The 144,179-nt window shown below is 36.9% G+C and overlaps 1 protein-coding gene across 1 annotated transcript; it reads right to left on the reverse strand.

The window, feature by feature from the left end:
* Positions 1-2,711: 2,711 nt before the first annotated feature.
* LOC121734909 (visual system homeobox 2-like) lies at positions 2,712-107,769 on the reverse strand. Its single transcript, XM_042125539.1, has 9 exons — positions 107,386-107,769; positions 74,644-74,697; positions 58,966-58,986; positions 49,425-49,515; positions 48,386-48,512; positions 16,966-17,140; positions 4,850-4,974; positions 3,898-4,068; positions 2,712-3,049 (listed from the first exon to the last, which is right to left on the reverse strand). The coding sequence occupies exons 1-9, from the start codon at positions 107,633-107,635 to the stop codon at positions 2,951-2,953; spliced, it is 1,113 nt and encodes a 370-aa protein (XP_041981473.1). The 5' UTR covers positions 107,636-107,769; the 3' UTR covers positions 2,712-2,950.
* Positions 107,770-144,179: the final 36,410 nt, after the last annotated feature.

Raw genomic sequence — 144,179 nt, forward strand, 5'->3', positions numbered from 1 at the left:
TTATTAGGAAATTGGTGAAACAGGTCCTAAACATTGACATTGATTGGCGCCCTCGCACACTGCAGACTTTTAGTTTTAGTCGGCCAATTTTAATCGACAAAACATGTCTATTGTGCCTAAAATAGTCACAATAGACATGTTTTGTCGACTAGCAAGATGTACATAGGTGCGCATAAAAAACAATTTGTATCGGCCGATAGTGTACTTTTACCCCAATTTGGTCAAACTATCGGCCGACTAAAAGTCTAGTCTTCGGGGGCTCAGCCGCAGTAGCCCAGAGTTATATTTATAGTGCTTCACATTTTTCCCAGTTTTTCAAATCTCGGATATTACATGTAGTCTTATATTGAACTGCTAAAGTTTATTTTTCCAAAACGTTCGACAGCCACGAGCACGAGTTTCATCCAAAACGTCACAGTCGATAGCGAATGCCGGATTTAAAAATATACATTCTCAAATTAATCTAGCGTGGATCTCGCGAGGACACCGAACTAATAATTTTTCGTTGACTAAATTCTTTAATTTCTTACAAATATCCTACTTTATAATAAACTTATACAATTTTAATGATAATAATCAAATTATCACAAACAATATGTCCTCCGACAGATATTTACAAGTGGAATGTCATGACACCGATCGGGCTTCGTTGATAACTTCGTTTTTACATCTCTCCTAATTCCGAAATCACTTAAATATTTATACATCACTATAATATACCAAATGAAACTGCTACACATCGGGTAAAGTTTGCTGAAACAATTTACAAAAATACATCGCCGGGGTGATGCTGAAACTTAGATTCAGTGTACACTGAAACTCGACTTGGCGTTGCATTTTTTTTATGAAATAAGGGGGCAAACGAGCAAACGGGTCACCTGATGGAAAGCAACTTCCATCGCCCATGGACACTCGCAGCATCAGAAGAGCTGCAGGTGCGTTGCCGGCCTTTTAAGAGAGATTAGGGTAATAGAGAAGGGTAGGGAAGGGAATAGGGTAGGGGATTGGGCCTCCGGTAAACTCACTCACTCGGCGAAACACAGCGCAAGCGCTGTTTCACGCCGGTTTTATGTGAGAACGTGGTATTTCTCTGGTAGAGCCGGCCCATTCGCGCCGAAGCATGGCTCTCCCACGTGAGAGCTCTCCCACGTTGCATAAAATGAAATACAACATTGACATGTCAAAAAGCGGTCTATCATGACATTTCTATGATGCATCGACAAGTCTAAAAGCTTCACTCCGCCTGAAACGAGAAGCGATGAGACGATGCAAAATATCGCATCGTCTCATCGCTTGTCGTTTCAGCTTAAAGTAACCCATAAAATTATTTCAATGTGGTGCCTTCGGATGCTTATTATTATGAACACAAGAAAGGCGTCCGGGGGGAACAAAGCTTAATTTAAGTACAGATCCAGGTAAATGCTAAGTACTATGGTCTAAGCCACGAGACGAGTCACAACTTCATAAACATTCTTGTCACTTATCTCATGGCTTTAACTTTAAGTTAGTGGAAAACTGAAAATTTACTTACAGCTCAAATGAATGTACCAAAAATAAGCACTAAATGCTATTTCACAGGCGTCCAACGTTCACAACATTAACTCTTTTAAATAAAGAAAGGGATTGAGACAAAATACAACTACACACGATGGACATACTATAGAGCAACGACATACTTCTACACCTACCTAGAGTGTAGAGTGTAGATGTTAAAATCAGAAAATGAGTTCGAAATCTGTTATTATATGAAATGATTTGACTCCGGTTGCAGTTTGTCTTCGTCCCTGTCTCGATAGAAGCGAGTTACCGTATCGCCCTTGGTCAAAATGCATTTGTCACTTACGATACAGAAGTTAGATGTTAAAAATGTACGGGATTTGCCATAACGCCTCGAGAGTGCCATGACACTAAGGGTCAACCCGCAGGCCGCAACGCGACGCGTAGATGCATTTCTAAATTTGTATGTTTTCACAGATTTGCTAGACGTCTCACGCAATTGAAATCTGTCAATTCAGTAAAAATTTAGAAATGCATTTACGCGTCGCGTTGCGTTCGGAATCAACCCTTACGATGCGTTATGTCAAATCCATTTTTGACATCTAACTCGCGATCGAAACTAGCGAATATATTTTGGCTAAGTACTGTAAGTTCCATGTGAAGTGTTATTAACCTAGGGGGTGGTCGAACGCGTGGTTTTGTACAACTAACAGTGCTAGGGATAAATACTTAACTAGGGGTATTGCACGAAAACCTGGGATTCAATCTACCGCTATAATGTACATAATTACACGAGCACACCGCGCCTGCCGACACTCTGGTTTCGCAGATTTATCGCACATCACTCTAACAATCATTGTAACATAATATTGTGCGTTCGATTACAAAAACAAAGTGTCACTTTTACAAATTCTTAGTACCTAAGGGACAGCGGTTCCAGATGTTGTCTTGTTGACAAGAATCTTTTCATGTCCCGTACGTAAAACATAATCTGAATTATCAACAAATTCACTTTGAAAACGTATAACAATTTAGACATAAGTACTTAAAACGAAGAATTAAGTACAGTTTACTGTTAAGTAAAGCACAACTTAGACTGATTTTGGTCTCACGCTGACCGCTCGCTGACCGTCGGCGCTGATGGCTCGAGATGTATGAAATTCTAGACGTTTTAAACGCGTAGCAGTTTCTTCTGATATATTTTCATAGTTTTTGGTATTGGCATAGACCGTCAGCGAGCGATTAGCTTGAGACTAAAATCAGCTTTAGTTCGTAGATAACATTAGTTTTGCTGCGGTAACACTTAAGTCACTTTCTGCACAATGAAGTTTGTCTCTTCTATCGCACGTAGCCTCTGCACTATCTCGCTTTTGCTCCGAAAGTCACAATTTCACTACCAAGTGTGTGTCACCATGACGTCACTAGTCGCCGGCGCGGTGCGGGGGCCGGGGGCTCAGTAGAGGCGCGGGTCGAGGGGCGGGGGTTCGGTGCCGACGTCGATGTCCGTCGGCCCGTCGTCCTCCGCCGCGCTCGGCCGCTGCAGCCCGCGCACCTGCAATTTACCACCATCGATGTAACGCCTGATGACAGAAGACACAGTTTAGAGAGCATGCAGGACCGTAAAGGTCTGGTAAGTATAGTTTGTATTATGTATAGGTATTGTATAGCACGAGATGACCTCTGTAACTCCTAAATTCGTTTATAGCGCAGGAACATTTTCCGGGATGAAAAGTATCCTTTGTCCTTTTCCGGGACTCAAATCTTCATATCACAGCAAAATCGGTTCAATGGTTTGGGCGTGAAGAGATATGAGACAGACAGGCAGACAGACACACTTTCGCATTTATAATATTAGTATAGATAATATGATGCGAATTCGATACGCCAGTTGGCAGTTATTTGGTTGAGTTATGAAGTGTCGTTAAGTTATTTGCAAGATGTTGACGACGTTATCAGCTAAATGTAAAACCAATGCGCGAGTTCAACGATTGTTGGTAATGTACGATGACGATAAATGGATTGAAGTTAATACAAATAGTAATCATATTTGTATAAACTTCAATCCATTTATCGTCATCGTACATTACCATCAATGGTCACATTAGAATATAGAAATGCGAACGAATTACACACTTTTTAGTTTGACCAGTCCAGACATTGACCACCCAGTCTGACAGATTCCCCCAATCTGCCACTTTCTCTATTCTATCGCAGACAGAAACGGCCTTTCAATGGCGGCCCTACTAAAAATGCGGAATATTGCGTAATTGTGTAAATACAACGCCCTCCTACAAATATCACCGGAATAATTATGTCAGCGTGGTATGTGGTTTGTGGTGTCTGGTGTGTGGTCTGTTACTATGGGTGTGCGGTGTGTGGTGATGCAGCAACAGTCAGTACCTGCAGCAGCAGGTTGTTGGAGAGCAGGCGCGCCTGGTGCTCCTGCGCCTTGGCCCGGAGACAGGCGATGCTGTTGTTGCGGAGCGCCTCGGGGTCGTCGTAGTGGTCGGGGGAGGCGCGCCCCTTCGCCGACGACGACGCCGTCGTGCTGCTGCCCGGGGAGCTCTGCGCCTGCGCATACAATCAAGTTAGGAAACAATATTTACCTATTTAGTTACCTGAGGATATTATGTACCATCAAGGAAACTGATTACTAGGCAGTTGACGGACCAACGTCATTTGGTCTGGCTGGTATATCAATTCAATGTTAGCTGTGATCGTTGATGATGTTTGACTTAACGCGACCAAATTACTCAGGTCCGCCATCTGCCTAGGAATCAACTTCTATGATAGTTATCAGTAAGTAATACTTTATCAGTAAGTCGCGCAATGCTCCGAGCAGGCTTTAACGCTTCCAGTCTTCATTTGGACTAAAATGGATCATGGACGTATCACTTAAAGCGACATTTATCTATTATAATTTTTTTCAAGGATCGTAATATGAAGAAGCGTCACTATAAATGCGTGGTCGGGCTGCCACTGACGCAGTGCGTTATTAGTTATTTCGTACCATCGAATAAATTTATTCATAAGCAGTTGACGGACCATCGTCATTTGGTTGAGTTACTTATGTCAATTCGATGTCGGCTGGGTTTGGCGTAACGCGACCAAATTACGTAGGTCCGCCAACTGCCTATGAATCAACTTCATGAATGCTGCTTCGGTAGCAGTGGCGCCTTTACCCATTGCGAAGCCCCGGGCGGCAAGTCTTTTACGGGGCTCTTTGTCTTTTAAATAAGCGATTTGCGAGGCCCTGCAAGAGCGAGGCCCCGGCTGATTGCCCTGTTCGCCACCCCCTCTAGGGCCGCCACAGTTCGGTAGAGATGATGTTATCTTCGACTTCAGGTATTACCTGGTGGTCGTGGTCGTGCCTGTGCGGGGAGGGCGGCGCGTGGTCGGCCTCCGCCTCGGATCCCTCGCGCTCCGACCCCGACTCCTTCAGGTGCTGCGCCGCCTCCAGCGACTTGCGGTGCATGCCTGCAACAACATGATGATGATGAGTAAAGTACATATTATAAAGTAATACAATCATCGTAAAAAATAAAAAACTCAGGATGGTGTAATAAGAAGACAAAATGTGATAATTGTTTTGTATAATGTACGGGGGAATAAAAAAAAAAGCATATGATGATAATGTCAGTAGGTAGGGCTAGGTTTTTTTTTAATGAAATAAGGGGGCAAACGAGCAAACGGGTCACCTGATGGAAAACAACTTCCGTCGCCCATGGACACTCGCAGCATCAGAAGAGCTGCAGGTGCGTTGCCGGCCTTTTAAGAGGGAATAGGGTAATAGGGGAGAGTAGGGATGGGAAGGGAAGGGAATAGCGGAGGGTAGGGAAGGAAATAGGGTAGGGGATTGGGCCTCCGGAAAACTCACTCACTCGGTGAAACACAGCGCAAGCGCTGTTTCACGCCGGTTTTCTGTGAGAACGTGGTATTTCTCCGGTCGAGCCGGCCCATTCGTGCCGAAGCATGGCTCTCCCACGTATAAATAAGGTCACCTGAGTCAGGAGAATAAAACCTTACCATTAGGTATTTAATACACAACTTTACGCCAAAATGCCTACAGGGAACCACGACCTTCAGCAATGAAGAACACGACGCGAGAAGGAGGAGGATTAACAATTGGTAACGTTATGTAATAAACGTTGTATATATTTGTTCGTTCATCGATAATTCGTTAATCTTTATTTCTTGGACTGGTGTTCAAGAGATAAATATTAACGATTTACATGGGTTTTATATAAGCAATAAAAGCTTTTAATAATCTACTAACTAGTATTTAGTAACTACTATCTTTTAGAAAGGTTTTGACAATTAAAAATAGTCTAAAAAAACTTCGTAATTCGTATCTATTACGAATTACGAATTCTTTCTAATATGAACCTTCCCTAAACTTGCAGGAATATTTCAAGACTAAAATTAGCCAAATCGGTTTGGCCGTTCGAGACTATCAAAATTTAGAATAATATTCTTATTTATTCTTTATCAGTGAAAGGTTAAACTAAATGTAAAGTATGCTACGCCGCGTTTTCTTGTGTTTTCGTAGGTCTACGTTTTCAAAATAATTTCGTGTAAACATTTAGATTCAGAAATCAGCTTACACAAACACCTAAATTAAAGTTCAATGATCTATAAATACTATCTACTTATGCAAAAACTGTAATACAGTTCGCAATGTGATATTGGATCTGATTTGCGATGCACAGTCAGTACTCATTGACGGGGAGTTCCAAGCTCATAAACAGAAGCCTCGTAAAGGCGCCTCAAACATCTTTGAATTTACAACCACGACATCCCAATTCCCAGAATAATGCTACGAGACTTGGAATGAGATTTGATGATTATAATTGAAACTTAACATGTGAAATTACAAAAAATAGTTTAACAATCTTAAAAAATCTACAGCTAAGTTCTACATTTCTTGTTATCTGTACAGTTTATAAAACTAATTAACGAATCAGTACACTACGAGGATATATTAACTACCTGAGCATTTCCTAAGAAGACATGCGACGCGATGTATTCTTTATCTTGTAAAATTGACTAAGGAATATGAGCAGCCTAATCATCTGAGTCCTGACAGTGTTGCCTTTGTATTCTAGCAATAACAAACTGTTGCAAAACTTCAACCTCCAACATATTATGATCCTACCGTACTCTGGGAAACGAGTACCTACGTTATATCACGCGGCTATTCAAAGAAATCGTGAAAAATTTCAGTCTGGAATATCTGGAATTCCCATCTTCTATCATCTTAAGACGGTCCGAGTAGACCGTCATTAGTATTGTGTAGTAGATGACCCAATAAACTTCGTATTCCTCGTTCGTTCCTTCCTAATATAAAACTTCCCTGGAATTCCACGAATATTTCAAAACACACGCAGACTGATTCAGGATTGACTGATAGATACTCATCTATCAGTTGTTAAATGTTTCAGTCAGGAAAACCTGTAGCTAATTTTCATCTTGTGCTATCTTAAGATATTATTAAGGTCTTAAATTTTTGACCTCAGAGCTGAGACAAGTCCAAGTGGACGTCATTAGTATAGTGTATGTCTACGCACCGTGCTGGTCTGCGGGCTGGCCGCCGGCGCCCTGCTGCCTACGCTCACACTCCTCGCGGCTCGACTGTAAACCTACCGACAACATCATCATCATCACACGCTCGTCACAAACTTCCGTCTGCCCACCATTGAGGGGACAGACTTGCTTTATGACAAACATTTTATTTCAAATATTAATTCATTGCAATTTACATGTACAACCGTCTTTATGAAGTTCGGTTTGGTTAGGAACTTTAGGAATAAATATTTCATGTAGTCTTTGAGGTTATGTGAGCGTAGCACAGCCCTATTACAGCGCGATGCGCGCGCGCATATCAACAGCCAATCAGACGCGCGACGCTCGTATTGGTCAAGCACTTTTATTATATTATGTGCACTAATTGGGTAAGATCGAGCGCTTATTTGATACGACATAATATATAAGAAAGATTTGACATACAAAAATGTGCACACTTTAAGTGATACTATCTAACCTCGAATAGAAAATTAAAACTATAGTATTAGTGACGACGCGAAATACAAACGTTTATGTACGAGTACGATGTGTCTGTCTGTAATACGAGTAATATGTAATATGTATAATTTTATGTAAGCGTTCTTGGTATATTCACAGACAACATTTAACTTTTATTTATATGATTAAGTTTAACTTTTATTTATATGATTGGGCGGATTCGACCAAACTGGAGTAAAATTTTACTCGAGTCTCCTAATCTAAGAGTAAGCTGGTTTTGCGTTTTTCCAACTTCTAATCCAAGAATGAGGTAATTACACGGGAGTAAATATTTACACGGGCTATTTTGGTGGAGTAAATATTAAACTGAGAATAGTTGCACAACAGGGTTCAACTGTCACGGTCGGTGTCATTGTGAACTATAATTGACATTTTATTTCATACTCTTTGAGTAACTTGGTAAAACGCAAACGATAATACCCTAGAGTAAATTATAGGATTAAAATTATTCTCATGATAGTTATACTCGTGTAACTTCAAGTTTGGTCGAATCGGGCCAACTGCCTACGAGTACATAGGGATATAATATACCATAATATGCAAAACAATGAATTGCATTTGAAATGTCGATTATTTCAAAATAGTATTATGATTATTACATTCACGAAACAATCTTTTGCTTGATATTCGAATTGTAAGCTCAACTTTATTTCAACATGTTCGGGCAGTTATAAAAATGCGTTTTGAATTATTAACTCGCGGGGAGTGGCAATAAACCGCGATCGTAAAACGCTCGTAAGCGCGAGGTTTTATTAAACCCCCCCCTCTACACCCCCTCGAGACGACGACTCGGCTGCTTACATATCATTAATATTATAAATTGATCTTGTATCTTGCAAGAATGTGCATGGATTTCATAAACTGGTCTCTGTTTGCAACTTTGCAGTCAGTGATTTGCATTCTTTATTGGTTAATGTGAACATTTTTTTTTATTAAATAAGGGGGCAAACGAGCAAACGGGTCACCTGATGGTAAGCAACTATCGTCGCCCATGGACACTCGCAACATCAGAAGAGCTGCAGGTGCGTTGCCGGCCTTTTAAGAGGGAATACGCTTTTTCTTGAAGGTTTGTAGGTCGTTTTGTCCGGAAATACCGCTGATGACAGTTCGTTCTAGAGTTTTACAGTGCGCGGCAGAAAGTTACGCGAAAAACGCACTGTGGAAGACTGCCACTCATCAAGGTGATGAGGATGGTATGTTTTTCGCGTGGGACGATAGCAAAAAGATGCAAGTGGTATGATTCCGAACAATTCCTCAGAGCACTCCCCGTGATACAACCGATAGAGGATGCAGAGTGAAGCAACATCTCGGCGTAATTCCAAGGGGTCCAAGCTGTTTGAAACACTATGGCAGTCAACAATTCGAGCGGCCCTTCGTTGGATACGATCCAGAGGGAGCAGTTGGTATTTTGGCGCCCCTGCCCAGAGATGAGAACAATATTCCATATGAGGCCGAACATTTAATGCGGCGTTATTGATATTTGAACTGGTATCTGTAATCTTGACGGGAAGAGAACAGTTAACGTGTAACGTAGTATGCTACAATAAAGATACAGATACACTGAACGTCCTTAAGCGGTTGTCCGTTTTAAAAGTCCGTAGCGTAGCAATAAGGTATCTTGGCGTATTTTGTACCATAAGAGAAATTTTCTCATAGGCGGAACTACTTTAATTGGTTAGGATTCGTTATTTTTGTTTTTTATATAACCTGACTTAATGACAAAGATCCGAATCAATTTCTGTGATGATACATTAAAGTAGTACCTTTTTAAATAGTTAGTATAGTTTATAGAACTATAATTAATAACACACAAATTTTTAGTGCCTTTTTTCAACGGTTCAAACTTTGTTGACCTTTCGCGAGATATATTACAGTAAGTTGGATGCCTTGAAAAACGTTCCCCATTTAAGTTAGACGTAAGATTGTTGCTTAACGACTACACACGACTACAGCATACACAAGAATAGCGATTTATGTTCACTAATGGTCGAAGTTAGTGAGATGGCCGACCGCAGGCCGCGGCGATTAGGGCCGGGGTAATGTTACATAGAATCGGGAGCGGATTCGAACACCATCATTAATCACTCATTCAAACTTATGGTGAGAATTGAGCAGTCTGCGTGAAGCGAAATAAAAGACAGAATTAACTGATCAATGTAGCTGTCATTGTTTTTTTTATTATGCAACCACATGGATTAGTTAGATACGTTTTCTTTTCGACGAGATTAAAGATAATCTTTAAATTCATTAATTTATTTGAACAACGCATACCTAAGAAGCATGAGGAAAATATTAGCATAAACACAAAAGATAACCCTATCAAAATGACATGAGCCAAGCGCGGCCACTATGAAACATCTAGCTGAATCTACTGCGAGTTGATGGTTGGATCAGCCCGCTATAAGAGTTTCTACACACACGATTCTTCGCTCTAAACAAGGCGAGCACCAATCTATTAGTAACTCGAGCTCCACAAAAGGCAGTGAAGTGCGTGTCTCCGGCGTTTTGTGAAACGCAGCTGCGAGCTGTCATGTATTGCAGATAATTCGTAATTAGACGCAGATCAAAGCGAGGGCCGCAGTTAGACACTTTGTGGTAATGCAACACATTTGCGTCTCTCCCGCGATGCGGATTGTTTGCGCCGAGGAGGGCTCTCGTGTTATATTTTTCATTTGCGGTAATGGCGGCTTAAGTCGCGTATACACGCGCAAAATGATGGAGGTAGCTGAGCAACGGTTTAGGAGAATAAAAATGTAAATTATTAATTTTGGTCAACTTTTGATAATTTATTAAAACCTTTTTTTAATATGTTATATATTTTTTTACTATTCGAGAACTACGAGTAAAAACTGTACAAAATTCGATATATGTAGATGAAAAATCGTCGCCGCTGAGTCATATTCTATTTTTGTTACATTACAAAATATACATCCATACAAAATGTTGATTCAGGAATGAAGAACATTTCTGAATCAACATTTTGTATGGATATTTTTATGATTAAGGTTTTTGTGTCATGCTTAATAATTTTATTCGTATTTACATTGGAAATATGCGAGACAAGTATGTCTGTCGCTTAGCAGAGCCTCCTCGCGCTTCTCCGACATCGCGTTCATCGCCGCTCGCGCGCTTCTCTCACCTCGGTCGTGTTAGTGCGTGTAACGCCAGCTTAACTTTTAGCAAGATAAAGGAGTGATGCACAAAGCGAGTGTATAATAGGCAGACAATTCCGCGGTGCTCCGAGCGCATTATGGTCCATTTGGCGGCGCTTTGACGTCTGCCGCCCCCTCCGCCCCCCGACTCCCCTCGCGCCCCCCCGGCCGCCCCCCGCGCCCCTCGGAAGACCAATTACTAACCCATTTAGCCGACACACATATCGACCCTAATAACAGCCGGCTACTCCAGATGAAAGGTCGGAAATGTGAAGATGGCCAGAGTTAAGATGGTAATTGTGTAATCTATGACAATGTTGGGTGCTTGTGACCCCGTCGGTGGCGTAGGGTTACGTGCACCCTACATCCCAAATTCTGGGAACCGCTCGACTGGGACGAGTGATCTCGTTAGGGACGAAAGTATGAGAAATACTTTTGTAAATTAACTTCAAGTGTTAGTGATCTCTTTGAGATTCTCTTAAAAAAAGAGAAATAAAATATAAATAATATAATTATTGAATGGGTGAGCTATACCATTTTCATCGTTGGTATTAATTTTTATAAGTGGACACTGAAGATTCATGGTAGTGACATCAAACACGATGTAAATCTGAGGTCCCAATCACGACAGAAAACTTTTTCATTACTAAAATTTTAATAATATTATGTTTGTTTAGGACAACAACTGCTAAAATATTTTTTCACTATACTTTCAATGATTGTAAGTATATTCCTCTTAGCACTCATTATTATATATGATTGATTTTACTCCTGGAAAACATAAAAAAATCTTTGTGGGTTATCAAGGCTGCGAAATATCTGTTAGAAAGCCTTTTGCCAATAATTTAAGTAAAATATTTGGTTAAGTTAAATTAAACAAAAACCAAAGACCTCCTAAAAAGGCACATTAAAAGTTAATGAACTATTGTTGTATTACTTATTTAAAGTAAGTAATTTTACTGAGTTTATGAAATACAAACACAAAATTAACTAATTGCAATTAGTTTTTTATAGAAATCTGTAAATGAAATTTGAAGAAAAAAAATCTTAATTCGATAATTGAACTTAACTTAAACATTAAAGCTAAGATTCTTAAATTGAATAACAGGTTAAAGATTATCTAAAATATTAAAAATAGGAAAATTTTATTCCTTTTCAGAGTAAATTTAAACTACAGTTTTTAATTCATATTAATCGCCATGCGAAAGTCTAGCCAGACGACAATTTAAAAGAATAAAGTGTAAATTTTAGTAATTAGAAGTAACTGAATCAATAAAAAGAAATCTAGTATCTTTTATTGGTTGTTGGAATTAATTACTAAAATATTAAAAAAATCAATGCACACGAAGGTAATCTTGTTTCTTTAATTTTAAGTAATTTCTAAATGAACTTTTATAATGATATTTTATCTCAAATAAAACAATTAGAAAAGGGGGTAATTTTGGCCAGAGGACAATAATTAATACACTCATAAAACTCATTGATATTATTACAAGTAAACATGTCTAATAATACTTGCATCTTATCAAGAAGCCAGGCAAAACACTCGTCGTAGACATTATGCGTAGCGGCGTAGACGTGCTACGGCGTAGCACGTCTACGCCGTAGCAGCGCGCTATACACTTACTCTACGTTACATGATGTTTTAAGACAAAATGCTTTTTAATGTTATAAATAATATGTGAAATAAGTACAGTCATTTTGGCACCCATAATGAGCGTATTTAATGTTTTTATTTTATATTTTAGTAATATTTATAGTAATTTTTACGACAACTTTATAATTTTGTACAATATTATGTAATAAATATTAATTAGGTTTTTTATTTACGTTATTTTTATTTTATATTATTCAAAGATACTTACACAGTATACAATAGTGTTATAATGGTTTTTATCATGGTTGTGGTCTGTTGTTGGTTGTGGGTTTTTATTTATTACACTGATAATTTTTTAGATAAAGTATTTTAGATGTTATGTACTCGTAACATCTGAAATAAAGAAAATAACTCCTGTTTTAAAACATGCAATAATAATTGATATACTTAAAAAATGCAATATCTCGATTTTATAGAAAATTAAAGCAATAAATTGTATATAAGAGAATAAAAATTTTTGAAAGTTTTATGTTTGTTCGTAATCATTTAACCAGACTGCAATATAAGTACGGCGTTAAACGTGAACCTCGTGTTCACTGTATAAACATTTTATTAAACATGGCTCAAATCACGAGTAGCAAAATGAGCATACACCGTGAAAACCATTATTATTTCACTACAGCTTCAACTATTTATGCTAAAATTAAGTCACACCAACAATGTAAGCTCAACAAAGGCTACAATTTTTCATAACACTCCGGCGGTACTACATGGGGCCGCGGTACATAATTACGATGTAATCGAGGCGGCCATGTTGCCCGCCCCGCCCCGCCCCCCGCGCGCTCACCCACCCCCCGGCTCGCGCCCCTCTCTCCTCGCCCCGCCCCCCGCGCCGCGCAGCCTCCCCGCGTCTTGCGGTAGGGTTAAACTCGCGGTTTTGATTTTCATTATAATTAGCAGGATTTAATTATAATATTTTTTTTTCTATGGACGCTTCACACCACGTCAGTCTGGCCCCGTGGTAAGTACCTAAAGGACTTGTATTACAGGTACCAGACAACGGAAATATATTTAATACTTTTATACTATACATATATTTAAGATTTTTATTATATCATACACATATTTAATACACATCCAGACCCGAGAACATTGAAAACTTTTTGTTCCGTCGGCGGGATTCGAACCCGCGACCCCCGGCTTGAGCTACCAACACGCTCACCACTGAGCCACAGAGGTCGTCAAAATATGTATGTTTGATTGTGTTTATTATGTTTTGGAGTTGTTTTTATCTTAGGCAGGTTATAGATTATTATTATTAATTAAATTTTCGTTTAATAAGAAACTCTAGAAATGTGTTATCAAATACTGTATAAATCAGGTCTGCATTCGTCATAATAAGACTAAATCTTTTCGTTAAACTTTAGAAATAGCAGGGTGGGACTTATTTCTATTTCACCTCAGAGGTTAATTTCTTAAAAATCGTATACTGTAAACAACATTAAAATATAGCCAAAATAGTAATCCCATCTTTACCAACTATTGAGTAAAAGAAAATTATTATCTTCACATTGATGGTGGTGACACAGACATTGAAACAATCTATATAAGAATGGAGAAGTTTAAATAACAAATAGTTGAACAGATTAACAGTGTTATTATGTGAAAAGCTGAGGAACAGAGTGAAAATATAAAGATTTGGGACCCCAGATTGCTACGAAACCCTTGAAGGTGGAAAATATATTACTCCACAAGAATTACTACCATATATTGTATTTCAGAATATGTTATTTATTTGCCAAAACTGTAAGACTTCATTATCCTTAGGGCTTCACGCGAGAGCGAGATTTTTCTCGTGTCGTCTCGTTCTCGTCTCGCTTTAACGAGATGAGACGAGACGTTTTGGAAAATATTATGGGCAATACCGAGACCACATACAGGGCAACCCGAGAGTCTCGTTTTGGGTATTGTAATTTTTTTAATGTAGTTTTAACGGACAACTTTTATTGTCTCTAAATCTTAATGTTTTGAAAATTTCGCCTTTCAAAACTGGATAATTTTTTTCTTCTTTTCTTATACTTCTTGTAGTCAATATGTGAACAATTATTGTATACATCTGTGGAGCTAAAATTTTCTGAAGAGTGTTCACCAGTTTTATGAAAACTTTTGAACAGTGAAGATCTACAATTTTTGAATTTCAGCACAGTAAAATGTCGACAATTAGTGTGAGTGTTAGTGATAACAACCCAAATAAGAGGCGAATATTAAATGAAAGTGAAGGTGAAATAAACGAAACTGAAACTGTGGATCAACCGCCTAAAAAAAAATCAAAATTCGAAAAAACTTGAAACAATTAAAGATGAGAAAATAGCCCGAAAATAAATGAAACCTTGAAAAGGCACAAATTCAGATCAAGACCTTCAGATGATACTAAATTTATTTATAAAAATGCATTTTATCATATAAACTAGCGACCCGCCCTGGCTTCGCACGGGTATAAAATGTATTATAACCTATGTCACTCACTGAAGAAATTCATAAAATTGATTCAGTAGTTTTTAATTATATTTATTAGTCATTAATAGCCGTGAGTCCGTGACCCGCATTGGTTGGTACCGCCGCAAGAGCGTAGCTTTTTTAAATCTGTAATATCTTCGAAAATATTCATTTAAATCATATGCTGTAAAGGGCCAGATCTATGATCAATAGTGTATTTAAAGTATTTAATTGAATAAGGATTATTGCCGTATTGGTTCATATCGCTTCGATATGAACCAATACGGTACGATATTATTTGAAGTTAAAAAAGTAAATGACAAAAAAATTTATTGTGGGATATCCATAAGAGATAGACATATACCATCGTGGAGTTTTTTGTAGACCTTTTTATAGCCTACCAAAAACTCCACGATGGTATATGTCTATCTCTTAGCAGGGATTCAGCCTGCGTTTGCAATGTAAGCGGAAAAAATTGAAATTATTTACGACATCACATTAGAAACCCCAGAATTAACAGTATTTCTCCACTGTTTAATGAATGTTATTATACCTATAAACCTTCCTTTGAATCACTCTATCTATTAAAGAAAACCGCATCAAAATACATTGCGTAGTTTTAAAGATTAAAGGAAACAAAGGGATATGAGGGAAAAAGCGACTTTATTTAATAATATTATGTAGTGATACGCTAGTCATAAAATGTTCCTAATTCACTTAATTATATAGAAATAGATCATTATTTAAAATTAAGCGAGATGAGACGAGACAACTGGTAACGAGACGAGACCGAGACTTGAACGAGACTCAATTTTTTGAGGATTGACGGGACCGAGACAATATTTTTGTTACTCTCGCTTACTCTCGTCTCGTGTGAAGCCTTCATTATCCTACAGATGATAATGATAAAACAGTACAGTTCAGATAGCTGTTACTTAATTACTGTCCGAGCTGTGCTATTTTATTCGTATTTGCTATTTGGGACCTACTAAGTAATCAAGGAATTGGATTTTGTACATAATAAGTTTATTTTCTATTAAACCAGTCTATTAAAGAAACATTAAATAATGGTACACAAAGACTTAGTCATAGAAACACTCAACTGGGCTAGTTACAAAACCTAACAAGTTTCACTACAAACCAGACGAACTGTCACGTAGAAAAGAGCACGAGAGCACAATACGTGAAACACATACATACATACATACAGACATAGAGTCTCACCGCGCCGCCCCGAACAAGCAAATGTGTAATTTTTAATCACAACCAGAGATGTTCTTTTCTTGTGCCACGCGAAACTCAACCTTATAGGGACACAATAAGAGCGCGGTATGCGAGCGCCGAGTGGAATCTCTCGACAGCTTATGAGAAGCTTTTTATTTGTTCCAGTGGTACGTGAGGGCGAGACGAATGGCCTTACAGCTGACACTCACACATACTTGTCTATCTACACACAAATGTTTGTGTCTATGACATGACAAGTGATAGACGCAAATATGTGTGTATGTTGTACATAACTGCACACATACTATAAATTTTCACACACATACAAGAGTCGTAATTCATATGTTATTTATGATATGTCACCGCTATGTCGATGAAATAAACACACAAGTTTGGCAGTCTGTTTGTGCCTGATAAAATATTGCTCCGGTTTATATGCTGATGGTTTTGATTTTAAGACATACTATGAATATTTTTTTTGTTTGTATTGAATAGTTTTAAAAACTACATCGTGAGTCGTGTCCCTAATAGACGACAGTAAGACAGTTGTAACTATAACAACTGTAACTCCTTGCCTGTCCATGAGCGGCGGAAATCGCTTACAATCATAACCGTTACTTATTTTTATCTACAAAATTCTTCTTATTAAAAATTGGCATGACTGACTTGACTCTTGATTTTGTAAACCGAAGGCCATACTTTAGCTACATAAACATGAGTACCAACTTCTTAAGTGATGTCCCTAATAGACGACAGTATAAGAACACCCTGGTTCTATTAATTGTCATTGAAGGGTCGCATTTAATTTTTAAACTAATTTTCAATAATACTATGAGGCTGGTAAAGATGCCAATTGCATTTATAGGCCTTATCCAAAATTTGATTAAAAAAAAAGAAAATCCATCACGATGAACTCACCGAGCAGCCACGGCGCGACGTTGTCGTTGTCCTTGGCGCTCTTGAGGATGGTCTCCGGCAGCGGCAGGGAGTGGCGCACCATGGCCCCGTACAGCCCGTACTCCGCCATGATGGTGCTGCGCCCCCAACACTTCTCCGTCTTGCGCCACTTCGCGCGACGGTTCTGGAACCACACCTGGGGAAAGAAGCTTGGTTAACAACACGTTGTATACAAATACAAATCATTTTCCGGAAAAATTACATAAACACATCTATCATGACTTGTCATGAATAGTATTGGCGTTGGCAATGCATTTTTCTGTTTTTAAAGCAGATATTAAGAGCCCTGATATCACAGGGACCAAATAGAATAAAAACTCTGACAGATTGAACCCTTATTAATAGTGGTCATGTTAGGGTCAATTCAGACCGCAACGCTACGCATTGATGCATCTATATTATGACGGCGACCATTGTTTGTGCGACGGGATAGCGATGGACGTTGCCATGGTGACATACTTATTTAGTCACTTCAATAAAATAATACGGGCGAAATACTTTTGCCGGTATAATTGCCGGTATAGCTAGTAACATATATTACAACAAAATATAACATACATTATTTACATCACTACAAATCTTTAAAACAGTATTTTCTATATTCAGTTATTTAATCCTAAATCGGAGAGCTTTAAGTCCTAATAAAACATTTTTTCATTTTATTAGCATTTACCTAATTATTATTAATATACCACGAATTGTCTTATGCAGATTCGGCCAACCAAACGAATAATTTTATAATAATAAATCACAAAATTGGGTTGCGATACGCTCCTAACTAAAACAACAAAACTAATTAAACTCAACGATGAGTTGTCAATACGCTAGCTGGGACAGCGCCGTACTATAGACAATATACACACATAGTGCGTATAGTGACATCGCTCTGGTGCCAATTTCACGTGTTTCCAATTTCTATAGAGCTCCCAATTTTCAGGTCCATTCCCCAGCTATCCCCCCAATCCTCAATCCTCCCCTCGCCGGGTACAGTGGCCAGTCCATTCTCCAACTCCCCCCACAATCCCCAGTCATCCCCGCTGGGCACAGTGGCTGTCGGCCAGTAACTAAGCGAGTAAAACAAACCAATTAGCGGGGACAAACGCGACTAGATTCAATTTTCAAATTTCCACAGCGCGCCGAGCTGAGCTGCGCTAGGGCTGTGCTGGAGTTGAAAGGTTTATTATAAAACCGTTGTCTGATTGCACTAATAAAAGTTTAACTTGGTATGGGATTAGACGACATGTTTTATATTGACGGCTTTTCACTATTGTACCATCAAGGAAATTGATTCCTAGACAGATGGGGGACCTACGTAATTTGGTCGCTTTATGTCAAACCCGTCCGACCGATCACAACTAACATTGAATTGACATAAGCCGACCACATGACGTAGGTTCGTCAACTGCATAGGAATCAATTTCCTCGATGGTACTTTATCTATTACACAAAAATAAGTCTGGTTTTCCTTCCTGACGCTATAACTCCAGAACGCACAAACCGATTTCCACGATTTTGCATTTGTTGGAAAGGTGAGGTCTATAGAAAAAAAAATCAGAAAAAACTTCAAGAGAAAAGCAGGAAAACAGGGAAAATCAGTTTATGGCAAAACAACGTTTGCCGGGACAGCTAGTTATGTGTATAAAATATAGTACAAATCTTAGGATAAGTTAATAAAAAGTTTTTCACTATAGCTTATTCATAAAAATATTATTATTGAAAATTTATAATCCTTTCAATTAACTAACAAATTAGGCATGTCTCTAATATTACTGAATTGGGTGTATTAATATTTACTGTTATGACCTCATCAATACTCGGTCAAATAAACAGACTCACGAAGTTCCGAATTAAAAAATAAGTTACAAATGATAGAAATTCTGTACCTATGTCACTAATTGACTGTATTTTTTATAATCATTATTTTGTTTCTAATTTTTCACCTTAGATTCAATGGCTTTTAACTTTCACAGATCAAATATTTTCAATATTGTATATATAAGACAAATATAAGACAAACAAGAATAAACAAAGAAAATATTATTATAAAACTACATTGTGACAGCCCTAGCGGCGGGGGCGGGGGCGGCGCGCGGGGGGCGGGCGGACTCTGCGAAACAGTTAATTTCTAATTAAATTTGTTAATTAAACTCGATCCTCGCTCTCCGCGCAAATTAATACTCCGCCGGTGTTGTGCGAGCACACACACAATCACTCACACGCACACCCACATGCACAATGCACATACATACACATACACATGTTACACGCGTATGTTGGAATATTACTTTAGCTATTACAAAGATTTCAGCAGCGGTAACAATATTCAGCTTAACTTACTCGAAATGTTTAATGCAGCCAAGAGGCAAGAACTTATTAGTAGAGATTTGAATACAGAATATACATACTTTATAATAATTATATTGTATGAACTTTATTTCATCGTAGTCATAAATGGAATGGAAAATATAAAAATAAGGACGATAAACTCTTTAAATAGGCATTACATAGCTAGCTGTCTCTAAATGATTTTCAATTTATTTTCATAAAATTAGTACGGATCATTGGTACATTCTAACCTGTCGACTGGGGGAATCACCGCAAATAGTCTAATTATAGGAGATTTTCTACAAGCAGGAAAAAAAAATGTTTCTCTTGTTTCTCTATAAGTATATTGTATCTTAGTGTTATGAAAAATTATCTTATTTTATTACTATTCATCACAATAATACACAATCAACGTCTCTTTCGGGCTACTCTGTTCTCTCCACCCTGTCCGTCCGTCAGCTATTGTCGACCAGAACCGACTATTCAGTATTCCTTTCCACCTCATTACAGCCGCAGATTGGTCGGTCAGTTTGTTTGTCGCTAATCGATCGTTCACTGGGGTACAGATACTGGACACAAACACTTCGTGTAACCTAATTACCATTTGTAACGTATTGCATCGTAAAGTGTTGTGTTGTGAGGTAATGTAATCAATAATCATAGAATAAATTGTATTACATCAATTTATTCTATGATTATTGATTACTATATATGCTTTTGAAATTTAATGCTTTTGTTAAAAAATATAAAGTTTTTATTATATATTTTTATTATAATATTATTGATAAACACATATAACGATTAAAGCAAGATACAAATCTTGCTTTAATTTTTACAAGTATATTACCTTACCTTACATAATATCATAAGATTTAAGATTGATTTAAGTTAATCCTATTATTACACTGTTACATTTGTTGATGTTAATCGTGAGTTTAATATTAAGCCTTTTCTTTCAGCTGGAACATATTTTTTTACCACCGGTTTACTTTAGTAGACTTTCGTAGAATTTACGCTAAGTAAAGCAAAGAAGTTGCTTCTTTAAAGGAAGCAACTGATCAAGTAAGATGTGTGAATAATTTGACGTCGCCAGTTACAAATTATGATTAATTAAATATCATTTATTTCAGAAGTAGATGCCTATAACAAATACCTTACATTTATTTCTACGAAAAACCGTGTTTACCGATTAAATAATAAGTGAGGTAAACTGATTTAGCTCAGACTAGGGCTTAGTCGGAACCTGGCCCGGGGCAGCGGCCATATTGATTAGTCCACGAGGCACGGTGACAGTAATCGTGTCCCGGATTACGTCAGTGACTGCGGGACAGCGGGACACCGGGGCGGTAATTGTTTGTCCCGCATTACCGCCCCGAGCCACTGAACGGAAAATTCAATTAGCAAATTCCGCCGAGAAATATTCTCATATTTTTACGTCAACAGACGCCTAATGGACTCCTCGAGCCCGAAGATTAGATCCTTACACAAAGTTAATTATCCTTTTAAAGCTTTCTTTGAAGACCCGAGCTGACAGTACAATTACGTTAATTTGTGTGACTCAAATTATGAGCTCTGAGTTTCTTCGTATGTACGCAGAGTAGGCAAAACTCTATAATGTTATAATATTACGTGAAGGCACAATAGGCAAACCCTTATAATACAAGGTAGTTTTTGAGTTTCATTTATTGATTACAGTAATAATAATGTGTTGTCTATGTTACGAGTAAACGGTTTTAAAATATGCGAACCGACATAAGATACTAGGTGCATAGGAACATAACTAAATAATATTTGGATTCTTCAAATCTATTTCTAGAGCAAGCCAAAGTAACACCAAAACAGTTACAACATTTTGCTACTCATTTCGGCATTGTGAATCTCTCACCTCAGCTGCGGGGGGGCGCGAGGGGCAGGCGGGCAGGGGGGAGTGCTCCGAATTTCCTAATTAACATACAGATACGGAGGTTCGTGTAATTGTTAATTTGGCAGCACATTCCCGCCGGTTAATGACGCGCCGTGCGAGGGAACACAATTTATCGTGTGTGTGACAACCCCCAGCCGCGCCTGAGCTCTCGCCCGGTCACGGGACCAGTGAGGTGGGGTCCGCGGGACACTGGACACATTAGTTTCAGGGAAGTATTCGTAATGTCGGCGAAACAATTTGCCTTTCGGACCGGAGTCGATTCCCAAACGAGCTGCGCGAATATTTCGGAGTCGACCTTTGACCCCGTTCGCGACCGCACGCGATGGATGAGGCCTGTCAGTGCCCAAGATTCTTATTAGCAAAATGAGCCGAGCGGGTTCTTGTCTGCAGTTCTAATTGGATTATTGTAAAATATTCATAGAGACGCAAATAAGAATAAAATGATAAATATTCGTGACGCTGTAGCTTCTTAAGCTTTGCAAAGAATTTCTAGTCTTCGTCTCGTTGCAGCCTCTTCAGCTTTTAATTTACGTCTTAATGATTTGCAAACAACTTTTCCGTAAAAAAATAAACACAAAGTAGTCGTCAGAAAGCAGCCACTTTTAAAATGCAAGGCGAGTTTATCTCAGCACTCAGAATGGAGTTTAGTATCGAGATAAGCGTCCGACAACAATGTCTGTGCGGCGGACAATCGGGCGCGAAGTGTCCCGCGGGAGTGCCCCAGGGCGTCACTCTCGGCCCTCTGTTGTATAAACGCTTCAACACCACTCGCGTGATTGTTGCAAATGGATTAGATTAAAAATGTTTATGATAATGGGACGGTTGATAGATACTTAAGTAGTTTTATTGATAAAACAACTTAAGTTTAGCCATGGAGGTTGGAGATTTTCATGTGTTAGCGGATTGTGTGTTTGTGGTAAAAACAACTCGTTCATATAAGAATAGTTTTTGCAGTTTACAGAATAAATCTTCTATTATCGCGACCAGTACGTGGGGTATACCAAACTCTTACTCAGTTAACCCTCGAGCGCTCGTCGGACAAAATTATCGTCTAATTGATGGACGCAATCAATAGATTAACTCGTTAGGAATGTGCTCGGGGGTCGGTGTAATCTGCAGGCGGGGGGAGGCAGCAGGCAGACAGAGTATGACTCGGCGGATCGGACAGTCAGCAATTTCATTACGCGGCCGAGCCGCAGCCGGTGACAGCTTAAATAAGGCGAGCGCTCACAAAGGCGGTTCTATTTACGGAGTGCATAATTTCATTTCTTTGAATGGTGGCGCGGGGCGCGCGGCGGGGGGAGGGCGCCGACCAATCGCGAGCGAGTCTGCTGTCAATTTGGCGGCAATTTGCGGCACAATGACGTCACGGTCTTAACAGGTTATTATTCACTTTGGGGTGCGTCGGACACGTTTTGATTAGTCGATGGGTTAATTCCCGGTTAGGCTGGCGAGCCGATAACGCCGCTTTGTGCCGTAATTGGGAGGTATGGCGACTCGTTACCTCGCGCCGTGAGACCGAGATCTGCAGATGTAAGATCAGCCTGTGTAAACGGTTCCTACATTGAGATTGACTTTTACTAGACTTCCACCTTCAAAGCAGTCGAATATTGCGAGTTGGTATACATATTTTCAATCTTTGACATGAAAGAACTGCATCTGACAATGCATTTTAACTAATTTAGGTAAATGTCTAAAGCCTAAGCACTGACATCACGGTTAAGAACAGTTATCGCAAAAAACGTTCCTCGCACGCAGTATTTCCTATTTTTTAGAAAATCAACACGCTGAATTTCATATAAAGCTACCGAATGGTTACCAAAATATAATATTTCAGCATTTCCCGCTTACAGCATTTCACCCTCGATGAAGAGGGACAGCACTATCGAGACAGACATAATCCAATAAGAAAAAGCTCAAAATCATAAGATATATTTACGCATTGTTATCGTGTAACTGTAACGGGACACCCCCCGCACGCCGCGACCCCCGCCCGCACCCCCGCGCTCGCCCTGCGGAGGAGGGGTAACGTACGGGCGCGCGGTGCAAAATCAATACGGGGAAGATTTCATACTTCATAACCAAGCCCTCCGCCCCCCGGCCACGAGCCTCACCCCCTCCGTCGTCTGTGCACGGGACGAAGCACGGGACGCGCTTCAGAACAACAATACGCATTTAATTGGTCCTGAGGAGGTGATGAAAGTTTCAGGATATTTCAGCTTTACTGATTATGAGTGTAAACGAAAAGTTTACACTCATACACGAAGGATATAAGTAGGTACGGTAAGTATTAGTAGGAGATACAATTAATCATATGGAGCATAGTAATATAGGATCATAAGTATATAATTTATTTTAATAAAAAAAGGATATGACATTTCTAATAAGATCATATATTAATAAGATAAAGAAATTGTTGAGAATTGACTAGTACTGAAATGAAATGAAATGAAATGAAATGAAATGAAATGAAATGAAATGAAATTAAATGAAATGAAATGAAATTAAATTAAATGAAATTAAATGAAATGAAATGAAAAATATTTATTTAGAAATAAAAGGTTAACAAAGTTAACACTTTTAGAACGTCGTGTCATCATGAGGCCTACCACAAGTTCGGGAACTACCCCGGCGAGAAGAACCGGCGTAAGAAACTCGCACGGGGCCACCTTTTACTCAAAAGGTGGAAAATGACAATAATAGCTTAAGCTAAATTACACTAAGTATGTAAAAATGTAGTAACATTAATTATATTATAGAAGCGGCATATGGTTTGTCAGCTTATTTTTCCCAAGGTGTAGTATCATTGAGAAAATCAGTTACCTTATAATAAGCCTTAGCACACAAACGTTCTTTAACAACTTTTTTAAATTTATTAATTGAAAGATTTTGGACGTTTTCTGGGATTTTATTGTATATACATTGGCGTATACATTGACGACTTTGAAAGATTTGTTTACTTTGCTCAGCCTGGTTATTGGTATATCTAGCTTGTGCTTATTCCTAGTGTTCCTGCAGTGAATGTCACTTTTCATTTTAAAATTATTGACTTTTTTTTCACGTAAAACACATTGTCAAACAACAACAAATGCATTGAGAGATTACGGTTAAAATTGTTATTTCAAGGATATGGGCGAATAAGCCCATAGACGGCCCCAAATTAAATAAAAAAAAACTAGTCTATTATCTTCTGTTAGGAATAACATATACTTACGTCAATTATGTTATTATTTATTATATACCTGAGGCAGGCGTAATTTTAACCTCGCTTAAGTGATTTCCTAAACATAATGCGTCTATAGAGGCCGCTTAACGGACTGTTAGTTGTTACAATGTTGTTGTATGATGTGGTGCGGAACTCCACCACCTGTGCTGCATTGTACTGACGCAGGCTTCCGACACCTGGACTAACAGACAGACGGAAAGTCCATTTTACGTGAACTTTGAGCTGTTGTAATAATAGAAAAAATATAATTCAAAATTTAGAAACGGTACGAAAAATTTCTACTGGTCACTTTTAAAATGAGTTTATTGGCGACTATTCTTTACATCAATCATATGTTTTAAGTTGGATTTAGGACTTCAGCTTATATTATAAAGTCAAGAGTAATCTACAGTTACATTTTATAGTATAATTTATAATATTAATCAACCAGTAATTACACTTTTGCTAAAGACAGTTAGCAAACAATAAATCGATTTATATTTTGAAAGAACCCAACAATTGTGAAAACGTCTCCAAAACGCTCATGTCAGGTAGATTTTGGATCAGAAAACCGAATACAGTACTGACTAGGACATCCACTGAAATTCTCAACTTCCTGACTACATAATTATGAATTCTTTCATTAATTTCACCTTCTTTGCCAATTTTCCTAGAGATCGATTAAAAAAAAAGTTTCAACTCACAAATATAAATAAAACAATAATAAAAATAGTTAACTAATGTTCCGCTTGTCCGTCTGTCCGTCCCCGATCGCGGACAGCTGGCAACTAACGGGAGTGAATAAGCGAATTCGATCGTAATTGCTGTAATAATTCGTCCGGACTATTGTGCTTATTAAAATACTGCAACTCACTCAATCGGAGATCGTTTAGGCGTATGTGGCTGTAACGAGGTGTAACAAGCTTGTATACAAAAACGTTAATAACTATGTCATACAAATTGGAGCAATCTGCTACCTCGTGTGGGTATTTTGTTAATTTAATGTTTAGTTTAGAGTTCCCTCGTACTTGGTTTCGTGACGGCTATAGAGATGATTTTTTGTTCGCTTGTCCTGTTTATTAGTGATCTATCTACCTGCTTACTTAAACTAAACTAGCTAACAAGCTAACTAGTATTAGATACTTACTAGATTTGTAGATTCTACAAATTATATATACTTAAGATTTTATAATTTAATTAGACCGTCTCCATACACATCTGATTCTTCAACATAATAAATAGAATATAAACTACTATTAAATTCTCTACAGCGAATAACTAATTTTTATATGTTTTATTAGGACCTTGTAAAGCCCATTATTTACAGATAACACGAATTTTAATTTTTGGAACAATAAAATATACTAGAGATCGCCCAATGGTCGAAATTCGACCTTAGTTTCAACGATATTAGGACTATTACCTATATTTTGTAAAAAAATAATATTGACTTTATCATATTTTTTTCAACTCTTGTCTCTCGGACTCAGCTGATCTCAGACTGGCCGTGTAAGCATTGTCTAATTTGTAATTAATTTGTCAACTACACTACAATTGTCTAAATTGTAGCTAAGATTCAATAAAAAAAAACTATAATCCATTTTCAATTTGTCAACTTGTTGTCAGCAGACTTCAACCATAAATAAAAGAGTATAATTCGTATGTATAGGCTTGTCACTAAAAAATCTGTCATTTTTTCTAGTGTGTGTGTTGTTAAAAAAATGTATGATAAAAGCATAATTCAAAATAATATTAGCTCGATGCACTCCTTCACCATGTAAACTATAACTGTGCAAAATTTCATTCACCTACGTTTCCTCCTTTTTCGTCAAAAAGGATACAAAGTTTTTGGCTCATGTACATATTAATACGAGTATATAGATATTATAATGACACAGATGTAGTGAAACATATCAATCAGACAGATCTGCTTAGCAGATTGTTAACAACATAATATTAATAACATCATAAACAGTAACATACTGATACAATTTCACGCCAAGTATTATCGGTTATTAATATCCTCTTCAAGTTGAAACCTGAACAAGTCGAGGGGAGGTTTTTAATCATTTTGAAGTGGATAAGCCGGACCGCGGATGATATTCGAGGATTTGCGGGCGGGACCCCGCGTGGGTATTAGCGTTACACGCCCGCTACCGCTGGGGTATTACGGGTTAAAACAGCTTACCGGGCGGATCGACAACGGTTTTAAATATTGCAGCACTCGTATCGATAAGGCTTACGATATGAAAGTTAATTAAACCGGCCCGGTTATGTTGTGTGTAAGCTTTATCGAGTAATTGCGTTTTAATTAATTTACCTTTACAATGTTGGGAATTTAATTTTTAAATGTGTTGTTAAGTGGGGTTACATAGTCGTCAAACAACTATGCCATGCATTTTCTTTTACTTGAAAAGGCCAGTTGACTTTCTCTGTAATATTAATATTTTGTAAAATATTTTTCATCAAATTTCTATACCTAAGCCACTGGCTACATGAATAACAATTTTATACTCGTACCTAGTTCATGATATCTTTTAAAAATTTAGATATCTTTAAATAAATTCAATAGGCAGTTCAAACATAATTACAAAATATGTTGGATTGAATTAACACAGTGAATACAAAAGTAAATTAAAATTTCCGATACAATAGCTACTTTATGGAATGTGGTTTTGTGTGGTGATAGAGAGAGACAGGCAGAGTTAGAGAGAGGGGTAAGACGGATAGTAACGCAGTTGAGTCAACAGAGTAGTGTTAATAGACCAATTCACACCGTGTTTGTATAATCATTTGCTTAACCCTCGTTACTGGATTAGGGAACATAGAAAAAAGAATAATGATTATGATCGAACACCGCTCTTATTTTAATGATAGAGTTTCTTGTGGAAGAACTGCATGCCTATCTTGATAATGCTAAAATAATAAAATAAAATATGTTTTATTTCTGAGTTTTAAAACAAATATTTTCAGAATGTCTATACGTGTTAACCTACCAAAGGTTCAATACCCCCTTAATCATAAAAAAAATTAAACGAAATATAATATTATTATATTCTATCCTTTATTTTCAAACAAATTTCTGAACATATCAGACAAGGACCAAACTGTATTCTTTGTTTGTACATAGAAAACAGTTACTTTTATTAGTGAGGGGCAGTACCTAAACATAATTATTTTGATATTAGATATCTAAATTAATAAGTACCTAAAACCTCTCGCTTACCTACGTAATATTTTAGTACCTACTAGATGACGCCCGCAACTCCGTTGCGCCAAAATTCGTTTATCGCGCGGGAACCGTACATTTTTCCGGAATGAAAAGTATCCTATGTCCTTTCCCGGGACTCAAAGTATCTTCATACCGAATTTCAGCTAAATCGGTTCAACGGTTTGTGCGTGAAGAGGTAACAGACAGACAGACACACTTTCGCATTTATAATATTAGTATGATAGGTAGGATCCTAAGCTAAAACTACACCTAAAGCTATTTATAGAGCTTCGAGATTGTTATTTCGAAGTCTCTTTACTTTACTGATAGATCTGTACAAACTAGCTGAACTGTTGGCTTTTAGATACATAATAATCTAAGCTCTAGCAACCCTGGCTCCGTTCCACCTAACAGCAGCAGACCCCAGACAAAGCCTGCATTAACCTGTCAGTGATGTTGTTTTAGCGTTATTTAACGATTTCCGGCCGCTATTGATGCAGTTATTGTAGCTGTATCCGGCCGCAACTGACTGACTCGTCATTAGTGCGCACGCGCGTGACGTCACGACGGCCATCTTGTAAACGTCCGCCATTTGCTTTTGTTAGTACTTGCACTAGTTCCCGTAAGACTGAAGGTGTTGAAGTCGCTGTTGCAAAGCAAAACGATGAAAATAAGTCAATACTTATTTTCATCGTTTTGCTTTGCAACTGAGATTGCGTCTCAGCAAAAAAATTTTACCTAAGTATTACCTTAAAAATACGCATTCATCTGTAGACTGTAGGTATGAACTGTACTGTTTGAATGTAACGCTTATAATTAGGACGGTACATACAAACACTGGCAAATGAATTACTCTTATTTTTGGTACCGCCGTAATTTACCCAATCGGTTAAAACAAGAAATTCTAGTAAAACCGTATCAAAAATCCCCATGTTGTGAACAAAAACCAATATTTAGTCAATTTACTATATCAGTCAATCAAGCTTGTTAAAATATGATTATAATGATCGTCATGTCCGTGGAATATTTATTTAGGACCATTGTTAACATCAACCTCAAGTCTCAACGTAATTACCTCTCGCGTTGTTTTCTTACGTGATTGTGTTCGGAGGTGTTCAAATAAGCGTCATCCTCGACGGGTCGGATCTGCCCGTTGGAGGCTCGATCGGCCCCTAATAAAGCCCACTCGAAGCCTTCCCCGAACCTCGTCGTAACACTAATAATTACGCACTTATTTTCTCTCCAAACCCCACTCGACAGTCGAAGATTCATCTCGCGTCAATCCTTTGTGTGCTCGGCAACTTTAAACTGGAGCTGTGTGGGCTGATTTCGGTCTGTATCGCGAGGGATTAAAGTTTAGTTTCACGTGCACATCGGTTTGTAGTGGAGGAGCCTACACGCTCATTAGTGTCATATCTATACGGGCGTGAGTGTTGTAACAATATTAAAATAATAAAGCGATAATGCGGCTCGTGTCGCTCTGTTTACAATGGAGCGATTTGTTAGCGCGGGGAAACTGCATGGAACGAATTATAATAAACACCCCTTTTTATCTTTTTTACTGCATGACAGATAATAAAATAAATAATTCAAGATATTTCTAGACAATCTGATATTCGTTGTACCTAAGTACGTATATTCGATAAAAAATAATACAGTAATATTATCATAAATCAAGATTTACACTAATCACATAAGCAAAACAACAATCCCCTAAAATCGATCGGACCACCGTGAGCCATAAATAATAACTTGATCAGAAGTTGGCGCGTCTTTTCTCTGAGTTTCTTCGTCCGCCATTACTGAAACAAGGCAAGATACAAATTTCTCGGCGGGGGATTGTGTGGTAACGCGATTACCGGCCGCGGGCGGTTATTTACTGGATCGGGGCGGCATTAACCGGTTCGCGACTGTATTTACCGGTTTTGACCACTATTTACCGGTGTTCGGCGGCGCGATCCGGTTCGCGACGGTGTTTACCGGTGTCGGCGGTGTTTGCCCGGTGTATTTGCGCGATTACCCGGCGCCGTCGAGTGCCGGTCTCGTCACGAGTGTTGCCCGCTTCACGAATACCCGAGTTATTTTTTACAAAACGCGCCAAAGATGTTTTCAAATATTGGCATTTGTCGACAGGATTTTGTTGCGTTCAAAGAGTTTTCTATTGAGTGTTCTTTGACACTAACAGCCGTCTTACTATCCATACTAACATAAACATAAATGTGAAAGTGTGTCTGTCTGTTTGTCTATCTATCTTTATGTTTGTCTGTTACCTCTTCATGCTTAAACCACTGAACCGATTTTGCTGAAATTTGGTATGGAGATTGGAGATTGGAGAAAAAGGTACGGTTCCCGCGCGATAAATAGATTTTAGCGAAACGGAGTTGCGGGCATCATCTAGTTGTATAACACAAAGCTAATGATTTGTATACGAGTACAACATATTTTTACGTGATTTTTAATACGAACATAATATATTATATACTTACCTACCATAATTTGGCTACAGGAAAATAAGGTGACAAAAAGTTTATTTTAGTTGTTCCTACTGTAAAGTAATCAAATTCAAACAGTTAATTCTCATAATATTATAAGCACATATATTTTTAAAAATCTCGTACAACATTTTTTCGACGTGACCTTAGGTAACAACTAACATGATAAAGACACAGCTACGTATCTATTTCTAAGATGGGGAATCCGACATGTTACCTCAGTTGGTCTAATCAACAGAGTATAATTACTCGCACCTGTGTACACGAAAAACAGACAGACAGACCGTCGTAATTAATAGCTAACGAGCTACAATATTGACTTTATCTGTCCTAACTCCCATGCTTTGGGAAGACACAAATATTTAGTTTCACATTGTAACTGTGAAAAAAAGTAACTCAAAATCTAATTATTTGAATAAGAAAAGATTTTGAATAGCATAGAAGCGAACTTTTCTGATGATAATCGTGGGGCATAACATAACAGTTTACAAAAGTTACTTTATCATACGTACATAAAAGAAACAACAGAAAAGATGAAACTTTTGTATATAAACCTTCTACGAATGCTTTTCAAGTTACGAGCGATAAGTTTAAAAGATAAGATATCTTTCGAGCAATAAGTTAATGTAGTTGTTTATTGTACAAACATCCGAGCCATTAGTGTCTCACGAGCAATTGCGTCACAATAGGGCTTCGCCCCCGGCCTGCGCCCCCGGCGGGCCCGGCCGGACCGGAGCCCGAGTCGGATTGATCCGCCACGCCAGTCCGGACATAATCGATAATACACTTGTTATGTTGTGTTTCGCAATTGTTGTGATAGTGTTTTGTAAGTTCACAGAATTAATGCATATTGCTAATGAAGAATAAGAGAGATGCTAGCAGCTAGGCGACCAGAGTCTGGTCTGAGATATACACTGTTGAGGCCACTAGTCACTACTCATCGTGCAAATGTGTAGACTTTATAAAATAACGACGTTCAGAAAGAATTTTGTAAAAAGATCACTCTGAATACAATTATTTTGATTTGATTTGAAGTAGTGCTATATCATAAGACAACTCACAACTCACACGTATACGATTGTCATGTGATCATGTGATTTTGTTTATGTTAAAAATGTGACTTGTCTCAGCATACTGATATTCTGTGATCAATTAGTACTGAAATACAGGTTTTTAAAAATCTACTTTTAAATAATACTTCAGTCTTATCTCCTCAAGTGAAACGTTCCTTAAGTTTGTAGTTCGCTTAAGAGGATTAGTATCTACTTACTCGGCGTTTTGCCCTAAGTAGTGGCCAAGTTATGAGAATTTCGAGGTGGAGGTAAAATTACATTTTCAAGGAGGAAATAAGAAGATGATGTTGAATTTTAATGCGGGAATTATGTCGAGCACGCTTGTTGAACGCCAACAACTAGACCCCACTCGGCCTCACTCAATCATTTTACATGGGAGTGGGACATTTTGTTAAAACTATTTTTTTATAATTTCAATTACGGAAGTTAAGATATTTTTTCAAGTAGCAAGTAACCCTAAAACATGCATATAAAAAGTATCGTCATCGGTGTGAGAGGGTCAATTTGACTCTTGTCACATTGGGAATATCATAAGCATGAATCACAAAATAATTAATTACACGATCGAGCTGTGTGCGTGTGTGCGGCTAAATACACTGACAAATTAATTGCTAATACAATATGTTGTCAAGAGATTAATTTAGCTCTACATGGTGATTGGAGATCAATATGTAGCTATGAGTAGCTTGTAACGGAGATTTAACCAGCGATTTAGTTTATAATATGCATATTCAAATAAGTATAACTTTGTAATAAAATATTTTGCTTACTTAACTTAAACAATTCGCATTGCAGTTGTTACTCTGTAGTTACAAGAAAGTGTTGATAAATAATAATAGATTGTTTCTTTGTGTTCATAACATTCTTATTATTCACAACATTCACATAAAATTTTATGCTCTGGTTCTTCAGAGCATTAAAAATAACATATTTGATTCAGAGCGAATCTTTTTATCGACGAAGAAATAAAAATATGTATTAAATACACAGGTAATGGCACGTTACACGAGTAAAAGGGTTGTCGGGTCCGGTGGAGCGTCTATGCATTAGTATCTATTCGATTCTCCCGATCATTTGTCTGGTGGGGTCCGGGAGACCGGTGGGTGGGCGCGGGGGGGTTACGCGCGCCATTTGCCGGCTGCTTTACATAAATGATTCAATAAGCTGACGCGCCGGGAGCTAAGAAGGCCTCGAGGAGCGAGATGACTTCATTTGAGGAGTCTCGAGACGCGGGAATTGTCTTCTTTTCACGAGATTTATGCTTACATCCCGTTTGTTTTACGAGGGTGAGAATACTAATTTCGCTGTTGTTGTGGACCTATTTTTATTTTGAAACTTGAAGCGAGAATAGCTTTAGAAGCTTTCGAGTGAAATGTTTCATTTTATTCTAAGATACAGCTATCTAATAGCAAAATAATAAAAAAACTGTTTAACATTAAGAACTTATCAGTCTAAGGGCCTGTTTTACCACTTCCTGATAAGGTGCCGGATAGGTGCTAAATGTGTGTATTTTATAATCCACCTAGTCACTACAATTGACAATTATGTAAGTATGCAATAATCACTTTCTTACTTACATCAGATTAAGCCGTCCTGCCTTAAGTTAGATAAAACTTAGCACTTAATCTGATTGTAACGAGCTCAACTCTACATCGAGCAAATCAGGAGCACCGAGGAAATTGCTCCTTAAAAGTTAAAACTTTATAATTTGAATAGGAAACTCTTAACTATCATAAGTTATTCAAAAAACTACTAACAGCATATTTTCATAGTAACGACACCATTTCTTGCACTTATTCAACTTTAATCTTAATTATAATATTATTACTCAGAATATTATGTTTTACACGACCGGTTTCGACACAATCGTCCAGAATCATCCAGAATGATAATGAAATTCTGGATGATCCAGAATTATATTAAAATTAATTGGAATAAGTGCAAGGAATACTGTTTAAATTATAACCATTTTATAACAACTTTCAGTACATCCAATATCATAATATTAAACAGTACAATTTGTTAGTTTTCTCAGTAAGTTTTTCTTAACAACCTGATTCAATTACGAATGCTAAGCAGATTAGATTTAATTTCGTTATAAAAGTAAGGACCCCTCAATCTACTGTGTACTTAAATCGATAATTAATTAATGAACAGACATTAAGGTTGGGTGTAATTCGGCTCTCGTCGATAAATCGAGGGCGGGACTAGAACCCGCGACTGACACTTGACACGATTTATCTCTATAAACATTTTAAGTACTATAATGTTTTTCGTGCATGATCATAATAATAATGCATATTTGTCTTGAAGCTGCAAGCAACTTTTTTGCCAAAGAAATATAATATCTCGTTGGAACAGTACCTACATTAATGAAATCCCTTCCCCATAAATTAAATAACCTATTAATTATTAAAGTATTTTAAACAAATTTGCTCTTTAGGCCCGATTCCCGATAGCCCGATAGACCAACCTTCAAGTTGCACTAATGTAACTGAGAATGTAACTATCATGAGAATAATTTTACTCCTTCAATTTACTCTAGGATATTATCGTTTGCATTTTACCAAGTTGCTCAAAGAGTATGAAATAAAATGTCAATTATTATAGTTCACAATGACACCGACCGTGACAGTTGACACCCTGTTGTGCAACTATTCTTGGTTTAATATTTACTCCATCAAAATCGCCCATGTAAATATTTACTCCCGTGTAATTACTTTACTCTTAGGTGAGAAGTTGGTAAAACGCAAAACCAGCTTACTCTTAGATTAAGCAATACTTATCCGCGAATAAAATTTTACTCCAGTTTGTCGAATCTGCCCTTAGTGGTTTCAGCGCGAAGAGACAACGGATAGACAAGTCCCAAAGAACATACATTGCAAGGTCTAGGGACTTCCTGATAAGTGCCGGATAGGCTATCCACCACTTAACTTGACAGATAGAGTATGGAGAATCTATCAAAAAAGTTGTGGATAGCCTATCCGGCACCTTACCAAGAAGTGGTGAAACCGGCCCAGACAAATAAAGTAAGGAACATGGCTTACTTTTATGTTTTGATAGAAGAGTTTTACGAACTGTCACGGGTTTATAGTTTGTTTAAAGTTTAAGACAGAAGTTGTTGTGAATTTTGAACTATACCTCCGGCCTCCGGGTCAGACGACATACATCTTTATACAGAGTTTATTTTCTTCTTGCTTTTTACTCTGAAAACAATGAGAAGTTCTTAAGTAGGTAACAAATAAATATTGATACCTACACTGAGTAATGGATAAGATAATATTATAATAATAGGGCTGACATAAATTCCAATCTCATAGATAACGTGCAAACAAGCATTTAACATACATAAGTACTCGTAATGATAAAGATAGCTAAATAGCAGAATTTTCGTATTTTTGCGACTCAAGTAACCATTTTCAATATAAAAAAGTTGCTAAGCTCCTTAACTAAATATTATGACTATTTTATGAGTTTAAACTTTAAGCATTTCCAACAAGATTTGTACTTGTATTTGTTTGTTGTTGTAAAAAACATTTATACGAGTATTAAAGAAGTTTGCTCTCAAACCCTAAAATGCTGGTATGTTTTGTAATACACCCCGTGTCCATGCGTCTCCATTACGAATCAATTCATTTGGGGAGTGACCCCCGAGTCCCGACTTGCACCCGCGACTCGCGGCCGGACAATCGAATTTTGTCGGATTCGATCCGCACAATATTAATCTTTTAAGGCTTTGTTAATAATAACAAGGCGCTTCGTCATTTTGACCCAAATATTCTAGAGTATTGATAATAATGTAGTAAAATTTTAATGGTTGATCTCAATTTTTCTATTATTATTTTACCGTGTTATATTGAATTCTTGAAAAATAATGCACTCTGATGTACGGTATATATACTAATATTATAAAGCGGAAGTATTTGTTTGTTTGTTTGAAAGCGCTAATCTCAGGAACTACCATATGAAAAATCTTTCATTGTTAGATATCCCATTTATCGAGGAAGGCTATAGGCTATATTTTATTACGCTAAGACTAATAGGAGCGAAAAAATCGAGGAAAATGTGGAAAAAACGGAGGAAATTATTTAAAATTGCTTATTATCTTAAGAAACTACTGAAACAATTTTTATGTTATTTGGCACACATTAAGAATAGACCACGTGAAAGGACATAGGTTTTTTTTTTTTGCGGAAAAATGTATGGTTTACGTGACATTCTTTAATTACGCGGGCGAAGCCGCGCGGAACATCTAGTATTAAATAAAGGTTAAAGAGTCAAGCGTTATTTTAAGTAGCATAATTATACCGTACATACGATTTGGGCTTGGTACGACAAAATATAGTTTTCCCTAGATTTGCTACATAAAACGTGTTTGTCAACTTACCACGCTAATAGTAATCGTCTTTTCATTCTCTGTTAACGTCGTCTAACGACGGATAAATACAGATTTATTACAGTTTTTTGTGGTGGATAATGAGGATGGACGGCGCGCGCGCAGCGGGGGTCCCGGGGGGTGCCGGGGGGTCCCGGGGGGTCCTGGGGGGTGCGTGTAGTTACAGTAACGAGGCGCGTGTCACGCCGCGCGGCACGCAGCGCCCGCGGCGGTGGAGGGTTAAGTTTAAACTGCTAATGAATCTCTCATTATCTCTGTTTTTTTATAATAAACAGGATCTGGTTGATGATATGGTCAAGAATACGTGTTAAAATTTTGAACTTTTGCGTTGTTTTAATTTTGACCACTTCATGAAAATGTTTTCATTTTTTTATGTTTGGCGACATAAGTTTACACGTCTTATGTTCCCCAAATATAAAAAAAAAATTTAAAACATTTTCAACAAGTTACACTACATCGCCCATAACTTTGTAGCACCGCGTGGGAACTCTACATTTTTTTGGTGAACGATTTATTACTAGTGTAGAATATTTTAGCAATAATATCATTCGTATATTGAAGGCACATTCAATGCTGACTATTATTATCTTCCGTCTCGTTAAGTAACAAACAAACTATATTCCCATACAATTAGTGTGGACGTGCGTCGGCCGTCGTTGTTAGCGGCGGATTAGCGGACGAGCGCGCGTCGCAGCACAGCGGGACGTCGCAGTAGTGCATGATAGTGTATAGGATAATATACATTGATATTGTATGTTTATTATGTATAACAAAGAGGAATTTGTGTGTAATCTAAATAAACTTAACATGAACTATAGATAGATAGATAGAATGTACTTTATTGCATTCAAAAAGTTGTACAAACATATTAAAGATATATTCGACAGGAACACATGAATACAAAGGCGGCTTTATTGCTATTGAGCAATTTCTGCCAAGCAACCTTTGGTATATTTGGCAATAACGATAACATAGTTTCACAGCTAACAAAAAGCGTGAGAAACCTGTGAATTATTTTACAGGATTGTTTTAATATCTGTGTTCAGTATCATAAACAATAAAAAGCACTTTTATGTTCAATTTCTGTGATCCAATTTTCCTGAGAAATATCTCACCTAATAGCTTAATCATTTTCTTGAATTATAAAGACATTAATCAATTCCTCCTGTCAGAGGTAATATAATAACAAACCGTCGTTAACACTAGCACTGTTAACACTAGCACTGCTGCCTGCCCCCTGCAAGTGTCACACAATAGACACCACGTGTGTCGCGGGCGTGACAGAATTAATTCGCCAGTGACAGGAGTTGATGTTGTAATTTAAAGTGTACAGTGTTAAGAAAATTGAATAATAGCTTTCTTTTCACTTAGCAATTTAGTAACACAATACCTACATTCAATATGTTTTTGGTATGCACTTTGCCTCTACGTGACTCTTATATTTCCTTCCACATATTTTTGCGCATTTTCACATATTTGATTGTTAAATACTTCTTTGCTAGAAGAAAGTTTAATAGATATTTAACTGTCGCTGTAACATTGTATTCAATACAGTATAATTTTAATTAGCAAAATTTTGTCACTGTCTTTTTAAATGTATAAAAAACATCAAAATACACTTGTAAAATCCTTACAAAACCTCCCCCAAACGTATTTGCATCATTGTTTAACTGAATTAAATGAAAAGTCATGTTTCATAATCATCCACATAATGCACGTTTTAAACTGACAACTCAAAAACATAACTCGATTTGTACTTTAAACTAAATCGCTTAGAATCAAATTTGTAACATTATGATGATTTACATCAAAGAATTTTTAAGTGTAAATTACTTTAGGCGGTTAAACTACTTGCTATTATAGATATAAGATACATTATCGAGTGGCAAAGTTTGTAGCGAGTTGAAAGTGTATGTGGGGGGTTGTATGATAATAAATATTAATAGTGATTTTAACAAGTGTCGAGGGTGGCTGGTGCACCGTGCAGGACGGGCGACGCGCACAGTGAGCTGGGGTCCACTAGACACTCATTTGTTTAGGGGCTGATTTATGTTATACAAAATACTAAATTAAGTGTCTGTTACATCATGAGCGACCGCTTTTGATGTAATTATATTATTTATTGTCATTTATCGAAAAAATATTGATTTACTAATTGAATCAAATTATTTTTGATGATTATTTATGGAAAAGTTTAATAATACATACAGTAGGCACTCTTCCTTGTCTAAAGTCAAACATTTATTTTTATTATTATATTATTTTTTTAAAACGGTATTTGGTCCACCACACATTCCCACCGCTGTATCTCCTGTGTCGCCAGGATCGACAGCGGTATCCAACCACGGAAACCTTTTCATATTATCTCAAGGAGCCCGAGGGACAAGCTAAAGCTGTTTTGGCATTCGCAACGAATTTAATTAATCAGAATAAGATAGCAGGAGTCGGAAGTATATTATACAGTTTTCCCTCCCCATAAGAAGCTCCCTATAGAAATCTAATAATAATAAGCAGTAACTTTAAGATATACTTAATATATAATAAATAATTTTAACCTGTCAACTCCCAAGCGGCACCCTAGTGCCGCATAATAATTGAATATCTATTGTGTCTGCGATTCCCACGTTCGAGGTATAAAACAATCACCACATACTACACGGTAGTCGGTACACCACGGTATGTTACGACTTGTGAACTATTTGCCACAGTATTAATAATAATATAATAATAGCTCCCACACCGATTTTTTATAGTGCCCAAGTATGTGCGCAGTACACAAGAGCACTCTCTATTCCTGTACTCTCATAACCTAGTGGGACGGACGACCGACACGACTGGCGAGAGATCAGGCGCAGGACCGACTTTTTACATGCCCATCCGACGCATGGATCATCTTACTTGTCAGACAATCAGGTGATCAGTCTGCATTGTCCTAACCAAACTTGGAAATAACATGTTTCCAACGCGGGAATCGAACCCACGACCTCCGAGTCAAGAGCCGCGCTCTATACCACTAGACTACGGAGGCGCTAACCTTGCCACAGTATTAATTAACAAGTTAACTACTAAATATTTTACGTTACGTTTTGACTATATTTACAATCACGCATTCCTTTATCACCCAGGTCTTTTGGAAGACAATCCATTTTTGGAATAAGAATTTGGAAAAAGATATTTTTAGTTTTAAGCTGGTTTCTTAACTTCATTTTGTGTTTACATAAATTGTAAAATAAAATAAAATACTTAAAATATATTTTGCCCAAAATATGAAAATATGCATACCTATTTTTATCGGTTGTTTCCAATAAGCAAATAAATTAGGGTCCCGTCCACACTTACTGATGGCAGAGTGTCCCGGACGGGACTGTCATTACGGCGCGCGGCGGTGAGGGGTCCGCGAGACCCACGCGCCCGAAAACGGGTTAAGTGTATTGTTGTGCAGTAAAATAGTCAATTGTAGTGTGTAATAATATACTATTATAGTGCGTGTATGATGAATATATTATCTACTCTACTAATATTTTCGTCTACAATTTTGTAACGTAAAATTGAGAAACTTTTTGTTAGTCTTCATTGTAAAATAAGGCCTTTACAGCTTTCTTATTATTCTGGCAAGGAACTTTAATTTTATTTATTTAATCACTTCTCCTCCTCACCATAAAATAAAGTTGCTCATAACGAAATTAAATAGCAATAAATGAGATTTTATCTAAACGAATGTCCTATAATTTAATGTAAACAAACTAAATTGGATTTAGACCATAAACGTTCCGACAATGACATTACGCCACCGATCCATCGGCGAGCGACGGTAATGAAGACGAATGTGTCCCAACTCCCAACCCTCGAGCAGCGCGGCCGGCCGGGCGACGCGCCGTACGAGTGGCGGTCCGCCGGACCCGCTCGCAATAGGGACATAATCGGATTACGATCGCTTGCGGCCGACGCACCGCCGTAATGCGGGAATCGTGGTTTATTAAAGTTTTTATTGACTTTGACGCGCGTCTTCGTGGAATATATTATACTGAAGTTATTACAAATGAGCCAAATCATTGTGCAGGCATGCACGTTGAATTTATGACTACGATGTTTTATTATTTGGTTCTTTATTTCTTATGCTAATTTACTATGGCAGATACTTTAAAAACATATTTAATAAGTCACGACCGCACTAAGAGTACATACTTGTCTTTTTTTTAAATAAAGTCTTACAGAAAATGTATAGACTAGTTACAAAACCTTCACTAACGTTTTGTTAAGTAGGTAATCCTTAGCTGCCTCTAGGTATAGTCTATAACATGACGTGATTTTAGCTCAAATATTTAACTTAAATATCAGCTTATTTTGACTCTATAAATAAAACGGACGTTTTCAAAGTCTTAACTAAAATATAATCAATGAGCGATTTATAATGCGTTTCATAGTTTCTTGAATAAGAAAAAGAAAATTGCTAAAGTTGCAAATCTAAAAAACAAATTCTATTTTAAAATTGAAATGATAAACATTTTGCATCACTTATCCCTGTTTGTAGTTGGGAATCCAGTGCGCACCCTCCCCAGTCCCCGGCCAGTCAATATTACACACAATGAGTTAACCCCCGGATAATCAATTTGAAGTCGACGGGCCTAAATGACCGTATGTCGGCGGCGGCGGGTTGACTGCTGTACAAATGTTACCCCTTCGTGGATAGAGCCACTTGATAATGTCTTGTAATTGATTACTTTGTTTATAATATAAATTGATAAAAAGATTCTTTGATGTAGTAATCTACATCAAATAAACTTTTTATCAATAATTGCATTTTAAATAAATAAACTTTTTATTAATGTAGAGTTCTTAAATGCGTATTTTTTTTAAATAAGCTTAAGAGTTAAGAGTATAAAATACTGTATTTTGAAAAGATAAAACCGATTCATAATTATTGCACGCGATTAAATTCTCAATCAAACCTGCAGTCCCAAGTTAAACAAAGGCAAAGAAAAATAAATTTTACTTAAGTAGTTCCTATGATGCGAACACAAACATATTATACAAGTAACAGGATGTAACAAAACTAAGTGATAATACTTTAGTGTGTGTATGTGTTGTATGACGTGTTCCTTGTAGAGAACTAACACTGTGAAATTAGCAGCGCTGAAAGACCAATTTTTTTCACTTTTGTATTGGCATTCCGCAAGCGCCCCAGCGTTATGAGTTTCCCATACGAGAGTAAAAATAAAATATTTTGGTTATTTCCTTTAGCCATTATTTTATAAAGTGTGTGATTGTAGTAGTGCAAATTATTTAATGATAGTAACTCAATAAGTGTAACAGATATTTGTTGACAAGCCCAGAAAGATTCATAATTTCGAAAAATATAACTATCGAGTCAAAATAAGTGAATCGTATTTTCTGTTAGGCGAATATCAGATACAATGATAAAATAAATCTCAATTTCATTTAAGTCAATCGTCTTTCGGGATCGTCATACTTATTAATTATTATAAAACAGCAAAATTTGGCAACCCGCTCTTAAAGTATTATTACTTAGTTTTGTTACAGCCTGTTGCAGAGTACAGACTTAATGGTAGGTAATAATTTCTTTTGCATTTAGTTTCGCTGACACTATAGGTAGAACACAAAAATTGTACCTACTAGATATGATATTGATCAAGTTATGACTTATGATATACATACATGATACGTACATACATAATACTAGCTGTTTGAGCTTTGCTCGGTATCCGATGAAAATGTCATTTTCTAGAAATGATTCCTAGCTAGATCGATTTATCGCCCCCGAAACCCCCTATATACTAAATTTCATGAAAATCGTTGGAGCCGATTCCGAGATTCCAATTATATTATAATGAGCAATTCTTGTATATATTATTATATATACAAGAATTGCTCGTTTAAAGATATAAGATTACATAGTTACATACATACACTTTTGAAATTTGACACATTTGTTTAGACGCTGATATAGACTAACATTTTTTACCAAAACTGCAGGGAAATTCTGGAAATATTACATACAGGTCGAATTGTAAACCTACTTTTTTAAACCGGTTAAAATTTTGATACTTAACAGGTGTAATACCTGTATTTGTTATTTATATAGCTGGATATTGTCGATGATTAAAGTTATTTTTTTATTTAGGGTACAAAAAACATTATAGGTAGGTTATAAGCTGTTATGACTCTTGATAGATTTTGTTTCCTAATACGTAGCAGCAATTCAAAAGCTTTAATATAGCAGGTATTGCATATTACTCTGCAGTTTGCACTAGCCGAGATAATTACTAATGGTGTATCAAATCGTTAGCGGTAACAGTGTATCCGTGTAAGCGATACGAGGCCGGTTATCGGCGCCGCGGGGCGGATCAAACCGGTTCCCGTCCGATTCTAGGGCTGCCAAATGAAGCCGGACACAGTAAGGCTTTTTGATTGCGTGTCCGGTTAAAATTAAAGGGAGTCCGGCTTTTGCAGAGCTTTATATGTATAATTTTATCTACTATATCTACTAATTTTAGACGGTTTTACATCTAATTTGATGAAAGTTTTTTCTTTTAGATGTGATATTGTTTAAATAAAATAGAAAAGCTTAGTACACGCGCGCTAAGCTTTTCACACGATACTTTTTCGCATTTTTTTGGTAAAAAGAATCCCGTGCGACTTTTTTACGCCGGCTCTTCTCGCCGGGTTGGTTCCCCTGAACCAGTAAGTAATAGGCTTAGGACGTTATGAAAATATTTGTTTTAAATTTATTCAGAAATAAAACAATTTTTATGTTCATTTATTTTAAGAGTGCGTTAATTCTAAGTACTCAATAGCAGCTTTCGGCTTTTTTATACAAGGCTAAGCTGACGTTGCTTTGTCCGGCTTTTCGGTTTAGCAACTTAGCAACCTTATACGCTCCGATCCGGTTAGCGGCGGTACGAACCGGTTTAAGCCAGTTCGAGCCGGTGTTGGCGAGTAATTGGCGGGAAATGTGATCACATCCGGCGGACGGCTGAGATGCTGCTAACAACGTTACCTGCGCTGCCTGTGCTACCTGTGTTACTTGTGTTACCTGTGCACATCGGGTAATAGGTTTATTGTAGAGTATTGTAGCTTGTAGCTTTGCTTTGGATTAATTACTTTCTGTTGAGAACGGTTTGAATTCGGAACATTGTGAGTTAGGGTTATTTTATGTGGATTATCTAGACTTGTTTATAACTAAAACTAAATATTTCCTTATTTGTATTTTTTTTCTAGCCGGGCAAAAGGCCCACCACACATTCCCACCACTGCAACTCCTGTGTCGCTAGGATCAACAGTGGTAACCAACCACGAAAACCCTTTAATATGATCTCAGGGATGCCCGAGGGACATGCTAAATCTGTCTTGGGACCCGCAACGAAATTAATCAGAAGAAAGGTTGGAGGAGTAGGAGAGATCCTTATATTTTGTATCATAAATAAATAACTACTAAACAATTGATACAATCTTACAATGCAATTATTAGATGCAACCATATTCCTATAGTCCAACTTATTACCTGCACATTGAAACTATTTTAACGACAATACGCTGAAACAACACTCGTAGACAATTTTCTAGCTAGAGAAGACTCTACAACCAATAACTCATAAACATGAATAGAGAACATCCAATTACTTTCATTGTACAACCAAATACCATCGAGATGCCCCTAATAGGCGGCTCATAATGATTATTTATTCGTTTATTGACAGCGCCGAATCATCGCACCCATATCAACATGCTCGTTAGCTCGAAGAGACGCCGATGCGTGCCTTATTAAAATATAAATTGTATAAAAGTGCTCGTTCACGAATTAATTAAAGCTGTGTTAAACATCAATAAATATGTCGGCGCCGAGAGTGGTGAAAAGGCGAATCAAACGACCGCCATGCCGGGACGGGGGCGGGGCTAATCGCGCCGGCCCGAGGAAACAAAACAAACAAATCGCGCCCCTCGCCGAACTAAATCCGACCCTGTTACGACCACTCAAGATGTAGTTTGCGACGATGACGACGGGCTCCTACGACATTATAGAATCAGCTCGAGTTAAAAAAGTGGCCAATCAAGGCGCGGTTTCCATGGCTACGAGTTGCCGCGCTCGCCGCAGAGATGGCGCTACATGCATGTTTAATACAATCTCATTGTGTCTTCTCATGAAAACTATTCCTCAGTTTAGCTGCGTCTTGTCTTTTGCTATAATAGGTACATAGTGTAAGCTGTTTAAATAGTAGGTATTTATTTTACTAATATACCTAATAATATTATGTAGACTGTGACTCTACAATCTACATATTATGTTAACTTATATGTTGACTTATAATAGGTACTACCTACTAAGATATTTTATACGCGATTTATAAATAAAAATATCAATTAGTCAATCTTTACTCCGGATCTGGATTTCGGATACTACGCAAATTAATTTCTGAAATTATTTTTCCCACTGTATATGCAACTCAATGAACCTTATTAAAAATAATATACCATACCAGATCAAAGGAGCAACAAAATTCAATTCTTCCTTATGCAACCGAAAATGTCTTAGTGACTTAAGTTACCATAATATAATATTACTTAAGGAATATTAGGAATGTCTAAAGTACACCCTCATCAAAGTGGTAAGCAGAAACATGCACCCCTAATCTCTCGTCTCAAACGACAACAAACAGCGCGACTTTGAAATGAATACGCAAATTCTTTAAAATCCGCTCAAATTGATGTGACATCTTAATACAAGTAGATTGTAAAATAATCCGTTTACGGTAACGTCTCAAGCCCGGAGCCCCGGAGCCCCGGCGCTCTGCCCCCGGCGCCGGGAAACGAAATCTCCAGAAGGCCATTATACTGGAAATCCACTTAAAGGCGCGCCAGCATACAACGCACTTTAAACCGACCGCGGTAGATTTCATTTTGCAATGTTAACGAATCATTCTCCTCGGCCGCCCGCTCGCGTAATAATCCGCCCTACTCCTGTCATATTAGGGTGTATTTTGGATTGTTCCCGTTTGGAAATTAAATTTTCATAAGCGTGGGGTGGGCGCGAGTGGGGCGCGAACCCCGCGCGGCGGTGGGGGGGTCCAGGGGGGGCTGTGTTTTCCCCGCACTTTCCGAGGGAAGGCGACACTTGAGCCGTTGTATGTACGCGCCAAACGGAAAAATTATTAATAATAATTACGCCTCTAGTGGTTAGTAATTATTACGTATGTATGTACCTGTTCCACCCTTACGGCACTGCTGCAGCACCGACACTGCTATAAGGGCGACAGGTTCGCGTACATTAGAACACATGTCCTTCTCCTTACACTACTTGTACGTCAAGTAAGTACATACATGTTATGTTGTAAGTTGTAACTTAGCACTGCGCTTATAGCGGATAAGTTCACAACATAATGTTATTATTAAGTAAAATATCTGTGCTTAACATTATAAAATATGTCTGCCTATGATAATATGTAGTCTCGCTTGAGGCGGGATTATAGGCAACTGACATTTTAGAATTTGTGGCAAACTGGCTCAATAGATGGGTGTAATTTGTCTTGAAGACACTTAAGAGGATTCCACACCGCCATTTTTTCCATACAAACGTTGTCCCCTGTTTCCTCCCTGGATAATGCTAGTAGAGTTATAATTTTTTTCCTGAATATCTACGGCCACTAATACAATGTCCCTATGTTTTCTTTTTTTTCATAATTTAATTATTAAATAAGATATGAACGTTCAAAAACCCAAAAAAATGGCCAGATTTTCCACTGTGTTCAAACGTCCAGAAAACAGATTTGGATAGATTATACAAAAAAAGCAAAACATACGAACACAGCTCAAGCCTTTTTTTAATCTTTAATGAAAAAAGTACTTAAATTGGTTAAGTTTTGGAGAAGGAATCAGGGGACAACGAATCGTTGTTTTTCTGGATTTTCTGCAGTTGTCTCTATCGCGTTCTGCGGTATAGGCTTGAGGTAAGGGAGACAGCTATAGATATTACACGTACTTTTTTTTCATTTCTCTAGCCGCTGTGGTATCCTCTTAAGTCCCGGGAAAGAAACAAAAACTCTACCATAAGATTTTGTTTCAGAAATAAGGGAACGCGCTGCATGAACGACGTTACGGGCAACAACTTGTATGTAGCCTGTTTCTGAAGTTCCTTGAAAGTAATTAACCAATCATGAATTAACACCGCTGTTGATTTGTTCATGATTTGACTCTACCTCAGAAACCTAAGAGGCCATAGCAGGCATCCATACTAATATTATAATTGCGACTAATATTATAAATGCGAAAGTGTGTCTGTCTGTCTGTCTGTCCGTATGTCTGTCTGTCTGTTACTTCTTCACGCCAAAACCGCTGAACCGATTTTGCTGAAATTTGGTATGGGAATACTTTGAGACCCGAGAAAGGGCATAGGATACTTTTTATTCCGGAAAAATGTACGGTTCCCGCGCAATAAACGAGTTTTGGCGCAACGGAGTTGCGGGCGTCATCTAGTACAATATAAATGTGAAACATACATGTATATAAATAACTAGCTGTCCCGGTGAACTTCGTGTCACTTTAAAACTTTCCCTGGACTTTTACGAATATTTTATGACCAAATCAGCCCAATCCGTTCAGCCGTTTTCAAGTTTTAGCATTAGTAACACATTTGAAAATCCATTTTTATATATATTAGATATACAAATGAGACTCAGAATAATTCTACAGCTCTCCTTCTAGAATCTAGATTCTAAATATAGGGCTTCCTTTATCGGTAACACTTCTGCCTTTATTTTCAGACCTCTGCAAACTCTATAAGGATAGCTCTAGTTAAGGCATGGTATTTATATTCTCTATGTCCTGTTTTACAAAGCTTTCGACTGTTCTTTTGTAAGATACTGTTGGATAGAAATATAGCAAAATTAAAGTTGGCTACAATAGGTAGGTACTTTAAATTACATCTGATACTAACTGATCAATTTCAGTTTATGTTATGTGTTCTAAAACTAAAGTTAATCATCAAATTCCTATATTACTCTCATTTATTAATTGCCCGAATAATGGCCATTATAATCGAATTCGATCAATTGGATTTTTTATTATTCGCGGCTCATTGTGAATTATTTTGGCGGAACAAAACAAACGTTTGGCTTCACAGACGTATTGTGTTCGCAATTCTCGTCGATCGAACCTCCATCAATCACTTCAATTCGCCGATGAAAAAATCCGCATTGATCCTCGCAGCCGTCTACTTCCGTGAATAGCGAAATATCGAGTTGCCGGTGTCGAGTTGAGGTGAGATATAAACACGGGATCCCGGGGTCCCGGAGTCCCGGGATCGCGGGATTTCCCGGAATGCCGGGATAAGCGGTATTTATTTATTGGTCGACGTCTTACGACACTCTGAGGCGGCTCGGAGATGGCCGACCGCCTCTTACCTAAACCAATATTGTAGTTGAACGCTCCGTTCGCGATATCGCAAAGGTTCGCAAATAAGTTTTATAACTTACCTATGAATATAGTATTCCACGATAAAACTGTTATTTTTTCAAAAAAGTGCTGTGTAATTCTACTAGATCGAGATGTAACTCATACTAGTAAAATATTAGGTATCTTAAAAAAAATTAGGTATCTAATGAATAAGCATTTACAAACATTAATGATTCTAATAATGATAGCTACAGGTTGCTGGTACATGGTTACTGACTAATTAATACTTTCTTCCACTTAAGTAAGATTTAAACCCTGGATTAAGCACCGAAATCTTAGTATCAGTAACTATTCTTAATTATAAAATAACACCATTATCAAACCAGCTTCTTAAACTAGATTATAAGAAATAATTCGTCGTCTCAAACCCCGTATTGAATGTCTTGTTGTACAAAAACACGACGTCATCCGATAGCTGTAGTGTTGCACAACTTATTATTTCATTACACGCACAATGGCGGGTGTCACGTTACGCCGTCAATCGGCAATTGACGTGATAATGGGCGTTGTGTTGGCCCCCACCCTCCCCCGGGACTCCCCGGACCCCGGGACATCCCGGACCCCGGCCCCCGGACCCCGGGACATCCCGGACCCCGGGACATCCCGGACATCCCGGACCCCGGCCCCCGGACCCCGGCCCCCGGACCGCGGGATTGTGTAACGCTTTTTTCTTGAGACGCTTCACGCTCAATTTGTCCCGTGCCATTTAATAAATTGGACATTATCGAGCGGCGACGTAAGCGAGGCGTCTATTTCTAACCATCCTCGTTTCATGCCTTGTTTTGGCGTGTAATTTAACTGTTATGATGTTATACTCGTAAAATGATCAATAAATTATGTTAACAGTTAACGTGTCCAAGTATCAACAATAACATGTACCTAGTAGTTTCCAAGTGTATCTGAAGTCTGAACAGCTGTAGTGGAATGCGACTGTCCAACATCATCTCAGAAACCTGCCAAGGGCTTAAATGTCAGCAGGCTTAGTACAGTAGAAATGCTAAAGAATAGAATCGCTGACAGCTGACGTTGGACAAACTGACATATTTCCTTTACTAATGACAGATTCACTGTGTCTACCTTACCGTTAGAGGCCCCCTAGACTGCAATTTTACTGTGCAATATCAAGCTTAATTTTATTGAATAGTTTATTTGAAAATCAGATTGAACGCTCGCAATGTTCAATATGAACCCTAGACGGTCAGTGAAATTTATCGTCTAGGGGCCCCGCTAAGAATAAACCTTTCTATGGTGCCCAAGCTGCTGGTGTTTAATACTTGCATGCGACTGACCTGTATCCTGTCCTCGGGCAGGTCCGTCTTGAGGGAGAGCATCTCGCGCGCGTACACGTCGGGGTAGTGCGCGTCCTTGAACGCCTTCTCCAGCTCGTCCAGCTGGTACGACGTGAAGATCGTGCGGCTGGAACACACCGACATTGGTAAGATCCCTGTTCTGAGGTAAGATCTAAATAACAATTAGTAGGTTTGGAGAGCAAAAAGTAGTTAACACAGCAGTAAATAGGTTTAGAATGCAATAATATAATAATAGCTCCTACACCGGTTTCGGTGACCGTGGCCGGTTTCATTGAATCCAGGCCAGCTACGCAGGAGTAATTTTATAGTGCGCAGTACACAAGAGCACTCTCTATTCCTTTACTCTCATAACCAGACGGGATGGGACGGACGACCGACACGACTGGCGAGAGATCAGGCGCAGGACCGACTTTTTACATGCCCATCCGACGCATGCATCATCTTACTTGTCAGACAATCAGGTGATAAGCCTGCATTCTCCTAACCAAACTTGGAAATAACATGTTTCCTACGCGGGAATCGAACCCACGACCTCCGAGTCAAGAGCCACGCCCTAAACTGGACCATGGAGGTGTTCAGACTACAACGGAGTTGCAACAGATTGGATGGCATGTTTGTGTGGGCTTGGATAAACCAATGAGATTTCAATTGTATAATATACCGCTTTTTATCCTTATTCATATGGTAAGTAGATGTTGAAAGCTAAATTATATGTGGAATTATTATTTAACAGTTTGCATTTTTGGTAACATTTGGTTTTCTATATTTTGTTGACATACTACTACTGACTGTGGAACTACAGTCAACCTTTTGATTTTTGAGATGAAATACAAAACTTGAAAATGACACAACAAATTTTCCGTGAATTGCTGTGCCATGTTTCTAGTTTAGACTATAGGCCTTCTAGTAGTGGAGCTAGATATAGAGGTAAGAATAAGGAGAATAAGAATAAGAACGTTTATTTGCAAAACCATGGCATTGACAATAAGATGGTACTGCATTATGCAAGTGTAGTTACCTGTGTCTACGTTTCTTCTTCTTTTTCTTCCCGTTGTACCCCGTCAGCCCGTCGACTGTGAAGTCTTTGGCCGCTTCTAGTGACGATACACCTGCACAAAAATACCAAAATTAACAACAATGCTTACTTGATACTAATTAAACTATCCACATAAAATAAGTATTGTCTTAACCCATTTGTAGCCAAACCAAAACGGCAAGAAAAAAAATTGAAACTTCTTAATTTTATAATAGTAAGGAATACAAATAATTAAAAAAATTATAAAAAAAATTAAAATATATATTTTATTAAAATAATAGGGGTGTACCCAAATTGGCACAATGGCCACTTATGGGGTCGGCGTAGGTGGGTTTATGTGAAGAATTCCTACTCAATGCAAATTATTTTTTCGATTTTTTTATAAGCTCTTGGACTTTTATTATGACGGACAACCTAATATTCACGGTTTGAAAGTACTTTTGACGCGAAGTTTTTCGATTTTGGATGCTAGTGGGCGAGTAGGACGTTGACGAGATCATTATGGGAGGTAAAATCTAGCTCTGCCTTGATGAAATAATAACTTGTCAATTGCACCTTCTTTATGCTGAACATGTAAAAGACACGCATTCGATAAGCTCAAGTCAATCATGTGTGTGATTACATATTATGTGCTAACACTTTTGCAATGAATGCCAATTCTATACAACAATATTGATTGGTCCATTTTGACCACATCATCTATGTGGTTTCTTGTAGTAGTTGTTATAAAAGTTTGCTATTTTTTAGTTTAGTAATAGGCTATGCGATGCTGAATAAGTCTGAGTATAAGGAGTACACTTCATCAAGAAGTAACACTTAGCACTAATCAATTAGGCCAATCGTATGTACTGCTATTATATTAGCGGTTGTTTGAATCTTATTAGAACTAAGACAAGCTCAACTCGCTGCCTGCTGCAGGTTCATCATGCATAACCGCTATCCTCAGAATCCGAAAAAGTAGCAACGTTTTGAACTTCAATTTTTCCTGAAAATTTAGCAAGGTTGATGAAATTTATCTATCATCAAAACCATTTTGTCAATAAATACACAGGATTCCAGTGAAATGATGGTCAATTTCTACTCCAAGGCATCATCACTACCTTAGATAATCGTATTCAGCGCTTCCTCAATTCCACGGTAGCTGTTAGTGACATGATAAAGTCGTAAGCGATTCATCATAATAATGTAAAAAAAAAAAAATTCTTAGTATACATGTAGCCAGTGTACCAAAATTAGTACAGCAACGTTTCAGTTGCTATAAAATGGTAAAAAACGATTTGAAAAAAACTTGTTATGTGCTTATAGGATACATTATTTATTGTAATTGAAGAATAATGTCTATTTACGATGATACACTTAACGTGTAAAATAAAATAATTACAAACAGGTAACTACCTCGACGTGTCATTCAAAAGCATATTTAGCCAAATATTGCTATAAATGTATAATATTTAACGAAACTATTTAATTTTATACGTAACGACAACACTTTCAAGTTTATTGTTATGTAAGATTTTTTCACCTAATGTCAATATTTTTTTCATAAACAATTAAAAACAAAGTGTTCCCAAATTGGCACGGTGTTCATGAATGGGTTAATTTGCCAACCCATTTAATATGCCTTCAGCATATTAAATGGGTTATGTAGATTAAATGGGTAACTAACAAAAACTATCGTTTTTTGCATAAATGCAGGCTGGACCGAGAAAAAGATTTGAAATAAAATTTGGATTCAATGCATAGGTAGCTAGATATGTATGCCAGCTAATGTGTCTGGCTATAAGTAACTTAACTACTTCAACATTACAAAATAATGTTGAAGTAGGTAAGTTTCACTTCATCCCATGTCTTCAATTATGTCCACCTACAAATAAAATTAATAAATAAATTTATCGGCAAGTTAACACATCTTCAACGGTAGATTAGCGGGACATATCACGTGATTAGCGTGTGGTCCCCCGAGCCCCCACCCCGGCCCCCGGGGACTCCCCACGACACCCAAATTGAATACACGAATACAATCAATAATTACATTTAGAACGGTTCGGACGAGGTGCTGTACATTGCGCATTTAGTGTGTAATATACTGTTTTTGTACAAAGTATCAAGCGTGACACGCCAAGATATCTATCGCTAATTTATACAGATAAACTACTTATATAAAACTAAGAAGATGATGATGACTACAATTAGATATTATTATGTCAAAGATTTTTAGAGCTTCTTAGCTATTTGTTTATTATATTCAATAGAATATAATCTTAGTTGTACAACAACTATAGAAAAATCTTAGCTGCGTGCCTGAGTTTTTTTTTTAGCTTAGAATTGTATAGCAGTAGCAGCCAAAAGTCTAATCTCTCTAGGTCAGAACTCAGAGTGTATCGAGCGATGTACGGTGTATTGTCGTGTGGGGATGTTTACTTGTTCTCGGCGCGTGACGAATCGCGAGTTATTCTCGTAGGGTGTGTGGCCTGTAGGGTTTGCGAATTTGGAAATTAGAAAGCAAGATATGCCCTAGGTTAAAGATTAATTTAGAAAAAAACTTAATACTGGGACTGGTAAGCAAACACTGCGAATACTCGTATGCAAGCAAAACTAAACAAAAAGCCTGATAGGCTACACAATATCTAACACAGAATTAAGGTGAGAATAATATAAGTAACAGAAGAATGTATATTAATTATTATTAAACTACCTAAATTGGACTCATTTAAAATAATTATAATAACTTTAAAGAGAAGGCAATTAATGTACAATCACGTCGCGCTATTTAATCCTGTCTCCTCATAAAATAGATTTTAATAATACGGGCTACGGCTGATATACTCCATATTGAGAGTAGAAATATTTGTAACCTCAAATATTCACAACCAGTTGACAGACTTACGTCATTTGATCACATTATGTCAATTTAATGTATGTCAGCTGGGTTTGACAAAACGCTACCAAACTATGTAGGTCCGCCATCTACCTATCAATTTCTCTGATAGTATAAAGCTTTCGATTATTATATTTTTGGCAGCCCTGCGTGTGATAGGGTGTGTGGCGTGTTGTCGGGTCAGCGACGGCACGTCGGGGGAGCACGAGCCGGTCCGCCGAGACCCCGGATACATTTAATTTAATTAAGTGTTTAATAATGCAACAGACAATCAATTTTACAATTACAATATGAGGACAATCTGTTACAAGGGATGCATCAGAAGGGATCAGTTCTTTGCCGTCAGAAGCTTAAGAAGCTTTATACGTGGGAGAGCCATGCTTCGGCACGAATGGGCCGGCTCGACCGGATAAATACCACGTTCTCACAGAAAACCGGCGTGAAACAGCGCTTGCGCTGTGTTTCGCCGAGTGAGTGAGTTTACCGGAGCCCAATCCCCTAACCCCTACCCTATTCCCTTCCCTACCCTCAACTATTCCCTTCCCTTCCCTACCCTCCCCTATTACCCTATTCCCTCTTAAAAGGCCGGCAACGCACTTGCAGCTCTTCTGATGCTGCGAGTGTCCATGGGCGGCGGAAGTTGCTTTCCATCAGGTGACCCGTTTGCTCGTTTGCCCCCTTATTTCATAATTAAAAAAAAAAGAAGCAATGAACCGGTGTCAAATAGCTTTGTCCACAGTGTGCCTTTTTTGTTCATCAAGGGCATGCATCATGACGCAGTCAACAGCGTACGTGAGGCATGCCTGCGACGCATGCACTCTGACCATATCCAAAACTTTTGCTTAGTTCTATTTTTTTCTGGAATTTATTATGACCAAATAAGCCGCACATATTCCACCCAGTAAAACGTTCTCGTCGCACATAGCTGACCGACACTGCAACTGAACAAAATGACAATTTTGGCGTTGCGTTCGTTAACGCATTCAATTATTGAAAGCGCCAAACGAACGTTGAATACAATGAAGATGACGAGAATCGAAGAGGAAAGCGCATAGTGTGGACATAGCTATTGGCTTACTACATATTGATATTATTACTGTGCTAGACAGGTGATGATCTGAATGGTATGGTACCTAATATATAAAAATTTTTAGGCAAAGATTTATAAATTCAAGTACGGTACCAGTCACCCCGTAGGCCCGTACATTTGACAGAGACTTGAAGACGCCACTTGCATGCAAGTCCTTAAAATTTATTGTACTATGATTTCAAAACTAATTATTTATGACCCAAGTAAGTAATAAAAATAATATAAACGTGGGAGAGCCATGCTTCGGCAGGAATAGGCCGGCTCGACCGGAGAAATACCACGGGCTCACAGAAAACCGGCGTGAAACAGCGCTTGCGCTGTGTTTCGCCGAGTGAGTGAGTTTACCGGAGGCCAAATCCCCTACCCAATTCCCGTTCCTGCCCACCCCTATTCCCTTCCCTTCCCTACCCTCCCCTATTACTCTATTCCCTCTTAAAAGGCCGGCAACGCACCTGCAGCTCTTCTGATGCTACGAGTGTCCATGGGCGACGGAAGTTGCTTTCCATCAGGTGACCTGTTTGCTCGTTTGCTCCCTTATTTCATAAAAAAACACCCACTATGTGCACAGACTTAACAGTTACACAATTGTCTTTGTCTGACAAGATATTTTTCTAACATATCAGAAAAGGGCAAAACATGGAGCAACTATATGGGTATAGAACTATTATAGAGGTTAGAAGTATTTTTAAGTTGCTCTCAGTAACATTGTATGACTTCAAACCGTCTTTATACCTACTCAGTACCGTGTCGGGGCAATGCATGATTAATGCGAGGGGGAAACCTTGAGACGGCGGCCAATCGTTACCGGCCGGCCAATCGATTGGCCACACACACACACACACACACATAATAAACACACAGATACACAGACAGGGTAAAGTAGGTAAGTGTCTAATGAGACTCAACGCTTTGCATATCGATTCGAAACAGATGTGTGTAGACTAGAATAGCTATGTGTATTGTGTCTGTTAATTAGTTTGGAGATTTTCATTGCTTAAATTATTGAGAAAAGAAAATTTCTTATTAATAAAACTAATGAGTAAGTCTGGCTTTTTGATTGGTAATTTTTACGCGATTTAGCCACTACAATACATTTCCACCACTGCAACTTTGAGCCAGGATACTAGGACATGCTAAAGATTAACTCGAAACTTTTTGGGGGCTGTCTTGGTGTGGTCCGCCAGTGGTCGACAAAAAGTGCAACATAATATCTTACTATTACTATTATTTATTTGAACGTAGTAGTTGCTTTCTAAACATCATATTTTTGCAAATAAACGTTCTTATTCTTAACTTGAAGTTAGTATAGAACCTCAAAACAGCCAATATCCGTAATCCGAGGCGGCACACTGACGGAAATTGTGTTAAATCGTTATAGAGCCTACTGGCCAACTTGACATTTAATACTAGTGGAGTAGTGACAACACAACTAAATATAGGGTTCATATATTTTACAGGTTATTAGATGCAACGCGATTTTTGAATACTGGATACTTGAGGTAGAGAATTAGATTTGATACAAGTTTCTCTTTCTATGTGAAGTGCATTAAATGTAAATCACCATCGATACATCTCATACTAAACTTTTATATAAGCCTTCTTATTATGTCTGTACCTTTGTCTCAATTCAATTCAAACGGCAGTCAAAATAAAACGAGTTGATAAGCCGATCTCGTTATCTGGTACCAGAGGCGCAGCGGTGTTGAGGAGGCAATCTCTTACGTCAGCACACCCCCCGCTCCTCCACCCCTCCCGTCTCCGGGGACAGGGGGGGGGGGGGGGGGCAATCACTTCATTAGATTGTCTCTGATCTCAATAGGTATATTATTGAGAGTATGGAAGCATAAAAGGTATAATTTCTTTAACTTTTTAATATTTTCATAAAGGTGGTCAGTAGAACGCCCTTGAGCTAAACTCTAAAGTCTAAACCATTCACAAATCGTGCAATCCGTTGACGTTTTCACAGTTCGAAATCGTTTTTGTGTTGTGTGGAAATCTGTATATTTTAGTTGCTGGAGTGACTTAGACATAACATCCCAAATCACTCGTAATTTAGCTTAGAACAAACGCAAGTGTCTTTAATTTACTGACTGTAAAAGTGAAATAGCCTAAAACAATACTACTGCAAGTACCTAATGAGGATAAAATAAATAAACTAGAACACTACCTAGTTGAATGTAAAATTAATGTAAAATTAACTCCGTTTCCCATCTAATAGGAAAATAACATTTTTTTTTAATGAAATAAAGGGGCAAACGAGCAACTTCCGTCGCCCATGGACACTCGCAGAATCAGAAGAGCTGCAGGTGCGTTGCCGGCCTTTTAAGAGGGAATAGGGTAATAGGGGAGGGTAGGGATAGGAAGGGATGGGAAGGGAAGGGAATAGGGGAGGGTAGGGAAGGGAATAGGGTAGGGAATTGGGCCTCCGGTAAACTCACTCACTAGGCGAAACACAGCGCAAGCGATGTTTCACCCCGGTTTTCTGTGAGAACGTGGTATTTCTCCGGTCGAGCCGGCCCATTCGTGCCGAAGCATGGCTCTCCCACGTATAAACATTCTCGTAAACATCAAACAAATTTTATTTCTTTTTCAGTGTTCAGATCTGTTTCTACTGTACAAAATAATGTCAGGTTAAGTACAAGATCGACCGGCAAGCGACTCCGCGCGGTATTGTTGTCCTCCACAAAAGTATGGCGTCTTGGTTAGCGTAATGTATGCGGAGGCACGGCTCGGCCTACACGCGATTTTACACTCTATCCCCGGGGGTTAGGGTCGGGAGTGGCGTGGGGAGGGCGGGGAACCCTCCGCTCGGAAAAGCTACTCGTGAGAATTCAGTGGCATTTCGTTTAAATTGTTAGTTTATAGCGCACTCGGCCCTACATCGCCGGGGCTTGACATCGTCATCATCAGACCAATTAACTGGTGAAAATCTAATAAGTGCAGCAGGAAGTGTATATAGCTATGTATTAATTACGTTGTCGAAACATAATACATATCTGTGTGGAAACTAAATCGCGCTTATAGTTTTACTTTTGATAAAATTGTGAGTACGCGTTGTGAATATGAGTGAGCTTAAATAGAATAACATAATAATCGAATAAAATGTTCCAGAAAAACCACAGTAATTAACTAATTAATCATTTCATCGTTAAACGTTTACCTCATGCGCGATAGATGAAATAGCCGACAAAAACTAGAAGACTTTAACATTTTATCTCCGCGGTTTGATCACTCAGATGGTATGGCTGGTTTACACGTATTTAGTTGATAAGTAGTTACCTACATTTTAACTTAATTTTAAGTTATTATTTGCATGTAAACACAAAATTTAGTAGCAATTAGCAAATTAAAATTTAGTTAAGTAAGTATAAAGTCATTAGTTAAAATTTAGTTGACTACTTATCTACTATACCTACCTGTAAACCAGCCATAAGATTAAACAAATCTGGCAAGAACAGTTTTAATTCTGTAAGTCACCGATCGACAAACTTTCTTCAACAACTTGCGTTGTAGTCCAGGTAACTGGCGCTCCATGTACCCCCGATCTCGCTCACGGTAAGGATGTAATAGGACACGTAACTCGGTTACGCCCGCCACCATCAATAACGTAAATATTGACTAATGTTACACGCGTAACCGCGTTACTAACGGAAGTGAATGATTTACTCATTAAAAAGGTACCCGGGGCACTGAAATCATTTCGAAAGCAAAAAGGACGAGGCCTTATTCAAATCCGTGGTTTATAAGTATTCACCTAAGTTAAAGACCAAAATTATATGTTATTTTATTTGAGCATATTACAATGATAAGTTTTATAAACGTATCTACTATTTACAGGCTGAACAGTTAGCGGTGTTCGTTAAATTCAAATTATTAAAATATCTGAATCTGAATTAGCGAAGTATACCTTTTTTCCCAAAAGAACAATATTACCGTAGGATTTTGCAATATTTAGTTATATTCAGATGGGAGTAAGCTAGGTATATATTCAACAATTCTATCAAATTCTCAAACGCAAATTATATTTGCGTAAATGGTCCTATCTGTTATGTTATATTGCATCACAACAGCCCACAAATATAATATATCGGTCTATTTGCGGCGTGGCGTGTTGTTGTATGTTGTGGCGTGTTGTTGTGTGTTGTAGCGTGTTGTTGTGTGTTGTCACGTGGCGTGTTGACAAGAGGCAATTCGTGGAATTGGCAATTTGTCGCGATCTCGGATTCGCGTCGCCCGCGGCAGGATATGATTTGCTTCCCGCCACACCGCGCCACACCGCGTCGCACCGCGATTACCTAAACAGCCAATAAACGTGGGCAGAGTGCACACTGTTTGTAAAAAAAATGTGTGAAAATCATACAAAGAATGGAGACAAAAATGGGGTTTGTTAAAATCTTACATCCTACCATACTGAGTGGAAAGCACATTATAATTATTATTGTCCTTTATATTATTATAGTAAATTTTTACGGTGTTTTCAACAAAGCGAAAAAAATATACTTGTCTGTCCGAAATAATACAGGCAAGGTATGTTATCAGTTAGCAGTTATCACTATTCACATACCGTTACGCTTGGCGGCTACGCCGTAGCTCTCAAATATCTATAATACCAATTTATATCACAAACCTATTACCTACATATTAACGTGTAAATCCTGCAGAGTCCGTACAATGATAATTAATCAATGATAACTCTCTACATTTGTGCAAAATTAAAATAAAAATTTGTTTCAGACGTTTTTCATCGCAAATGTAAAGCCGTGTGCACATTGACTGCGCAAACCGTCTTAAGTAATACGATTGTGGTCACCCGAGGTAATCTAACATTCGTCATACCTTCTGCGTGTGGGGGGGAGGAGATGGGGATGAGAGGGGATGGGTACAATTAGCGGTGGAGAGAGAGAAGAAATTCAAAATCTACCGCCGACAAGCCAATTCCGAAGTTTATTTGATTTGCGTGCGCGAGGGAGGGGCGTGTATCGAATCTATCGATATGCGGCGTTCGATAGTGATGTCTTTTGTGTCGATAGTCGATAGTAGATGCATTTCTAAATGTGTATGGATTTGACAGATTTGCAAGACGTCTCACGCTCACGAAATCTGTCAATTCAGTACAAATTTATAAATGCATCTACATGTCACGTTGCGGTCTGAATTGAAATTTATGCCGCCTCGCCTCGCCTCGTCGCGTTGCGGTGTGAATTGACCTTTACACGTAGCAATTTTATGTGTCTTTTCTCGCGGTTTATATCGTTATATAGTTAATTTAAAGTTAAGGTTGAAACATAAAATGTATCTGAATATAAAAACAAGTTTAGTTATGTTATCCTGATGTTGTGCTTATTCAAGATGACAGTTCTATCAATTTTTTAACTGAAGATGAAAAAGCAATGTGAGTTAATTAAGTTTATTAAAAGGACTAATATCATACTTTTGCAATGATGATTCTACAACTAAACAGTATTGCTACAAATATTTCCTCCATGGGTTTATTTGGCAAGGCAACGATAATCACTTACCATCGTCTGTGGAGCGAGGTGTGTGTGTGTATTTACCTGAATATAACTGTCGAACCGCTACATTTACATGAAACAAAAAATAACACAACATAAGTAACAGAAAATAAAATATTTAAAGATCAGAATTATGTATAAACGTTTTTATGTAAATTACAATATTATAAACAAAACTTTAGGATAAAACAATTTATTCTTTGATATTAATTATTATTTAGCTAATTAGGTATAAACTATTGGATATAGTACTATTAGCGCTATGATAGAACAAACATAGATAAATACAGAGCTACACTTTGGTACGAAACCAAAAGTCATAATAGACCCGCAAATAAAATAATGAAAAACAGCAAGGTTTTTCTATGGCTTACTTTCTATCGGAATTTTATCAACAAGTTATTGCAATGTGTTATTGTATTGCAATTTAACACGCTGAACTACAAATATTTTATTATTTTTTTTTTTAATGAAATATGGGGGCAAACGAGCAAACGGGTCACCTGATGGAAAGCAACTTCCGTCGCCCATGGACACTCGCAGCATCAGAAGAGCTGCATGTGCGTTGCCGGCCTTTTAAGAGGGAATAGGGTAATAGGGGAGGGTAGGGAAGGGAAGGGAATAGGGGAGGGTAGGAAGGGGAATAGGGTAGGGGATTGGGCCTCCGGTAAACTCACTCACTCGGCGAAACACAGCGCAAGCGCTGTTTCACGCCGGTTTTCTGTGAGAACGTGGTATTTATCCGGTCGAGCCGGCCCATTCGTGCCGAAGCATGGCTCTCCCACGTATAAATTATATTAATGATATTCTGCATCATGTAGCCAAGCTTTAACGTTACACGTCCTTCGGCTGCAGTGCCTTCACAAACTTTTTCTTCGAAACACACATGATTCACGAGTACTAAGACGGGCGGACTTTTTGTCGTATCATCGTCTCGCAACTCCATCAAAACCGGTGTAGGTGTGATGTGTGGCCAACACGGCCGGTGTAAGGTTACGTTCACACGGCCTGCACAAAACGCTATTGTGCGATTGTGCCATTCGCCGTATTATGACACCTTTGTGCCCCGGACCTGTTCCGAGTCGAATGTGGACGCGGTTTTACATTTTTTGGTTCAGCCATACGATATCTTGTCTACCCCGAGTACACTCTGCAGGTTCAGTTTATTGTTTTCATAAATAAAATATGAAATTCGAACGAATCAATATTAATTTTGATAAATTATTATATCATAATATGTTGGATAAGAAATACAATGATAGAGGAATAAAGGACAGGTACGTAGTAAACAGGGAATAACTCGTATGTAACAATTTTTTTTTTATGAATGTGGATATGGACGAATAGTCTATGGACTGTTCGTCCATATCCACATTCATACATTCATAAATCATACATCATCACATTTGGATATGTAACAAATTATTGATTTCATAATAATGCTATATCGTGGGATTAAAACATTTTTCAGATAAAAATATCCTTTGTTCTTTTCCCGATTTGAAGACCTCAAAGAGTCCTCATCCCAAACATTGAATTTAGATTAAGCAGTTTTAACGTAAAGACAAAGAAAACAAAGGGGCATTTCTAAATTAATTATTGATTTACTTGTGTTATTTTGTTAACAGATAAAACTGGGGTTGAATAATGTACCTACTAACAACATAGTGTACTCCCTAAATTGTTGAGAAATCTTAACACTTTTACAATGTTCTTGCGTCACATAAAGTCACAGCTTACAAACTGTGTAAACAGCTGTATAAACCTCATATAACTCCTTAATTAAGACAATAAGGCTTAATTGGTGCCTTTGCGCAGCTTTAGTCCGTTCCGAATTATTTTACCTCTGAGTTTCAAAGTATAACTCTTATATTGTCGTGAACATAGAGACGAAATTGCTCTAAAAATAGTTGTCGGTATAATGTATTTCAATGAATTGCGATTGTTCTCGTTAATTTATTTATTGCTTATTTCGTAATCATAATTTGTAATTGTTTAAAATTGTGCTCGTTTTAATTATTTAATCATGACGTGCCTTTATCACTTTAATTATTATTTGGAGTTAATATTGAATTGTAATTAATTTTACCGATATAGTTCATCACTGTGCGCTTTTATAATTCCGGACGTCACGTTATCGTGGACGATGACTTCCACGGTAAAACGTTGGGTACGTTAAATACCCTTTTGATTTTATGCACCGCGGACGTTTTGTGCGGTTCAGAAAAGTGTAAACGTCGTAATGTCCTCTAACATGCACGTTAAAAAGTTATCGTCGACGGAAATTTAAAAGCGTCTTCATATATTTCCATACATTTTAATTCTAGGGAATTTCGTCTTACCACGAACGTGCACGATATTACCGCCATGTCCAAAATTATAAAAGCGCACATTGTTTTCATATTACGAAAATGGGACGAGTTTTTGGATAAAAATTATCAAAAATACGGCAACTCGTCCTAGTAGCACGAAACCTTATGGGCTGAGCAAACGGACAGTTACGCTGTGCTTATTGTGTTATATAATTGAATTGTTAAAGTTGTTAAACCTAGGGTCTTCAAGTTTTAAACCTCAAATAATTTACATAAAATTTGTATTTAAAACGTATTAAATGTTATCTTTAAATTATACTGGGCTTCATTGCAATATTATCTGTAAAATCCAATATGAACTGCTAATATTACTATCACAAAAATATATTCATTTCAATACGCAGCTTCCTACGCATGTCTAAATTGTACTGCCAATTACATACAATTGTAATATTTTCAAGATTTTCGACATTTGAGCCCGGCGTTTACTGTCCTCGAGGAGTGTTTGTATCGGAGGGTCTGCGCGGTAATGGCGGCTGTAATAAGTTGGCCGGGGAGGGTGCTTAAACAACTGGTATTCGATATAATTCGACCTTACAATTATAAAAGAAAAATTGATATAATTTGAATGCATCGTTTGCATTATGTTATTTTGACGTAGTATGTTAAATCCCATACATTTTTAATTTGTAACTTCGGTGTCCAATAATAATTGTCGAAGCAAGTTGTCGAAGTACCCAGCTGAGCGCGACGATTTGCCCGCAAATTGGATGATTGCGGGGGTGACGGTGAGCCCGCGAGCTCGTGACTCGTGAGTCATGAGTCATGAGTCCCTGAGTCCGTGAGTCTATGAGCCGCGAGTCGAGTCGGGGCGTCGTTGGAGCGAGGGTCGAGGAAAATGATATTGTTGAGCGGTTAATGATGTAAAGTGAAAACACGTTTTTAATATATTTATAATTTGGTGTTGTGTGACGGGAACTTTATACTAATTGGTATTTAGTTAGTTAAGGCTGCGTATATAATTTATTTTACACGCTTAGCACATACTATGAAAATTTTAAAGCTACAATTTTTGTCGGGTAAAAATCGCAATTTTCTTTACAAAAATTAGGGTAGGCATAATAAGACAAAAACTTTGCATTTGTAATAATATAGTCGGACTTCTTCTTATTTAAAAAAAATGTTACATGTGTAAGAAACTTTTAGATACTACTGTAGGAGCTAAGTCAAAGACAACATTAATTGTCATTTTCTCTCTGCTTAATCTGTTCGTTTACGACTCTTATTCCACACAACAGCAGCAATATATAATTTATTCATGTTATAACCTTAAATTATTTTTAAGTCGTATCTAGCGAGTTAGTGAGCGTTATTTAATTGTTTCGCGCGGGAAGGCTCCGGGCGAGTCGACGTCGAAATGTCGCTAATAGGCCCAAACAGCGGCCGCCGCGGGCGAGTCGCGCGGCTGCGAATACACAGGACCCCGCCGAATTGTTACTACTCTAATGTCTTTTAGTTTTATAAGGCTTGAAGTTATATTCAGTATACACATAGCTCCGTAGCTGTTGTAATGTGGGTATTATTCAGTTTGAGCTATAAGTGTGTATTATAAAGTTACAGGATAAACTGACTTAGTATAAATTCATGTTGTTAGTCGATTTCTAGACTTTAAAAGTTTTGTTAAGATTTTTATAGTGATAAGTGATAACTTAAGTCATTCAACCATCATTAGTTGATAATAAATATTATTTGGAAATACTTTGACCAATGACCATTAAAAATTTTATAATCTTGTATAAGTACCTACTGTTCTAAGCACTGGATTTTGTATCGTTTGTCTACTTTGAAATTAAATTAGTGTTAATTGCTTGATTTGCACCGTTCACTGATTCCTGAAAATTATGTATAATAAAATACAAGAGACATTAATCATTGCTGCCTAATGAAAACTTGCCATGTTCTTTACATGGCAAAACTTAATCTCGCAACAATTATTAGATTTCTCTCATGCGAGTACTTAATCGGGACATCTAGATCGAGGTAACTGTATTCTCTTTGTACCCGTAACCTCTTCGTTCTACTTTACCACACAATCGACAATGGGGACTATCCAAACCGGAAAACAAACAGCGATGGGAAACTCCGGCGGCGGGGGCATTGTCGGTGGCCAGCCGCCCGGAAAAATATAATGGTCGAGTAATAACATTATAGCTTTCCCCGGGGGGGCAGAGGGCGGGGGGACAGCCGGGGGAGAGGGGGGGAGGGGTAAGACGGTGCCGAGGGGGGCGGCGCCGCGCACACATGCACACTCCACCGCCTCACAGTTACTTTAACGTGGAGGTTTTGTTTTGTGTTGTTCGATAATATGAGGGGTGTGTGAGTGATCAAAAGTAGGATCGGTAACGTCGTCAAAACTAAAAAAAATAAAACTTCAATAATCTTGTTGCACTGATGACATTGTCGTGGTAAAGGTAAAGGTTGCAAACATCCAAGGGAATGCACAGATTCATTAACAAATTTGATAACTTCGAGTTATATTCTCTATGTGTAAACGACGAGTCACGAGACCAAGTATTTGGAATGCATGATCTCTATAAATTGAGTGGGTTTTAGTAGAATAGACACACAAGAGGCACAATGGCAATATACAATATTAATTACGTTAATTTAAACATTTTATTTAAATTCATAATCTTTACTGCTTAAAGTATAAATCTACACCAACTGCTGTTTACCAGACCAATAACCAAACTATGCAGAGTCAATAAGTCGCCGGCTCATTACAAACGTAGACATCACGGAACTAATGGCGTGAGAATCTCGCAAATGAGCTGGCACTTACACTATTATAATTGCTAATGTCATACCCGAGTCCTCGCAAACGTTCTGCGGCCCTCACCGCCTCTATCACCAGGGAGGAAGGTTCATTTTGCGGTGATACAGCTGCGGGGGCGCTGGGATCGCTAATTCATTATTCGATCAGCGCGGAGGGTGGGGTAGGGTGGGGGTGGCTCCTTATCGTAAAATTTGGCGCTAAGTGAATAACGATTGTGGACTTGGAGACGATATACATTTGCATTTTATGTTACAATTTGGCGTTGTATTCATATTGATATTATAAATGCGAAAATCGTCCTTTTTTACATTAGAATAAAGTTAGACAGCTTTGAGTCTAGGGAACAATATAGGACAGTTTTGTAACGGATAACTTTACGGTTCTCGCGGGATAAACGTATGTTTGTGTGAGCAAAGTTGCTGGAAAAATCTTTTGGTTTTGTAGATGCGAACGGTTATAAAGATGTATTTAGCTTGTAACTACATTTTAAACAAATGTGTTATCATACCCTCTAGCAAATAAAAATATATAAATAGCTTTTAACATACGTTGTCTTGTTGTCTTTGCCCGGCACACTGGCAAAGTCACGTGACAGGTAAATACAGAGCTGACTTTGACTACTTAAATAGTTAATATCTTTACTAATATTCTTCTCAGATTGTTAATCGTTTAGTAATAATGAAGTCAGCCCTGCGTCAGGCGTCAACAGGGTACGGGTACTCTACTCGACTAACGACGCGGCTGTAAAAATACCGTTTTAATTTGTTACCCGTAATTGCCGCTGTCAAGATGTTCATTTTCAGTCGCGATTTCTCTCTTTTGACGTCGTAGTATGCCGTAATAATGTTTATAGTTTATAGGTTTTTGTTGGTAACTTTGTTATTTTTAATTTTACAAAGTGTGTCTGGCCGCCTTTTATCTCGATTAAACTATGACTTTAAAGGGCTTGAAGATACTTAGGGGCTGTTTTACCACTTCCTGATAAGTAACGGATAGGATATCCAGCACTTAACTTGACAGAAGAGTACGGAGAATCTGTCAAAAAAGTTGTGGATAGCCTATCCGGCACTTTATCAGGAAGTGGTGAAACAGACCCAATATAATATAATATTGAATTTCAAGGTTGTGTCTCGTCCTATAATAATATCCTATATCATGAACCTCTTCCACGTTGGCCCTTGATGGAGCAATACAATAGATTTAATGAGGTGTTGCGATGTAGACGTAAGGATAATGGTACATGGTCTTCAAAATCACGGTTTTCTATCGTGAAGAGGTATTTATATTTTTGTGCATAGTGTATGTGAATTAGTCGTTGTCCAATCGTGGTGGTCCAGCATGACCCAACTTGGAGGGGCCTACACATCTCTGTATGAGAACTAGTCACGTGGTGGGATGTAACGGAACCGTGGCGCTAATTGCGTCACCCGAGCTGTTTGCCCGTCGTATAATTACCGCGTTGTGTATCAACATACTACAACGAATTCGCGGCTATTTTGTCCCTCACAGGACCTTATGTTCACCACATAAGAGCCACTCTCGTGAGTCGTAGAAAGCCGAGGTAAAATAAATCTGAACAGACTTTGCCCAAATTGAAGTAGCACGTGTAGTGTTACACTAATTTGTGCGATTGTGAAGTTTCGCTATATTATGACAGTGTGGACCAATGAGTTTCTAAAATACTAGAGTAGCAATGTCTTACAAAAGATTCTCAGAAATGCGTAACCACTTTTTTGTTCAAAAGACAATGTCAAGTCATATATTCGTTATGTCATTATGTATATGAGATATGCCTGCAGGCATCTTCGAAGTGGCAACGCGTTGCTACCGTAAACTTCCAATCTAGTTACGTTAGTAACATAGAATATCATTGGTGTGGACAGTTGGATGCACTTGTCGCGTTAGGAATTTCGGTTACTTCGTTTCTATTTCCCAACTTCGTGAGTCTTTTTTTGAAATGCTGCTGATGCTGCTTTCGAATAATTAGCTGTTCATTGCAGATTTTTTTTATGATATCAACTTTCTTAACTTTTTTTTCTCTTTTCTCCGCACGTAATTTTAAATTTAGTTCAGCGGCTTACATATTGTGAAGAGGCAATAGACGTAGACTTTCGCCATTTTTAATATTAGTATGGTTAATGGTTATTGAGTATTATTGGATGTTAAAATTATTGTAGTTTTAGAAAACGGCTAAAAATTATTGTAGTAGAGTCTCACTTATCTATATCTTTAAACGAGCAATTCTTGTATATATATAAATATATAATTGGAATCTCGGAATCGGCTCCAACGATTTTTATAGGTTTCGGGGGCGATAAATCGATCTAGCTAGGAATAATTTTTGGAAAATGTCATTTTATTTGTGTTTTATCGAATACCGAGCAAAGCTCGGTCAAATAGCTAGTTTTCTATATTATACGAGTATTTCTGACTGCGAAGTATTGAAGTATTTATTGTTTGTAGTGGCAATTATTCATCATAATATAATGTAGATATATGGACTGTCTAGCGATTAAGTTAAAGGAGATACAACAGGCTAGTGATTGCAGAGTACAGAGGGACGGGCCATAGATAGACATAAGTTCAGACAGCGAAATACTAGTTCTAGGGTTTTTTATAATATATTTTAGATATGAAACCTTAAAATACCTTAATAAACTGTTACTTTTTACACCGAAATTAGTATGAAATAACGTATGGCGCCAATGCTCTCCATCTGGGTTTTGTTTACTTAGCATCACACCCTCTTTCCTAAGGTCGTAATCGTCGAGTGTTGTCGACGGACTGATCATGATGATACATTACAATGTAGTGTAGTGCCGAGCGACCGACGTACGCCCCACAATGACAACAAAAGACCAGCGCGTCCCCACGCTTTGTGCGAAGATTACGGATGTATTTGTATATGTAAGACATATTTTTGTTTGCACATTTTTCAGCTGAAATATTAAAATATATTTTTTCTTTTGTAAATTTATTGAAAATGGTAAAAATATAATGAATAAAAAATCTCAAACTAGTCGCAGGAGTGTCGTCGAGGAGGAATATCTATAGACGCTCCAGCGCTACGTTCCGTCAGTCTAGCGGTAAAAATGAGTCTTGTCTATGGAATTCTTTGTCTGTGCGCCTGTTTGTCTGTCTGTCGGGGGTCTGGTGTAGTGTTTGCTCGGTTTCGGCCGGCGTCAGCGTCGAGCTACTTCGGTGCCTCTCGATCGGTTCCTCGCGTTTACTCAGAAATCGTCACCCCCGTGTGTAAATACTCTAATCACGGTTGGCTGCGTCCGGCTGCGGGATGCGGCGGTAATCCGGCCAATTTTGCAATTCTCGATCGTTTGATGCGTCCTTGACGGCGCATCGTACTCGAGTAGTCGTTTGTTAATCATTTCAATTTGCATTATCGATTAATAATGAGTAGCTCCTAATATGCTTTATTTTACAAGTTTAGAATTTATGGAAGAAGTTTGAATAGTGTACGACGCGCCGCGCTGTCGCCCGGGGCGTGCGGCTGCATTGATTTTCACAGTTTGTGAGAGGGTTATTCGATGAAAATAATTCTTAAATTAATACTATCTATAAAAAATAATGTGCTTATTAGGCTACGAAAATATACTTAACAAAATCGAAGGAGCCACTACGCTCTTGCGATTTTTGTTTGAGCGATGTAGCTTGATCATTCTGATAGGGTAAAAGTTATATCGCAGTGCACGCATTAGACTCAACTTAAAACTCGACTCGTGTTCTGATCGCTTTGACTGACAGTCAATCTGTGGGTCAAAACATACAGGTTAAACTAAAACGAAAAAGACGACTATTTAAAAATCTAAGTGTTCAACACTTTTATATCATCTTACTAACTTTACTAGAGAGCTACAGTATGAAATAAACTTTTTGAAAAAAGTAACATAATACTGGACAGTAACATCGAATACTTAATTAGTAATTTCACTGTCAAGTTTATGAGATTACTTTTTTATAAAACCAATAATAATGTTCAAACACTTAATTAATTAAACAATGGTTGAAACTGAAAAACAGCAGTGTATCACACAATCCACACTATCCATGCGAAACTACTCCCAAATGAACATTCAGCTTAAACGAAAGCCATTTTAAACGAAAAGTCTAATAATAATTAAAGCGAAGTAAGAGTGAGGAGATACGAAATAAAATGTGATACTCGACGCCACTTAGCACGGATATCCACCGCCGGAGGACTCTCAGCTCTAGCAGCTGGGAATAGGGTAGTTATTCCCGTGGCAGGTGTGACAGCCGGGCCGCGTCAGAATGACAGTGTTTGTCGACAGTAGCGAGTCAATCTGACACTGGACGCGGCGGCGCGTCAGTCGTATCGGGTTCCGTACACATGTTAGTTTACAGGTTGCCTGAACCAATAGACTCTTATTAACTCGTTCTGTCTGTTATTAGTCTGAGCGGTCGCGCGGTGTCTGTGAGACCGCAATGTTTTTGTCATTACTTAAAAAAATATTGAGGACTGTTCTTTCTTCTTTTGTTTAAATTTCGGGGCGATCAAGTATCTTTCTATAGAACTACGATGTTCGTTATTAATCATGTTAAAACCGTTTATTCGATTTTATGGTCTGAAAGACTGTGCGTGACTAGTTGACTACTAGTCGTAAAATTCCTATGCATACAATGAACGAAGCCTTTTAAATTGAAAAAAAAGTAAAAAAATATGCTTTTTTTTCTAATTATTTTTTTTTTACAAAAAAATTATACATATTATAGCATTGTCATTGGCTCTTAATACGTATGCAAAGTTTCTAATTACATAGACTACTGGAGATAGGTAAAAATCGTTCTCAAAGATTTATTTACATACATACACCCCAAGCCCCAAGCCCCAAGCTAATAAAAGCATGTTAATATTTTTTATCAAAATGGTCACAGGTCTTTTTCTTTATTTTTACCAACATATAGCTCAATATAATATTATGGTCGCCACAATTGAAGAAGGTGTTGGCACGAGAAAGAGGTGCAGTGTGGCCATTATGCTGATCCAGATGGTCAGACAAATAAACAGATAAGTCTTAATAACAGAGCTGTTTTGGGTTTTAAAATGTAAGTCAAGAGTTGACAGACAGATATGTATAATTCACGTTTTTTAAAGTATATTTGCTCAAGTATTTTATTCATATTTTAGACTAGCTGTTGCCCGCGACTTCGATCGCGTGGACTTTAGTTTATAAAGTTGTTACTTTCGTGAGACTCAAAGTATCTCCATACGAAAATGCATCAAAATCGATTGAATAGTTTACGCGGAAATCATAAAAGTAATTTTGTGCAGTAACCGTACATTTTTCCGGGACAAAAATTAATGTATCCTATGTTCTTTTCCGGGTCTCAAAGTATCTCTATACCAAACAGCAAAATCGATCTAGTTGTTTACGCGTGATGTCTTGACCAAGGGACTAAATAATAATATAAAGATACCCTCAATCTCCGTTTTAACATTCGCATTCATATCAGGAACTGTATATAAACGTTTCTGTGATAAAATAATAGATTTAGGGCCTGTTTCACCATTTTCTGATAAAGCTATTCACAATATTCATAACTTTTTTGACAGATTCTCCATACTTGATCTGTCAAGTTAATTGGTGGATAGCCTTATCAGTATAGTGGTGAAACAGGCCCTTAGGCCTTGTTTCACCACTTCCTGATAAAGTACCTACTATCCACTATCCACAACTTTTTTGACAGATTCTCAATACATCTATCTAGTTAAGTGGTGGATAGCCTATCAGGCACTTACCAGGAAGTGATAAAACAGGCCCTATCGATATCAAAGTATCTCCAGAAATTATTATCTAAATAAATACAGCGATCTATATAGATATAATAATTTTTTGTATGAAAAAGAGGGGCCTGACTTTTTAACCGACTTCCAAAAAAGGAGGGTTTTATGTTCGGCTGTGGATATATTTTTTTAATGTATGTTCAACGATAACTCCGCCGTTTGTGGACCGATTTTCAAAATTTTTGCATTTATATATCTTCTTTTTGTGTAACTATGTTAAGTAGTATGAAAATATTATAACATAACAAAAATAAAATATTAACGCTACTTCTGCTCCAAATTAAAATATATTTGAAGTCAAATGTAGACCGTTTTAAAATCTTATGCGAACCGAACAGCCCTGGTTGTGCACTAATTATTAATATTAAATTATTACTCGGCAGCTGCGGCAGCTGTAATGTCCGTGAAATTATGTAAAAGGCTTTAAAAGGAGCAAAAACGATACAATATGTTCTGCTGTAAGTAAAAAAAACACAAATCACTCGAAAAATATTTTATTGTTATTTAACTTTTATTTTGCTTACCACTAAAATTCCGAGAAAAACTCTGTTTCCTAATTGTTTATCTTTATATTTTATTGCGGAACATATAAAAAAAAACTTTTGGACTAAAAAATTGAGTACGGTACGTAAATGTAAGACAGAAAATATTATATACTTAATAACTATAAATTTCATTGCTTAAAGTATATTATAAGAGAATATGTTGTTTAAATTTTATTATAATTTAATCGGCAGCCATTTTCAACAACACATGGTAATGAATAACATTTTTTGTATGATGAAAGATGGATAGATGGAATAAATAAAAATATTATTATTGTATACTCAATATAATAATTTAAATTCGAATGTCTGCGAGATTTTCTCCGTCCGAGTTTCTTAGGCCGGTTTTTCTCCTCGGGTTATTGTAACTGTATAGGTATTAGGCAGGACAGTTTCTGAAGCAATCATTTCTTAGGGGGGCGACTAACCCAAAATTGTCGATTTTATAATTCATTTTTATACTTGAAAATAAGCCCCGAATTGTTCCATTTTCTAAACATAGATACTACATTATATTTCCAAGAATTTGATCTGATCGAAAACACGATATCATAAAATTTTCTCGGTACAAAAAATCACAAAGATGCATCTAATTTTCACGAATTTTTCATACATAACCGTGTATTACACTAAGTTAATATCTTAACACATTGTATAAAATTCTTCCATTGAGACATTGACTTGCCGGATTTTTAAAATGTTGTATATTTATCGAGTTATTAAGAAAAAACTAACATGGCGATTCCACGTCGTCCTTTTTCACCTGGCATATGAAAGACGGGCGTGAGTATGAAGAGAGAAGGAGGATGTTTTATTTTTTGGATTATTTGCCCTATTTATAATAGTAAAGAAATGAATCCTATTAAAATTAATATAATAATTTCTTGTAAACTCTTTACTGTTGCTACGACGCACTACGCCGTAGGCTGTCTCGTAGACAGTCTACGCGGCCTTGGTTAGACTATTTAAAAAATTTAAGATTTGTATAATTGTGCTGTTATTCTTGTTAATTTACACAATAATTAAATACGTTATTTTTAACAACAATAAATTAAAATACTTTACTTTTAAAAATACTTTTGTGTATAAATTTACACAATATTTAAGCAAAATAGGTATCTTATCATTGACAAATAGCCACTATTTACTGTTTAATTAGACAAGTAAAATAAATTATAGCTTTAATTTTCATTTATTTAAATTAAGTATTACTGTTTTAAAGAGCAGTACAATGCAATCTGTGTCTGAAATATATATTTAGTGTTTGTGATTAAAAGTAGGAAAAACTAATTAAGGTGTAAAGCGATTTTTATTTCGTTTACTTTATTCTTTAAATTGAAAGTCTTTGGAAATAGCTACCAGCATAAGATTTAGTGGTTTATTTTTATTACCTTTAAAGCACAATATTCTAGTTTTAATATGCTAATGTTCTTATTATTCTAAGATTTATTTTTCCTTTGTAGATTTTCTTATTAATTGTTCTTTCTTAAACGTCATGAAGTACTTATCATTTAAGTTGTGTGTTTTCCAAATAAAATTAAATTTTATAGTTTTTTTGCAGCAAATGAAAGATATATAAAATTCCTTTAGATGACATCTTAAAAATCAAGTAGTTATTTATCTACGAAGATAACGTCAGATGAAAGTCCTACGGACAAGATTTTAAACTACAATTTTTCCAGCAAAATAATGTCGAATTTCGGGCATTATAAATTGTGATATTTACATAATTATATGTACTCGTATGTGCTCGAGATTCCAACATGGCGGCCGCAAATCTTTGTTTACGGAGACCAATTACGGCGCTCCACTCCGCGCGCATTGTTCTCCACACCCTAATTTTCGCATTAAAAATGGCGCCTAAACAACGGCAGCGACCGGTTGCTTTGTTTCAGCCGCGGCCATCGCGGGCCAGAGCAATTGCAAATGGCGGCAGGTGGGCCTAGGGCCATGGCCCGCGTCGATATAATTTGCCTTAAACGCGATATTTTCTAACCTCGCGTCCCACCTAGGCTCTGCCTCAACGGAGAGAGTGGCACGTCGGCGGGCGGGCGGGGGAAACGCGTCCTTGCGCGGAGGGGCGAGGGTCGAGTATCCCGTCGCCGGCCGATCGGCTTATGATTTTTGATATCGGCCGGCCGAGCCTGCGCGCTGACGATTGACGTTCGCCGGATTCATTACCGAGACAAAGGCGGCTGCGCGCGGGGGGAACGGGGGGGGGGTGAGGTTGCCCCCCCGGGCTCCCCCCCGCTCGCCCCCGGCCACTTACCTAAATCAGGAGCGCGTATTGTTCGGTATTAGTTTCTAGTTAATGGGGAGGGCGCTAAAGAGCGGCGGTTAATTGACAAAAATAACTCCCCGAGTCTCCCCCCCCCCCCACACCTCCCGACACTCCCCGCACCGGCAGACAGCCGCTAAGCAGACGATTGAATATTGTTTATGTTGGAACGATACAAAATTGAATTATTGAAAATTTATGTTCTAGAGTAATATTGATATTATAATATTATTTGTTATTGGTTTATTTCTCACATTTTTGTTTAGAATAATAGCCATTAATTATTTATCCTGTAGTTTTACACATTTTAGGGTCAGCGACTTAAGAAAGTGCGTATTTGTGATTAAAACATCAACAAACAACTAAAGTATAACATAACTTTTAAGTTGAGCCTTATTATGTCTTTCTGTGAAGCGCCTAGGCTTTTTGCTTAAAAAATTTCCGTCATTGGCTTTGCATGTGCGCATTTACATCATAAATTATTATTATTATATCCAGTTTTTTTTTATTTATTTATTTAATATTAGAAAACCAACAGCTTACAATTTTACTTAAATAGCTAAAAAATAGAAAAAACAAGAAGCCAATGATAGGTATTCACCATTAATAGCAAGGAAGTGACTACAACAACAAGTAAACGTGATTTTTTAACACTTACAAACAAAAATCTGTGTAATTTAAAAGATAAATAATGATATAAACCAAAATGTTCAAGGAAGTTAAGGTCGAATTACAAAGAAAATGATGCTTAAGTTCTATAAGATTTACATTTATTTTAATTATTTAACCTTACACAGTAGGCCCAGACAATCAATTTCATTGTTAATCAATTTAAATATAAAACTGGCTAAAATATACAAAAAAAAATCAGAAATGTACCGGCGATTACACAAACTTTGAATATGGAATTTCTTACAAAGGGCAAGGTACTTAATTTTAAGAATTATAATATATTTTAAGTCTGTAGCATAGGTATCGGATAAATCGCCTTTGTATATTCTCGATCCGTTAATAATTATTATTCCTTTACCTCCAGAGTTCGGTCAGTGTTAGCTATGGCATTCGAACAGGAAGTTATTTGATACTCGTGAAGGTATACAACTTTTCACATTCGAGACAAAGTGGTTTGGAAAGTAGTGGGAGAGTCGTGCTTCGGCACGAATGGGCCGGCTCGAACGGAGAAATACCACGGGCTCACAGAAAACCAGCGTGAAACAGCGCTTGTGCCGCCGAGTGAGTGAGTTTACCGGAGGCCCAATCCCCTACCCTATTCCCTTCCCTACCCTCCCCTATTCCCTTCCCTTCCCTACCCTCCCCTAGTACCCTATTCCCTCTTTAAAGGCCGGCAACGCACCTGCAGCTCTTCTGATGCTGCGAGTGTCCATGGGCGACGGAAGTTGCTTTCCATCAGGTAACCCGTTTGCTCATTTGCCCCCTTATTTCATTAAAAAAAAACAGCTGTTTTGGCCACCAAAATGTGTATCAAACTTTTAATATTATATCTTCTTGAGTGTACTGTGAGCGTTATGTACTACAAGTAACAAGCAAAAGTACTAAAATATAACACACTATCAACTAATTATTAATTAGATTTTTTATTACACATTTATTTATTTTCACAGTGTTTGTATTAATATATAAAAACTGGATACTTTATCATTACCTTCGTTGTATAGACAAGCAAATTTACTTATCAGTCATCACTTAGATACCGTACATTTTTAGCGATATTTTTTTTTCTGGGATTCAAAGCAATATAATACTTACCAAATTTCATAAATGTTAGCAGCAAGAGGTCACACACTTTCAACTTTAAAATATTAGTATGGACATTTTGATGCAACATGAAACTTACACACTAAGCAAGGAGCTTGGTGCCCAAAATGTTTGTCAAACTGTTTGTCCATCATGTGCTATTATATAGTACTCACCGCTAAGGTGTGGCTGCGCGGAGGGGCTGTAGGGGGACTTGATCTGCGGGAACCCTGCAACAAAACCCCCCAGTCAGTAACAGAACACCTCCAGGAATTACATTAAGCGCCGAGCTGATTGCCTCCGAGAATCCTGATTGCCCTTTGAGTCATCAAAAGGACTTTTAATTATTATCTTGTTAGTCTGGTATATTCCCTTAAGAACTTCAAGTTGTCTACTTCCATAAAATACTCCTAATTATAAAATAACTCTGTTGCGCCAAAACTCATTTATCGCACGGGAACCGTACATTTTTCCGGGATAAAAAGTATCATATGTCCTTTCCCGGGACTCAAAGTATCTATATACCAAATTTCAGCAAAATCGGTTCATGGAAGTATGGATGAGAATGTGTTGTAATTTACAATACTCATTTATCTTATAACTTTAAACGAGCAATTCTTGTATATATATATATATATATATATATATATATATATATATATATATATATATATATGGGGGCGATAAATCGATCTAGCTAGGAATCATTTTTAGAAAATGTCATTTTCATCGAATACTGAGCAAAGCTCGGTCAAATAGCTAGTTTATACTAAGGCTATTTGTTAGGTAAATACCTACAGTACTAAAAATGTAATCAAGAGGGACTATGGCGAGTAATCAACTAGATTTAGTCACTATTCACTAGAAACAGATTTGAAAAATAATAACTGCCATACAATCATAATATCTTCATTTTTAAAAGCTTATAACTAGTTATTTTTAGATTGTTTATATTTCTTGTCTTTTCTTTAAAAATACCTACAGCCAACTATTATTAACAATAACTAAAATTACTATTTAACAAAGACTTAATAATAAGTTTTCCTTAAAAGAATTTTGGACCACATCTATTTCTTAACTGTCAATTCTACAACATCTATTTTTTTATCTATAAGCTTTGGACCTAGACTTCAATTAATTCGCAAGTAGTAAAAAAACGGTAATGAAATATCGGGGGCGGTATCGTGTTACAAGTCGGTCCGACACAATGGCGATTTTTTGTCGGACGACTTCCGCGGTGTCCGAATTGTTCGCTAGTGGGCTTTATCACCCGTGTAATGGGATTACGTCCTTTCCTGGGAACTATTAAGTATTAGTTGATGATCGATTACTTGAGGACTCGATGATATCAAGTGTACAAGTAAAGTAACGGACAGAAATTTTTTGTCGGGTATTTAACAAAACTTTCGTAAGATATCAAAAGATAAAAATATACATTAATCGCCTAACAACATATTTTTAACCCGACGAGGTTAAAGTGCATGGAATTGTTTAAAAATGTAATAACATTAATTCTAATACTAAATGGCTTTTCATTATGCATATTTCAACCATTTTAAGAGCATATTTACTCAAGTGTCACATATTGTGAAACGTTCGTTGTGCATACAACCAGAGTAGACAGAGTACTTATTTCTAATTATATCCATTGTGAATTGTGATACAACCAAAATATGTATGGACTAGTAACAATTTGGGTATTCTTGTAAACCATTTCGGGCTACATGCCTAACGTCTAATGTAAGTAATTTTTTTTTGCTTTCTATAGTGAGCTTGTTGTCGACAATGTCGCGCGAGAGCTAATGATGTCGTCGAGTGTCGGCGAGAGACGGTGAGAGGTGGCGAGAGGGTTTTGTTGTCGATACTCGATAAGTCGATAACTCGACACCGCTTCGAGCTCGACACTTAAACACTACAGCCTACAGCCTGTAGGCAGTCTGGCCGTGTCATACAAATGTTATAAAACAACACGTATAAGGCTGATAAAATCATAAAAATAATTAAATAAGGTTATGTATTCTGGGTTACTTTTTATGTTATCTTTCTCATTCGTACTTGTAAAGTATAGTTGCAATTAAATCCGAAAAAAACCCTAAATAATTTCATGCCATTTCTTTCAAAAACAAAGAACTAGAGGATAATATTTAATCCAAGGTTTTTACTTAGGACCTAAGATCCAGATCTGAGCTAAATACAAGGATGGATAAACTAAATTAATGTTTCAATTCTCTTTTTTTTTTGCTTTTTTCAACTTCAACTGCTATCCAGCGACTTTAATCGAATCGAATCAAATCGAATGAAGATAGAAGGTAATAAGAAACAGTATTTCTACAATAATGATTCAAATTCAAATGTCTTTATTCCTTCCTTCCTCCTTCATCTTTTCAGCTCCGCAACTTTATTTTAAACTTTTATAAAATATATACCTCGTTGTTGTAACTTGCATGGCTATCTTTACAGTGGGACAGAATACGCCCAGGCAAAGAAGGTGAAGACATGGCAATAGGTAAGTGATGACGTGAGGAGCTACCAAACGTCACGTCATACCGTCACGTCACGCCGTCACGTCGTGGCCGCATTGTCATTCTCGTCACGTACGCACTCGTGTTATCGCACGCGCGCCGAAGTGTCATCACTGCTCCTCCGCCCTCTCGTGATATAATTTGTCAAAAGGAGGTATAATTTATAATAGTTATATAATATATCATAATATTATATAATAGGTATTATGATGTTTTACTACATGCACAAAATAATAAATGCCTGCTTCTTGAAATGTCTTTAAAACCGAAAACTCTTTTACTTAATATAATATGGCGATGATAATAAAGAGTCTATAAAATCATACGCAAAACTTTGAAAAGCTGATCAATTATATATTATGCGTGATGACTGATGAGTGATGTGGGAACAAACATAGGTGGACTTAATTCAACTACGAATTTATACTAAGTAGATTATCACATTGGTAAAACATATAAATCTGACTGGTGTATGTATTCACCCTAAACTATATAAACATATTATTATAATGTAGAGTTTAAATTATTTACATTTTATCATAATACTTTAAATCGCTTTCGTTTTTATACGAGATGTCATTTTCGCTAAACGCCGCAACAAGATTACGTCATTAAGTTAACCCTTGTAAACACATCATGTTAGCCCCGGCCTCCCCCACCCCTCACGCATTTACAGGGCCCTTTTGATAGTCTACGTGTAAATTTTTACCTTAAAATGTCACACACTCTAACCCCCTTCCTAGTAATATTTATGCTGATGAGTTGAGCAATGTGCTGTCTTTTATTTATTTATTTTATAAATTTTAAGACATTTGAATCAAACTATTTTTATTGCCCGTCGACTTGTAAGCACAAATTACTACATTTTAAACATATCATATAAACAGACTAAAGATATTTTGTGTATTTTTAAATATGCTAAATCTCTATAGTCTATTGTATAAACATAATCCGAGGCTAATAAAAACAGAATGGTGTGATTTGAACGGTGATAAATTTGTAGTATCGGCTTTTGAGTATGCTAGTCGGCTATAAATATAACATAACAATGTTTGCAGTGAAAAATGAGTTAAAATATGGAATTGTGTCCCAAAATTAACCTCAGATGAGATTATACATCACTTATGGAGCAGTTGATCTGCAATTATCGTACAATACGGCGTTGCGACCCTCGGGGAATGCAAGAAGGCAATAAATTAATATCCAATCGGCAAGGGGCCGTTAATTGGAAATGCTCCTGTCGCGACTAATCCTGCGGAATGCCCGGCATTTGCGGCCCCCGCGCGCACCCTAGGGTTATTCGGATGGCCAGTGCTTGTGACCTCTGTGGTCTCAGCATGTAGTGGATATCAGGGGTCTGTATCGCTGGTCATGATAAGTGGTCTTAAGCTCTGGGAGCTCTAAGCTGCGGCTACTAGCCAAACCTGCAGTACCCCAACTCTACTATAATTGCAATGCAAAGTTAAAGCAGCTGCATTAATTGTTTGATGCAGTCCCTTTTTCTATCGAGTATGAACATCATATAATACGCCAAAATAACGTCCAACGACAATCGGAAAGGGCCAATCCAATCGTGTTTGGCATTGGTTTGACAATCATGAGAATATCATTATATTATCTTAGGAAAAGGACTGAATCAAGCAAGAAACTAAGTAGCATTAAAGTTGTTTTAAAATAGTAGAATCTGGGTACTTGGCGTGGACCAACCGAAAAGCTCAGAATCAGTGGTAATAACCAGTATCGTATACCCCCAGTCTCAACCAACAACAGAGACCTCTGAGGTCACAAACACTGGTTATCATCACCAGTATCACAGACCTTTCATATCCACCAGCAGTACTCGCCTCAGGGGTCACAAACACTGGTTAACCCAATTGTCTCTGACTTTGGCAAATTAGGGTCTGGCGAGGAGACAGTAATGCCGGCAGCTATTTCATTACTCCTGGCCAGTAATCCGCGAACAAAGCGCCCTCCTCGCGGCGCCGCGCTTCGTGCCGACACGAACGCTCATTGCCTATTATTTCATTAATACCATATTATAAGTAAGCCGCTAATATTAATCGACATGTGGATTGATTAAATAGCTTTATGTACTTAATTTAATATGTTAAGCCCCAATTTCACCAACGACTGTTAAAGTTAACGCTCGGATTAGTATCAAGTTATCTCTTTTGTTTTTCTTATGAATGAAACAGAAAACATGAAATTTTAACAAGCTGCTAACACTAACAGACGTTGGTGAAATTGGGGCTAAAACTACTATTAAAACCTTGTTAGGTAACTATATTTATGCCATGTAATTTTTACTTTAAGCAACTTTAATAGTTTAATGAAGATTTAAGCTCCACATATTTCCATCAAAATATTTATTAAATTAAGTTTAAGTAATCATTAAAAAGGTTTCTTAATATTGCCGTTTCTTGAGCCGACTTGCGCAGCTTGTCTTTATGATTGCCAATCTTATAATAAAGATATTATTATGAGAATAAAGACATGATGACATGACTACTTACCATATTGAACTGTTAAATTCTTGACGTTCATAAGGAAACACATTTTTTATTAAACTTTAAGAAATTAAGCTGGTTTCAGACTACGCTGTAATAATATAATAGCATGTAGTATATATAGCTCATAGCACAAGAATATCGCGCACCATACATTGCTATGGACACGTTCACACTCTACTGTACTATATATTATTGGCTTGCTATACACTATGTACGGTGCGCGATATTCCTGTGCTATATGGACCAACTACACCAATCAAACATACAATGCCTTACGCATTCAATATAATAATGCTTTTAGAGCACTGTTGCGGCTGCCGCGTTCTCAGCGATGTTTGCTTTTGCGGATGTAGATGGTTTTAAAGCTATACTCCGCAAAAGGACTGCATCGCTATTGGCCAGGGTCCGCGGCAGCAGCCACAGTGTGTGAGAGAGATAGTCGTCAGCGGGGATTGTCCTCTGATCGACTTTATGATAAATAGGACTAAATCTCTTTTTAGAATGGAATACTAACATAGCGATACGTTTAATTTCATCTGAATTAAGCATATTTTATTTTATTTATATTTAAGCGTAGTCTAGAACCAGCTTTAATGTGTAAACAGTTGATCAGAGCTTGCACAAGTTTTATGTAACGACCGGTAACACTCTGTGAACACTTCCCCAAATTAAGAAAGCAAAAAAGTTAACACAACATAATTTCAACACTTTTTTCATCCCCCAAGCCGAATGACAAGTTAAAATATCAAAATGTGCAGTATCAGGTTTCTGAGAAGCGGCCGCGGCGCCTACAACAACACAATTAGTGCACCACGACCTGTCAAAATAAGCCCCCTTCCCTCCTACTTTGCCGCTCTCCCCGGAACCCGCAACAGCTGGCACTGGATTGCCACTTGCCAGGATTAAGATTGACACAAAAAAGTTGTATTGAGCAATTTTGACAGCAAAACAAGAAAGAAGAGGCATAGAATTTATTACATACCAATTCTATTCGCATTTTATATTATGAAGTTCTTTGCCTCGATTTGTATGCTGCATATAGCCAGAGTAATTGTACCTAAGTACTTGAAATTTTTGTAACAGAAAATAATGTAATAATTAATAAAATAATAATAAATAAATAAAAAATGTTTTATTTCTGAGTAAATTTGAATCAAATTTTTTCAGAATGTCTACCTGATGCCTACCACCGGTTCGGGAACTACCCCGGCGAGAAGAACCGGCGTAAGAAACTCGCACGGGTTCCACTTTTTACCAAAAAAGTGAGAGAAAAATTATTCTTTTAAAATAAAGTTTACAATTTTGTAACTTAATATTATATACAATGTCAACATACATAATTGAAGGTCATAATATAATAATGTACTCGTAGAAGTAGCCTTGCAAGAAGCCATCCTACTCCCAAGATGTGCCATCTTCTATGAAATCATTGACCTTATAATAAGCTTTGGCACACAAACGCTCTTTGACTACTTTTTTAAATTTATTAATGGAAAGATTTTGAACGTTTTCTGGGATTTTATTGTAAATGCGTATACATTGACCTTTAAAAGATTTACTGACTTTACTAAGTCTGATCACTGGCATGTCCAGCTTGTGCTTATTTCTAGTATTTCTACAGTGAATGTCACTTTTAACTTTAAATTTATTTATATTTTTTCTAACATATATTACATTATCCAAAATGTATTGAGAAGCAACAGTTAGAATACCAATTTCTTTAAATTTATCTCTCAGAGATTCTAAAGCAGACATTTTATAAATAGAACGTATGGCTCGCTTCTGCAGCACAAATATTGTATTAATGTCGGCAGCGTTTCCCCATAAAAGGATTCCATATGACATCCTACTATGAAAATAACTAAAATATACTAATCGTGCCGTGTCTTCGTCAGAAATTTCTCTAATTTTTCTGACTGCATATGCTGCAGAACTGAGCCTACCTGCTAGATTAGCAAAGTGAGGTGAATTAATACCAAAACATAGGATTTCAATTTTGATTAATTAGTAACTAAATATTATGCTTTTGAAATTGTTTATTAATCGGAATTCAGAGTTAAGACAGTTAAGTAAAACATGTCTTAAACTAAATTCTGGTTTATTCTGATTTCTGATAATATAAATAAAGTGGTAAACTTCAGTACATTGAATAATAATATTTTGATAAGTAATAACACGGATGATCTGTAGATCACTTCACTTCCAATATAAACATGTTGAAATGACGTAGGGCATGTTACAAAGATTTGTTACCAGGAATCGCTATTGTTAAGCCAGAATTTGTTATTTTAGTACAGGAATAACTTATTATTTAAAATTTTCAACCTGTCTTTCTAAAATATTCTACTAAATATTATCACTTATATTTAGCTAAAACAGTAAAGTGAAATTAATATTGTGCATATTAAAGAATATTGCTAAAAAAACTATGGTATTTTTTTCATTACTTACAAAATGTTAACTTTCATTTGATACTCCTCTATAGTAATAATTATTATTGTATGAGGAATGTAATGTAATGAGGAAATAATTATATATTTTTTTGTTTGCATCGAATATTTGGACAAAATTTAGACCACGCTAAGGAGATAGAATACTTATTTACTTGATAATTGATATGTTGGCTGCGACTGAATGAGTATGGCATAATATTATGTATATTTAAAAGTTAGAACAATCGTTTTTTACACTTTGGAGGGAGGGTTTTTATGCGAAATAGTACAGCCGAGCTTCACCACAAAATCTTTAAACTTATACCGGAAGAGCGCGGTCTATTGACGGTACATTGGAGGCTGTACCTCGTACCAGTTGTACCTGCGGTACAATTACCGGGACAAAGCGGAACACGACCCGGCATTGTACCGCAGTGGGCCGTGCCCGATCGGGGACAGACACTGTCACAATGTTGTGACGCCTCTACCAGCTACTATACTCTGTACCCTTTATAATATCACCACCTGTGAGGAATTATTATTTAAAATTATTCTAATGTTACAGCCCCCAAAGTCTTTAATAATAAAATATTTTGTAGAATAATTTGTTAAGCTTCATTGCATTAAGGACCAAACAATGTTCAAAATGATTCTGTATAATAATATTTAATGTGATCATAACAGAGGCATCTTGGTGTAAAATTATACCAAGATGGGAGAAGCTTGGCTTACATAACATCAGCTGACTATTCGACAGCCAGTATTCCCATCTTGGTATAATTTTATACCAAGATGGGAATACTGGCTGTCGAATAGTCAGCTGATGTTATGTAAGCCAAGCTTCTCTTTTTACACGGCCTTACCTAGCTGATACTAACAACACAAACGGCTAACCTTGGTGGCTTCTGGTTTACTATATTAATATATTTCAGTAAAATTGATAAGAGATAAAACTGTTCATCAGTTTTTGTCTGAACATTGAACTATAGAAAAAAGTCTTTGTTTAGTTTTAGTTTTAATATTACTATGCGAACTAAGGTTGAGATAGGCTTGAGCGTTATGTTAATGTACGAGTTTAAGTAAGCAGTTAGGCTCCATATTAAAACGGCGTAAACAGAACAGCATTTTATTTTTACTATGTTAGCCAGACATCTTGTTCAGGCATAATTTTATATAAAATATTATGCTTTAAAGAAAATATTATAATGATGAAAACAGTGATGATTGATGACAGATGCCAAAAAATACTTCATGGTAGTTTATCGTAAAAGTATGTAATCCAGTCTTTCTAAATATTATAAGTATTATTCCATTCCATGCACAAAAATGATTCAACATATTACTAGACTAGGTGTCGTCTTTGTTGTGCAAATATCCATTTGTAATTTTTTTGAGATAAAAACTATTCTATATTACGTCCTTTTCCTGGACTCAAATATTTGCATTTTGAGTTATCTAAATCAATTTAGCAGCTTATGCATGAAGAGGTTAGAAACAGACGTACAAACAGATTGGCAATCGCACAGATGGACACACTTTTCGCATTCACAACGTGACAACTACGACACAGCTACGATGTCGACTTTTGCTAGCTACAAGTTTTCGTAGAGGCGCTACGCAGTTGCTACGAACCATACTATCAACCCCCAATCACATTTTATTGCATCAAATATTAATTAACAACCAATAAATTATTACAACTACATGAAAAAGTGTAATTTTAACAAAATTGAGGGAAAACATATCGCAATTTGCGGGTTTTACAATACACATTCTCGGCGTATCGACCGGCATTGTGGCACCTCCGACGAGGCGCGCCGCCGCTCGTTTGTGCCGACATTTAATATCTGTTAAAGGAAAAATATCCTCGTACCTACTTTAATCGCCAGCTTTTGTGTTTACCTCGACGAAGTCGCTAGGGTTTATCCGCGGGATAATCGACTCTATAGCTAGGGATGTAGGGTCGAAATCACCATGCGGAGTAGCGGAGGGCTCGCACAGAACAGTATAATGGCGTGTTAAGCAATTTTGATACTTGCGGCCCGGTAATTGGGCTGCGCGGCGCCGGCGCTAGGGACGGGGTCGCCGATCATATTTTGCTGTAATTACACGATAATGTTCCACGAAATTGCTTTATTTATTTACTACCGAGGCATTTCATTAAGTTAGCCTTATTGAATTAAGAAGTTCTGTAATGTTTTATATATTTGGTAATTTTGCTATTAAATAATAATTACTGCCTGTCAAGAAAGAGTAGATGGTCAACAAAATTTTGTAAACATAATCACGACCGAATATATTAGTATAGATTTATTCGCCCTGGGCCTCTATCATGAGCTCTTAAATCCATTTTTTTTACGTCCTTATCTGACTGTATAAGGACGTAAAGTGAATGGATTTAAGAGCTCATAATAGGGCCCCTGTATTTCCAGAAACAACGATTTTTGCCATTTAAATGTTTAGAGGTTAGCCCCTATACGTTTTTATTAGATTTAAAAAGGTTAAAATTAATTGATATTTAAGAAAATATATCCTTTTTTTTTTAACATGGGGAAATGCTTTACGCATCCCCGGCAAATTGGAGATATCGGCCGGGGTATGTGGGACTCCTGCTACCCACTAAAACCCAATGGAGTTCCACTCATCGCTTAAGGCAGAGTTGCAGGTACGATAGAACCTACCGCAACAAGAAAATATTTCCTATGTTAGATGTCTACTCTTTTTTGATAAGCTGTGCTGCTTTTCTTTCCATCGAAATATTACTTCATTAATTTTAACAAAATATCATAAGAATATACTAGAAATAAACACATTTTTGATAGAAGTATTTTAACTTTTGTCGACTTCAGCCAATCAATTAAGCTTTAGGCATTCAATTAAGTTAATTAAATGTTTTTTAGTTAATTGGTCGTCGAGTCCCGATCAGGTTCCTTCCAATTAGAGCTGATTGTTCGTCATTGAGGACTGGCCCTGATTGGACTGTAATAACATAATGGCTTCTCATTTATTAATTGGTTTAAAAACCAATCTTTTCATTAATACTTAACGTTTTATTACCCATCTGCAACTTTATTATCCAGGGCATTTGGTGGCAAACATCATAATGTTTACGTTTACACGTAATAATAAATAGTTCCGTGGTACATCATTATACTTGATTGCAAACAAGTACATAAATGTTCCTCCAATGGCTTAATAAGAATCCCAATAATTTTAGGCTTCATAATAAGGTCCCTCGAAATGAAATGAAATCTTCATTTTTCCAAACAAAATAAAAAAATACTTAATACACAATAACAATTTCTCGCGATGACACCTGTCTCTTAGGCTGCGTTTCCACCAGAGATGTGTTGAGAGGAATGTGTTTTTGAGAACCAATAGAATCTCTTCATTGACGTAAGCTTGCCGTGACCTCGCTCAGCGCGGCGATGCTATTGGGTCGCAAAAACACATTCCTTGCAATACTGCTCTGGTGGAAACGCAGCCTTATAGTTATAGCCCCTAAGGGTAATTGTAAACATTACCAATATCCACCCTTTTAAGTACATAATAATACTATTTTAAAATAATCAGTATTAAGAATATTTAAATATGTAGCGTTGTGTGACATCACTAGGCGACACACGTAGCAGGGTTAATAGCAGGCAGTTAGGGCCCTTTGTCGAGGTGTGAAGAGCGCGAGCCGGCCAGCGCACCAGACCCGCCCCCGCCCACGCGCAGCTCCGCACCGCGGCTCACCCTACGCCGGCCGCCGACCTGTTTACTGCGACCCGCGCTGGTTTCCTGTACTAATAAGCGTGTATGTCGCGCTCGACGACGTTATCTGCACGCCATTTTTGGAACTACGTGGCAGGTGATAGGGGCGGTTATCGTGTGTGGTATTTCTCGAGTCGACGACATCCCGTGTTGCCGACTGTCGGGACAATTATTCGGTAGGTGTGCGGATTGTCAGCGATCTCGATACTCACTACGTCACATATATTGTTGAGATCATTTCGAAATTCATTAACTTTCAGGATATTCAGGAAAAAAGTCAAGTATAAACCATGTCAAAAATAGTTAGAGATTCAATAAATTCGGTATAATTTCGTCATTACGAACACATAATATTATTTAGTTATGAAGTTTTCACCACTCCCATAGCGCATATAACGCGTGCTCAAATCGTGATTAAAAACACAAAATGTATGTCCTAGTGCAGGCAATCTAGGTTTTTCTAGCATTTAATTCAATGAGCTCTCGATCATAGGTGAGTTGTGATCGACAAACGCGGCGTTCGAGTGGCGAGATGAAAGGGTCAGAGCTCAGGGCTCAGGGCTCGGAGAGGAAACGGCAAAAACAACCTCCTTTGATCTGTCTAAGCAACGCCCGCCGCCCGCTCTACCGGAAAATGGACCTTATTGGGAGGGAGGAAAGGCGAAAGTGCTACAATAGTCGGCTTAGAGTTAGACGGCCGAGTTGCTAGCTAGTTAGATTAAATGAGGTGTTGGGTATTACTAATAGTATGCGTAACCAGGTTTAAAATTATTTTAACAAATAAATAAGCATTTTCAACAACAACAACATTTAAATATTGATAAATTTTATTAAAAATGTGGTAAATAAATTACAGGAACATAACATGAATGCTGATGGTACACCGTATGGTACATCAATAAAAATGTGGTTGAAATGACCATGTGGTTGATTATGGTCCAAAGAGATGAGCCACAAAATTTTACCACTTTGTGAGTCGCCTCGTAACTTGTACCACAGTCCACAACAGGTAATAACATTGACAGTACAATTGTAAATTTTATTTTAAAAAGATTATTTTATTTCTCACTTTTTTGGTAAAAAGTGGGACCCCTTGCGAGTTTCTTACGCTGGTTCTTCCATTGGTAGGCACCATTAGCATCAACGTTCTGAAAGTATTTGTTGCAAACCTATTCGGAAATAAAACAATTTTTTTTATTATTTTTTATTTTAGTGGTGGTGACTATGACAATGATACTGATGATAAAGACAATGATAGTAACAATGACACTGCTGACGATAACACCGATCTACCAGGCGCACATGAGTGTCTCACAGGTGTGATGTCAACATCGAGGCACTCGATACATGCAGATGAGCGCGTGGACCGTGACCTCTCCCCTCCCCCCTGCTCCCCCTACTACCCCCCTACCCCCCAGCACACAGCTGATACATATTCATGACCAGGGCACCAGGCGTGAGGTACGACAAACATTAGCACCTACTTAGCGTCAGCTAGTCAGCTAAATGTCTGTGCAGATTGACTTTATACGGATCGCATAAAAATGAGATGGTTAATAAAATCCTTTTTAGGTTAGATTGAATGTAAAGCAGAAAATAAATGAGCCAAATCACATAGACCATATTTTTAAATGGATACATTTTACTATGCCTCTAACAAATTGTCAAATGTAATAAATAATAATATAAAATAGTAATAGTAGGGGAGGTGGTGCCCATTTTGAAAAGTCATTTCATACCGAGCGAAAATCGTAACAATAATAGTATTCTCTTAATACATAAGAGTTTTGATCGTCAGCTACTTCAGTATGGGTGGGATAAAAATTGAGAGTATCTCAAAGTTGTTGGGAATACATAGTACATACTTACCTATTGTATTGACATTATAAAGATCCCAATTCGCACCTAATAAAGGTTCATATCTAGATTATAGACGTTTAGGATCGATAGGTGTTATTTTAGTTTTAGTATGTAACAACAGGTGGCGCTTTACAAGTAAAATCTATATAATTCTTCCTCACAAATATTGAATATCGAATTAATTACTTACCGAATAAAAATGCTATATGAGACAATTGTATTGTTAATTCAAATAAAAATCGCCATCAGCTGAATGTTTTTAGGTGGAAATGTCGTCTACGCGACCCCCTCAGATAGGTAAATTGAGCGCGAAGTATGGTTATTGGCTATATCACTGGCTGACGGATTCTCCACCGTTATAATAACGACTGACGGTTTTCTTTATTATTTACAAAGTAGACACATTCACCTGTATAAAACTTTGTACGGTATAAAATGACTTTATATTTGAAAAAAAAAATACATATTCAGTAACGCGACCGACGTTGAATCTCCCGTCTGCAATACGACTGACCGTGATTTTTTTCATATGGTATAAAATTACTTTTAGCAGAAATTTTTTCGACAACTTTGAGACACTCTCAATGTACAACCCACCAAGGGTACGGTGACTGACGCTCATTATATTGATTATCAAATATTTGTTTTGTATAAATTATGTATAAAATTTGGTCGGTATAAAAATGACTTTGTAAAAAATAGCATCATCTCCCCTACTATAAATATTTACTGAAAATAAAAATAACATCATACTTAAAATCTGTTACTAACTTAAAGCATTGAAACTTACTGCCAAATCTAATAGAATCGAAAAAAAGTCATACGTCTACCAACAACGCGATATCAGCTGTTTGCCAAAAAGCTGAGTACTGAAATTGGTCCTTCGAGCCAGATCACGTAGCACAAAAATTAAGTCACATTGTCTGAATATGAAAATGTAGTATCAATCGGAGTATTGACCTTCGGGAGCAGCTACACGGGACCAAAGGCCGTATCGCCAGCGGCTGTAGGGCGAGTTTCCCGTGCGGGCGCGCTCATTAAGCTGCATTATTACCTCGGTCTCGCACTTAATAAGAAAATAGCGATGCATTCCGACCGCCGAGCGCGCGGCCGGGGCACACCGGGACACAGATTATAGTTAACTTTAATCTTTATTTTGTATTTGTTGCGCTTATATTAATATCGACTTAATATTTCTAACATTTATTTATTTCGATTCACCAACAGAATATCATCTCACACATTTAATAAAATACAAACAATAGTAACTTATAGGTTAAATGACTTCCAATGACAGGTGAAATACAGCATGTAATGGCGACAAAGAAATTAGTGATGAGAATGAGATGAGATAAAATGAGGTGAGACACGATTGTTATTTTTTAATGTTCCATATTTAATAAACTACTTAAACAAGAAAATAACATAAATATAGAGCTCTTATAAACAAGGATGAATTTCTTTAACATATTATTATTATTTTATCAATAGGTCGTCATGCCTGACGACTAATCATAATAAAATCTTCAATTCTTACAAACAGATAAAAGTTACAATTAATGATATTTTTATATTTTATATTTATTTTTTAATTTAAGTTCTATTTTTTTTAATATAGTACTTTTAATTACTAATTATATTATACGAGTAGAGTGACCGTATTATATTTAACAATGTTCAGATAGGTGTTTGTTACGTTTGCTATTGTTACACAGAATTTGTTTTAATTTACGTTTAAATGAATTTAACTTGTCAGAAAATATACAAATTTCAGGGTAATTAGACATGGCGTTGTAGGATTTACACAATCTTCTAAGCGGTGCATAGTGACCTAGATTGGTTCTGGCAAATTTAACATGAACGGCTTATAATTATTTTTTCTAGGTAATCTGACAGGAATATTTATAGGAATTTTGCTTAAAAGTCTATCATTATCAAAAATACCACTCAGGATCTTGTGTAGAAAAATAATTTCCAAGTATTTTCGACGATCAAGAAGCGAATCCAGATTAAAATTTTTTAACCTGTCGACATAATGGGGTAACTTACTGATCAAGCTATGCTTGTAAGAGAGCCATAAGAATCTTTTTTGAACTTTTTCAATACGATTTGAATATGTGGCATAATGTGGATTCCAAACTGGGCTGCAGTATTCAAGCTTACTACGCACTAGAGCGTTGTATAGAAGTATTGATGTTTTTGGGTTCCTGAAAGCTGTGGAGTTCCGTTTAATAAAGCCCAGCATTTTAAACCCATGTGATATGATTTGATCAATATGTTTGTTCAGTTGCAATTTGGTGTCAAGAGTGATTCCAAGGTCTCTGATCTCTTTAACCTGAGATAATTGGTTGTTATTAATATGGTAAGTAAATAGAGAGGAATTAAGTTTACGGGAGAAGCGAAAATGAAAACATTTGTTGGTATTTAAGGTCATTTGGTTGGCTTCGCACCAGACGGCTAGTCTATTGAGATCACTTTGAAGGTGGAAATAATCGAGTTCTTTATTAATTAGTTTGACTATTTTGAGGTTATCTGCGTATAAATGAAAGTCGGAATATAGAAAACATAAAATGATATCATTAATAAAAATATTAAAAAATAGGGGACCTAATCTAGAACCTTGCGGTACTCCAGATAGAGTAGGAAACGGCAAAGATGAAAAGCCATTTATTACTACAACGGAAGATCTATCAGTTAAATATGATTTTATCCAGGCCAGCATTAAACCACCAAAACCAAACGAGGCCATCTTTGTTAAAAGTCTACTGTGTGGAACTTTGTCAAAAGCCTTAGAGAAATCTGTGTATATAACATCTACACAGTTTTGGCTATCTATTGAGTCCATGAGATCATCTATAAATGCTACCATGTTTGTGGTAGTGGATCTAGTAGTGATGAAGCCGTGTGTATTAGCGGAGAGGAATGGTTTTACGTGCCAGAAGAGGGCAGGATAGACTAATTTCTCGAAAATCATAGCAAAAGTAGGTAGTATTGATATTGGTCGGTAATTTTTGATGTTGTGATTATCACCCGATTTATGTAAGGGAATTACGATGGCCTGTTTCCATGCTGTAGGGAAGTGTCCATTGCCTAACGAAGCGTTGAAAATGTGAAACAACGGTAAAGAAATATTTTTTGCGCAAGATTTAATAAAAACTGGCGGGATGCCATCACTTCCTGCTCCTTTATTGATATCGAGGCATTTTAATTCATCGTAAATTTTCGAATGGGAAATTTTTAATGAAGTCAAAAAGTTAGATGTGACACTAGTAACAGAAGAGTTATGAGGAATATTATTGTTGGTGAGTGTATCGAAAGAGCTGTAAGCGGCGGAAAAATTATTCACAAAGAGATTACAAATATCTGAACCTGTTATAGCAGTAATATCGTTGAGGCTCATTGAAGAAGGGATGCCTAAGTTTGAGTCTTTTTTTGATTTTACATATGACCAGAACTGTTTAGGATTTTTATGTATAGCAGATTCTACCCTATTAATATACTGAGTGTATTGGGATGCCTGTAATTTTTTGCAGCGATCTCTGAGAATTTGGAAAGAAATATGATCTAGAAGATTGCCATATTTTTTATAACGTATTCTATATTTATTTTTTTCTTTTAAAAGTCTGATAAGATCACGGCCAAACCAGGTAGGGTAATTATTATTGCTTGAGCGTTTGTTGCTTTGTTTGGGTAAACATATAATATATACTATCAAGTGTATTCTAGACATCTTTGAATTAAAACTCGTTGTGCTTTTTATTGTCTTAGCTGCTAATACAGCATAAGAAAAAAATATCAGAAAGCCAATAATTTGCCTATCATCAATCATCTTTTAACCATTGTCTTCTGAAACATCTAGTACAGAATATCTGAGGCTGCTTCCGAGACGCTTGCTTCCGTAACATTCGAGGCAACAGCCTCAAATGTTACGGAAGCAAGCGTCATAGGTACACCCGCTTGCACAGGGGTGACAGGACTAAACAGGACTAGTTACAAACGATCAACTGAAAATTTCAGTGATATTTCAGGTAATTTTCTGTGTTTCAAGCCCGGTGCACCCCGGGCTGGACATTTGTCGCGAGCGCCGCGCCAGTTAATCAACAATAGCCAGCGGCCCGCGGCCGTCACCCCCCTGCCCCCTCGCCATGACGTCACCCCCCCACCCCCCACATTCCCCGAATAGCGGACTTAATTACCCCACAGCCAACACTATCGAATATCTCCGCCTAATTAAAACATCGCAATTAAAACGTTGTGTCGTCTCGGGGCGCGGAACAAACGTCTTAAACGTCGCAATTACGGGGAAGAAAATGAAGCCATCCCCGGTTTAAAAAGTCCAAAAGTCCACCGCCCCCGCCCCACCCGCGCCCCCGGGCTGGGGATTTTTGCGACGATACTGTTACATTTCGGGGGTTTAGGCGTTAATGGGTGCTTTACATTTGACAATCACTTTGGCGTGTGGTGTCGCTAATGATGCTCCCAGCCAATTAAAGCAGATATTTAAATTAAGAAATTTACTTGTTGTCCTTATTTTTATTTACTTACACCAACGTAACGGTTGTTATGACTTATGACAATAAAACTGTTGTTATATTGATTGAAGCTTCATCAATGTTCTGGACAACATCATATTTCTCGACTAATCATAAAAATCCAAAAGTCCGCTATCTGCCTATAGATTTCTAGATGGATCAATAAAGGCCTAAACAGCCTATTATACTGTATTCATCATAAGTATTACTTTTGCAAAATTACCAAATTGTGAACATAGTTAAGTATCGTCAGTATATCGGAGCTGGCAGCCCGGGGCCCGGGCTCGCGATAACTTCCATAACATCTGCATAATGAGGTCGGGGCTCGAATTAAATAACTCATTGTAAATAAGCGCCCAATTCCTATTCAGGGGGTCATCATAACCGGCGGGGGAGCGGGACGGCGCTATGCCGCCCCCGTGGGAGTGAGCGGGACGGAGGATAGAGACTTGTCGAGAGTTTTATTGGAGTCCTCGTCTTATGATCGCGCTCACAATTTATTAAATTTGCTCCGTGTCGCGGGAAATTCTATCGCGCTGATTAAACAAGTAGCTGCCTTTATATGTCTTGTTAGAAATATATAGGAGCTGTGTAGCTTAGACATAAAAATGATAACTTTATCTTATTTTTTATGCAGTGAATCCTAACATCAATATTTTGTTTAAAATTGTTTATTGCTACATGTTCTGAACGAGCTTCGAGTGCCTATCTAGCTAAGTCGCCAGTACATCATTATATCTACCCAGATTTACATTGAGGGATAGGATAGAACCTTGATCGATCTGACGGCACGACACGGTAGTACTCTACCACCAATTTACGCTTTTTCCAAAAAAAAAAAATGTTCTGCTTTTTATTTTATGTGTGGAAGTAAAAAGTTTATTAGTATTAATATTATTACCCTCGCTAACGCGAGCAAAGAAATGGCAAGTTCTCGTAAATGAACTAGTGTTGGCGTACACACTAGCTTATAAAGTAGAGACGTATAAAATCAGAAGCTTAGCTCGCATTAGATCTCATAACTCTATGACATTGCCAACGCGCCAGTAGAAAATTCTGTTTGGATAATATTATACAGTGTAATGTAGAATCTAGTACCCGACCTACACAAATCATAAGCTAATGGAGTTGTAAGTAAGTTTTTTTAATTATTATTATTATGTGATTTGGGGCCGTCTATGGGCTATTCGCCCATATCCTTTTTCTGCTATCTTTGTATATAGATTTTTCGCACCAAGGATAATTGAAATAATATTATTAGTTGTAAGTAAGTTACAACCTTACTAACACAACTCTATACTTAACTACGGTTTTGTTACAATAATTAATTAATCAATGATCATCTACCGGCCACCGTGACTTGCGACCCGCGACTCGCGACCGCGGCCGCTGTAGCCGAACAGCTGCGTCGTAATGGTCCACTCGGCGCCCCAAATGACGTAATAACACCCGACCCGACACCTCGCTAAATACTACATGCAATTTCGGGGTATACTATATACACAGGTAAATAAGTATAATTGCCATTAACGGCATAGAAAAAGATCGGCCTCTTCAATAATGGCCCATGATGTACAAAATCAGTCGATCACGAACGTGCATAATGTTTGCCTTTAAATTGCTCATAATCGTCGTCGATTGCCAGGGCCAAGATGCCTGATTTAAATAAATAAATAAATTTTGCTTGCTGGCAACTTGCACAATCTTGGTGGCAATCATGAATAACCATCTTAAACCAACTTATTTAGGGGCATTAATATTTACGATTTCAAACGTAATATTGTTACAATGTGATAATATTATAATATTGCTACGGCGTAGACAAGCCGCTACGAACTGTCTACGAGGTGTTGACAATTCGCCTTTTTTGCTATTTTTTTGTTTTACAAGTTTTTTGCTATTTGAGACTAACTCAATATAATTTTCATAGTCTGGAGTATGCCGAGCAGCGTCCGAGCTGCTCGACGAGCCGCTCGACGGCGCTCGGGAAAAGCGAATCCGCGGGAAATGTCGCGCCGAGAGGTCGAGTGTCCTCTATTATTGTTGTACAACCCACACTCGAATCTAAGCCTTATCACCAGCCGGTAGAGCCTCATTTTGTGGTACCGCAGATAGTTTCATTTCGAGGCTAATTAGTGACGACAGCTCTGAACAGCGATCAAACGAATTTGCATCTTACGCTCCGGTGATAAGATCCGAAATTAACTTTGTGCAAATCTAGTATTTGTTTTCCACTGTCTACATAAAAACGTAATCTGTTTGTACTTCGCTTCTAGTGCATTTTTAACAAACTCTCTTATTCATTTTGATTAGTCGCGTCTAATACTTGTTAATTTAAATGAAATAACTCTCATATTCACCTTCCGACTGAGTAACTAAAGCCATTATCTTATTGACATTATGTCAACGATAGGTATATTATGTGTGAGTGGCTACTTCGAGCCAAAACTACAAACTAAAAGATATTATTTTCTGTGTTTATGTGATACTAATTATGACGTCCATTATTGTAAACCTTTAAACTTATTTCAAATTGAATATTTCAAGCAATATTGCAATATTGCAGAATAAAAACAATACGATAAAACGGTACTCCACAGGCTAAGTATTTAAAAACTTTGATTAGAACTTTTGATCGATATAGTTTCATATTTAATTAAGGGCCTGTTTCACCATTCCTGATAAGTGCCGAATAGGCTATCCCCCACTTAACTTGACAGATTAAGTATGGAGAATTTGTCAAAAAAGCTGTGAATAGCCTATTCGGCACTTTATCAGAAAGTGGTGGAACAGGCCCTTAGAGTTCAAACCTACATATTATTAATTAAGGTAACAGCACGAGCGGAGCCGCGCGCGGCGCTAGCGGGGCTCAACTAGCTATTAGAGCGGGCGCTTTGTGCGGAGGTGTCGGCCCGCGCGCTCGCAGCGCCCTCCGTTATTATTACACCGCACGCCTGCACCCCCTACCCCCTCCCTACCCCCTTTCTCACCCCCTACCCCGCACAACCCCCAGACCGGCTGCCTGGATGTGTCTTACAGGCTCTAGACGAGTCTTATGCTGTTTCTTCAGCCTTTTTCCAGCGTTTTCAACTAACTGGACTAGAAGGGTTATGTTTTGGAGTGTACCACTTATATTTTTGGCTAGCTTTTATTAGTAGAAGGATCTATAGAAATAGAGCCTTACTAACAGGGATCCTTGAAGCTTGCATTGTTGTCTAACAATTATTCATATAACATTCAACTTTACTTATCGTTATGTTAAGAAATCCGTACGAAGTTTGTAAATTGTACACAAGCTATGCAGTATTCACCCTAATATAATATATTTCAGCTCTACCTAGTGTATCTTTGTATTTGTATCATACTTTATGAGAGTAAAAGTACAATTTCTTCAGTGCTGTTTACAATCGCTTCTTTTCCAACATACTATTGTGTACTATCAGGTACTATCTCAAATCCTTATCTATAGCCTGCCTAAAAGTGTAGCCATTTCGGCTAATTGTTTAGCCGTTTAGCTAGGTGTGTTGTCGTCATTATATCGATTGTTGCTGTCGGTACTCGGGTACAGCTCTATTGTTGATGAGAGGACGTCTTCGTACTCCGAGTACTGTCGGCAGATTACATAGGGTGGTATATGTATTTAAAACTTGTAGAGAAACTACATAAATAATAAAACTACTACTATTAGTACTGTTATACTATAGAGATTGAAAGATGCTGTGCAAAAAATTAGACGCAATAGCTACACAATTCAAATAATGATGATGTTATTTGTTTAATTATTACTGTAAATTTGTAGATCTATAAGAAGCAATCTACAAGATTACTGCAATTTTAGAGTTTAAAGCAACCAAAAATCCATCAAGTACCTTATATAACAAAGTAAAAACTCTCATCCGTACATATTATAATCCTGCAGATATTTTATAGTAGTACGTAGCAGGAATGAAAAGAAATGTCGGCTGTTAGGACAACTAGGTCTGAGGTAAGGTCTGTGCTACCACCCTATAATGCACATTGCACAATTTTAATAAGTTGCTTTACAGCATGCTGTATCTTTGCCGCTACAGAGTACCAAAAGGGTGAACAAAATACCTGAAAATTTATAGCCAATTATCCAAAACAATGATTATTATAATTCAAGATTTTGTCTCTACCTCCAGACATCTGAAGTAAGTCTGGCACGCTCCTTTAATTAAGATGATCTCAAACGCCGAAATGATTGGATAATTCAGACGTGTCGCACCGCGAGCCGGAGCACGCGGGGGTATGCAAATGCGTTCCACATAGCCCCGCATGTGTTAGCATATGCGAATTCGTTAACCTGTCTGATGGTGGGGCCACGAAGTAAACTGCGACAGCGACTGATGGCCGTACTCAGCGTCATTGAATTTTTACTAGAGGAGTAACTTAGCAGAGACAACATAGACTATTAAAACCTTCTCCTTAATGTCTTTGAGAGCAGCCGCTAGACCAAGTTACTATGTTTTTGTAGTAACTGTATGCCTACCTCTAAACTAAATTCCCGGATAGTACATACTATAAAAACATCATGGTACTGGATATTAGGATACATAATATACTGCTCGGAGAGATGCAAAACATAAGTTCAACTTCTGAAAATGACCACAATGTACAAGTACGGTAGTTGTAGTATTTTCCTCCGTTTCTGTCCAAGTACCTACACTTGAGAGAAAGTGTACTTAATTTTAATATTTTAAGCTTTATAACTATGACGAGCTTTTTCCCGCGGCTTCGCTTGCGTTAAGAAGTATTATTATATACAAACTTTCATCCCCTTTATTAAAATACTTTCTTAGCGGATGCCTGCGTCATAACATCTACCTGTATGCCAAATTTCAGCTCGATCCGTCCAGTGGTTTGGGCTGTGCGTTGATAGATCACTATGTCAATCAGTCAGTCACGTTTGAGTTTTATATTTATATGGATTTATATTTCATAACTATTTTTAGGCTTGACTATGACTTTAAAACTGAAAGTAATTAAAGCAACGTGTGTTAATTAATATCACCTCCTTAACTTTTCAAACACAACGTTTTCCGCACCGCAGCGGTCGCAGCCCGAGTTGCTGGCCCCGCGTCGGTGCCGCATCACCATCGTGGTAATGCTCTCGTGCTAACGAGCCGCTGCGGGAGCGCTGATGGGAGCTGTTTAACTGGAGCTCCGACTTCACCTGCAATATCGAACCACGGTTCTTAGACAACTTGCATTCGATAATGTACACAGCCATCAGAAACGTGTGGACATAAAGTACTAAAACGCCATGTTTCTTAGCGACGCGATAATATGTCATATCCCGCAAATTTCTGGCTTGTAGTTCATCCCTTGAAATTATCGAATTTAAGTTGTCTACCTATACCTGAGTAGTTTATATTACTGGGCAGTTATCAACTGCGAAGTGGTAGGTGTCATGTTACATCAACAACATCAGTTTAGGTACCGGGATGGTAGCAAAACGTTCCCACTTTCATTCTCACCATTAGTTAGTTAAAGTATGCAGTGTGCCTGAATTTCTATGAAAGCTGAACTCAGTCGCTTATCTAGAACGATCATTTGCAGGTCTAATAGAAGAACATTCTTATTAGAAGTTGGTCGGAGAAGACCCCATATGATACATCCATTATAAAAGAGGATGTCGATCTATTATTATAGGTAATATCATGGTAGGTAATGTCAGGTATTGCCAAAAGACTTCAAGGTCGTGATCGTACATTTGCATATTGAGATAAGTTCGCAATCGCAAATGAGACAGCAGTGAGCTATAGTTTATGTATCCAATGCCATGATCACAAGTTATATTTTAATTGTACTGACAAATTATGGATTTTTAATACTTTGAAAATATTATGGTTCGTAAGAATAGTTTTAATATTAAAACCATGAAATGTGGTTGTGCGGACGGTACCGGTTGTTTGTGGAGCGCGGCGCGGCTAATATTCGCCTTCCGAACCCACTCCGTTCACACCTTCGCGAGGCTTGAGGCGCGGAGTGCTAGACGGCGCAGAATACGAGCGACTGCGGGCATACTCAAGTCCTCAACAATTTAAATTTCTGACCGAAAATATTATTGAACTTACTACAGAGACTTATAATAACCCAGCGTACATATCTTTGCGGTTGGCAGGGGGGACAAGTTTTTAGCATATATCGTAAATCTATGTGAAGTAAACCTTGTTCAGGAAATATAGATAAGGATAACATACGAAGCACGAGTAAGATGAAGAATCGAGGTTAGTATTGTAAGCATTGTTGGAATGAACGTTAAACCAACATACAATCTATAAATATCAAATATGCTCACAAGAATTATAGATTCAAGATATAGGAATTATCTAAAACATTGTTATAATCAGTTGCATTTAAATATGCAGCCGCAACAAACCTTCAAATTAACGCTCAAAAATCTATCTTGTACCACGACCGAACAAACTAGTTCCTCGCGAAAGGGTTGTGTCGCACACACGCGCGGCGCTCACACACACACGCACACACACACACACACACACACACACAGCCCCTGCTAAGGGCCGGTGTACACGGCGAGGGCCGGTACATGCCATTGTTGTGTTGGCCGCAGACGACGACCAGAATTCGGCAAGTCTGATGGTTTTTTAAAACATGAAATCAAATAATAAAAGCAATGGGAATCTTCGCTTATTAGCGGCCTTCTGGTCCGAACTATTTCCTGGAGGAATAAATAACTTAAGAACAATAAATTTACTGTGTTTTATTTCATTTTCATATTGATGTTGGCAATACATTGCAGTTGGGTCAAATTGATGCAAAATTTCATTTCTTGACTACGCTGATATTTCAAATGGTAGCGTAATAGCATGTTCAATCTACAGAGCACTATTATACCTGTACTATTGTTGCAAGTGATGACTATATAACAATATAGCTGTATTTAGTACGTCCGTGAATATATTAGACTATACTCTAACATCCATACTAATATTATAAATGCGAAATTCTGTCTGTCTTTCTGTTACCTCTTCACGCCCAAACCGCTTAACCAATTTTGTTGAAATTTGGTATGTAGATACTATGAGTCCCGAAAGGACATAGGATCTTTTTATCCCGGAAAAATGTACGGTTACCGCGCGATAAACGAATTATGGTGCAACGGAGTTACGGGCATCATCTAGTCTGTTTATAATACAGATTTAAACATGAATATTTTGTTTTATTTATAAGAACAGGGATCTTAAAAACTGTTTTTTGTAACTAAAAATGTTATGTAATAATATTTTTTATATCTACTAATATTATAAATGCCTCATTTCATTTATTATTTTGTCCAAACCTCGAATGTTATGCTAAAAATACTACTGAAAATGCTAAAAAAACTTCATCACATTATTGTCCTACACGGCCGCGGCAGTGCTAACACGTTCTCAATACATCCAACCACAAACACCTCTACGATAAAACAAAAGAGCAGTGAGTCATCGCAAAAAATCTAATTCTTTATTTGAAAGAGCTGTCAAATAATCAATTAAAGGCGCGCTCGAGTGTCCGGTGAATGGGATATCATCTATCCCATTAACAAACTGACATATCCCGCTTTGTCCCCCGCCATTGTATGCCACACCGGGACAAAGGCGAGGTGTGAGCCGGCCTTTTCTTCCCACACAAAGACGTTTTTTGCCGCGCAGATACATGTGGGCATTAGAATAATGATAATCTCGGCCTGCCGATTACCGATTGTTAATTGAAGGTTAATTACAGCTGGAGTACCCACGCCACGATAACCTGGTTCTCTCGTACATTTTAAATTATACGCTTTACAGTTAAGGGGGCGTCCACAAATTACATGAGGTGCTTAGGGGGAGGAGGGGGTCGAGTCAAATCTCATCTAATCTCACGTTGGGGAGAGGGTCTCGGCAAATCTCACGTAATTTTTTTCTCAACAAAATAATACTATTTTGGTCCATTTCATCCACATTGTACGTATGTCTAAGATTAAAATCGTAAGCGTAATTTGTGAATGATCTTATATAATTATATAAGATCATTCACAAATTCGTTCAAAAGATCTTCTGACTGTCAAACCAAACGTTTACATAAGAAACCCACATTTTGAAAAATCTCACGTGAGATTTGGGGGGTTGGATAAAATCTCACCAGGGGGGGAGGGGGAGGTAAAAAATAATAATAAAACACCTCACGTAATTTGTGGACGCCCCCTAAGCCAGACTGTTCCTTTGCGTTGCGTCCTATTTTAACAGTGTAACGCATTGCTTGCCAAATAACAGCGTTGCGTGACATCAGAACTGAAGCCGTCATTGCAACCTCCTACTTTATCTCCAGTCTTTCGTTCCTACATCATCAATACTACGCGTATTATGTAGCGTATCACAAAAATGATTGGAAAATGTCAGCTTTACCGTAACAGCGCTCCTGCGGCAACGCAAGTCGCAACGCAATGGAATAACGTGGCTTAATCCTTAACGGATTATAAATTGGTCTCGTCTACGTCATAGCAATTTGTCAATTGAAGTACAATAAGAAGCCACTACGATTTTCCTCGTATCAGTTTTTGTAGCACTCTAAAATCAATTTGATGAGAAGTATAAGGAAAAAGTATTGTCCAAACTAAGAAAGTAATCACAAAATTTCATACTGACATTCTGTAATTATATTATGGGGTTTTGTGACTCGCTTTATGAATGTCGAAGCGTTTGAAAGTACAGAATAAAACAAATCTCATCAGACATCTACAATAATCAGGGTGAAATAAAACTAAGTAATAATACTCTAAGGTATGAATATTGAATAAGTTCCCTTATATTATAGAGTTTGCTATGAAAGAATTTGTTTTGACTTCTCTGTTTCTATGATAAATGCCAAACGTTATTTTGCACATACAGCTTGAATTAAATATGGAACACACAAACAATAAAATAAGTTTTATCTGCACTTCGTTTTGTCTTCTCTGTATTATTAAGCATCCCAGTTGTAATATTCATTAGGTAAGATCCTCAACTTGCCCTAATTTAATATCTCCGTGTCTACTCTAAAACTCTACTTTGAGGCCGAAATACATTAAATTGCAATTTCACGCGTGAGACACGACGAATAATATCATTAGGGAAGGGACTGAGGAGTGAGCTCCTGTCTCTACACCGAACATAATGTAGAGACTCATACAGTGAGAAATGTTATACTAAATGTAGTACTAAATTGAAGCTAATGTTTTCTAGTAAAATAACATTTTATAGAAGATCCTTTAGTACTATGACGTTATAAAAGTAGAGGGAGATACATTCGATCAATATGATTTCACTGCTACTAGTAAACTGCACGTATGCGTGGAGGCATAAGCGCACCTATGCTTGTAGTATGAAATCAAATTAACAGATCACTTTTTAGCTGTCCCTCTTTAAGTGTATAACATTTTTTATATTTGATGTAAAAAAATTAAAAAAGCAATAGAGCGAAAACAAATTTTTATTTCAAGAATAAGACAGTAGTTCTGTCAGCCGCTTTTCGGCGTCTGAGGCCTCAGTGTGTTAAACGGTTTAAAAATTATTAATGGTCCATTCAGATTTAAAATTATAATCTAAACGTTTATCTATACAATGTTTATCTATATTATAGCAATTGACAACCTAGTATGCTTCTAGAAACTAAATCATAGAGACGATTTAGTTTCTAGAAGCATACTAGGTTGTTAGCTGCTATAACAATTAACATTCAAACTTGATCGTGAGCTATAATAATTAACTCGTTAAGACTTAGTATAAATTAAATTTTATAGTCATTGTAATCTCTGTGTTCCTGCTACGCAACTTTATTAAGCGGTGGAATGTCCCCCCTCGGCCGTGTTTCAGCCCAATTGCTGACAAGAATTCGCACTTAATTGATACACTCCTCTACAGAAGACATTTTCATTAACTCATTTGGATAAAGAAAGTGTTATTTTGCGGTTTCGACTTAAACAAATAAAGCTTAGCTTTCCTAAGGGTCAGCTACACCAAAACAAGATGAATCGCGACGCGGCCATTATTAATATAGCAAAACAAAAATATGTGTATTGGGCAGCGTTAAGCCATTTCATATTTCCATATTATATTGCTTTTATGCCTTGATTCCTCGCGCTTCGTCTTGACATTTTACGATGTAAATGACCCCTAGACTAATACAAAACCAATATTTGGATGTCTGCCTTTACAAAGGAGTAAATAGATCTAAATTTCATTTTCAGTAGATTATTTCCGTATATTCAGAGAAGTTAAATTGTCTGTGAGGGGGGGCAGCAATATACAGGCTTAGGCTTAGTTTGGGCTCCAAGTCTCCCACAAATTATTATATTATTATAATTTTGCGAGAAAGAAATAAAGATCGCCCAATGGTCGAAATTCGACCTTACTTGCAACGACATTAGGACTACTACCTATATTTTGTAAAAAATATTGACTTCATCAAAGTTTTTTTCAACTCTTGTCTCTGTGACTCAGCTGATCTCAGACTGGCCGATTAAGCATTATCTAATAGTATCTAAAATTAAATAAAAAAAAACAATAATCCATTTTCAATTTGTCAACTTGTTGTCAACAGACTTCAACCATATATATATAATAAAAGAGTATAATTCGTATAAATAAATAAATAAAATAAAAATTGTTTTATTTCTGAATAAATTTGAATCAAATATTTTCAGAATGTTGAACTACATGTTGCCTACCACCGGTTCGGGAACTAACCCGGCGAGAAGAACCGGCGTAAGAAACTCGCACGGGGCCACTTTTTAGTAAAAAAGTGGAAAATTTGTCTTTTAAAAAAATAAAATTTACAATGTAAATAACTTAATCTATACAATATGAATATACAATTGTAAGTCACATATAATAAATGTAGAAGCAGCCTTGCAAGCAGCCATCCTACTCCCAAGATGTGCTATCGTTTAGGAAATCTTTGACCGTATAGTAGGCTTTGGCACACAAACGTTCTTTAATTACTTTTTTAAATTTATATAGGCTTGTCAGTCAAAAATCTGTCATTTTTCCTAGTAGTAGTGTTAAAGTGTGTGTAACGTTTTAGTTGTTAAAAATATATATGATAAAAGCATAATTTAAAAAAAATATTAGCTCCATGCACTCCTTCACCATATAAACTATATGTGTGCGAAATTTCATGTACCTACGTTTCCCCATTTTTCGTAAGAAGGGTTACAAAGTTTTTCTCTCACGTATTAATATATAGATAAGATTAGCAAATAACCTACATTTCACCAGTAACATATTTAAAACCCTGTGATGACTATACCCGTATGAACGTCGTAACTCGTAAGCGACATAATTAGTCGTTAGGGCTTTTAGGATGCCCTACAGTGTTTGAAAGGCCTAATTAGAGAGAGATGACAATATGTGCATTATGTGTGACGGTGCCGGCTGCGCGCGCGCCGCACGAAACTATCGATCGGGCTGCAAACTCTACCTCCGCCATAAAACGTATGCAAAATTTTATAACATGACGCCATGGCCCGTACGAGAAGGTTTGCTCATATGAATCTTTGAAACTTCATTTTTCTTTGAATATGAGTGCCGAATCATTCGCGATTCATTCGTGTTTTTTATCACTTAGATAAAAGATGCCAAAAAAGGAATATAAACAGAGAATAACTCGTCAGGTCGTCAGGTAACTCGTTAATCGGTTTAACAACAATTATGAGTCACGCATAATAATATAGTTAAAATACCGTTATTACAAAGGAAACAAGTAGGAGTACATAGTATTTATTAATATAGCTATTTGTAATACATAAATGACAAATTCTAAATTCTAACAAATAATATATGTATAAGTGCCTATGTAATGCTTAGGTACTTTTAATTAACTTTTTGATTATATTTTTCGCAAAAACTAAAAGGTCGATTTAGAGTAAATTTTATGAACGAATACAATATAGGCAACTTTAAGCTTAAAATAGAGGAATGCTAAATATTTACAATTCAATATAAAATATGCGAGTGAAACCATAAGCAAAAGATAGTATTTAAATATACTTAAGCAATACCTTTAAAAGTATTATTTTCCATTACCATGTTCTATAAATTCAATAATCATAATGATCACATAATGCGATGAAACAATATAACCAATACACATAATAGAGTGTAATTATATAATTGTGTGTATTAATACTTGAACAATTAATTGATATTTCATTTATCCAAATAATATTTGTTGCAATGCTTGAAATCTTTATTCATAGTCATTTTGCAGGACTATAGAGGCAATAAGTTAATAATATAAAATATTTCATATAACTTACCACACAAAAATCATTCAAAGTATTAGAATAATTATTTATTATTTAGAGATGGCGAGGTTTTTGTCTTTATTTTAGTAAATAAATATAAACTAAGTATATATAATTCTTTATTATAAATAAAAAATATGGCTCTTCTTACGTCAGCTTAAAAGTTAAAACCTACAAAAAAGTATTAAAATTTGAAAACTAGTAAGCAAATTTTTGAACTAAAGTTTAAAATGAAACATCCATGTTAAGAAGCTAGTAATAACTTAATTCTGGCAATACATTAACTATAAATTAAAATACAAACATATTTGTTTTGGTGTTACTGTAAATAAGTTATATAATATTTTTTTAATCATCAAATAATATTTCCGTTTATTTACACAACATATTATGAAAACAAATGATTTATATAATACAATAAACTAATGCAATAAACACTAAAGTTAAACAACATAAAAAACTAGTGCAATAAGAAGTAAAGTAAAACAGTTTAAATATACGTTTAGTATGTCTTAACCACAAATTATTACCAACTCTACATTTGTACAAAACACATGCAATTTTCGCCGACGGGTTCGGTTCTACGGATCAAAGAGAAATTTCGTATCTCGTTTCTACACGGATTTTATCGGTACTTAATATTTAAATACTTTTTAATATGATAAGGGTTGTAGATATTTAAATTTACAAAGAATGTAGGTATATACATTTTAAATAATAAACTATTATATTTTAAGGAAATAACAAAAGTACTTCCGTATTTTCTGCGTTGAAATGTTACATTCATTGCACTTCCGAATAGTGTAATTAATAATTATATTTGTTTTTATAAATTTCGTGTTTCCATTTTTTTATGTCAAGTTCGCAAAAAAAATATATATACAAACGTCTTAAGAGGAAAACTTAACTTATCCGAAACACCTACTGCAATAATGGTTTGCATAAGTAATTACCTTATTTACTGTATTTTAGTACAATATAAATAATTGACTCAACTATGTATGACAGCAAAGTTGATGGTCATCAAACACACAACAACGTGACAACACAGACAAGCCGAACTAACGAACTGCACTTGAGTACGACTTAAGTTGACGTCATATTTAAATTGCTTTTAACTGGTTATCATACTGTGCTTACAAGTATGGCCTGTAACGCTTAGATGAGATATGTATTAGAAAAATATAATCAGGAAGTTTATGAGCCTAAAACATCATCCAAGCGAGAAATTTTCTTTGCTATGGCGATTTTGCTGAACCTATTTTAAGCTTTCAACAAGTTGCAGTGCCTTTAAGTTGTAGACAAATCTTAATTTCTTAATAACTTTTATTTATTAGTGGGCCAATATAAACAAGACCTAGACAGTCTCTTTTATAATCATATTTTTGGAATTATATTATATTTAACAATTACACGAAAATTGTGCATTATGCCTACAATAATAGTAAATTATTAACCTGGTAAAACTCGGCAGACCATACACACAATCTAATTTATCTTTATATTAATATTGGCACAGATAAATCATTAATTTTGTGTTTCTCGAATCGGTGGCTCACATCGCACGGGCAGAGTGTCGGTCTGTCGGGCTGTCGGGTCGCGGTAACCCGACGCCGGCGCATTGTCCCACACAAAGCCAATTAATAAGAACAAAACGCTAATTAAACGCGCCAGCCGCGGATATTATTACCCCTACCCGTCCTCACAGCACGACCCGTTTGACCCGACAACCGCTCGCTACGAGAGGACTGCAAAATATATTGAGATTTATAACTGACCCGACAACTCAGAACTGCTTATAAGATAAGACTGCAAAATACTACTGAGATTTTTATGTAATTCCTCAGGTCTTCAACTTCTTCTTTTTGAATTAAATAAAAAGGTACTAAGCTGTTTCCGAGATAGATTTTTTACAGTCTGTATGGAGCGTTATCTAAAAGGCATTAAAATACAATAACTCTGATTTCATAAAATTCTAAAATTTTTGCAAAGTTACAATAAATTTTGACTGTTATAAATCCTTACAACGCTACATAACCTAAACTTTTAGCCCCCCATTCGCAAAACTCTACCAACAGTCTACATAGAATTAAAAAATTGCAATTTTTGTACCAAATTTAATTTTAATAGCAATATAAAATATATTTTTTTTTATTAAAAAAAATTAAAATATCATACGAAATAGTTAATAATTTTTAGAATAATACGTAATAGTTAACATTACATCTGTTGACTTAGGCGCTATCTCAACAGGCACTAGCCTCGAGCAGTCAAGCTGCCACTTCCTTCTTTTGCAACGTGCTAAGCTCTTCATCCCTTAAGCCCTATTGTTATAATTATATTGTTCAGTTTTTATACTCACTTAACTGTATCTTGTACAGTTAAGATATTTATATAAAAACCGCAAGACGTTGTAAGTCTAATAAGATTTTAAAAGTTTTAAAAATATTTTAACTGTCCATACCAAGTTGTGTGTTAAGTGCTTAAATTTGCATTTGCAAAAATAATATTATTATGATTAGGCAACTGTATGTATTTCGCTTTTTTCAACTTTTAAAATAATTTATAATGTATCAAAAGTATTTAATAAAAATGTTCTCTGTAAAAGTTATCATCGTGTCATTAATAGGTAAGTTATATTTAAATAACATGTTTCAGCTCAAATCTATAATTCTTTAATTTTTTAGACTCATTACATACAACACAACTTTATCCTTAATAATACAGAATTGATAAAGAAGCCAGCGCAATGAAATATAATTTTCTATTTCCTACCAACTAGTCTCTAGCTTCCATAGGAGTCTCTACATTTTTTGGGACATTCAATGCACATTGTTAGCCCGTTTTAAAGTCTGAAAATGTTTCTTTATCATTTTTAAGATGTGTCTATGAAGTAGCGTAGACGGTCTATTAAGTCTTAGGGGGTCTCGTATGAAAATATCCTTAAGCACAATATTTCGTCCTCACAAATTCGGGGGCGTCTACTGCTGGGAGCTCGTGTACTACGTGGTACTCACCGGGTGGGGGATGCAACAGCGGCGGGCCGGGCAGGAAGGCGGCGGCGACGGCGGCCTGTGCGTTGAAGGCGGCGGCGTACGCCACGCGGCTCGCCACCGACGCTGGCAGCAGCTGCGGCGCGTACCGCTCGTCCCGCTCCAGGTAGCGTTCCCGCTCCCGCCCTTCCGACAGACCCAGCAGCTCCTGGATCGCGAACGGCGACCGCTGCGGCGCCCGCGGCGCGCCCGGGTTGGCGCTCATCGCTTGCATCGCGGCTTATCTCAGCATCGTCCTCCGCCGGCCGAAATCACAACTTTACTATCACTAGATCGGTAGCACTTCGGTAGTCGTATCGCGGGACCGTGCGACGAGCGCTCGTCGCGTCGTCCGGAGCGCTTCTGGCCGCGGCGCCGCCCGTCGCGAAGTAAAAACGAGCGAACCCCCCGTGGCTCGCGGGCCCCGGGCCGTCGCCTACTAAAAATCGCGGCCCGCCGCCCGCCCGCCGGCGCGGGGCGCGTGGGCCCCGAGACCGAAGGGTCGTAAGCGCCGCGCCGCGAGATCGAGCTACCGCCGTTTCGCCTTCGAGGCGCGGGCCCCCGGCGCGCGCGGGCGGGGCCTCCTAATGGCCAATCCGGATATTTTGTTACCGCACTCTATTGGCCGGATTCGTTCGCGGGGGCCCCGCCCCGTCGGCCACCGGCCCGCCCGAAACGGACTCTACCCGGGCGGCGGAGGTTCGGTTTCGGCGTGCGGCGGGCCGGCTTCATTTAATTTTGATTAATTGTAAGAAATGAATAGAGCGAGTGTGTTAGGCGGCGCGGCGGGGGTGACGAGGACGGTGGGGGGCGGCGGAGGGCGCGGGGGAGGTTGTATAGGTTGACGGCGCGGTTTCGCACGCGGGTTCGATGTCTACTCGTATTATGAGCGGCCATGTTGGTGCGGCTGTATGTGGTGGTCGGTGGTCGTCAGGTGTTCTCGGGGCCTTGTCTGGGGCCTCGCGGATGTGTTAACATTACACCTCCTCTGCGTATTGTATTACGCGCTCGAGACACTGAGCCCACCTTTTGTAGATAACCCTTTAAATCAATTATACCTATTAGAATACGCGCGATATTATATTACTTGGCTATTGTTGTTTGGCTGTGTGTCTCATCTCGATCGAGCCGGTATAGTTTTTCCAATGCTTTAGCCTTAACTACTATCTACCTACAATAATTAGATTTCATAACATAAAAAATATAACTAATGCAACTAAATAACAAAATAACAAAACGAAGAAACGTAAAGTTGTGATTACTCAAAATTTTAAAAAAACGCTGAAAAGGAAAACTGAATAAACTTAAAACTAACCTTTTATTTCTATGTATAATGCTTCAAAGATTGAATTTAGCTCTTTTAAATTTAAACCATGTTCAATTTTATGGGGAGAAATTACAGATGAAGGCGTGGAATAACAAATTAAGTTTCAATAAATAATTAGAATTTAAAAAATATATATTATCAAACATTTTAAGAGAAATTTTTAGCCTCTGGGAAAAACCGGTTACCGGAGAGTATTTAAATTATAACTGCTAAGGTTTGCGTGATTTTTGTATGTGTTTATCACAGAAACGATGATGAAAAATTTTGAAATGATGAATGTCTCCAGAGAAACATAGTTTTGTCGCAAAAAATGTAGTTTCCTCACGATACACGAATTCGCAAAGAAGTTGCATCATCTTTTCTAGGATAACACTACAATACCAAAGGCGAAAACCATATTTATAATATTTAAAAACATAAATAGGAAGCTACATTAGGCGTCCACTTGATACTCATTCCTAATTAAAAATATCCATCTTCATTAAAGATTGGAGCGACAATTAGCGGTACGGAGTGAGGGTGGCGCCGCTAACGACGCCGGTGTCATCCCCTACCGTTATCGCGTCATCTGCTGTCAATACTATCGAGTGCCACTCTCGCCACCGCCGGCTTGCCGATACACCTACCACAATAGACATAACTACCAGTAGTTCAACTGCAAAGAGACGGACAGGTTTCAATATCTGTCAAATTCGTCGGGTTTCACTAGGATTATGAACGGAATGTGCCTCGCGCTGGCTGATATAATTTATTTTTAAATATTTAAAATAAAGATTTCAAAATTGGATTCTGACAATTTTAATCACATGTGCCAAAACACAAACAACAATACGACCAAAGAGGAACACGTCCAGTGAATATGTCATAGTTTTAAATTCGTAGGTAACAAGTTAACAACCCTAGCGACGATTTTCGTCATAATACGTCAAATTTAAAAATTTCAACATCAGTTCTAAGTCGGTATACTCTATAATTCTGTCTACTCTGCACCTACACTCGCTACTCATACCTGTATCGACACTGGTTGCACCTTCACTACGTTGCTACACCGATTACTAGTACTGCTATTCGCTGCTAAACCTAAATTGCCACATCTACGCCTATACAGCTACGCCGTAGCACCGCGGCGCTACGACTTTCTCGGTCACAAATTCTCTCAAATATTTTTGTCATGTTTGATCAATTATTTAGGAAAATCATTCAAGGACAAAATAAATATTGAAAGAAACCTTTTTTACCAAAAAATCATTAAATTGTAAACGTTAGATACGTATAACAATTTCATAATTGTAATATGTAACATGTATTTAGTTGATTATAAAATATGATATTAATAGACTATAGTTACAGCAGCGAATACTATTGCTGCTCTAATTTGTAGTACATAAAACTGAAAATTGAGACAAAAAGACCGGAACTACATAGCGAAGTGATGTGTGATGTGTAAGAGGGGGTAGAGAGACTTTAATCATTAAACATCATTTTCCACCCTACTCTATTCAAAACGATATTTTCTTCGCTCTCTTTTCATGCCCAGGTCTTATTATACGCATCTATTATCTAACGACCCGTCCAGGTGAACTCTGTAAAGGCGATAGCAGTCACTATTCATTATGGATTTGAAACTGAAAGCAAAGATTTGAAATAAAAAAATGACTTGGAAATGCAAATAAATCTAGCACGGAGTATGATTCAGAAAGCCCTATATTTGTTGTTGACTAAAAGTCTTAAATACTGATAAAAATTAAAATACAATTTGCCGACTAACAAGCATATACCTAATATTATTTCAACATTGGAAGTTAAAAATGTAAATTATGTACTTATGAAACTTATGAAAAAAATTTTACATAACTAAGTCAAGTTGTTAAAATGGTAAGCACAAGTTTCAATTGAATATCATATTATTCTTGCCTTCAAAAACTACTAGAACTAGAAATAAACGAATTAAGCTCAAATAAAAGTAGGTTTAAGCGTGGATTCGAGTCTAGACATTCTATCAGTCTAGGCTATAATTGTAGGCCGACGGGACTGACTATTTAATGGACTTTGGAGAGTTTTAGATATTATGCTCACAAATTAAAACAAAATGTATTTTTAGAAATCAATAAATTAACTTTCTGTAAAGGCAGTTTGCTCTGATATTAAGAATATAAATTTGAGTAGTATTTAAAAATAAAATAACTTTTGTTAAGTAAACTTAAAACTACTTATCGCTTTATTCAAAAACTAGTATATGTATACAAGCTAACACCTTTTCAAATTTAGTGGAAGGAATTATATTTGCGAGTATAAAAATTAACCTTGAAGCTAAATTATTAATAACAAATTCGCGAAGGACCTCGAATCATATTCTTCGCACATTTTCTCAATATCAAACACTAAAAATAATTAACAAAGGTATTTATCAACGATATCTTTACTAAGGTGTACCATCGAGGAAATTGATTCCTAGGCAGTTGACAGACCGACGTCATTTGGTCGGATTATGTCAATTTAATGTTAATTGAGATCTGTCGGCTGGGTTAGCGACCAAACTACGTAGGTCCTCCATTTGCCTAGGAATCAACTTCTCTGATAGTACTTTTTGTTTATACAATATTTTGTTTATTCAGTTATTTGAATGAAATCAATAATTCACAATATTATTAATTTCCAACAAGAAGTGGCGTTAGAAGTCAGTAATTAATAATTATTGTTATTTATTTTTATGTACAATTCACAATTATATCCAACGAGCACCATAATTTTTAGCACAAAAAAGAACATACTGTTTTGTTTCAATATAAATTTACAATACAACGTGACGATATAATGTAACTCACAATTTACAAACAATATAGAAAACTACAAAATAAAATCAAATGATAGAATATCCAAGCTGTCGATTAATTCTATGTAGAGTTACATTGATCGTAGCAAGTTTCAAATAGAAAATGTCACAATTCATAGTATTTTGATAGCTATTATGACACAGACAGACAGACACATCAATCTATAACACGCCTCTTTTACCGAGCGCAAAAAGAGCGGCAAAATCTCAATTTTTCGACACCTGACATTAGAACCAAGATGTCCGCTGAATGGTGTTTGTTTGGGGCCACAAAGGCTATAGACGGGGGCACAATGGCGAGACACAAAGGCCCCGAAACTCGAGCCCGCTCGCACCTCTCTCACGGTCAATATTTTGATCGCGGCCACGACTAGACAATACGCCGTTTTTGCGCTATCTGTTTTGTACGTCCGCGTCAAATGTGGAGCTAAAATTTCCTGATTTTTGTCAACATTCTCGTATAAATATATCTAAGTACGTAGGTATAATAATATGAGTGGTAAAGGCCGGTTCCTCCTAAGAGACTAGCCCTGGCCTTTAATAAAAGAGAATTGGACGAAGGTCTTCAAAATGTAAATATATTTTAAGCAAGGCCAAATTAAGGAATTAAGTCCTAGGTATTCCACGTAATATGACATTGCAACGTTTGCAGTTTACATTGAAATAACCTGGCACCTGCAAGTTGTGCAAAGTAAGCGATACAAATAACTGCCAAAATAAAGAGTAAAATAACTCTAGAAATTCTGACAACTCTTCTTCTCTATATTTATTTTTTCCATAATAATATTATTTTTATTCATGAGACTCCAAATCACGCGTCGGTATACTTGATGATAGAGAAGCCGAAAATTTATTATTATTATTAATATTAAAATATAAAACTTATCTTTGTGTTTACTTTACAAGACAAAACTATTAGATTAAAAACTCTGCCAACAATAAAATTGGGCCCTTTTGGAAGTAACCTAGAAGTTTAAACGAACATTTCTAGATCGAGCCTTGAGCGAAATGTTTTCTTATTTATTTTATTTATTTAATAATGTATGTACTCAAAACTGTTTACATTGAAAGCCTTAAACTAGAAATACATTTTAGTACAAAGGTACTACTTATTCCGATTAGAATCTCTTCCAGTAGACCTAGGTTACAGAAAATTTAGAAAAGAGGTAACAATAATTAGTGCACACAACAATTAAGTCTTCTTATTCCTATGGCTTAGAAAAACAAGTCGTAAAATGGTCACTGACTGGGGCACTGTAACGATGTGAAAACGTGTTATTTTCAATGAATTTATTCATTTCCAAATACTTTAAAATTTAGACTTTGGTACATAATTAATAATATTATGATAAAACATTTAATATCACATTTAAAGGATAATTTCTCGGAATAATTGTATCTATGACTGAAAAATATGACTATACGCTAGTACAAGACTTTCGTAGCAGCAAATTATTATACTTTTCGCTTAAGTCATAATACATTTATTTATTAAAGTTACTTACAACGGGTTACCCCAATTACAATAATTAACTACAATCTTGAATAAAATTATTATTATAAAATTATTAAAATTATTATTATATTACATGGTATTAATTGAAATATTTATGGTTATAACGATTGATCTAAAGTGAGCTTGAAAAGATCAAGTACATTTTTTCATTTATGTTTTCATTTAGGCTTTAGAAATAAAGCCGTACTTAAATAAATATATACGAAAAATAAAGTTAAGAAGGCGTTCTTTCTAACATACTTGGGCAAAATTGCAACTTAAATAAATTAAATATATTTTCAGTGACTTTCGCATCAAGTGGAAGTTACCAAAATGACCGGAGTCTCAAATTATTACATAACAAATTGGTTTACAAAATATTCATACCCATTTAAAAGCCTCAACGAATAGTGTATACTAAATTTATAAAACGGATACAAGTAAACTCATCTGTGAGTTTGTGTCTTTGACTATGGCATCGTAGCTACCGATAAACCGATTTTGATATATTTTAATTTTCTCAGAGAATTTTCTTAGAATTTGTTCCCGAACCGGTGGTAGGCAACGTAGTTTCTTCGTTCGACTTTCTAAAAGTGTATCATGATACCCATTTTGAATAAAAATATATTTTATTTTATTTATTTTGTTCATCAGGCTTAATCGCTCATATAAGTAAACCATCTCGAGGCTTAATCGCTCATATAAGTAAACAATGGGAATTTCCAAATTTAACTTCGATGGCCCTATAGGAACACTACAAACTTTTTACATAGAACCACCATTTTAAAATATGAAACGCAAAAACGAAGTTCATTTCGTGCGCCATTTCATTTGCCACTGAGAGCTCGTGAGAGCTGCGAGAGTACAATCCTCGGATTAGAACGATGTAATTACTGAAGAGGCAGCCGCGGGCAGACAAAGCCGCGCGCCGCACATAGCGGCCCTTTGAAGTGCACTCTTTGTGCCTGCGAGCTACGACATAGACTAACGCGCGACGAACTACTGGGTTTTACTAGTTGACCACGGCTGTCCTCCACATTTAGGACCAGTAGCTCAATTCTACTATTTAACCTCGAGCATCAATCAATCAATCAATCTATATATCCACTGCTGGACATAGGCCTCTCTCCGTTTAGTTGCGGGCCTATGTTGGATGCGAGTAGCAGGAGATCGGCCATCTTGGCGTGCATTGAGAGAGGCCTATGTCTCTCGCGCATCATCGTACTATTAGGTATTAATTACTTTCTGTTAAAAATTACCCTATCATCGTAAATTATTAAAGTCGGTGTTCTCTAACAGAATAAAGGCTTATTTTTAGATTTACTACTATGCTATGATTGTCCATTTCATTTGATTATTCGTCGTCAAAATTAAATATTTTTTTTAGGAAACACCAGTTTGTATAAAAATGTGTTTCAATTATCTTACAATTAAGCTTTGATATTATGATTTCGTTAGCAATATCCCGGTAAACTTCGTCGTTTAACTTGCTAATTATATTATATTATATATGTCAAAAAAGTGTTGTATTTGTTTGTCGCATTATTTTGAGCCCTTTGCAGTTTCATAGGACTCGGACTGAATTGAGCTGTATTAATGTTGGATTAAAATGACAAATATGATAATGTTTCTAATAATTTCTGTATTGAAGAACAAAATATTACGATATTGTTTTGATAGCGAATTAAGATGTAAAACATGTAAAAGCATCGCAAGCGCCATAACTCACTAGCGCTCCGTTATTTTAAATGAAATACTTTTTTTGCGTCAACCTTTGCTATTGAATAACTAGCAAAATATAGTTACAACCATCAACCTGACTAAGTAAACATTAGTAAACATTTTCTATTAGTGTAGGAGCACTTATAACATGTACCAGTTCCTAACAAAATGTAACAATTGACAACATTTGTTAGTAAATGTTTTTATGTTAGAAAATGTTTACAAACATTTTCTATCGGCAGTGTGAAAGCACCATAAGCACTCAGTTTCACACTTTTTTATAGCTGTCGGATAGCTCCTTCGGCTGCTTACTACGCGTACGTAATATCATGAAGTAATTATAGCAACGACACTCTAGTGATACAGATAAAACATGCAAAAATCTATCTGCTAATAATTAATAATTATTATGACAATAAATTGTAAAACAAAAATTTTAATTATGGATTACAAATTATAGTATACTAGCTGTTTGACCGAGCTTTGCTTGGTATTTGATAAAACACGAATAAAATGACATTTTCTAAAAATGATTCCTAGCTAGATCGATTTATCGCCCCCGAAACCTACTAAATTTCATGAAAATCGTTGGAGCCGATTCCGAGATTCCAATTATATATACATATTATATATATACAAGAATTGCTCTTTTAAATATATAAGATAATTAAATACCATTATAAGCTATACCCACTAAAATAATAGCCTACCTTTTTACCGTCGATTTCTATATTGTAATATTATAACGCCGTCAGGTATTTTTGTTGCTTTTAACATTTTCGTTTAGTGTTTTTAATATTATATTATCATGGTGTGATTTAAAGTAAATAAAATACGTTAGCAGTAAATTTTATTTCGGTTGCTTCTAATTTTTAGATTAATTTTGAACTTGGTCTTGATTATTTACAAATAATCGTATATAATTTTAATGATAATATTATTATAAATAAAACATTATATCATTCAGCTGTATTTAGTTACGATTTAACGTATTGCCTCTGCCCAGACAATTTTTTTACAACAGAACCTTACTACAATTTAAATTTACAATATGCAATACACATGCAGATGGTAACATAGTATAAAATATGTTGGTACATTATAGTCGTTGTCGAGCAAAGTGCAAGAGTAATACCAAAATACCTTCTCGAAAGGTTATTAATTTTAGGCTCTATTGGGAACCGCAGACTTTATTATTTTTATTTATTTTTTTCTGAGTAGATTTAAAAAAAATATGCTTTCAGAATGTTCATACCACTTAATTGGTGCCCACCACCGGCACATAATATTATGATCAGTTCGAATTGCAAAGCCCCTTTACGTAAGGATCTACTAACAACTAAAAATTCCCAATTTCATCAATGTCTGACTGCTGGAAAACCCAATGTATTTTTTTTTATGAAATAAGGGAGCAAACGAGCAAACAGGTCACCTGATGGAAAGCAATTACCGTCGCCCATGGACACTCGCAGCATCAGAAGAGCTGCAAGTGCGTTGCCGGCCTTTTAAGAGGGCATAGGGTAATAGGGGAGGGTAGGGAAGGGAAGGGAATAGTTGAGGGTAGGGAATGGAATAGAGTAGGGGTTAGGGGATTGGGCCTCCGGTAAACTCACTCACTCGGCGAAACACAGCGCAAGCGCTGTTTCACGCCGATTTTCTGTGAGAACGTGGTATTTATCCGGGTAATCCGGGTAAATGTTTGAAAGGTAATTTAATTTGTAAATTACCTAGCACATATAACCCGGATGTTTTCTTCTCAATCCTCACAAACTATACGATGAAATTTTGTATGTAACTTCCGTTTCAAATAGGTAAAAAAAAATAGGTAAAAAACAGCTGTTTAAAAATAATAAAAAAATATGAGCCTAAAGCACCGCTTAAAAACCAATGCGATGTTATTCGGTATGCAAGTAGGTATGCAAACTTTACACTTGAGTCCCAAAATAAGCCTTGGCCATTTAGGAACTGTAACATTTTTGAGTTAATTTTTTAGCCAAATTTACATGGAATGAAAACAAAGAACAATGAACAAAGTATTGACATTAATTTTTATAGACTGGTAACATATTAATATTATAGGAATCATCAAATCTAAGAACTTGAAAACGTCATGTAAAGGTTTCTTAATTGTACCCACATACTATTCTCTTACTAACAAAAAGATAGTAAAGATCTAGTAAAGATTCACACCGTGCATTAAAGACATTAAAATTCCATGTTTCTTATAGGTAAGTACATACTAATATTATAAATGCAAAAGTGTGCCAGTCTGTCCGTCCGTCTGTCTGTAACCTCTTCACGCCCAAACCGCTGAACCGTTTTTGCTGAAATTTGGTATGAAGATACTTTGTGTCCCGGGAAAGGACATAGGATACTTTTTATCCCAGAAAAATGTACGGTTTATTTAATTTTGGCATAACGGAGTTGCAGGCGTCATCTAGTGTTAAAATAAAGACGATTGAAAGACAAACATAAGACACTATTTTATCTAACATAAACTGGTTCTTTTTATGAGTAATTAGATCATGCAGTACATTAAAGTAAAGTTTAGCCTCAGATAGCCTGGAGGTGTGATTTAAACTGTTGTAACTTGTCGCGGAGTTTGAACAAGTTCACAGATAGCTGTATATTGCCCGCCGTTCCGCCAGCTCTCTTTAATACTTTGTTACTACGAGTAAGCCGGAATATGAGTAGGCGCAGTTGTTCATACTTTTATTCTAATACTAGCTGTCCCGGCAAATGTTTCTTTGCCATATAAAGTATTTCACCCGTATTATTTTATTGAAGTGACTAAATAAGTATGACACCATAGCAACGTCCATCGCTATCCCGTCGCACAAACAATAGTCGCTGTCAGTCTCGAGTTGTAATAATTTACTATTATTTATTCAACAAATCTGCCGTGGTATAACAAAAATGCCGTTAAGTGACATTTGGTCGATTTTCAGGTTTTGACTGTACATGAATAAGAAAAAAATTCTCTATCGACCTACATAAACGGTTTTTTGATAAGTTGAATAGTTTCGGAAATAATATTAATGAAAATGCCGTTATATTACCCTTTTTTGCGCATGTAATACGCTTAAATGACGTTAAGTCATATTGGGAGTCAATATAGCCGCTAATGTTCATTAACTTGTATTTTTATTATACTCTTTTCTTGTGATTGTTTCACTAGATTGCCGTTATACGATATTTTGTACACTGTAAAGTGATTAAAGTACTTTAACTATTTTATTGTAACTCTTTTTTAATGCAGGATTTTAAGTTTGCTAAACAATAATGCCGTAAAGTGAAAAAAATAGACTTAAATGTGACTAACGAGTCTTAACGGCATTATAGCTTAGCATTTAGTACATTTATATTTTTACTCAATGAACGCTACGAGCCAGTAACGGCATTTATAAAGTAAAATAAAACATGTTTTAAATTAAATATTAGATTTAAGTGTCGCTATCTCACAATAATACGCTATAATGCCGTTAAATAATCTCGCCCGGTGAGATCCTAGTTCCGCGGTCAGGGGTCAGGGGTGAAATCAGTATTCAGATTTCAGTGCGTCGCAGGCGCTTACCGAATGCGCTTACGTAATTAAGAATTAAAATTCCCTATCTCAAAAAACAAACTTGCAGTATTCCTAATAATAATAATAAACTAAGTTGAACAATACCTACTAGAATAAAAAAAGTATCACTAAAATCGGACTTGTGGTTCCGGAGATATGCGTGCACAAACATAAAAACATACATACATACATACCTACATACATACATACACTTTTGAAATTTGGCACATCTGTTCAGAAGCTGTCATAGATTGATATAATATTTTATATTATACAAAAACTGGGCAGTTCTGGAAATATTACATACATGTACATTGTACGCGTCGAATTGATAACCTCCTTTTTTGAAGTCGGTTAAAAATATAATTTTATATTAAAAATAACATTTGACTTGATTTGTATTTTGTAGTTTCATTAAGTTTTATTTTATTTAGTTGTGTTGTTTTTATTTGAGACACAAAGACTTAAAAACGGCCGTCTTAAGAGCATGCAATAATAGGCATGATGACAATTTTTTTTCTTATCGGTAGTTGAAAGACACTTAAAAAATAGAAACATCGTTGAAAGAATGACTCTGATAGCTTAAAAATTCACCAAGATATGACAATTCAAATATTTCATAAAAAAGACCTGCCCGAAACGCTTCATACAAAGTGCTACGAAAGTATGACGTCAGTCTTTCGTAGTTTGTACGCATCGGGAGGCAACTTTGTTCGACAGGTATATTAAATATTGCGTTTATGAAAGTGATTTCATAACAAAAGTTGCTTTTAATTGCATAAGTTATCGAATTGTATACAAATATTAAGAAATTTAATTGAAAAAAGATTCGACTTGAATATCCAACTTTGAAGGCGCATAACAAAAAAAAAATACAAATGCTATCAAGATGAAATTTTGAGAACACTTATTTTTTACCGTGATTTCTTTATTTCATTACCAAAATTCGCTAATCTTTGACCTTGTCATCATCCCTATTATAATATTATTATGTAGAAATGTTTTCGTGCCTCTTACCCACCTAATTAATGTGATATTTGTATTAAGTACACTGAGCTAAACGTCCATACAAATCAGTTGTAAGTATAATCCCACCAAAACATTCAATGTAAAAAGGAGCCAAGCAAAATATTGCATAGCCATGCAATATATTTATCGTAAAAAGTTTTCAGATCACATTCAAGTCAAGCCTTCCACTTATTTTGTAATTTAAACCAACATTAAGTGAATTTATCAATAGTTTTCTTTATTTTATAATTATTATAGTGGCTCGACAATTACGGTACAGAACCCTATGTACGCCAGTCCGACTCGCACTTGGCCAGTTTCATAATTTTTCCTTTCACTGTGGATAACGACCAACCTTGTTGCCAAATTTCAAGGTTCTAAGTCTGCAAATCTAAGTCATCAAAATTCTAAGGTACTTCTACCTTAGAATTTTGATGATCTGTCAGACAGTGTGTGACAAAATGTAGTAAATTCGATCATCCGTAACTAATTATTAAACTATTATCGAAATGTTATGTAATTTGGAGGTTAAGCTAGTTTTAATACTTGCTCCTAGTCACCGAAATTCTAAATCCCTAGCTTTGTTAACATCGAAGATAAAGAGGGTGTGAAAAAGCCGCGAACTGCTTCGAGAAAAGTATGCTACGGCCGTGCCTTTGATAAAAAGCTTGGCTGGAGCACTGCCATGCTCCCAGATATACTATAGAGCTATCTAAGATGCTCAATGGGTGGGTGGATGGGTTTTAATTTATTACAAAACTAGCTTGGTCGGCAAACGTTGTTTTGCCATATATATTCGCCCATTGCCATATAAAGTATACTACGTACTTCGAAATAAAGTACTCAGAATCGGCTACTGGCTACTTTTTATATTGATAAGTGCATTTGTTCAATAAATAATAGTAAATTATTACAACTCGCGACTGACCATTGTTTGTGCGACGGGATAGCGTTGGACGTTGCCACGGTGCCATACTTATTTAGTCACTTCAATAAAATAATATGGGCGAATTGTGAAATACTTTATAAGGCAAAACAACGTTGCCGGGACAGCTAGTTGTAAAAAGTATCCTATGTCCGTCTCCTGGTTCTAAGCTACCTCTCCACCAATTTTCAGCCAAATCGGTTCATCCGTTCTTGAGTTATAAGTAGTGTAACTAACAACACTTTCTTTTATATATATAGATATGATCCCTATTTAATACTTTAACTCCGTATAGTCAAATATCACAATGCAATATTTTTCGCTTTTTGTCGCTATAACGCCGTTAACGTAAAAAGTAAATAGTGTAACGGCGTTTTAGCGGAACAATGAGTGGAGTTATTCATATACATTTTGTAGTTTACTAGACTTAAATGCGGTAAAATACCAATAACAGCACTAAAGACTAACATAAGTTACTTCTGTATTACTTGATATTAAGCTAAATCAGGGTTATGTACTATAACGACATTTTAGCTAAACATATGAGAAAATGTTTGTAGTGTTTTAATAGACAACGTTTTTATTAGGAATAGAAACACTAAAATGCCGTTAAGGTATACGTAACGGCACTTAAGTCAAATTATAGATGAAAGAAAGAAACATTAATGTTGAACTAAAACGAAAAAGGGGTTTTTTTAATTCATAAATAAATTCTAGAAGATCGCATATTAATAGATAATAAGTATCTCTTTTATGTATGTTCTGGTGCTTTTCGATCTCAAATCGGTTTTGTCATTGAGGAGTTACATAGGTTTAAAGTTTTACCGCGTTTTTTACTCATAACTCAAAAGTAGGTTTTGGTAGATAACGGCATTATAGTCATACCACGGCAGAAATGCACTTATCAATATAAAAAGTACCCAGTAGCCGATTCTCAGACCCACTGAATATGCACATAAAATTTGGTTAAAATCAGTAAAGCCGTTTCGGAGGAGTACGCTATCTAACATTGTGACACGAGAATTTTATATATTAGATTATAAATGCGAAAGTGTATCTGTCTGTCTGTTACCCCTTTACGTCCAAACCGCTGAACTGATTTTGCTGAAATTTGGTATGGAGATACTTTGAGTCCCGAGTAAGGACACAGGATACCTTTACCCCGGAAAAATGTACGGTTCCTGCGCGATAAAAGAATTTTGGCGAACTTTTCCTTAATGGTCCATGATGGACAAGCGATCACGAATGTGTGGAGGTACATAATCGAAGGTTCGTATACAATTGCCTGTCTTCGATGTTGATTGTGCACATAGTAAATAGCTGCGCAATGATACCATCATGTTTGTCTGTCATCTGGCTGTCATGGCTGTCTATGTTTTTACGTGAAGAGTCATTTATATTATTTTCTATCTTATTTCAACATATCAAAACCATCCTATCCTACTAATATTATAAAGGCGAAAGTTTGTTTGGATGTATGGATGTGTGGATGTGTGGATGTATGGATGTTTGTTACTCTTTCACGCAAAAACTACTGAACGGATTTTAATAAAACTTTACAATAATATAGCTTATACATCAGAATAACACATAGGCTACAATTTTAACCGACTTTCAAAATAGGGGAGGTGTTATGTTCGTTTTCTTATATTCAACGATTACTCCGCCGTTTGCTAACCGATTTTCAAATTTTTTCTTTTGGTATATAGGGTATCATCCCAATTTGGTATTATATTCACAAAAGTGGTGATCTGATGAAGGATCCGTAAGTAATCATGGGAACTCCTCAAAACTTATAGGGAAACATGTGGTGACTTCGGTTTCGTGAGAAGTATTCTAAGCATATGCTACCAACAAGCAAGATTTTGCACCGAGATATACCTGGTATACCGTTCGGTTCGGAAGGTGCTGAAAGAGTAGTGCATACGTGGGAGAGCCATGCTTCGGCACGAATGGGCTGGCTCGACCGGATAAATACCAAGTTCTCACAGAAAACCGGCGTGAAACAGCGCTTGCGCTGTGTTTCGCCGAGTGAGTGAGTTTACCGGAGGCCCAATTCCCCTAACCCCTACCCTATTCCCTTCCCTATCCTCAACTATTCCTTTCCCTTCCCTACCCTCCCCTGATGCTGCGTCCATGGGCGACGGAAGTTGCTTTCCATCAGGTGACCCGTTTGCTCGTTTGCCCCCATATTTCATAAAAAAAAAAAGAGAACTTCTGATTCTTTATAGATACAAGTTTAGTTTCAGCGTTGTTTTAAGAACAGAAAGCATATGCTACTATGCAAATTGCATTCATCACTTACATATTAGTAAGTACAATCACCAAAAATGTATTAAACATCTAAGCAACTTTACACAAACGTATATTTATTACAATTTAATCAGTATAAGAACATGGATAAATTGATATTTATCCTCTCCGAGCCCGCCAACAGAACATTAAAGTAATAAATAAGTCCACTACAATATGGCCCCAATGTAAGAGAACTCTGCCAACTTCTAACGAGATTACTCGTCGTCTTTGTAGTAAATAACCGGGAGTGGATTAACGACCGATGACCGGAGATCGGTGAACGATGAACGAGATGAGTGAATTATATCTGTAGCCGATCATAGAATGGCCGGTGAACGGTGAACGACGACCAGTATGAGCGTTTTTGTGTCTGATACATTTAGATACATTAGTGATTGTACTTTGAAGAGATTCGAGTAGATTCTTAATTTATTAGATCAAGTTGAGACTTACAAAGTAATAATGTGAGTTAGGGTTTGTAATGGAATGTTTTTAGTTCTTTTGTGGTAGTAAACCACCATATTCTTTATTTACTCTAAGATCAAGGTAATGGTAAAACAAAAGTAGATTAAAAATTTGAATCTCACTACGCAAAGCACGTAATAGCAGTTCCACATTACAGTATGAAAAATTTTAGAAGATGTTGACTACAACAGTAAGTTTCTAATTTTGCCTACAACAGAACACAGACGAAATCCTTATAGCCGCAATGCTCTCATGTAGCTATGTTATCATTGATGTCATCTTTTTAACGCAAAAAAATTATTGAACTGTAAATCTTAATATGTTGTTACACAAATACTTCAGTATATGGCACGAAGTATATATTTGACAGAGATTCATACGAGAATATCTTAAACACAAAATGGCCCCGAACGCTAAAGGAAAGGCGGATACACGTAATGTCTATGCAGTGAACTAGAGATAAAAAGATACTGTTACTAAACCTCTCATACAACAGGCTCATATTGTCGGCTGCAAGTGTATGCAGTAAACAGAGCGGGCGATCACTGTATGTATCAACCCTAGGTGAGCTCAAATTTGCGCAACACCTTTTTTATTGAGAGCTCCTCGTTTCCCCCAGGTGGGGGCCGTAATTACGCGCCCCCATCCTCCGTCCACCCACATCCCCCCGCCGCGGAGAAAAAACCCCCGCGCCACCCCCACCGCGGCTAGTTTAGTTTTTCATGACTTATATTATTTATGTTTAATTTAATTAATGTTTGATGCGACTTTCATTAACATTTTTTTAATTACTTGACGTTTAACTGCGACACTGCGCTGTTTGTATGCCTTGTAATTATTATACCTACTTAAAGATACTAACGCTGTAAAGAAGAAGGATATTTTTGTCATTATTGAATATTGTGATTGTCATTATTGAAATTCTGAAACAACTTTGCTAAAGTTTCGGCCAGATAAATACCAGAAATGCGGATATAATGTTAGTGAACTTTTTAACTGCAGTCTATTAGGCACCATTTAAAATGTTTCGCATGTGCCATTATTTGAAATTGGCTATGACTATATAGAATTTATTTATCTTATATTTATTTAAAAAGTAGCCTCTTACGAGTTTCTTACGCCATAAATATTAAAAAAAAACTTATTGCATTTTATTTTACGTACTCTTTCAGTATTTTTAAGGAAATAGTAGGTTCCTTTATTCGTACTCTAATTAATTTATAAATTATAATTTTATAGTATTATCCTGTAGATTCTACAGCTGTAACTGTAATAGGACGGGAGTCCTAGAACAATTTTTTTTATTACTATCAAGCTACTTTTTTGTGAGTAGCTTTGTTTTGATAAGACGAACAACATTTTTATCTGCAAAAAATCTTGAAAGTGGTAGCTAACAGAAATAGAAAGGATTTCATACTTGATGGTCTAACTTGATGGTCCTAAAATATGGATTGTTCTATTTGTAGGACAATGTTACTCTCTAATTATATAACTATTAACCTATCAATATACAACTAATCGGCCAAGTGCGAGTTGGACTCGCACACGAAGGGTTCCGTACCGTTATAGAGCAAAAATAGGTCAAAAATTGTGTTTTTTATATGGGACCCTTACATTTTTATTTTATTTAACTATTACTATTACCTGATTATTAAAGTACACATATAATTAAGGCCTTTGTGAAAACGCCTTTGTGCCTACCTGTTGCTATTATTGTTACCGAGTAAAAAAGGCCAAAAAAATCACGTTTGTTGTATGGGAGCCCCCTTAAATATTCATTTTATTTTGTTTTTAGTATTTGTTGTTAAAGCGGCAACTAGAAGTCTAGTAGCTATAGCGGTTCTTGAGAAACAGCATGTAGACAGACAGACGGACAGACACCCAAGTTTTGTTGATTACAGAACCCTATAACGGAACCCTAACGAGCTGATGTTTTGTATATTGATAGATTAATAGTCATATAATTTAAGAGTTACATTGTCCTACAAATAAAACAGTCCATATTTTAGGACCATCAATTATTCAAAGTATGAAATCCTTTCTATCTTTATTATATAGCTACCACTTTCAAGATTTTTCGCAAATAAAAATGTTGTTCGTCTTATCAAAATGAAGCTACTCACAAAAAAATAGCTTGATAGTAATAAAAAAAAATGTTCTAGGGCTCCCGTACTATATCTGCTTAAAGCATAAAAAAGTTTAACCTATGTTGGTAAACTTAACAAAGAACCTTGTCCAAAATCACTATTCATTCTATTAAGTTTAAGTTCCATGATTCAAACTGTTAAATTCAAACTGTTCCTTTGGACATAAATTCGTATATTGTATGAGAACTGTACATTTTGTAATTTAATACGTTCTTTCCAATTCCAGTAAGTATCTCTAAAGTCCAAACGAATTTTACTTTTCGCGAGGATGGCAACGTGACATGAAGAGATAGCTTACATACAATTTATATTAATATTATGTATACACTTTACATTTCGAATATAAGTATTAGTAGGTTAGCAAAATAAGCGAATTAAATAAAAGCTTATCTATGTTTCTTATGAATGCTCAAAAGATGGCGTTAGCGTGCAGTAATGCACTATGTGGAGTGTATTTAAAATAATTTTAATAAAGAAGATTTTAAAATAATATTGTACTAAATATGAAACTGATCTATAAGTTTTTTGTTCCTTTGTGAAAGACATTAGAAATTATAATCAAACTACGCAAATAACAAAATTATAATACGGTAGCTGCTCGGCCATTTATTAAAATCGGATTTCTAATTTAGGTGTAACAGTGACAAAAACGTACATAAACAGGGGCAAGCAAACTCACTTTATTAGGCTTCGGTAAGTTAAAAAAGTACGAGACAAACTACTTTATTTTAAAATATTGCATGCGATTCTTCAAATACGTACAGATGTTTCCCACAACGTCTTTGTGTCGAAATTCGGTAGGAACTGTACTGTACTGACAAAATATACACTTTCATCGGGACTAAAAGGAGACTATGTGGTAATAATAATCTACTTAACGTAATTATTGCAGTAACAAACGTCTATGATCATAACTTCTTTAATAGAGACTGTGAGATTATTAAAACTTGTAACTAAAAATTAAACCTCAAGGTTGGTAGCCCTGACAGTTTAATTCTCCAATTAGAGCCGGACTCAGAAGCGACTTCTTTGCCGTTTCTTTGCGGATAATTAGGGTATTACCCCCCGTCTCCTTCTTGCTGAAGGCCGAGGAGACCGTGGACGTCCAATTACACTAAACAATAAGCCCGAGACAATATCATTCTCGTTTATTCAATTTTTCATTTAAATACCGACGAATTGAAAAGAGCTTTTCTATTCAATAAAGTTATGTCAGAACTGATTATGCTGTTCTTTCATTTTAAAAGTCTTATTTTTTTTTATAAAATTACAGTTTTAATTTGTGCAATAAATTGTGCAAAAAAAGTGTAGCGTGTAGTGTTTCTATGACATATATAAATATCAAGGGATACCTTGACGCTTATACTGAACTGATTTTAATGAGATATGGATTGATTTTATTGAGATAAAACTTCGACTAGTAAGTAGTACCCCATCCTTATTGTGAGCGACGTACAAAACAAATTATGTATTCTAGTATAAATAACATTAGACGTATTTGTAAACAATTAACAAAGTATCATGTATTTGATTTATAACACATAGTTAATATGTCATTAAAAACAAGTTTTATAGCAGATTCTTTAGAGTTTCGGAAACTGGTAGAGGGCTAAAGTTTATAAAAATCATACTTAATCTATACTAATACTGATACTAATATAGTAATAATATTACAAAGCGGAAGAGTTTGTTAGTTTGTTTGTTTGAACGCGCTAATCTCAGGAACTACTGATCCGATTTGAAAAATTCTTTCAGTGTTAGATAGCCCATTTATCAAGAAAGGTTATAGGCTATATTTTATTACGCTAAGATTAGTAGGAGCGAAGAAATAGAGGAAAGTGTGGAAAAAACAGGGGGAAATTATTTGAAAGGGCTTAATTGAACGCGCTAATCTCAGGAACTACTGGTCCGATTTCAAAAATTCTTTCAATGTTAGATAGCCCATAGATTGAGGAAGGCTATAGGCTAAATTTTATTACGCTGAATCTAATAGGAACGAAGAAATAGAGGAAAGTGTGGAAAAACGGGGGAAATTATTTGAAAGGGCTTATCTCACGAACTACTGGAGCAATGTTTCTGTTATTTGACACAGATAAGATGTAGACCACGTGAAGGATCACAGGCTATTTTTTGTGGACTAATTTGTCCGTGAAATATCTAATTTACGCGGGCGAAGCCGCGCGGAACGTTATATTTCGCGTGGTCACGACATCACGCGTAAACGGCTGGACCCATTTTGCTGAAATTTGGTATAATGATACTTTGAGTCCCGAAAAAGAACATAGGATACATTTTGTCCCGGAAAAATGTACGGTTACTGCACAATACACTTTTATGATTTGCACGTAAACTATTCAAATTTATTTTGATGGAATTTGGTATGGAGATACTTTGATTCTCGGGAAAGGACAAGGAATACTTAAACTTGTATGTTTATTGCCTAAGCCCTAAGCTATTTAATCTATTTTGATGAAATTTGGCATGAAGATTGGAGATACTAATTTGAATCTGGCACAAGGAATATTTTTGTCTCGGAAAAATATGCGGTTCCCACACAATATACTTTTCTGATTTGCGCGTAAACGATTCAATCGATGTACGGGTACAACTATAAACTAAAGTCCTCGCGGACAAAGTCGCGGGCAACAGCTAGTCTATACTAATATTATAAAGCCGAAGAGTTTGTTAGTTTGTTTGTTTGTTTGAACGTGCTAATCTCAGGAACTAGGTACTGTTCCGATTTTAAAAAAAAAAGTTTCAGTGTTAGATAGCCCACTTATCGAGGAAGGCTATAGGCTATATTTTATCACGCTTAGACTAATAGGAGCCAAGAAATAGAGGAAAATGTGGAAAAATCGGGGAAAATTATTTGAAAGGGCTTATCTCACGAACTACTAGAGCATTTTTTCTGTTATTTGGATCAGATAAGAAGTAGACCACGTGAAGGGTCATAGGCTTTTTTTCTGGACTAATTTTTCTGTGAAATATCAAATTTACGCCGGCGAAGCCGCGCGGAACGTCTAGTAATAATATAAAGGCGATAGTTTGTTAGTTTCTGTGTTAGTGTGTGTGTTTGTTACTTCTTCACGCTTAAACGGCTGGGACAATTTCGATAAAATTTGGCATGAAATTTGCTGACATCTTGGATTAATGTTACATTTTACTAAATAAAAGAGTCTTGTTCTTATGAGAAAATCAATGAAAATGAATAAAAATCCGTTAAAAACCATCTACGTTAATACGCAATTTACTTTCACTAAAAACCGCGGATAACAGCTAGTGTGACGTATATAATGCTTTCAGTTCTAAAAGTTAAAAAAAACCCGCAAGTTTGCCTCTTTAAAGAGTCAGAAGTTCTCTAAGCACTTTCGGTACCATGGTATACCCGTGGCAAAATCTTACTTTTTGGTAGCGTATGCTTAGAATACTTGTAACTAAATCAAAATCACTATAATATTATGTTTCCTTATAAATTTTGAGGAGTTCCCTATATACCTACCACATGGATATCATTATCAAATTGCCAACTTGCTAACCGTAGTACTAAAGTGGTATCCTAATACTTTAAAACAATAAAATAATTTTCGAAATCGCTCGAAAAACTCGTCTTAATTTAAAAGATTATGAAAAGTAGGTACTATTATAATATTATAGATCCACAATGTGATGATGCATGGTGTAATGGTAGTGATAATGATGAATATAAATTGCACAGTAGCATATTATGCTTTCTGTTTTTAAAACAACGCCGAAACTTGCAAACGTGTATCTAGGAGTGAGTTCTCTCAGCACCTTCGGAACCATGGTTGAACCTTGATGCAAAATCTTACTTTTTGGTAGCTTATGCTTAGAATACTTCTCATAAAACCAAAATCACCATAAGCTTCCATATAAATTCCGACGCGTTCCCTCGATTGCTCATGGATCTCATCATCAGGTCCCCACTTTTATGAAAATGGTAGCAAATTCGAGTTAAACTCTTTACAACATATTATATAACGCTCGAAAGCCTTATCTCAATCTTAAAGATTATGAAAAGTACTAATAATAGGGCCATAATGTGATGATGCACGGTGTAATGGTACTGATGATGATGATGAATATAAATTGCGAAGTAGCATAATATGCTTTCTGTTCTTAAAACAATGCTAAAACTTCCAAAAGTGTATCTATAAGGAGTTAGGACTTCTCTCAGTAGACTCTCACCTACCTTCCGACAATTACTCTACGATATACCTTGATGCAAAATCTTACTTTTTGGTAGCAAATGCTTAGTGTACTTCTCATAAAACCAAAATCACCATATGTTTCAATATAAATTTAGAAGAGTTCCCTCGATTACTAATGGATCCCATCATCAAATCACCGCTTTTGTTAACATGGCACCAAATTCGAGTTAAACTCTATACAACACAAAAATAATTTTGAAAATCCGACCACAAACGGCTCAGTAATTGTAGAAAATACAAAAAAAGATACATACAACTGAACGTATTACATCCTCCTTTTTGAAAGTCGGATAAAAATGGAAAGTTGCAGTAAATTATTTGTTACTGTAGTATTACTGGTTCCGAGTATCCTGATAGATTGTATTTGCTTCTTTCCTCGGATCTTTGCCGGGGTTAAATTAGATTTAGGTTCAGTGCGAAGCGACTTGACGATCCTGTGCTACTGAAATACACCATTTTATTTCAGCAATAAACTGTAGGTTTCAGCGGAACTAAAATGGTCACACTTTGCAATTTCTCTCAAATCAATTCAGAAAATGAATTGTCAAAATTGTCAAAATGACGAATGTTAAATTTGTACGAATTACTAAACAGTACTCGGTGAAACGTGGCGGTAGCGGTCATCGACCTTCTGTCAGAAACTTGTCATTTTCTATATAAACCCCGATTGACAATGAAGTGTCGGATGTTGTCAATCGCATTGTATAGAAAATGACAAGTTTTTGACAGGGAGTCAATGACCGCTACCGCCACGTTTCGCCGAGTACAGTATAGACATGAATTGCAAGCAGAGTGACCATTTTGCGATTTTAAAAAAATCGGCCAAGTGCGAGTTGAATTCGCGCATTTTTTTTTTATTAAATAAGGGGCAAACGAGCAAACGGGTCACCTGATGGTAAGCAACTACCGTCGCCCATGGACACTCGCAACATCAGAAGAGCTGCAGGAGCGTTGCCGGCCTTTTAAGAGGGTATACGGTCTTTTCTTGAAGGTTTGCAGGTCGTATCGGTCCGGAAATACTGCTGGTGACAGTTCATTCCAGAGTTTTACAGTGCGCGGCAGAAAGTTACGCGAAAAACGCACTGTGGAAGACTGTCACTCATCAAGGCAAGAAGGGTTCCGTACCATTACAAATGAAAAATAGGCAAAAATTGTGTTTTTTGTACGGGAGCCCCCCTTTATAATTTATTTTATTTAAATTTTATTATTAATTAATATAGTTTAAATACGGTTGAGTATTTTGTGAACATTTCAAGTACCTACCTACCTGCTGTCATTATTGATATCGAGCAAAAAAAGACAAAAAATGACGTTTGTTCTGTCGACGCCCCTCTTATGGTGCCTTCTCACGGCGCGTATTATCGCAAGCCGCGCCGCGCACGCTCGAGCAACGCGCCGCGTGAAGGGGTGGCTCGGGCTGGCTCGAGCAGGCGCGTTTAATATCACGCGCCAGCTCGAGCCACGCGCTCGAAGAAAGTGGTGGCGTGGTTGCGTTCTCACGGCGCGTGCTACCACGAGCCGCGCCGCGCCCGCTCGAGCCACGCGCCGTGTGAAGAGGTGGCGCGGCGCGGCTCGTGCAGGCGCGTACCGATCCGATTACAGTCGGTAACTTCAAAGGCGCGGCTTGAGCAAACAGGCGAGCACGAGCCACCCCTTCTCACGGCGCGTGATATCACAAGCCGCGCCACGACAAAAATTCAAGTAAAATGAAACTTTATTAACACAATAATAGATATCATTTTGCTCTAAGTCACTACGTTAAATAAGTAAATTTTAATGAAATGCAACTTTATTCACTAGGCAACTAGGTTGAATTTCAATCTATGCCGCTAATTTTAGTAAATTAAGTGTAATTCATTTATTTGATAGCAGATGCCGCTGCTTGGCGGCTACATCGCGCTATAGCTAGCACGAAGATTTTTATTATAGGTGATTAACTAATATGAAATTCTTTTCACTTACACTGATTCTTGGTGTTGAAGAATTATCACGCCAGAGGGATTTAAGTCCCAGGGTAGGATACCCTGGGGGCTGGGACTAAATTCCTATGGCGTGTATTGGTCCTCAAATACTGGTGGCAGTTCATTCCTGAGTTTGAAATGCAACCTAGTCGCCTAGTGAATAAAGTTGCATTTCATTAAAATTTACTTATTTAACGTAGTGACTTAGAGCAAAATGATATCTATTATCGTGTTAATAAAGTTTAATTTTACTTGAATGTTTGTCAGCGTGGCGCGGCTTGTGATATAACGCGCCGTGAGAAGGGGTGGCTCGTGCTCGCCTGTGGCTCGTGCTCGCTCGTAATAGCTGGCTCGGCGCGGCGCGGCTTGTGATATCACGCGCCGTGAGAAGGGGTGGCTCGTGCTCGCCTGTGGCTCGTGCTCGCTCGTAAAAGCTGGCTCGGCGCGGCGCGGCTTGTGATATCACACGCCGTGAGAAGCCAGCCTTAAATATTTAATTTATTTTATTTTTAGTATTTGTTGTTATAGCGGCAACAGAAATATATAATCTGTGAAAATTTCAACGCTCTAGCTATTACCGTTCTTAAGATACAGCCTGGAATTAGACAGACGGACAGATATCGAAGTCTTAGTAATAGGGTCCCGTTTTTACCCTTTGGGTACGGAACCCTAAAGATGAATTATATTATGATTCATAATATGATTCTCCAAAGTGTGGTCGCTTGAAATAGTTTTTAGCCCCGCAGACTGTCGATTTCCACCCCGATTCTGCTAACAACGTTAATACTTAATACAACTTTGAAATATAATAATGAGATATAATAAAAATAAGAAAAAAATAAAATTGATCCCGTCCGGATGCTATAATGTGTTCTACTATTTTACTGTTTATTAGGATTCTCATCTATTAGTCAAATAAATTATTAAAATATAGTTTTGAACTAAACCCTAATGAGTTTAAATTAAAAAAAATAGAATTGATTTTTTTTAGCAAATTCAAATAAAATGAAGCATTGATATTAGACGACTGAAAATCTATCAACTGTTGGTCGGAAGAAATTGCTGTTAAGTAATAGGACCGCTTCTGTGAGCTTTCTTCTTAGATAATAATTAAATTATGTTAAGTTTTAAATTGAATGACAAAAATATACTATCAGAGAAGTTGATTCCTAGGCAGATGAGGGACCTACGTAGTTTGGTCGGTAACCGAGCCGACAGATCTCAATTAACATTGAATGGACGTTGGTCTGTCAACTGTGTCAAAAATCTCCTCGATAGTACAAAATAAAAATAAATCTTTCTTTTCTTTTTGCAAGCACACAACATGACGCCGTACGTGCATGCTTCTACAAGCAATAGGCACTGAAGAAGTGTGTTATTTCAGCTGAAAACTAATAGCGTATTGCAGTTTTAGGTTGCTGGTAGTTGCAGTTATTAGGATTTAAACTTACATGCTTAGCATGGCTGTCATAAAAAGGGTTTATTTCTATGGAGTAATAGACAAATATTGTAACATACTTAGAGGTTTTGAATTGTGCACCAAAATCTGTTGACAGCATTCCTATTCCTTCGCTTTTTATAATTGCTGTAATATATGTAGAGTCAGAATCTTGGCTTACATAAAATTTTAAAACCTATTGACAGTGTCAGGCAGCCAGTGCTTTTTGACAATGTCAACCAAGATTTGACACTTGTATAGTTTTACATGTACTTAAATATTTTTGTTAAATCTGTCCATCTTACATAAAATTAACAACTTTGATATATGCAGTATGTAAGTAGTATAATAGATATTTATTGGCAACTTTTGATGTTTCTTTTTTTTCAGCCAAGATAATTCTATTTCCAATTTTAGTAGGCTTATGCCTGTTATCACCAACCGCCTCCTAACACTAAGTGGTCCCCTAGCGGCCATTAAGGGTACATAATACATATTCTGCAAGATTCACGAATTTTTGTGTGTCACGTTCGTCCTTAGGGCGTAAGAAATTTTGCAAAACATTACTTTTTTTTTTAAATGTGTTTGTTTTAAGAGATATTTGACGCACAAAGATCGCTAGGGAACACTTAGCGTTAGGAGACCGTTGGTGAAAACAGGCATAAGCCTACTAAAATTCGAAATAAAATTATTAGCATATCATAATTAGCATAAAAATTAAACATAATATATAACATCATAGGGATTATGAATATCATAATATGAAAGAGGTTCATGAATCTTTTTGACTGAAACTGACCCTAAAAATCCTAAGAAACAAAAAAAATCATGATGTAATGATGAAATTAGATGACGTTGAGTTCCATGATGCAATGGGCGTCAGAGGCGCGCCCTCTAGCGGGTGCTATACCTACCTACGTCACCGCATACTAATGACTGAGGGTTGATTAAAAACACCTAAGTTGCAGGGCGTGGCCGGCCCCTGCCTCCCCCCGCCGCCGTCCCCTCCCCCCGCGCCGCCCCCACGAGCCCCGCACAGCCCCCCACCCCCCCCATCGCCCCGCACCGCGTAATTAAGCGAGATGTATTAATTTTATACGAATGGAGGTTTCACTTCGGCGATGATCCGTTTTGTGGTTTCGCTGTCTGTTAATTAATATTCTGTAATATTATACCGATGTTTTTTTTAATGAAATAAGGGGGGCAAACGAGCAAACGGTTCACCTGATGGAAAACAACTACCGTCGCCCGTGGACACTCCCAACACCAGAAGAGCTGCAGAGCTGCTGCTGTTGATTGATTGTTATTGTCGGTATACGCTGTCTACATTAATAAATAAAAGGAAATATTTGATTGTTTGATTGTAAAGGCACAGAAACTGCTTTACAAAATATAAAATTATAAAATTCAGGACACGAGTAGATCTGCCACGGAGACTACATTTAATGAAGAATTTACGGATTCAGCTGGTGTCTATTTGCCCGTTTCTTTTAAATTTTATATTTAAAATATAAATTACAAATATAAAATGGGCACTTGATATTCTTATAACTTCTACTAAGTTGCACATGAAACTAACATAATATGATAAGTTGGCAATATATTATCATAATTATGAATAGCAATAACACGTTTCCCTTGTTTAGATAGTTAATGAAAAGCGCCGCCACGGTATATATTACAAATAACATGGAACCTGGAGCCTGGAGAGTGGAGTTTCACGAGTCACTGACTATCGAGAAAACTTTACATTTTGTATCCAAGTTAATTATAATATACATACTGATATTACTCAGCTTTGCTCTTTTTTTATGAAATAAGGGGGCCAACGAGCAAACGGGTCACCTGATGGAAAGCAACTTCCGTCGCCCATGGACACTCGCAGCATCAGAAGTGCTGCAAGTGCGTTGCCGGCCTATTAAGAGGGAATAGGGTAATAGTGGAGGGTAGGGAAGGGAATAGGGTAGGGGATTGGGCCTCCGGTAAACTCACTCACTCGGCGAAACACAGCGCAAGCGCTGTTTCACGCCGGTTTTCTGTGAGAACGTGGTATTTCTCCGGTCGAGCCGGCCCATTCGTGCCGAAGCATGGCTCTCCCACGTATGAACCTAGTTACTTTTAAAATATTTCTTTGAAGAAATACCGAATGAGTGAATATCAAAGCAAGGAAATCTGCTGTTAAAGTTATGCTCCAAGTCATGAGACGTGGCACAAAACTGATAAATTATATTTCAAAATTTATATGGTTAATATGCTTTATACACCATATAGGTAAAAACTATCGATTGTAATTTACACAAATAAATTTTATTATTAATCTAAAATGTACATAAGTTACAAAAAATCAAAAATGTTCATGCCATGTGAATGGCTTATCAGACATGCAATGTATTTATGAAATATAATTTTATGAAAGTAAATAAATCCGACACAAATATGATTTCGGACAATTGACTTTCCCTTGCTTTATCAATTTGGCAAATCGCATCGGATTTTTCTCAATGCGATGTCACAATTTTCTTGGTTTTACATTTGAAAGTCTTTACCTGCATTTATCTAGTCTTAGTTCATCACATAACTCAGTCCCGTTATTATTGGACTCTTTAGAACTACTGTACCCAAAATAGTTTTTTCATGATTAATATATCTCTAATTTCACGGTAAGTCTATAACAACTAACCAAACGCATTAACTAAGTTTCTAATTACTCACAAGACCTGCCTGACAACAATTCGTCACAATTCCACACAATTCCTCACAATTCCCCGCAACAAGTGTATTGTACAAGTCGTGGATTGTTGACGACATCGTCAAGACCACTCCAGCCCCCGCAGCTTAACGCCGAGCCTTTTTGTTCCCAGCGGTTTAGGAAATTCGACAATTACTGTTTCGACACGAGTAGGTAATGTACGAGGTAATACTTAAGATATTAATAGTCTGGGAGCTTCGAGTTAAGATATTAATAGTCCGAGAGCTTGAAGTTAAAAAACGAATAGTCCAGGTGGATTTAATATTGTAAGTATTAAATATTAATAGTCTAGGAGGTAAAGCATAAAGTGTTAGTAGTCAGAGGTCTTAAAGCTAAGACATTTGTTGTCTAGGAGGTAAAAATTAAAATATTAGTAATAATAATTATAATCCAGGAAATAAAAGCTAAAACCGAGGTAAAACTTTATATGTCCGGGAAGTAAACATTTATATGTTGAATATCCAGATGTTAAAACTTTACTTAAAATATTTGATTTATAAGTGTGGTCTATCGAAATGTAAAAATATAGATACCTGCTTGTGTCAGATGTGTACGTAAGCATAGTAGTTCATTACACCTAGTTTTTTAATCGTTCAAATTATTATTTTTCGTTGACCTTAAATATATTATTAATAACGAACTGTAATTAAACTTTAATTAAAAGGCAAATCTTTTGATCACTTTAAAACTACATAATATTGTGTGAAAACTTCTGTAACCTCTGTTGTTTCCCACAGGGTAAAATAATGAAGACATTTGAGTTATGAAAAAAATGTGTACTTAAGTGAATAAGTGTTAAGTGCATAAGTCTGAGTGATTCCAAAAATTTGTTTGTCCGAAACTTTTCAATTTCAAAAATAAAAAGACATAATATCAGCTACTCAATGTTTTGTAGCTGCACGAGTATAATATTATCTAGAGTCTTAAGGTTTCACTTATGATGGAATGAAATGATCTTGTAAGTAGACAAAAAAGTGTATACAAACAAGTACAGCGCAAGTCACAAAGGTATTATTAATTGTCATAACAAATCTTTTCTAAAATGTATCATAAACGCTTAGGTACTCGACTAATATCTGAGTAAAATATCATTACAGAATTAAAGTACAGCTGCTAGGTACTTGCCCGTCTGCTGTCATGATGACGAGCGTGCTCCTCTCTACGAGGCTGCAGGAATGCTGCAGGATGTTTGAGAAAATTGTTGATTTCTGCACCATCTGTAACAAACATTATATTATTTTACTACATAACATTGCCTTCATTAAGCTTCTGCTCAAACATATTTTTTTTAATTACAATTTTGAGCTACTTTTACATTGAAAATTATTATGGTACATTGTCCGAAGTACTCGCGAAGTTGCCAGAGGAAATGAGGGATGATGGGATCCAAAGTACGAAAAGCGTGACGGGAGGCAAAACGAAGTACCTACGTGTCCACACACTTTTACATTGCCTTACCTAGAGGTACTTCACAAATAGTCGGACGCGACGGGGATTTTTAGGAGGCTACACAAAACTACATCCACAGAAACAACAGGTGTCAATGATCATTATTATTCACTTTCTAAAACAACAATATCACAATAATAACACGAAACTAGCCCAATAGTTCTGGCGTCTATCGAACCGCCATAGCAACTGGCCAACAATAAATTCAAAAACAATGGAACGTTAATGAGTGGCGGCCATATTAGCACGTTCGAAATTCGAAGTGCGGCGGGCCAATCGGCACAGCGGCCGCCCGGCCAATCCCGGCCCGCTAATTACGCTCCCGATATCACTTATTGGGAAACTTTTCCGCCGATTGTTCCACTATCGTGAGTTGAGGCTCGCGACGATGACTTCGAGTGCTGGGCAGGTCTACGCGGGTTTGGGGTCTGGCGAGTCTGGCGGGTCTGGGGGGGGTTGCACGGCCAATCACAAATCAGGTAATCGTCATTATTGACGATTAATCATGGCGGTATGATGGAGTATTTTCTACAACTACGACAGGGTCAATACTATAGAAAAATCTGGAATAGTTATATTATAATTTACGAAAACGTTTGAAGTAAGGTGTTCCTTTTTAGGGTTTAGCTTATTTACAGTAAAATACGATACGCTATTGATAGTAACGTCGCGTTGTACGAATTTCAAAGTTACATAAATAACCTAAGATTTGCTGCCAATAACTCATAATAACAATATGAAACCGTCATTTTCGACTTCAGCGTTCCATTACACAATAAGTTTACCTGCACTAAAGTAAAAAACATTTTCTCATTATAATATTTACAGTATGATGCAAGTCTTATTGACTATTGTATACTTAAATATCTTAACAAAGCTTTTTATCAATAAACTCCCTAACTTTACCTTGGACGCTGTTAAGCATCTGTGTATCATCCCACAAAAAATTACGTATTGAGTAATGAATTCAGACATAATATTCTTTAAATCATTTATAACAAAACTGCATTCATAATTCAATTTAAAAAATCGCAAAAGCTTAACAGCGACCATTTGTAAAAGAATATCTTTCAGTCCTTGTATTAGGAAAAGGACAAAAAAATTGTAGAGCGGTAGATGTAGGTAATAGAAGAAAGACAAAAAGTATCAGGTGTATTTGTTCCCAAGTAAAACCATGTAACATCATACAGGATTCATCGTCTCACACACAACTAGATAACCCGTAAACTTTGTATCACTTAACTCCTAAATTATCTCACCGTCTACCTATAAACTTTTCCCGGACTTCCACAAATATAATTTGGCAAATCGGTTCAGCCTTTCTCGAGTTTTAGCGAGCCTAACAAAATTAAAATTATATAGAATATATACTGTAGCAATTTATGTAATTTGGAAGAGAAAAAATCTCTTTTTGATACTGTGACGAAGCCAATCTTACAATATGAAATTATATTATTTTTGTATCTATCTGTAATATATAACTAGAAATATAATCTAGTTACATCCACATCCATCTATATAGCCACATCCATTTTCATCTATTAAAATTCTAAACTACCGATGTTATATTACGTATGGACGTATAGAGAGAAACTAGAAGGTTTACTTTCTGGGCTTCCTTTTTTATTACGAAACCCTAAAAATCAATAATTTAATTATCTATTCCAAAGCTACGATAGCGAACACACAAACACATCAAACTGGTAGTCTCTACTCTCTATTTTCTTCGGAATTTGCTCAGCTTCCTCTACATTTTAAGAAATTAACCCATCGATCGTGAAAAAACGAGACACAATAGAATTTCTATTGTGTCTCGGTCACGGTAACGGTGACTGTATGGGGCTTGATGAATTAAATGCGTTATGGTTAGTACACACACACATTATTACGATTACAATATAAATATTGGCTCTATTATATTCCATTTCTTTTAATTTTGATATATAATATATACACAAAAATAAACAAATTAATGTGCCATTATTTTTGTATTATTCGCACGTTATAATGTGATCAATTTATAATGGTAGCATTATTTTTGCCACCGACGATTATTGTAATGAACGTGCTTTATGTTTATATTTCGAATTCTTACTCATTGAAAATGAATTACAACTTTACAATTACAATGTCCAAAATCACGTCCTCATTACGTCAAATTAATAAGTACGGCAGCGCCCAAATCAACCCGTGACCACGCTTTGAAGTTCCGAAGTTGAAACTTAGAAATTAATTATGAGTCCAAATTATGAAGTTCAGGACTTTTGGTACCAAATTATGAGACTTTCGATACCAAATTGTAATTTGTACCTTGATTTTTGGCAAATATTACAAGTCGGAGCTCAATAATGAAGACGGATGAATAAAATCAACTTGTTGGGAGTTTCGCGTTTTAATTGTTGCGAAGTTCCGGTGTCTGTGACCGTCAAGTCTTAATGATTGCCCATCGCGCCCATCGCCTCGAGTGCCGGTTGTGACGGCTAATGAGAGGTAACAATCGGTGACACGGTGACGCGGTGTGACGACGTGTCATTATGACGTGGAGTAAGGTGACGCAATATTTCATGACGTGGTATGACGCGGTATGACGTACTGTGAGTTGTGACACAGGGAGAATGTTACAAATGAGCATATTGATATTATTGCTTAGATATTATTTTGTTAATTTTAGTTCGTATTTCTATACTAATACGCAAACACTTTGAAAATGCTGACGTACGATAGAATATGTAATAACTTTCTTTTCAAGACATTGACGTTGTAGCCATACCGTAACGTACTATGACACGGGAATGACGCCGTGACACTGTTGTAACGCTACATGAAGTATCCGTAGTGAAGTATCCATGAAGCTATGACATACTGTGACATAGGAATGACGCCGTGACACTGTTGTAACGCTACATGAAGTATCTGTGAAGCTATGACATACTGTGACACAGGAATGATGCCGTGACACTGTTGTAACGCTACATCAAGTATCCGTAGTAAAGTATCCATGAAGCTATGACATACTGTGACACAGGAATGACGCCGTGACACTGTTGTAACGCTACATCAAGTATCCGTGAAGCTATGACATACTGTGACAGAGGAATGACGCCGTGATACTGTTGTAACGCTACATGAAGTATCCGTGAAGCTATGACATACTGTGACAGAGGAATGACGCCGTGACACTGTTGTAACGCTACATGAAGTATCCGTAGTGAATTAGTATCCGTGAAGCTATGACATAGTGTGACACAGGACTTAAGTCGTGACGCTGTGACGTATTGTGATACGGGAATGACGCCGTTGTGACGCGATATGACGACGTGACGCAGCCGTGACGCTCGTGCCTCACACTCATTAGCGCCTTGTCGAAGCTCGTTAAAAGTTCTCGATCATCGCCACCACTAATTGCCGGCTGCGACTGCCGAGTGCCGACACCCGATACACCCGATACACCCGATACACCCGATACACCCGATACACCCGATACACCCGATACACCCGATACACCCGATACTACAGAGTAGGCTTTAATCGATATTAGGTACATAAAGAGTTTGTTAGCAGACGTATCGTAAATAGGGTTGCCAGATGTCCGGTATTTAAGCGTACAGTCCGGTATTTTCGAGCCCTGTCCGGTAAGAAATAAACGATCATACCGGACAGAACAATGTACTGGTAATTTTTTTAGAAGCTTCTACCTTTATTTCGATATGGCGACCACAATTTTATAACCGCAGTAATAATGTAAAAAACTGTATTTTTGCGACCTACCATACGAGTACAAACCTAAAATAACTGCCCTATAAAGATGTTGACATTATCTAAGAAAACCGTACTTTTCCTTATACCAAAAGACTAATTTCTGCCACACTCAGAGTGGAACATTAATTACTTAAATGTAATTAATTCAACATTTTGACATAAGCCCCATACATTATCTATATATATCATAAATTGAAGGTTAATCTCAATTATATGTCTCTGAGTACAGCGGTAAGTCTACTAAGTGTATTATGTTATGTAATCTATATCTGAGCAAACATTCAGTCGGTGAGTTTTCAACTCTATTCAAAGAAAACATACAATTGCCGTTCGGAATTTCGTAATAGCAGTTAGTATCAGAATTGCGATGCTATTAAAACTTTCTAGAAAAGAAATAAATGAAACTGAGGAAATTACTCATTCCTTCGCGGTAAATAAATGAGAGAAAAAGCGGTAACCAGCCATCGGCGGTGATTAAAAAAGAACAAGTTGCGCCCCCGGGGCGCGACCCTAGGGCGTCAGGGCGCCGGACGCTACGTGAGAACGTGACTTTCGATCGTCACCGCCTCGCACCTCCCGACACCCCCCGGCATCCCCCGGTATCCCCCGGCACCGCGAATTATTCCATATCGCAATATATCGCTGATGATTTGCTCGATGACAGTCGAGTACAGGATGAGCACGAATTGCACGAGTGGAAATATGCAAACGCTGTTTTGCCAAATATATTGTATGAAGGACAATCTCAAAGATGATCTTCAGAGGAGAATTGTCATTTCAAATGTCTAATGACAACTAGAGCCCCGTAATTTTCTATTTTTAAACTTCGATAGAGCGATGTTTGGTCTGTTATAGTTATTTCGGTTATAAAGAACAGAATATGTTAGGGAGATTTTCAGACCTTGGGTAGTGGTTAGGCCATAACTCATAACCACAAAAATCAAATTCAATTTGAACATTTTGCAGTGTTACCATGGTGACTATCAATGTCAAGTCGATTCAGAGGAGTTTGGCAACCTTGGACAACTAGTAATCATCCTTACTATATTATAAATGAATACTTTTAGTGTGTCAATATGTTTATCTATCGGTCTGTTACCCCTTCACGCCCAAATCACGGAACCGATTTTGTTGATATTTGATATGGAGATTCTTTGACCCCGAGAATGGACAAAGGGTACTTTTTAGCCCGGAAAAGTGTACGGTTTCCTCACGATAAACGAATTTTGGCGCAACGGAGTTGCGGGTAACATCGGGTGTTTCAAATTATTAAAAGCGATATTGTGCCCGTTCAAAAGTCAAATATTATTATACTATCCATACCTCATCTAGCTTCCACGTTACAACGTAAATTCCGATCAGCCTGTATCAGTGATTGGCGTTATCAGCGCATCTCACCGTCGAACATTAGCGACACGTAATGACGCTCGTTAGCCCGTCGCCGCGCCGCGTCACGCCGCGTCACCTCCCGTCACCTCGCGTCACGTTACTCGTATTTTGACAATTAGGGCCCCTCCAAAAAACACAGACCGTCACAATAATTGCGATTCTATTGAGCGCGTGCTGATCCACTGATTACCAAATGCGAGGGGAACCTTACAAATTAGTTAACACAGTCAATGTACAATGTAGAGTCTTAATTGAGGGTCGATGACGACTTTGTTACTCACGCCAACCATAGTATAGAGATTTGTAAATGTATTGAGGTAGATTGTCTTTCACTTTGAACTAATAAACGTTTAAAAAAACTAAAGCTTAAAACCTCTCACTTAAGATTAGTAAAAAATAATAGCACTAGCGTGTCCGCCTAAGTCTGGTAATCTGTTTTTGTAGAAAAAAAATATAACACACTTATTGCAATTATCACAATGTCATAATATTAAAAGTCACTCTGAAATAATATGAAATTTTAATCTTGCCCAGATAGCGGCCCTACAAAAAGTGTAACTGGCCGGGCCGCTAGAAGGAGGTCCAAAAAATTTACTGCCGCACTCAGAGTGGAACATTAATTACTTAAATGTAATTAATTCAAAATGTTAACATAAGCCCTAAACATAATTTAATTTGTATATTTCTTTTATAATATTTAACCCTAAAATGACATACATGAGATATATGGGCTATTGTCTATGCCCCCGCTCGGGGCCAGGGGGGCCGGGGGGCCGGGGCCGGGGTCGGGTGAGGTACATCTCACACTCTCATTAGTGCAGGCTGGGCGAATGTGAAATGATCTGCTATTATACGGCCTAAGTGTGCGAATCAGCGCAGCGCGACGTTCAGACAATGCCTTTATTCTATTTATACTGAAAATTACTGAGAATTTTTTTCTAGCAGGAAATACGCCGAACGTATCTCTAGTTTCAAATCATTAAATTGTTATTGCATTTATATGGAAAATGCCATCTAACTTCCCATTAAAAAAAATGTTGATATTTTCAGATCATAAGATATTCCAACTTACCCTTTTTCAAATATCATAGGATATTTTTAGTTAAAAACGCAGCCAATAGGAAAAGATTGCCTTCCGTTTAGCGTTTAAGCTGAGTGTTGAAGCAGTTAGCAATCCAAATGTTAGTTGTAGTCATAGGGGTGGCAGGGTTGGGTGCGAGCCCCCACGTGGGGCCGATGTGACCCGGTGCTGGCGGCGATGGGTTATTTATTGTATTTGAGGGATTAGCACATCGAGTGTAGCACCCTGTGCATATTGCGACCGCACTCGATCTACAGGGTTGAATTTTAAAACGCACTCAAAGAAGCTTAGCTAACTTTCTACAATTTTATTACAACGTTATTGCAGCTTTAAAGCAGCTTTTTGTTTTGTTTGAAGGCAAATAAGGTCGGTCCTTATTTGTATAAACTGGCCAGGAATGGTGTGGCAGCACATGTCTGGTAAATAATCAATTTTTAAGTTTCAGATTTATGTCGCTAGTTTGCAATTTCGTTGTATAGAAGTGGGGTCAAAGTAACTGAAGAAGGCATAACTGTCAAGTAAATTTAATTTTATTTGAATGTGTATTGAATATGTAATAAAAATCTTAAATATATGTATAGTATAAAAGTATTAAATATATTTCCGTTGTCTGGTACCCGTAACACAAGTCTTTCAGGTACTTAGCACGAGGCCAGACTGACGTGGTGGAAAGTGTTGTATTTGAGTAAATTGTTTCATATTTTAAAGAAATATATGAGAAAACAATAAAACTTTAAAAATCTAACCTTTTCTGCATTTTACCGTATAAAATTATCACCTTGGAGATATTATAATAATTAGTAATCCAGCAACACTATAAATTGATGCAATAATACAGGTGTTTTTTTTTTAAGATTTTTTCTTACCTTCTACCCTCGTTAACTTTTTTCTCTGATGGTTTAGTCATACAATAAAATATTCAGCTTTTCAGCCCTTTCATTT

This window comes from Aricia agestis, chromosome 16 (assembly GCF_905147365.1).
Source record: "Aricia agestis chromosome 16, ilAriAges1.1, whole genome shotgun sequence".
NCBI classification, from domain to species: Eukaryota; Metazoa; Arthropoda; class Insecta; order Lepidoptera; family Lycaenidae; genus Aricia; species Aricia agestis.

What these genes read in the sequence shown, in the direction of transcription:
- LOC121734909 (XM_042125539.1), bottom strand. Translation starts at nt 107,635, where the DNA reads ATGCAAGCGATGAGCGCCAACCCGGGCGCGCCGCGGGCGCCGCAGCGG. An exon ending in CGTCGCGCCGTGGCTGCTCG is followed by an intron (nt 4,975 to 16,965) that starts GTGAGTTCATCG and finishes ATGTTGTTGCAG; the next exon opens with GCATGCACCGCAAGTCGCTG. An exon ending in CCAACAACCTGCTGCTGCAG is followed by an intron (nt 3,050 to 3,897) that starts GTACTGACTGTT and finishes GGTAAATTGCAG; the next exon opens with GTGCGCGGGCTGCAGCGGCC.